Here is a 144,179-nt window from a genome sequence, read left to right on the forward strand (position 1 = left end):
GAGGATATGCATTGTATAATTTTAAGGTGAAATGAATTTAAAAGTGTGCAAAACACAGAGGTAAAAATCTGTTTTAATAATGCATACACTTTTCTTCTTCGTTTGTTATTTATAATTTATCAGGGTTAATTATCCTTATGTTTCCTCTGACAAGGCTTTATCAAGGGTGAAAGGAAAGAGTAAAAGGTGAAGAAAAACTTCTGCATAAAGCTATTTGATTTTTCCAAACTTTACAACTTGCATATGTGCATAATAATTGCATGAAACACACCTTATTTGCCCGTTTGTTTGGTTTTCTGCTTAAAAAAAACTCAAACAAAACCCTTACCTCCAAAAAAAAAAACCAAAAAAACAAACCAAACCAAACTAACTAACTAACAACAACAAAAAAAAAACCAAACAAAAAAAACCAAACACAACGAAAATCCTCCAAACACCAAAAAAAAACCCACAAAAAAATCCCCAAACCCCCAACCCCCCAAAAAACAAAAAAACACCAAAAAAACCCCCCCCCAAAAAACCTCAAACAAACAAAAAAACAAAAAACAAACCACAAAAACAACAAAAAAAAAAAACAAACCCCAAGCAAAACTGAACAAAAAAAAAGCATTTTGCTGTATTCAATATGGCAAAGGCCCTAGAGGATAAAGATTTTCTTCAGTGCATGCCACTGAAAATATAACAGCGCTTTAGGAAACTTCCAAAGAATTATCTCTTTTTCAGTATCATATTCTTAGCAGAAAAATATAGGTAGAATAAAATTTATTGAGAAAAACAGGTAGCATAATCAAATCATTATTCTGCTTCTGGAAACCACACTGACTTTATTAATCTCTGACTGGTCTACAGTTTTAGTCCTTAATGATCCATCTAAGCAATTTATGATGTGCAGAATTTTCAACCTGTAGCACATAAATACAAATCAATAGGTCAGAGCTGGTGAAGTCTAAATACTCCCAAATACAGCAAAATACATATTTTATGTATGATTTTCATGAATATGTGGAATTAGAAAGCCAATTATTTCCCAAACTTTTTTTGAAAAAATTTTGTCATAGTTTTAGACAATTGTGGTTTCTCAAGTATGTCTCAACAATGTCTTGCATTATGTTCAGGATTGCAATGAAAATGAGTAAAGAATTTAATCCAGTTCCCAAATTTCTGAATCCCAAACAAGCTCCTTAAGAATTGCAAAATCTAACTTTCTTGTTTCTATGCAAGCATCTGAAAATCAGAGTTAGAACAAAACAGCTTTTTCTGATTTTATAAAGTTCACCTTTTTTATCCTAGACAATTGAAAAATGCAGTAATTCAAACCATAATAGGTACAGTGTGCCATGCATATCACATCTATATTACATTTTACAGAAAGTACCATTTTGGTGTTTTGTTATTCTGTTACTCTAAAAAAATAAACCCTAAAATATCTTTAATATTGCTTCTTATATATTCAACAGAGAGGTGAAGTTCATACTGAAAAATATGCACTCAGATTTGTAAATGGATGTTTCAACTCCCTTTCCTCCTGGCATAACATGCTGTGCATGCACAATATTGGAATTTAACAGTAATATGCCAAAGCATTTCATTCCCTGGTAATTCCTTTGCAACAGTGAGATTTGTCTACTTAGTTCTTTGGCATAAATATCCATCATTAACAATTGTTATAACAAAAGAAAGAGCAAGAAAAGAGCCACTTTGAGCCTCTAAACATCTCACATTTCCAATACACAGTGCCCTTATTTCTTAGTCATTAGAACTGACATGGTGTGTGGGACCTGAAGGACGTGTTTGCAAATGATTTTCAGAGGAAGTTGAATTTGTAACCAAAGTTATTTATGAACTTGCTGCACCAGAACTCTCTTGTAGTAGCATGAACTCTATTCTCAGTCAAAAAATATCACTGATACAGTTCTCCACAAGAAGCCTCTCTAATGTAAATGCCTTTGTGAGCATGGGGGATAAGAAAAAAAGAACGTGACAAACAGGAGTTTTCGGTTGTCACACCTCTCAAGAAAAACATCAAAGACACAAGAGACAGAGAGCCAACAATAAGACACTAAGACTTAGGTATTCAAATTTTGTGAAGATATTGCATATCTAACTATTGCAGTAGAGTAATTATATAAGAAAAAGTAGGTGGAAAGCATAAATTTAGGGTCAGAAAAAACAAATATAACTAACACTATGCTTAAGTATTCATGGTTAAACCCACGGAAACATATAGGCAAGAATTCATTGACAACTTATATCAGATGTGACAAAGGTTATTGCATTAGACTGTTATTTTCTCATGACCCATGGATTTGCTTTGATTGCTATGCAGTTCAGTTTAGGGGGGCATACCACTTGTTCCTTTTGAAAACCACTTCCAAAGTCATGGCCATTATTTACTTTGAATAATTTTTAGTTTTCTTTAGTTCAGAAAAAGAGAGAAACAAATTTTTCCAAAATTGATCCTAATAATATCTACCTGCAAGAAATTCAGGGGCAACTTGCTTACTGATTTTCACTAGAAAAATTAGTACAAGCTCTATATAGCTTTAATGCTATATACATTAAAAGCACATGTAATGACAATAATAACCAGTGACTACTTGCTTGTATTTATAGAGTAAATATATCAGAAACCTGATTAATCACAGGTACAGGATCAAACCTTGCCTCCTTTTAACTTCTACTCTTGACTTTACTCTCAGCAAGCCAAACACATTCTATTATTATAATGACAGCTCTGATTGTTGTATTGGAACAGCTCAAATAATTGTTCAGAGGGAAGAAATTATGGAGATTCTCTCTTCCAAATTTTGTTTTATTAATGGCTTATAAATAGCTTGATTTGCAAAGATTTGTGGCTTCTTGGTTCTGACTCTCAGCTTACAAGGCCCAAAGATTAAGCAGCAGTAGAGTAACCTAAGGAAGAAGGAAAGTTGATATATTGGCTTTTAGAAGGGTCCCTGGGAAGCTATTTACTCAACACTAGTAAAAGCAGGAAGAACTGAGCTCCACTTCCTTTAAATATCTCAGAGATTATCCTAGTATTCAGCAAGAACTGGAAGTATAGTACTGGCTAAACTATGGAAAATAAGTTTTTCTGTTGCATCATGACAACTGGGGGTTAATTTTACCCTTTTTTTGAGCTGGAATATAGTGCATGGGCAGGCAATGTTGAATGAGATTTTCAGCTAAAAAAACTGAAGTCATTAAAAAGAGTCTACTCTTTAATGGGGGAAACATCTTTATCAGTAGGGACAGGCAAGTACAATGTAGTTGGCTTTTTTCTATTTATGACTATGCAGAGACAATATACAGGCTTAGATAAAACCTTCTTTTCCATTCTGTGGTCATGTGTAAAATTAAAATTGTGATTCCTAAAGTTCATGTAACATCCTTATGTGAAGTGAAAGAAAACCAGTAAGTGGAAATTCTTGAGTTTATGTTTAGGTATTTCTTCAGATTAAACTGACCTCACAATGTGAATGTCACAGCTACATTCCTTTTCTAATAATCTCTTGCCAGGAGGTATTCTTATCCACCCTTGGTCTCCTTGATATTGTATCCAAATAAAAAGAAAATTCTAATTTTTTTCTTCACAGTGTTGCTTCATTTTCCTTCTCCTCTATTTGCTGTTATTGTATTGATTTACTGGAAACTTAATGGAATTTCTGTATCTATCTTCTCTTTACTTAACACACTATTAGCTCCTTCATCAACTTTTTCATTTTCTTTTAGTCCTCAGGTAGTATATCTCAGAGAGCTCGCATTTTCACTTTCATTGAATGCAATCATAACATTTACAACAAAGATTTTCCAGAATCTGTATGGCCACATTGAAGAAGTAATATTTTCATCATGTGATCTTAATATTCTTTGCACAAATCCAATAAGATAACTAATACAGCCCACTTGCCTACATCAATAACACTTTCCTAAAGGCTCATTTCTGCATGACAGTCTGGAGAATGCCCCACAGTGAGTTCCTGTTATTATCTGATTATTACTTTTATTGAGAGATGCTTCTGCACAAATTAAGGTGCAAACAAGACCATATGTTGAAGTCAATAGTATGGATTTTATTTAATAGCAAATGTGAGGTAGAGAGATGGAAATAAATAGGAAAAAGAGAAGGGAGAAGAGAAGAGAGTGGCAGAGATTAAGAAGTAAGACAATCCCCCTCTGTGGATCCAGCGGAATCCATTGATCCTCTTCTTCTGGACTTCTCAGTGGGGACAAGAGGGGTGGGGGCATTCCTTCAAAACATATGGATGAATATACAATGGGTTAATATATGTTCAGGTATACATGCAAATGTCTGAGCACCTGCCCTATGGGTACATTTTACACTGTCTTTGCAACACACTCTGGGTCTGTTGCAACACTTTGGATCAAGCGCAGTCCTCTGATGAAAGACCTCAGAAAAGAGCCTGTGGGGCACTGCAGGTGTCTCTGATAGTTCATGACAACTTCTAAGACATGACAGCTGCCTGCACCTCCTGTGAATGTGTCTTGTAAATGTGACCTTCATGGTGAGGGTGGAACAGGGAAGGGACTTCTAAAACTCAGCCCGTTTTTGTAAGAGAGGACAATCCAGAGGCTCTGCTTCTTATCTGGATTGTCTGTGGTGATGGGGGTTCACCTCTCTGAATATCAGGTTTCACTGTTACACACCCAAAACCTCTCCTTCTCCCCCTTGGCTGTGGGGACAAAGTGTGTAAACTCCAACTCCCTCTCACCAAACAAATTTGTGGGCTATGGCCTCCCCTTCAAACACAGCCAGCGCTGGTTTTCAGCACACCTGCTGAGTTTGGGTTTCCTTGTGAGCACATTCCTCTTCCCCGGCCTTGTTTACTTCTTCTAGACCTGAGATAACTGGACAGTAGTGACACCTTTATCTTATCACAATTTGGTGTCAGGTGGCTTAACTTACTGTTCAAACTTCCATCAGGAGGCATATTAGGGAGGGTGGGCTTTGGTGATCTCAGATGAGCAGTCACTTTTTTGAACAGTTTGCTACAATGGGCAAAGTCCTTCAGTGATTTTGACCGTGTTTGAGCCATTAACTTTTAGTCTCTCACAGTTCCCTCAACTGCTAAAGATTACTCCTTTGCTAACAATATCTTCAGGACTCCTAAAGTTGAGAATAGGCCTGTGGAAGGTGCAGGTTTTACCCTGCTCTCTCAGGGTTATGGATGGGAGACCACATCTCCAGGACAGAAGACACATCTGTCACTTCACAGCAGTTGCCCTGGCCAGTGTCCCTGGTGGACCTCATGACCCAGTTAATGGCTTCCAATCCCCTCAATTTATTTAGAGACTGAAACTGTGCCTTTCTTGCACTAAAAATATCTTCACATCAATTTTTTTTGTTACTATGATTACTCTATCTTGGCTTATACTGTTCATCAGGAATTAATACAATCTGTGAATCAAAAGGTCACAAGAAATTATTTTATTATGAGATACAGACTATTCCATCCCAATTCAGCTCTGCACACATGCTGCCTATTATCTCATATATATCAAGGAGAAAGAGTGTTATGACTTTGTGTCTCTTATGAATTTTGATTCTTTTAAGTATTACCAAATCAGAGGGGGGGAAAAAAAGCAGTGTTAAACATTACCCTCTGATAAAAACTCTGTAAGATAGGCCAATGAAAGTAGGACATTTCAGTGGCTTCTCTACAAGATAAGATATGCACATCTGGAAAGATAGACGCATGCAGCACATTCATTGCACAGCTGTGCTGCACAAAATTCAAATTCATAAGTGGGAGAGGGAGGTGTATTTCTCCACAAATGCTTGGAAAGAACTCACATTGGATGACAAGTTATTTGACCACATAGTGGTACAAAATAATTGCAGCAAATCTCAGTAGCTTTTGCCTGCAAAACACAAGCTCTAATAGCAGATTCAAAATCCTATGCAAATACATTCATATTACCTTCAGTCTCATCATGAATTAAATATCAATTTATATAAATGGGCAAAAGAATTTTACATAATAAGAACTATTAGAGGTCTTTATTGTTTTATTGCCTCATTATTTTTTGCCATCATTAATCATTTTTGACTATTTTTATTGCAACACAGGTATGAAAAGTGTATTTCTGTAAAAAGTTTATTTCAAATATACTCTTTTTGAAAAATATCTGCTTTAGAATTTGCCCCAAATAAAACATTGATTGTTCTAAATTGCAAATGTATTGATTTTGTTTTTGCAATGTGGACCACACGGAATACCATACAATTTCCCCCCATTTTCTTTATTCTCAAAGTTGGTGTGTCTTTACCAAAATGCAGCAGCCCACAGTATCACAGGGAATGTGATGTGATCACTGAGACCTTTCACAGAAATGCACTATGAATCATAGTCCCTGTGAAACATTATGGCAGCTTTCAAAATGAGAAATGTGTGTCTCAATAGATAGAAGTTGAATTTTGCATGGAAATCTCTAACATTCTTATGGCTTACATTATGATTCACTAATTGCCATTTGCTCTTTGAGGTCCCCAATATTCTTTCTGCTTTTTAATAGTGTCTAAAAGTTGTAGACATAAGAATATGGGCTGTAATAAATACCAAATATTTAAATTAAAATAAAAGACACATGTTAATAGAAGCATCTTCATTCATACAGTAAAGAAATCAATAAATGTGCTGATGGTGGGGTAGGATAATTCCTAATAGTAGTAACAGAATAATTAGCAGCACGTAGATGGGGAACCATTTCTTTTCAGTGTCATTTCCATTCCCGCTATTCTTGTTCACCACAGAGCATCACTTCCCTCACAGCAAGTTGCTCCTCATAAGGTTGCCCAAGGGCAACAAGTGCTGATCTGAGCACAGGTTCCTACTGAGTATCTTTAAATCACTTTAAATCCCTTCTATGTAAGGATTATATAACACTGAAATTAATATTTTCCCGTGCTTCAGGAATGAAGCTCTCACAGAGAGGGACAAGTAGACCCATCTCCACCCCACACCCCATGGCACCTGCCAGGCACCAGCTGCAGTTTGGCACCCCCACATGCACAGGGAACCTTCCCTGCACTGCTTCTCAAGGTTCCCTAGTCCTTCTACAGACAGACAACCAGAGCACGCTCACTCAGGGGCAGAAAAAGTCATTTACCGTCAGTAACTGGCATTAAGCAGCTCTATCAAAGCACATGGAGCTTGTGCATCAGCTGGGCAGCGGCTGGCCGGGTGGCAAGGGCTGAAGGGACACCAGCCCACAGCCCGGGTCCCCCTCTGCCATCCACACCGGCCTGCATCCCGTTTTTCCCTCTCAGCTGCCCGAGTGACTGCCAGCCAGCTCCTCGGGCATTCCTCCTGCCCTGTTAGTGAGGTGGCTGTCCTGGTGGCTGGCTCAGCTCTGCCATGCCCTGCAGGGGTGACACGGCCCCAGTGAGCCGCTGAGGGCACACACGGGGTGACACTGGCGGGGCCACGTGTGCTGAAAACCATAACACTCCATCCACATTTCCTTCTATCCCTAATTACTTGACCCTTAAAAAGTGACAGCTACATGTTTTCCTTTCCTTGCTGAGCACAGCCACACTCCTTTTGCATCAGAGGAGTATATATATATACAGAGTTGAAGGGTTTTTTTCCCCCCAACATACATGACATAGGCTAATCCATTAAAATTTCAGGCCACTAGGTATTCAAGTAGTAACCATATTGATCTAACAGATTTGTGTAGTGCCTGTAATAAAATCCTTGCAGTCTTCTGCTAAATACATACAGGAAAAACAGAATTTCTGTACAACAGCCATAGAGAATGTATATTAATTTCCATTTAAAAGCAAACAGTTAAGATCCCTCTCAACTGATCTGACTGGCTGTGTTCATATGCACTCATCAGAAAACATTTGAATAGATACTCAGTTTCAAAGCCACACCATGCAAGACGAACATTCACAGTTGAGTCTCCATGAATAATCCAAGAGAGACCCATTTTCCAGTCCTCCAAAAGAAGCATTTCACCGAATGTAATCGTCTAGACACAGGCTTCACCTACAGTTCCAGTAATGAAAATATTCACTAACACCATGCTATCTCAAAAAATGAGAGTTCTAAGCACCCTGAGAGGCACGAGAAAGTGTGCCCACAAATGCCTGCCTGAGACTGCTAATGTGCTTTTACTTTGTGAGCAACCACATTCAAAAGAGGAGTCTGTAGTTTTGATTTTGTTTGCCAGGAAGCTCTCTTTTAGCCTTAAGATTCTGATTTTAGCTTTTTTTTTACCAACGTGAGAGTATTTGAAAATGTCAGCAACATACAAATATGTTGATAAATTCACCATGAACACAAGTTTTTCTTGGCTTTTCACACCATCTTGAGCAGTAGTATGCACAGACCAGAGGAAAAGTCTGTATGTTTTATACTGAATACTTTTTACTGATTTTATGCTCAGTAATAAAGTTGCTGGATATTGATCACCAAAGACAGCACGCTGCACTTTAAAAAAAAAGTCTAAAGGGAAATTCAATATTTACTATCAACAAGATTAGAATATAAGTGAGTAACATTTTTATTTCTGATATTTAGTGAATCTGATTTCTTACTTTATTGTCCTGAATTAATTTAATTCAGTACCTTGAAAATATTTTCTACGAAAAAGACATTTTCTGTTTAAAACTCTAAGCTTTTTGATAGTTTATTTAGGATTGGTGCTAGATTTTAAGTTTTTGTTTTAAAGTTCTACAGTTAAAAAAAGCATAATTTTGTCTCCTCCACTCTCCCAGTCAGGCTTGAGATATTTTTCCTGCATCATTCTCTCTGAAATCACAGAATGATGAGCAATCATTAAAAAAGAAAACCTGCTGAGAGACACACTCAGCATTGAAATTTTCAGTCTGAACACTTGAGGCTTGGCAGTGTCACAAGCATTTTGAAATCAGAGAAGAAATTAAGCATTTTCTTGATACAGAGAAATGATAACTTTAAAATAAAGTCACTCATATTTTTAGCCCTGGTCACTTTTTCACTGTGGTAGCCAGGAAAATAAACTTTTCTTCTTGCGAAATTTCAGAAAGTAGGAAAATAGGAGGAACTAGTTGTATTGAGATCAAATATATGGAAATTCACTGAAAAAATAACCTGATGCTCCATGTAAAAATGCACAGCAATGTGACCACAAAAAAAAAGAGGAATTTTGCAATTTTCACAGATAATGTGTCTTGTAGACAGTGGTCTTGTTCAGGTCAAACTGTGTATCAGTGGAGAAAGGGAGTGATTCAAGGTCCATGGAGTCTGTTCCTACTCATCTCTTTCCCATCACCTTTGAACTCTCTTGCTAATATCAGACACATTTAAAAGTATGGCAAAAACTAAGAGATTATTATTTACCATGGGGATTTTCAGCTGGATAAAGGACACGTAAATTAGGAGAACCTCAGCCTTTGTGCAATTATTTTGGCAGCTGTAAACCAGTTAATTAGGACAGACTTATGGACAGACACGAGTCAATAAGTCACCTTGATGCAGGGATGCCAAAGCGTGTCATCTCTGTTGTGCAATAAAAGAGCAGGTAGTAAGACTATTCTTTGGGGAAGTTTTGAACCAGGGAGACAGGATGCCAAGCTCCATTTGTTTTGTTCCTCACAAAACAACCTGACATCACATCATATGTGATGTTGTACATCACATCATACAGAAAGATTAACAACACAGCAGCCACTTTCACTACATTTTCATCACCTTGTATTTATCTCTCTATCTTGTTCAAATCAACAATATTGTATCACATAACTTCAATTCTCTGAGTCAGTCACAGCTACCTCCTCTTCCCTCCCTTAAACATTTTATTATTTATTAACTGAATGAGAGTCTTAAAAACTTGATATAACTTGATTACTCCCGACAGTCCTCAGAGACAGCTTTCCAGAGATACCCTGTATTTGAAATAAGCATGGTACTTCAAGTAATGAGAAAATCAGTTCTGTCTCTACAGAGCTGCATACATAGTGCTGAATTCTCTTGTCATTTTGTCTTGCAGAATTTGGATTAAAAAGTAGGTAACAGCTTTTTAGGGGAGGACATTACTGCAGGATTTATGGAGAGAACAGAACTGTGCAGAAAGAAAACAGCAGGATGGGAGATTCAAGATAGTTCTGTAAGCACAGAATCATTTAGTGTTATATTCTGAAGAGCCCAGAGCAACTACAGTGGCTGAACAATTCAAATAGACAGAAGGGCCTCTTGACAGCTGGCAAAAGAAGTTCACACAACAATATAGGATCATAACCTATATGGTTTGTTAAGTCAGCACATGATCAGTTTGTAACATTCCTGTATGTCCAAGCGGCCCTTACTGGCCTGCATTTCCCAGATGTATTTTTTCTCTTCTTAGCTGAGATGTACATTCCGTAGCCTTTAGACAGCAGCACTCTCTGATCTTAATGTTGCTTCATTGCAAGTCAGTTCTTTATTTATATTCTTAAAAACATTAGATTGTCAGTCAGCTGATAGGACTGCAGGGATATTTGCTGTATCCACTATAGAAAAACACTCAATGTCTTTAGAATACTGACACCCTTTTTTATTGTCTTCAGTGCAAGACATACCTCTGCAAATGCACATATTGAATAAATACCTGAGAAGATAATAAAGATGTTTCCTTCTTTCTAAATTGAAAAATCAACGTTCTTTTGAGAGAGATGTCAGAAACTCACTACACTGAGCAACAAAGAATCTGGCAAAGAAAATTTTGTCTGGATAGTCTGCAAGAGCAATATAGAAATACCCTCGTTAGTTCAAGCCTATGATTTCCAGATGCATGAATATAAGGGTTACTGGCTACAGAAATTTAACTACACGTATTGACAGAGTTTTGTTAGTCATAAATTTTAAATAGCTTGCTCTTTGGAAACAGAGCAAACACTAGAGATAAACAGAAGCCTCATCTAAAACTTTCTCTTGGAATATTGAACCACACATATTTATGTGTTAAGTGTTTAAGATCTTAGATCATACAGAGCACGATGTATAGTTTTTACATTAATCAGGATTAAGGCAAAGAAATAGCTTATGCCATTACAGCTGTAATTCCTAAATGAAAACTAAGCAAGATATAGTAATACGATTGCATTTCACATAAACCCATTGTAATTTACTTATAATATGCTATAATCTCTAGAAACACATTCTCAGAAATTTGGTTTTAAACAGAGTATTGATTTAATAGCTTCTTTAGAGAAATAGTGAACATCCCTTTTTCCTTTCCACTCTGACCACACTGCAATAACACCTCAGGCAAAATACATGAAAGTAATAAAGAATACATTATTATTGTTACTTCTTCTAATTAATAATTTCTTTATCCTGGCATTCCTATGGCTGCTTTCAGTCACATATCAAATTGAAGCCAAGTATATTCATCTAAGCCCACAAGGAAAAAAGATTTGAGACAGTTGTAAACTTGTTTTAGCTGGGATAGAATTAATTTTTTTCCTCATGGCTAGTAGAGTGCCTTGTTTTTCATTTAGTATGAGAATAACATTGATAACACACTGGTGTTTCAGTGGTTGATGACATTGTCTGTTTGACATATTATCATGTCAAGCCTTGGCAAACCTGAGTGGGCGTGAGTGTGTGGTAGTTCTCTTGCTGAGTGGGATATCTGGGGAGTTTTCATTAACTCCTTCCCTTTTTTTTTTCCCCAATTTCACCTAGAAGTAGTGAAGAAGTGCAGCACATTTATGTCTAACAAGTTAATACCATACAGCTGGACCTACATATATCAATTCCCCAACATAGTAAGATAACTACTCTAATGTATGTACAAATATTCTGCAACACTAAATTATTTATATAAAGAAAGTATCATTCTATTATAAAGAGTATTAAAACTAGCTTATAACATAATTGTATTTTTTCTTTTTTTTACTTTAGTACTTACTTTATGGCTAGCATATAAAAGGCATTTTCTAGTAAATTGTAATGGAAGAGAAAGAAGCTTAAACTGACAAATAAACTGGCAAATGCCTTTTTTTTGGATGTGTGTGTTCATTTTATTAAACTTTATCAATATAATATCAAGTAAATAGGGCAAACATTAGAAAGAGCAATACAGATTTTATTAAAGAAGCAGATTGTAGAGATTCATAGTTTGGGTTGAAAACACCAAACCTTAGACTTGGACAAAACAAAAAAACCCTTTAAAAATCTAGCATGTTTTTCTTTCAAGTGGGAAAAGTAATCTCATACTTCTCTCTTGTGCAATTTTTTGTATGTGAGAAAAAAAAAATACTTGAAATAGCACTTGAAAAATCAAAAGAATTCTAAAACCTCAAAATTAAAAATCTTCCCTAAAGAAACAAGCAATATTAGAGACTTTTCAAAGGTTTACCTTGTAACATTGAGGAAAAATTTAATTTCTATTCAGCTTTAAGGATTTTAAATTTTTTTAAACATCAGTTCAATGCAAATGGTCTTAGAAATTAATCAGCAAAATTAATATTTATTTTATTTAGATGAAAGAGTACACATGTCCAAGAGTTTTGGAAGTGAAATATGACACGCTGGCTTTGGATAGATCTTTGTTCAAATTGGAGATCTATATTGTTTCATTCCCCACTTGTAACCTCTCCTGTCCTCCTTCACAGAAGAAATGCATTTTCTTCAGGGGTCTAAGTAAGCTAAATATTTGAACACTGGTGTTTTCAAAAAAGTGAAGACAACGTTGTTATAGAAATGACTGTGGATAATGGCAAAGGTTGATAGGGCACAAGATAGAGTACAGAGCTGCATGTAAAGTGGCAAAAAAAGTAATAAAAGAGATAAAAACCATTTTCCTAAATATTTAGGTACTCCGGCAATATAGTTGCTATTAAGAGAATTTTTTCTTGAAATAGCTAAATCTGTCCAGTTTGAATAAGCCTATACATGCCATCTGGCAATCTTGATATTTTAACATCTTCCTCACATATTTTTTGCGATTGACAAAATAGAACTTTGCAAATTACAAGAGAGCTTGAAAACATAAATTATGCCCTAATCACGCCTTTACATTCTACTTGCTATCACTGTCTATGCCCTACATTGTCCTGCTCTCTAGCTGATGTATGCAGCCCTATTCCAAACCACAAATAGTTTTAAAGATCAAGTTTCAACGTACTGCTAATTTAACTGTTTTGTGGTTTGTATTAATTTCCTGAAATAGTTCCCTGTCAGGACCTGGGTGGCCTCCTTTGGACCTGACAAGGACGAATCAGTGTTTGATTTCTAGTATTGACACATTATTGCACCAATGAAAAAAAGTTTATGCGCCTCTGCAAACACACATTTAAAGACCAAAAACCCAAGGAGTTTCTGTTTTTGGTTCCAGCTGTTCTGCAGGTAACTAGTCTGGCTGGGCCAGGCCCACGCAGACTGAGGCCTGGGCTCCCTCCCTGGAATGGAATTTGGCCAGAGCAACATATCATCGTTTCTGGCTGGGTCTGTGTAAGATCCCAGCCTTTCCCCCAGCGTGGCTGCCGAAGATTTCTCCATTGTAAACAGATCCAGCCAGCATCTGGCAGGGATCATGTGCCCATCTGCAGGTCTGGGCAAGATATTAATTCTTTCACTGCCCAGAATGAGACTTGCAGACACTTTATTCTCTCTCCTGAGTGAAAGAAAAGGCCAGAGATGAAGACACACACAGAAAGAGCTTGAAAATGTCGAATCAGAAAAAAGGAAGAGTCAGGTCTGAGATGAGAGACTGAGATGCCATAATTTGGACTGAAGTTCATTTTTTAAGCTATGGAGAAGATTATGATTGATAAATCAGATACTCTTGTTCCCCTATAACTTATGAATGCTTATGGGGTGGATCAAAAGTACTGTAGGTATGAGCAGAAGCATTCGTGATAAAGTACGCAGCTGTTGAAGTAGCTGTGATCCCATGGGAAATTTGAACAGAGAGGAGAGATGAAGACCCCTGTTGCCCCCTAAGAAGAAGAAGAAAGACCTCTGTTTTCAAAGGATTACAAGAGCCTTTGCTTGAACTGCTAATCCTTAAACTTTTGTACCCCATAAGTTGACATGGTCCTTGATAACAGTTGCAGGAAGACTGCCAATGGAGGAAGACACTTTCACACAGTGATCAGATTTCCATTCTCTAGGGTGACTGACCACTGTGACATGGGAGCTACAAGAAAACTGTTTGCTGTGGAGAAGCTTCCATAAGCTGAAGAGAGAAACTCCTCCCCCTGAGTAAATTGGAGAAAGATTATGTTTAGAGATGATAGAGTTCTGACAAAATCTTTGTTTGAATGGATAAATTGACTGATTTGTTTCTGTACGTTGCCAGTATGAAAGAAAAGAAGCTTGGGAGGAGAAATGTTCTAAAAGTTTTATTCTGATTCTTATTATTTTTTCCTTGTAATTTCTAGTAATAAAGTTTTTCTTTATACCCTTCAAAGTTTAAGCCTGTTTTGCCTTTCTCCTAATCCTATCTCACAGCAGGAAATGAGTCAATAATTCTAGTGGGTACACTAACAATTTAACCATCACTAAACCCACCACAATAATTAGTGCATTGAATGGGAAATCTCAAATTAGGGAATCAAAATCACTACTCTGTGTAATCCCATATGGTGAACCACACAAATAGGTACAAAATCAGACTTTAAGATGGGTTTTCTTTTTTGCATATTATCACTTTGGAAATACTCTCTTTTTCCTTTCTCAGATGGCAAAAGTTGAAAACAATGTTCATGAATTAAACTCACATGAGAAAGATCTGATACAACTACACTAAATCACCAAGTGCCTTTGTTCTGATCACATTTTGTGCTCTGCTGATGATTATTGCCAGGCACGAAGATTCACTGGAAAAATAGTTATGCATTTTAAGACTATACTTTATTAGTAGGTTAGAACTGCCAACTAAACCTTCCTAAGTTACATTTCTTAGTAACAGGGCAACCCAAGAGTGCTCTACAGTGTTTATGGGTTCTCTCCTAGTGTGTTGGTCTGCTCTCAGCCTGCTGAGCATCTTTGTGGTCTGCTGGAACAATAAAAAGGAAAAGATGGTGCCCTTCTTACTTGGAAACATAATTTCACAATTTTTGTTCCTGTATAAAATACAGAAATAATGTTGGCATATTTGTTTCTTTACAGTGTAAATTCTTTCAGAAAAAATTGCTGAAACATACAACATTCTTCCTTATGCTTAATATATCAATCAGGTTTCAAGCAGAACAGATTTTAAAAACAATAACAATAAACAAAACAACCAAAAACCCCAAAATAAACAAAAAATCAACAACAGCAACCCCACAAAAATCCCAAAACCCAAAGAAACAACAAGCTTGTCAATAAAAATTAAAATTTACAGATATGCATGCAGGAACAACCAGAGAAATACAATTACAAGTTATGAGAAATCTATTTAGGATAATATGGTATTTTATTACAAGTTGGGTTCAAGTCTGTGCTTGAACAAATAAAGCCACAGAGATGCCACCAGATATGACAATCTTCCTCCCACATTTATAATAGGATGTGCAGTCAGTTAAAATTCCCATATGTAGATGACTACATACTATTTAAAACAGTGGAGCAAAGGATTTGCAAATCAAATACTCTGCCTCCACCATGCCAGTCTGCTACAGTGAATTCTTGAAGACTAATACCCCAGTTTGCAGTAAACACATCAAATGAAGGCTTACAGGCTCCTTCCTATGTCATTTATTCTCTCAAGATACCAGTGACTTATGATATGTCCTTCTACTTTGCCCTATCCTCCCTCCCCAGTTGAATGCTTTTGCAATTGGGTCACCAAGAATTAAAAAAATAAAGTCATTCTTCTCAGAAAGAAAATGTTCATCAGTTTTTAATCAACTGTTCAAAATAATTAAGAGCAAAATGTACCTCAGCTCTCAAAAATGTTGATGTTTTCCTGTAGGAATATATTGATTTGCCATTCTGAAGTGACTTGCCAAACAAAGAACATTTATTTATTTGAGCTTGATTGCTAAGGAAATTATGCCAATGTGAATAAACTAAACTACTCCTGCCTCTATGCATTTATGAAAATCCTTGAGTAACTTTTGGGACAGTTGATGACAAACAGGTTTGACAAAAGCAACAAGGAGATCCGGTGGCTGTAAAGATCTTGCAGCTTAAAGTGGGAAATATACAGTTCCTGACTGAGGAAAGTCATTTTTTTCAGCTTCCTCTTTCTTAAACTGCAAAGCCAAAGGAGTTCTTTTGCAGCATTACCTCGCTCACTCTCATGTCTCAGGGTCTGACTTACTTATTAAATTTTTCAACTTGGCAAAAAAAACCCATTATGTTTCAGGTTTTTTTTGTTTTTTGTTTTTTGGGTTTTTTTTAAGCATGTAAAAATTAATATCCTCTCTTATTGAGAAGCATTCAAAAAGTCATTTTATTTTTACTTTTAGTGTATGGCTCTGTTTAGAAACAGAAGAAGAATGTGGAATACCAGACTTTTCTTTAAATAAGTGGGGAGAAAATCCAGGCCATGTTCTGGTCTTAATTTTGAGGTGGTGAGGACCCCATTCTTGCATTCATAGCAGTTCATTTAACCCAAATTGGCTAAAAGAACTGAGAGAGTGCAGAGGTAACAGAGGCAGATATAACTTGAGACCTCTTCTGCAAAGAGGTTGCTGCAATGGGTTTGTGATTAATGAGATCTACTCTGATGTGTTTAGAAGTAGTAATAGCATTAACAGCAAAGGTTAGAAATATTGAGAATCACTACCTGACAAGCTGAATCCCTGAATCATTCCTGTGACCCTCCACCAGAGTTCCTCCAGTCAGACCAAACGGTTTTGCACTGAGAGCCCAAGTATCAGATCCAGGGCTGAGCAGAGGGAAAGGTTCTGCTCCCTCATCTTGTTGATGATTCTCCTCATGCAGCCCGGGATGCTGTAATCATTGTCTGTAGTTCATTAAAGTTCAGTTCTTTCATGCTGTCTATTCAAAAATCTAGTGGAAAATAAAACTGTTCCTTCAATAAAATAGAATCATATTGTATGTTTGGAAACAGTAGAAATCTGTGTAGTAGAATACACTTTTTGCATCACATTCTAAGGTTAGCTGCTAAATAACTCAGCATGGTGGGTCTTATGTTCTACCTTGAAATGCACTAACTTCACTTTGTTCCAGAAATGAAGGGAACACAGCCAGAGAGAAGCAGCCATACTATACCCAGAGAGCTGCAGCCACCATGGAGCTCATTACAAAGCAAGAAAAACTAAAATTACCAAATAATACATCTATATTATCTAATGACACTCAAGTGTTGGGGTTTTTTTGGGAGGGTGCAATTATATCTATACTTCAGAGTTTTTAATGATTACAACTGACACAACTTTATGATTAGAGTGAATAATTTTAGGCCAATTATTACAGAAGCATTCTGTATACAAAAATGCTAGTATATATGTTTTTAGCACCAAACCAGATCCCATTTCAATGCTAATAAGAGGAATTCTTCCTCATGGATCTGCACACTGTGTGCGTACATATATAAATGTACATGTGAGGGATAAAGCTCTATGAGGAATAGGAAAGGCTGGATTGATTTGCCTGCTGGAAATTGTGCTTTCATTTCTAAAGCTTCTTACAAAGGTAAATCATGACTGATCCCATAATTCTGGCTTGAAAGCTCCAGCACTGCTCACCTGTAGGAAAATTAAAACCACCTCTTTTCTATCTGGACACCAGATACCATTAATAAAGTATCTGCTTCAATGCTGTTCTTCCTGTCATCTATGCAGGAGAGTTGCAGAAAATAAAGATTTTTATTAAAGGAATATTTTTCTTTTCACTAAAATTTAAAATAAAAATAGAATAATTTCTACAATTTCTTAAAATTATTTCATAAAGATTTGACTTACATAAGGGAAGGCAGACACCAATCAACTTCTATTTTTTTTTTTTAAGTTAAATGTTACCCATTCTTTTTTGAGATATTTTTGGCTTCTTGTTTCTTTTTAATTTGAAAGACATGATACTTCTAGAATAGTTCATACTTTCATGACTGGAGAGAGATTTCAGATGACAGATCACACAGACAATAAACACTTATGGAATTTCTAACTGTAATGAACATTCCTCTAGTGAGTTGTGGGTAATTTAATGCCTGCATCAACATTCATGTAAAAATCACCAGAATTACATTATTGATTTTTCTATATTTATTGCCATTTTGATAATTCCAATCCATTGGTTTTGCAAACAATTTGAAATGAATAGCAAAGATATATTCCAGGTAATATGCTTCTGGGAGATTACTATGCTTCTCGGCTGGTTAAATCCACTCAGCCTTCAGTGTGGAGCTGCAAACACTTCTAAATTGTGTAGCAGTCTTCAACAGAAATCATCAAGAGTCATGTCTTATTGCTTTCATAAAATGTGGTTTACACCTCTCTGAGTAATTGAATTTTGCTAGGGTTATGGGCAGGCTGCATATTTTTGTGCATGAAAATACTATATAGACCTTAGTAAAAAGCAGTTCTTTCTATTGTATGAAGTCCAATCAGAGATTACTTTGTGAAATTTATGCTGGACATTTTTCACTCCAAAAGTTAATTAACAAGGAGATGAGTTTTTCTAGGAGAAAAAAAGTGCCACAGAGTTATAACTGCTCTTGGAGAAGTTTGGAAATGTTTCTTGCATATTATATAAATATTAAGGACCTAACATATTCTAGTACCACCATAAGTATAAAAAACCCCCTCCCTCTACTGCCAAAATAATAATGATAATAATAATAATATTAATAATTTTAATAATAATAAATAATAGTAATTAATTAATTTCTACAGTCAGATAAAAATCTGGCTCCTGATAAAGATCACTAATGAAAAATAAATCATGCCAAGTGCATTAACAGGGCTTTCCCTAATATGAATGAATGCTAAGAACTAAAAGAACATCAAATTTTTCACAGCAATGCATGAACATATTTGGAAGCAGTAAATGATAGATTAGATTAGATAGATAGATAGATAGATAGATAGATAGATAGATAGATAGATAGATAGATAGATAGTCACAGTTACAAGAAAGAATGAATTAACAAGAAAGCTAATGGGAAAGCTTTATCATGCATGGAAAAGGGAACAGGTAGAGGACTAACATTTCAGTCCAACCTGTGACACTCAGCAGTCAATACTTGTGAAAGAGCTTTTGCTCACTAATTTTAGTGGGTTATGTTGAAAAACTGCAACTCACTAATTTTTCTGCCCAGGCTGTGGAAAGAGCAATACAATTTTTTGCTTCATACCTAATGTTTTTGGCACAAGGAGAAAACAGCATTCTTCAAAGAAAACTGTAACAGCTTGAATAGCCAGCTGTATAAAACAAACCAGCTCCATATCTCCCCTTGTAATTACAGTGCATCTTTAAATTAACAAAGTCATTGACTTAATCCTCTCCCTCATTTTCATTAGGCATGGCAGTTTATTATTCAGTAAAGAAGTTGTATAAAAAGCTACAATATATTTCCTTAAGTGCAATCAAATCTATCATGCTTGCAAATGTTTATATTGCTACTTCGCTTCCAGGAAAATCTTAGAATTTCATATATCTTATCATTGATCTCAATATCTCCTTGAACATTGCATTTCCTCAGCTGAGGCCAATGTTGCTTGGAGGGTGGATTAAACTGCTGAAGAAATGCACTGTCATTGACTTTGATAACAATGCTCAAATAAAGGCAAAGTTTGCATGTTATGGAAAAATTAAAGAGTTCCACTTTGTTCCAATAAAGTCAAATGACAAGAAAGTACTCTTCCAGGTTATTGCCCAGTCAGCTTTTCTGAACAGAAAATGTGGCAGCAACTATCAGAACATTTTAAATTTATAATAACTTATACATCATATTTCAATAGCAATTTATAGCAATTTAATTCCTCTTTCATCACTCTGTCTTTCTTAAAAAAGCAAATGAAACCCCATTGGAGCAGGCTGAAAGCAGATCAAAATTTTGTAGTTTTCAATTTCTTAGGAAAGCAAGATTAAGTGATTCACTGATGTTTAAATAAAAATCAACAAGGCGATATCAAGATAGGTACATTATTTTGCATGAATAGTGGCTCTGTGTGGCTCTGTTTCAAGACATCTGAGTCTGATTAAGAATTATGTGCATGAAACCTGATAATCTGCAGATAAGAAAGGGAAAAATATTCTTTCATACCTTTTGTCTTTGTTTTGTTTTGTAAGGGTGGATGGAGATTCCACAAGAACAAGGAGCACAGAAATTATGTCCTGGGCACCTGAGGGAGACAAGGGTCCTTTTTGCCTGGCAGAAAAGCTGAATGCTGGGATTCAAAACAGTTATAGCCTATCCAGACATGCTGGGCAAAAGCCAAAGAAAAAAATAATGACAAAGGGAAGGGAAAAGGTAAATCCAAATGCCACACCTCTGACCAATGACAAGAACCGCCCCCATCTCCCAAGATCCCAAAGAATGTTCTTTTCAGTGGTGTGACTGACTACCCTTCACCTGATATACCATGGGCAACATCTTTTTAAATGCTGGCAAATTCTCTTTGGGTGGAATGAAGACAGGTATGTTTGGTGTGGGTGTCTGAGTTTTGTGCAACTTTTCTGCAGGGAGGTAGTTTCTAGCTTTTGCCTGGGACTTTCCAGGGCCCAGAAGTCTGGTTTGAAACAATGCACAAGCAGCAAGCTTGGATCTTCAGGGAAATTTCTAGTTCACGTGCAAAGCTAAGGTTTCCAAGAAGCATAAGACAAAACTTTTTTTTTTTTTTTTTTTTTAACCTATGTGAATCAACTCATGTAACTTAATAAAAAATTTAAGAATAATAAGGAAACAAAATATTCACTAAGCGAAAGTTTACAGAAGCAGAGCTGATCCAATAGACACTGTCCTGATTCTAGAACAGCAGTGAGGAATTATGGAGCACATTATGCCTGTGCAGAGCCCAGCTATACATAGCAAAGACAAATAAAAAGGCTACAACTCATATAAACTCAATACAAATGTTCATTTGAAGAAGCACTTGAAGAAAAACTAGCTACCCATTTCTGCAACTGAATATATTGAGACAGTGGCTCTTAAATTCAGTTTTCCTTTTAACAGTTGCATCTATCATGGTGCTCTAAGGAAACGTAAAGCTATCTTTCAGTTGAACTATTCTTATACAGAGAAATCCTGGAAAGAAGCCTCAGGCAGTGACAAAAAAATTTATATTTCACAATAACCTGAGCAGTAAGACATATCCAAGGAAAGAGAGCAAACTAATTCTCACAGGCTTTCCTTTTTTACAGCCTTTACATAATTGTAGTAGTTTCAAAATATTTCAGGCACAGTCTCTTCTATCCTTCTAAAAATGATTTGAAAAATTTAGATATGGCAAAGAAAAAGCAAGAAAAGTGGTAAAAATATTACAAAACAGCAAAAATTAATTTAGCTGTATGAAAAAATCAGTTCTAACATTGTGGTGATAATACTGCATAGCTCTGTATATTCTCAAATAAAACAAAATTCTAATTTAGATTAGATTCTAAATCTAAAGTTAGATTCCCATCCTATTTTTGAGACAAGAAACAGTACAGAAAGAAAAATGCAGCTATCTTTGGTATTCATGCAATTGGATTGTTTAAAAGCTCAGCTTATTTTACCCCCTGCATAGCCTTCAGTCCAGCTGAGTATGTTTCTATAAACTGTATTTCAATTTCAGAGGATAAAGACTAAGCTGCTGGATCCCTGTTTTCCCCTCTGAAGCCTGTAGTTTCAATTCAGGCTTAAAGAAGTTCACACTCCCTGAAAGTGTGATCACATCTATTAATTCTATTGCTGAGCCTTGCCATGCCTGGGTGACATGGTTTGTTACAATTCAAAGGTTATATTCTACTCCTATTTACACTGGGGCACATCTGGAACAAATTGGAGCTGCAGAATAAATATGATGCAGATAACAAAGGAAGCTTTATCTTACCATGACTTTTAGAATATATGTGTAAAAAGAATAAGGAGTAAAGCATGATTGTGAGTTGTAAATCAGTTGTATTGCTTTGGGCTGAAACAAAAGAAGTAGAAACAAATAGATAGTGCACTCATGTGCTGAGCTGCATTTAGGCCTATTTGTTATTTGATTAGAACTTCAGAGTCAGATTCTGATGTCTGCCTGAACCAGTGCCCATTGGCCTCTGAAGAGAGCTGTACCTTCCCACTATTTGGGCCACGGAGAAGGAGAGCATCTCCCATCCTGCCCATAGCCATGCAAAGGGGTTCCAGTTTGAAATGACTTATCCTCACCAGACACTACGTGCATTAATTACCCTTCCTGCCACCTTTTCCAGTTTACCCAAACTTTCTGCATCCCTGCTTAACTTTTCTCTTTGGCACTGCCAGGTTTCTAGTTTAAAACTGTGGTGCATAATTCTAATTTCACAGTATTCAACTGGATCATTTTAGACTTAGACTGAACAGAATAGGGTTACATGATGAAGTTGTTTTCAGGCACCCAAGGATGCAGTCTCCTTTTAAAAGGGAAGGTACACACCCCGAAAATCTTAGGTCTCCATAAAGTGTGTTATTACTAATGTTTCCTCTTCAGTGGGCTTGCCAGAGCCCTCTGTCTCAATCAGGATGTATTAGACTCCTCTCTAGATATACCTGGGGCATTGCTGTCTCATCATGTTCACTATACACAAATATACTGCACAAAGCAGGCTGCAAGAATGGAGGGGTGTTACAGGCATGTAGGCTGCCCTTTGAGGATTTCAAGGGGGTCAAGTGCAGCCCTGGCAGGAAGTCTGCCCTTACTGTTCATCTTTTTAACACTCAGTCACAGTTTGGCCTTTGCAGGTCAATATCCCATTCGCAGGACTGATCCCAGTTTCCTGACTGTCTAAAAAAGACAGGCAACTGAACTACAAAGTTTCACTTCAAACAAAAAAGTAATCCCTTTTTTATATGTACCCAGAAAGATTTCATTTCCAGAGCTGCTGACTTTCAAGCAAAATTCCTGTTTCTGTGAAGAAGTTTCTCTTCAGTCATGTTCAAGGGTTCCATGGCAAGATGTTAAGAAGAACAAGTGGAGCACAGAAACCCGTGATAAATTAGAATATTTTGTGGATTAGTTCCAAGATAGTTGTCTACAGTTACAACTACTTACATTTTGTCACTATGAATTACAAACATGATAAAACTATTGAGCAACATATTCAGGTAGGTAGAGCCTAATGTGTGGAGATAATAAATTGATTGAAATAAAAACTTTCTTTCCACAATTTATTTTTCAAAGGCCTTTTCTAAAAAAGATTAATATCTCAGCGTGGAAATAATATGCCATACATGTTCAAAAGTTAAATTTACTATTCAAGAAAAACTAATCTTCCAATAGCAAAATTGGCAAATCAAAGTTCCTTATAAATATATTTACATTAGAACTGCTTGTCAGTGATTAGTTTCTTTTTAGGAGTCATAATTCTTTCCTAAATAAAATATTGCCTTGATTTTTAAAAAATACATATCAGTCATGGAGTTTCTGAAGTATCTTAGATATGTTTGCATGTATGAGCTTCAGCTTCATCGCCAAAGTAGTTCAACCAAATTCCATGCTGTCACTGACATACCCTGTAGGCTTTTATGATTTTTACCTGCCATTTTAAGTCTTTGCATATTACAGGGTTTACCTTGTCCTCATGTTTCTTTTCTCCCAGTGTCTAAAGGAAGTCATATTGTCTCTCAATGCCAGTTCTCTTCTCTTGCTATTTTCACTAGATAAAACATTGGCCAAGTGTAAGAGAGACCCTAGAAATCAGAAGCAATGACATCTTTCCAAAAGCTCAACCTTGCATCAGTCAATGCATTTTTGGGTACAAGTCCCACATCAATCCCAAGAGCAGAAAAGTAGCAATAGTAGCAATGACATAAAATGCTGTGCAGAACATGTCCTGGTCTTTCTTAAAAAGGCAGACACACTTCTGAACTGTTTTGACTGATCTCTTGGATGGCTCCACTTCTCTCCTAGCATTTCAGTGGTTTAAGTATCCAGAAACCAAGGAAAAGAAAAATGAATTGACTGCTTATTTTGTTTTCTGTATGATAAAAGTTGTAACCCTGAAGAAACTGTCTCTTTTTCCATCCTCTCCTACCACTTAGTTAACTCAGCATCATGACCACTAGATTTTGAAGGCTCTCACTTAGCATCAAAAGTGATTTCATGCAAACAAAATGGAAACCTACAGCCTGGGTATTCATTTTTGATCATCATTTCTCCTTGATCCTACACCTCTCTCCCAGAGATATAGATGTAAATTCAAAATAGGTCCTCTGTATGTTGTGTTATTGTATTAATATTAATATGGACTATAATGTAAGAAGAAAAATGCAATGGAGAGTTCTTTAAGTCATTAATAAGACATGCTGAGAAGGAAGTCAAAAGTAGACCTTCTTGTAGAATACTTCAACAGTGAAATTGAGGTAATGGGAAGAATTTTTTTCCTTTTTTTTAACAGGATGGGAAAGTTTATGGCTAAAGGTGAATAAAATCTTTTGAAGAATTATCAGGAACAATTGAAATGTGCCTAGTTAATATCATGCTTCCATCCCTCACAATGGAAATCTGTATTTTCTTTGGATAACTGCCCTGTTCCTAGTGTAAAAGAATCATTCTTCACAGGAAAAGGGTGAGAAGGAGAAGTGGCCCATTGAAATTATTGAAGATGATTTAAAAATCACATGTAAGTCATTCTAACACAAAATGTTCACCCTTAAAAGCATTGTGAGCTATGACTTCATAAACAAATCTTAATCAAGAAGTCTGTAACCTATGGTGACAGAGCATCCCTGCTACACAATACAGTGACCTGCATTTTTTCATCTTGCTAGAGTTAAGGACCTCAACCTTATCCTATCACTAATCACTATTCCTCCCCACTGATGATTCAGCCAAAAAGAACCTGGAGATTTTTTTGGAGGAGTGAATGTAACCTCACTGCCATAATAGCTAATAAACGCCTTTAGACGTGAATTTTAGTTACAATTCTGAAAGAAATATATTCCTGCACAAACTTGCTACCTTGTGGGAAAATAAACATGAGCTCTAAAACATTGTAGTAATCCCACTGCAGTAATCCCCAGAGTTACACTGCTTGAGCCCCATTCCAGAAACTCCAGGATCAACTCTGATCTTATGTCCCAAAATGGTTGCTTTCAGAAAATGACAGACCAGTTCTCATGACATTTTAGGTAGGCTGGGGAGATTGATGATGAAAAATGAATATACCATTGTTCTGGTAGCCTCCTCTGGTCAATTTATTTGTAATTTTTATTGTTGTTGCTTTGTCTTTTTAACTGGAGATTTGCTCATAATTTTTTTCTTTCCTAATATTTTCAGAGAAAGCAAGTTCCCTATTTTTAGACAATATCACAACATTATGTAATTAATTTAGATGTGAGTGTGAGGGCACATACACGTTTGACTGCCCATATTGGCATTTAACTGCTCACATTGATGATGGCTGCTTCTGCAATGGGCTTTTTTCTTTTTCTTTTTTTTTTAACTAGGGCCAAGAGAAAACAGGCTCTGCAAGCTCCTTCTCCAAAATAGATCATTTGTTACCATAAATGCCAGAATACATCCACTACATAATATATGAAATACAGTAACCTCAGAAAAATCTAAAAAAAAATACATTTGTCTGCTAAAGAATTAATTCTCTGTCCCTTCTAACCACTTAATTCAAGGCAACTAGTGTCAAAAGTAACCTTTACAGAAAGAACCAGAAAATGGAACTGAAAAACTGAAGTTGAAAAGGTTCTAAGAGGAATAAGAAAGGCTCTTAATGGACTATGGAAAATAAGCAGGAACATTTCAAGTAATAGGAAATAAAACAACAAAACCAATCAGAAGAAAAATCTACACAAAAAGAGCAGCCTTAAAAAATTAAATAGGCAGAGAGTGTCATATTTCAGAAATATGACATTCAGCAAGAGTAAAAATCAAATTTATTTTCCTCTGAGATGCCAGCATTTAAAAAAACAACCCAACCCAGTTTTAAAAGTTGGTGCAGACATTTTATTAAAAGAGGTAGAAAGGTAGGTAATTGAATAGAAAGGCCAAATAGTAAGAAATCATTGACAAGCCTTAGGCTTCACAGTGAAAAGTATTGGAAACAGGCAGACAGAACTGTAAGATACTAGCTTCAAATATAACACCTATTCAACCTTTATTCACAAACACAGAGCAGATCTAGGGAAGGTATCCATCCTCAGCTGGACAGCAATTTCAAAATTTCTCTGCACCCAGTGGTACTTACTGGATTTGTCTGATTACTGTGTGTATGACTAGTGAGAAAAAATATTGCTAAATTCACAGCAAAATTACTAATCCTCATTAGGAAACCCACTTTCCTAATGGGGTTTCCTAATGGGATTTGTCTGTATTTAAGGCAATTCGTGGTCATGACTAAGCCAAGTTCCACTTTTAAATGGGGAATGAGAAAAAAAAAAGTTGTTTTAATCTGACAGAGAATATGAAAATGTTGGCATATTTTGTATTAGCTTTCCATTCAATTTGTAAGAGAACAAGCAGCAGGTCTCCATCTGGAAGAGACTTTTATTACTGGATAGAAAAGAGAGTAATTTGAAAAACTGTGGAATTCTCTGTTGAATGCTTCTGTTTCACAGGAGATAAATGCTTTGTGAAGTTAAAAAGGCACAAACCACTTCTTTGTTTTGTGAGAAAATATGCAGATTAGCAAATTCGTTGTTAAAAAGAAACTAGAAGGCCTTTATGTACATCATTATTCACTACCTAACATATAGCTCTGCAAAAAGCAGAGCTGCAGCTAGACTTAATTTAGGGCTACCAGTTTGCTGGGCTTGATATTAATCCAAACAAACAAACAAACAAACAAACAAACAAACAAAAAAGCAGCACATCCCTTTTGAGTAGAAAGTGATTTCAACGAAACATAGACTTCAAAGTAGGATTCCAGATACACCTCAGTTTACTCAACCAAAGTATTAAGTATACAAGTACTTTACAAATTATTATGACAATTATACTTTGGGCTAAATTCTTGTAAGAAGGTTTAAAAGTTCAGATCATGGAAATTTTATCAGAAGTTACCCTATAAGTAAATGTCCAGAGATGCAAATTTTTTTTTTAATATAAGATGCAAAGGATGTTACTGGAAGGGAAATATTGATAAAGAAATAGAACTTGTTTGCCAAACAAGTAAGTTTTGTAATTTTTCTCTTGGCAGTGAAAATGGTATTATATAAGAAAATCTTGCACTTGTCACTGCAAAGTCTCGTTGTGGAACATGGGGATAAATAATTTGACGTGCAAGGGATTCTGGAAAGGAGCTCTGAAAGACCTCTCATCCAACCCCCACTTAAACCAGCACTAATTCAGAGCAGTTTGCTCAGGACATTCCAATAAATTTTGGTTTCTTTCTCCAAGGATCAAGTTTCTACCCAAGGTGAAAGGTTCCTCGACGTCTTTAGGCAATGTTTTTCAGCTTTTGAATGTACTTACTGTGTAAGAAAAAAAACAATTCCTACTATTAATTGAAGTTTGCCAAATTTCAACTTGTGTCTGTTACCTCCTATCCTACCACAATGCACCCTAGAAATACCTGGCACTCCCTTCTCTACCCTGAATATGCATTAGAAAGCAATAAGATCTCAGTCTTCTTTCCTCAAGATTAAACAAATTCAGTTCCCTCAGTCTCTATTCTCATGTCTGTGGTAAAATTCCTGATCTTATGGTGGCTTTCTGTCAGGCTTGCTCCAGGTTGTCAGTGTTTGCCTAGTGCTATTTTTCTTATTCATTACTCTCATTGGAAATTAAAGAGTTTCTTCCACCAAAGGGTCTATTAACTTTATCACAGAAGTATTTCAACAAAGAATTCTAGCTTTGTTAATAAAAACCATCCTCACAAGATAAGTGATTCACTAAGGGAAGAAGATAGTGAAAGAAAATCCTCAGTGAGTGGATTTCTAATTTCATTTTTAGTTCTAATATTTTGTGAGGCTGTAGTAGAGTTATGACATTTATATGGACTGAGGTCTTAACCCCCAGACAGATCTAATGTGAATCAGAAGACTGCTTTTCAAAGCCAGAAAAGAATCTGGTAGCCAAGCAACCTATTCCTTTTATACCACAGTAAAGATTTGTGGCCTTTTGCAATATGCTTCCATCCTAGCCCTGTTACAAATGTTTTAGTTCTTCCTGAATAGAGCTTTTTTTTAATTTTTTTTCTCCTGAAAAGCAAACCAGCACAACAAATTGAAAAGTACAGTATCTAGTTACAGAGATTCCAGTCTGAATTGAATCTCAAACATTGCTTGAACAGAAACTGTAAAACCATATGTGATATTTGCAGTCAAGTTGCTGCTCAAATACTTTAGTTATACAAATATGACTTTATGATCATCTTAGTGAAAAAAAAAGTCATCTTATTTAAAAATAGTCAATCAGTAACAACATAAAAAAACAAATAAAATTCAATAAATTTTAAAAATATATAAATCATTATATAGTTCCTTTAGGAAAATAGGATACAGTCATTCATTGTCATAGAACATGTTACTGTCACCTTTAGATGTACAAAAACTCTAAGTTTCTCACTGTTAGGGAATTAATGCAGGACTGGCTAGCTCTAGATTCAGGGTACAGAATGAGAGCAAAATAATGAATACAAACCAGCAGTAAAATCATCTGGGACAGGAAAAAATTAAGTCCAGTAAATTCAGTAATTTGGTGTGAAATTCATATCAGGGCACAGAAAGATTTAGGCAGCCTTGGTTTTCAGGCAGGCAAGCAGGAAGCAGGGCAGGGCTCCTTCTGTGGACCAGAGACCCAGGCAAGCCCCAGATGTTCCCCAGGGAGACTCTCCTCTCCTGTGGCTGAGCCCCAGACACACAACCTGGATTTAGTCACAGCCATCTCAATCCACCTCTGCCCCCACACTGTGCAAGATGCTGGGACAGCACCTTCAGTGGTGAACCATCACCATGTGGGACTGAAACCATACAAAGCATGAAAGCCTTGCTAAATGGGGCTATGGAGGTGCAAGGTGCTGGGTCATAATGTGGAGAATTACTGTAAAAAGCAGTACTTGTCCGATGATCTGTGAAGAGAGAAAAAAAACATTTCTGACGATGGCAAATGCACAACTGCCAAAAACTTGGCTTTTATTTTCAACAAATAATAATGAATTTATGATCATTTTAACATTTATTATTTTTATATTTTTCAAAGCCTTTTCTACTGGACACGATGGAAGACTTTTATAGCATGTCTTCTTATTATCGGCGGCCAGCTTGAGGAAAGAACTAATCGGTTACTCTCATCTTGAGAAAAATAAAAGAGATGTAACAGCCTCAGAGTCTGAAATTTCACAATTCCCTTCAAAATTTTACATAAAGGAATACTTTAAAATCACTTTTTAAATGTGACTTCAGAAGACAGGCACTTGAAAGTGGAAATGTTTTCAAGATTGGCCAAAGGCACTGTTAAAAAGCACATGCAGAGAAGTCTGTTCCCAGCAATGGCACTTACATCACATGCCCTCCTTGCAAGCATTCTCATACAGACTTGCCACAGTCTTGAGACTGCCCCTCAAAGAAGGAAATAGTATTTAGTTACTTTTTGAAATTGCAACTATCACTACAAGATTATGGGGTCCTCATTGCAAATTGCAAGCATTGCTCCAGACCAGAGAGGTAGATCTCCTCTTTGATCCAGGGTCTGGCCCTTTCTCTGTACTTAGCAGAAGATTACTTATTTTATCCCATTTGGTCCTTTGGAGCCAGAGGACAGTGTCTCCAAATATCTCTATATGTGTCCAAATATCAGACTGAGAATTCCAGCCAAAAGGATTTTGAAGAGACAAATTGACCTTGCCCCCACATCACCCCGTGATCATGCGCTGTATGTGAAATCATCAAGCTCATGGTTTGAGAAGCCTGTTCTTATTTCTACATGAAGTGCCTAAAGAATGTCTTTTGGACTTTGAAGTACCTTTGTGAGTATTATGAACTAGACTGCTCCATTCTTGTTGGACCTGTGCATTTCTAGCAAAACATAGAGGCACAGCCATGGGCATGTAGCAGACAAAAATACTAATATGTCTACCACTTGCAGCACTAAACAGCATGTAAGGCTTCAGTCCCACATAGAAGACAGATGTCTTGATATGTGAATTTCAGAGAATTTAAAGTGTTCAGTTTATACAACAGATGTTCAGGTTATTAAAAGAATCTCATTAAGTATAAAATTAATTTTGAATTCTGGATTTAAATGTTTACAAATAAAAAAACCCAAATAAACACAAACATAAAACCCAAACAAAAACAAAGACCACCAACCAAAGCCTAAGAACCTAAGTTCTTTTTTCATAGGGATATACGTCAAAGAACTAGAACATTTTCTGATATTTAGTCCATATCTATTGCAAAAATTTCTAAGGGTTGTGGAATAGAAGAGAGAAGAGACACAAAGTGACAAGATTCTTTTGTTTTCCTTGAATATCACCTTCTATAAGAGACAGAATAGCAGACTCTGTGGGTCACTGCTGAAAAAATGTGAAATGGCATATTTTATTTTTTTTGTTTTAAGCTCTCCTCAAATCTAGAAAGGCCCATCATAATTTTTGGTATTTAAGTAGTTATTTACCATATGAACTATTCACTTTCCATTATTTGGAAATTGCATTTCAGTACCTACATTTCAGCAAATTAAGCCAAACTTTTCCTTTCATAACAGAGGCTCACAACTCTTCAGATAATCCCCAAAGCCCTTTCTAGCTCCAGGTAAGGAGTGTGTGACAGAAACACACCCAAAAAATTTTGATGAAATCTCAGTAGCTTCTATGTTACAAAAAACTCTTCATCTGATACTAATACTAAAACTACTCTTACCTTTTTTCTTAACATATCATTTTGGTTTCTAATTCATTCTGTCATTGCCTCGTACTTCTTAAGTCTTTCATCTCCTGTAGTTATTTCTGTCCTTAAAGACTAATAATGGGAGCAACACAACCTTGGGCCTTTGCCCTAGTGAATATAATTATATTGCTATTACTGTCTCCTCCAGGTGACCCTCTTCTGCTATATGTTATTCTGATCCTCCTCTCTACTGAGGAGCACTCAGAGCTTTGTGTTATAAATAATGCTCTCTTACTTTGTGCTCCAAGGTCCTTAATGGAATTAAATATTAAATTAAAACTCTCTTCAGATTCGTCTCTTCCTTTTCAAATAATTGCCAAGCTGCTTTTGAAGATTTCATCCAAGGATGTAAACAAGTATTGCTTTGGCACACATTAATTTCAAGAACTAGAAAAGATTGTGGCATTTTAGAGTAAAGCCATAAATTCTGCATAAAAAAAAAAAAAAATAAAAAAAAAAGTGCATTTCTGGAAACACACTTTTAGGAGATGTAATTAAAGTCAAGTTAGCATTATAACAGCCACATTTAAATATAGAAATTAAGGGGGTTTGCATAGGTGGGAGACAAAATACCTTGGAATTTTGTGAAAAGGCCTTCACACTCACAAAAGGAGAGAGAAATGCTGAGCTGCCACCCACGAGAAAAGAAAAGCTGTTATAATTTTTTTAAAATTTTTGTACTACTTCAAGGAACCACTAGGCTTGTTTTCTGTCAGAGGTCTCATATTAGAAGGCACAGAAACTTATTCAAGCCCCAAATATATCCCTTCGCATGAGCACTAAGTTGAAGGGACTTTGCCTACGACACCAAATTCTCCTTTAATGTCATTCCCAGAGGCGCTGAAATATGAGAACAATCATTCCCTGTTGCTTCACTCTACCACAAGATACTGAGCCCAGTAATAGAGCACAAGGGATTTCCAGCTTCCCTGACTAGCACACACTGCGTGCCGTCCCCCTTCCACTCTGGCAGCACCACATCCACTGTCCTTGTGCAACTCACAGCCACATAAATGAGGAATGCAATCACTCGCATGTCTCTGGGATGTAGACACTGCTTCCCTGCCCTAAGTAAAGCTCTTCCCCATGTGATAAACCTGGAAGTTTTGTCAGCTGAAGTCAGAGACAAGAAAAGAATTCTGAAAGAACCTTGCACAACTTTTAGAAACTGAGAATGTTCTCTCTTCTGTTGAAGCTAACAAGAGAAACAGCAGCAGCTCCAGAGTCTCTGGGGTGGAGTGAGTTCTCTCCACCCCACCTTTGAAGTTGACACAGTTTAGACATTATCTTTAATGTAAAAGCATCAGTTATTCACTCTCCACAATTTTACCCATTACCAATGAAAGAACAAAAAAAAAAAAAAACAAAAAACCCACCATTACCTCCTCAAAAAAAGGCGGGGCCAGGGCAATTATGTAGCTTCTTGGACACACCAATTAAGGGATGAAATGTTCCAGACATTTTAGAGCCATCTGGACACAATCCTGTGCAATTTGTTTAAGGATGACTCTGCTTGAGCACAGAGGTTGGAGCAGATGACCCACCGTGGTGCTTTCTAACCCAGCCTGTTCTGTGATTCTGTGAAATGCAGATTTTTCTCTCAAGATGCCAGACACGAGCCTTTCTCTACAGAGAGACCACAGTATTTCTGATCAACCTTAATCTTTAGTTATGATTTCATTCCATGTGCTCTGCAGAGCAGCTTGTTAAAAGAAAAGTTAAAAATAACTGAACTCTGCATTATGTCCTTATCATCTATTAATACCAACTCTCTCATGAAAACGTTTCTTCCCATTGCAATCAGACTAAAAGAGAGATTGACGTGTCTTGCATTCCATTTAGTGTGTATAATCAGTATAGTATTAAACTGATAAATCATTCTATTCAGCACAGAAAAATTCTTAGTATGTTTTTGAAATATAAATAAATAGTACAGGGGTGAACAATTTTCAAGGAGTTTCAAATGATACAAATAATGTTTATATGCCTTAAAAATTAATACAAATACATTTGCAAGAGAAAACTGCTGGATCATCCTATGTCTCCTATATCACAACAGACAGAGAAATAAACATGGCTCAGGAACAGTGTTTCTCCATCTCTGCCTCTTCTAGCTCCTGGTCTTGAATAAATGATATGAAGGGACTATAATATCAATGACCACAGAAAGACAGTTATAATTATGCAAAGACAGCTGTTCAAGTAAGTAACCAGTAGTTTAAACAGAAATAAAAGTGAGTATGAAACCCATAGCATAAAAGGGAAGAAAATGGCAACACTGAAGACAAATAAGCCTGAGACTAACAAAAAAACCCAAAAAGCAAAACATGGATAAGGAAAGCAGGAGGTGGGGAAATTCATACCTAGGTACAAGAATTTAATCACAGATATAGATCTTGAGACGAAGGAAAAATAGAACATGAATTAATCTAAGGGGTTCATTTTAAATGAACAGTAACAGAAAAATACAAGTTAGAAAAAGGAAGAATTCAGACATAGATATTGTGCAAATGGTAACTATTACAGTTCTTAAAATTTTATTGTTCCTACTATCATCTTAGAAGTGTTCATTAACTTTATATTTAGGCCACAAGGTACAACAAAAATTATGGAGCAAAACAGGAAGCAGGAAGGAAAATGAAGAGCATTGTCCTGCCCTAAAAGATTAAAGTATTTTCAACAGAAACCATAATGTCAATATCTTATATCTCACTGTACAAGGTTTAGAAAACTTCCAAGAAGACATTTTCCAGTTGTCATCACTGACAGATCAGAGAGAAATAAAACAGAGGAAAACACCACCCACTACCACACAAACACATTTCAACTCAGTAAATTGAACTGCAACATACACAATAAGATGCATCCATTCTATGTATGCATTTAAAGACAAAAATAACAGGTATGCACTATCATTAATCAGAAAAGAGATCAGTCATCACAAAAGATTAGACAATTAAATTTTATTGAAACATAGAATAGATATATGTTGGTGTAAGTCTGTAATTCTAAAAGTGTGGACAAGATCTGTTCATATTTAAAGAAATTACAGGACAATTTTTTTACACTTTTTTCTATTTTGGTCCTTTTTTTTATGAAAAGATAAATTATAATTTTCTTATCCAAACTCTCATGCCATAAGAATGCAAAAGAAAATGATGGCAAAGACTGAAGTGAGAGTGCACTCCATTTTCAGGATGCCTGATGCATGAGTCAGACAAGGAGACGACTCTTGCCTGTACCTTTCTCTGACTCCTCATGCCCTGCTGTAAATTGCTAATACCAAATGAATCAGAGAAAGCTTTTGAATGCCTAAATAAAGATAGGGCAAATAGAGACAGGTCAAAGAGCTGTGTGTCAATCTGAAGCTAAATCTTTCCATGTTCACCATTTATGTTCTGAGTGCAGACTTCCTTTAGCTTTACATAACATGCAGCTATTCAGATCCACCATAGACATGTGATTGCTAGAGGGCATCCTTGAAGCACTGAAAATGCTACTGGTGGTCTTTTTTTGCACAACTTTTGGGTGAAATCAAATAAAGTTGCAGTGTCAATTGCATTTTATCAGTGTGTCAGTGCAAATTCTATTGTGATTCCAACAGGTCATTAAATAAAGGATAAATCAATGAAACTTCTACAAAACTTACTGGAACTAACAGGAGTCTCAGCAACTTCATAGGAATTGTCCCATAGAAGATAACTTAGGTCATAATCAGGTCACTAGATTATGAAACCAGGCATCTAGAGACATATAGCCTCTATTTCTGGGTCTTGCACTGACTCATAGCCTGAGAGCAGGTGGGTAACAATTGCCTCATTGTGCCCTGAAAACACTGAAAACTTATTTCCATAGCCTCCAAAAATTATCTGAAAATGAATGAGCATCACAAATTAAATTTTTGAAGTACAGCGGTCCATATATTTCTGACAGAGTCAGTTAACTCAGAAGGGAAATTTTTGAGTAGGTATTCCACTTACACTAACACTATTAGAAACATCATTGGAAAGAGAGACTGGAGATGAAATTAAATAGTATTTCTTGATTAAAATAAATTTATAATGCTGCCTAAATTAAATTTACATATCAAGTAAACATTCATTTTTTTCCTCTAACAGTGTTTGCTTTCCAAACTTCTGTCTCCCCTTTTTGCATTCCTGCTGTTGCAAAATGGCTTTAGATTTTAGAGGTTTCATTGCAGTTGCTTAAAAAAAAAAAAAAAAAAAAAAAAAAACTTCTGACCAGACCAATCTGAGTGGCTTCTTTAAAAAGTAAACGAACATGTGTGCCACTGCCTGTTCCTCACAGGATTTTGTTCATATACTCAAACCTCAGCTCTTTTGGGGACAAAATTATCACTATGTGTAGTTCAAATGAAGATACTTCAAGTGAAGATAGTTATAAACACGGAATGTGACTCACCAGTTAAGTAGAGTAGTCATTATACCCTTAAAAAACAGAAGTGAGGAATCACTGGATGGTTTTAACTAATTTGTTTGGGTTTGGATTTGGTGGGCTTTTCTTTGTTTTGCTTTGTTTCATTTTATTGAGGTTTCATAAGGAAGGAAACCAGATATAACTGATTTCTTACATTTCATATTAGATTAAAAATAAAACCATTAAACAGAAAACATAATCCAGGGAACTGAAAACACAAAGTTGAATTGCTGCCTGTAAACTCACTGCTTTTTTTACAGGTATTGATTTTATTCTGGTTTTGACTCTGTGTGTGTGTGAGATATCATTTTGCAACAGTATTCAAGTTATAGGATTTGCAGAGAAAAGACTTTCTCATTGATATGTCAGGAAATGATGAGTTATATTGATGTCATTTAAATATCTGAAGTCCAAACACACTCAGATTTCAAAAATCTAAGTTCAGATTCAGCTTCTACAGGACTGAATTGATGGATGTCTTTGGCAGCACCTCAAATCCTGTTTCATGAGCCAATGTAAGAAATGAGATAATTTTGATTACATGCAAGAAGAAAGAAGTTTGACAAAGACACTTAATGGAAATAGCAAGATAGAAATGGTCTGGCATAACTTGCTAAAAACAAACCTAACATTAATAAAAGTGAAAATAATCAGAAGATTCACACACATAATTTTAATATTTATTAAAATCCTCTGGCAATGTATTAGCCTCTTTTTTAACTTTTAGTAACAGCCTGTCTGACTGAAAGATGTAAGAACTTTTCCAATAGACTAAAAGGTTTAACAGTTCTGTTACAATTCAGAAAACATCTATCTAACCCCTGCTGAACTCTCATCTCTTCCTCACTGACTGGAGATCAAGAGTGAAGCCCTGATGCTCTGTGCTAAACCTTGAAGTTCAAAGACCTTCCGTGATTTGCTGCTCTTTCCATAAAAAGAAGAGAGGCTGATATTTTCCCTTTTGGTGTCTACTCTGATGGGTAGGATGTCACCACTCATTCCAACAGGAGCAGAAAGGTAGTGAAGCAAAAATAAAAGCATTTCTGCTTTTAACTTCAGATTTCATCTTTAATTTCTTTGCATTCAAAGATCCAAATTTGTCTTTTTCCCTTACCTGAAATACCTTCTGTGGCCTGTGATATAAGGCTCTCCCAAAAAATAAACATTATAAAATAAACATTAACCCTGTAAAAACACATCCACTCCCTTTGACAAGGTCTCCTGTGAAGAATGTCTTGGCAAGTTCCTTGGATCTAAAGATACAGGATCTTTTTCAACACTAAGGGAATAGCAATGAATTCTTTTCCAGGTAAATTTTAACTAGCTCACTTAAAAGGATGGTAGATGGAGAGCAATTTTTAGCATTTTTAGTGAGCACAGTCCTATACTGTTTGCCTTTCTAGTGAGTGAGCCTCCAAAATCTCTCCATTTCAGGAAATTACCTGCACACTAGCCAATTGCAAAAGGCTTTAGAAGAGAAGGCACAGGCATACATCACTGAGGATCACAGAATAGAGTTTTTGGGTCTGGCAGCTTTGCTATCACTTGAACACTGGAAAATTTAGCTATAAACCTGCCTCTGATGCTTCAAAAACACCATCTACATTCACAGACAGCTACACAGCTTCTTTTCTTAGCTTGTCTCTTACTTCTACTCTGCTGTGTTTTTGTGTTTGTTTTGTTTTAAATGTTCTTCTGTAAATGGGAATAGCTTTGATGTCAGACTCTTCAACTTACCAAGCCTTTAAATCTTAAAAATCAATAGCACTTTGTTAAGTGTTGCTTAATGCCATCTTTGGGCAGGCAATCCAGTTCTCCACAGTTTCATTGCATATTGTCGGGAACAGGGGAACATTTTTACTCCACTGCAGGTAAGATGCTATCATGGTTAAACATGTTATACCAACTTTTATCAGCTATTTTAAATTTACCTCCTGCTACAAAGCAGAAGAGAATAAAGGATGGTCAGTGATTTCTGTTAGGAAATGCAGCAACTGCTGAGTAAAATATCTGTTAAACTTTTTATCATTTTTCCTCTCTCCCATTTCTTCCCAACTGACACCCTCTATTATCATCTTACTGAAGTTCTGTTTTAACTTAATTTTAAAAGGAACCTCAGGAAGGTTCTGCAGGAGTGATATTTCACTAAAAGGCTGGAGATACCTGTCATTAGAAGGAATGTTTTCAGAGAGGTCCAATCAGTCTGGTTGGCTGCTCTGGATGAGCACAACTTCACTTCCATGTCAGTACCAACAGAAAAGTCCCATGGGAGCTGAGAGCTTCTGCCCTCCAGGAACTCCTGCTATCTTCTACAGCACTGTGATCACTAGTACCTTCTGTGTAACCTGTAACAGAAAGCCAGAACTCAAGGAGGCAAAAGCCCATATAACAGCAATCCCAGCAGCCTGATGGCAGAGCCATTCTTTGTCGGGCTAGGAATGGGAGAAGGAGGCCTGCTCCAGGGGTACAGAGTACTGAGAGGCAGTAGTCAGAGCTGGCACCAGGACTTCATGCTGATGTGGGATGAAACAAGCAGTAGAGTCCAGGTTAGACCTACCCAAGGTGTTACTGAGCCCAGGGGCTTTCCTTTATGTAGCTCAGTTTCAAGGCATCCACTCTGTTACTGAGTGGCACAGACTGTCTTACACTGCTGATTAATGCTCCACTTGAAGACACTGGAAGGTTTCAACCTGGTGCCATGCCTCACCAAGCACCTGAGAGGTGATTAAGCTGCACTGGCACATAGTATGTCTTATTGATTAATTACATTGGCGCACCTAGAACTTGATTGTTCCCTTCAATTGCTATTTCTCTCAATATCTTGCTGCTTCTGGGTGTGTGATATACAACATGACTTCATAAAGGGGATGCACTGTTTGTCATGTGAACATCATAAACTACATATATCAGCACTGCACATAAGAGAAAACATAGACTGAAATGTTTCTTAAAACTTAATCATTTCTGGCAGCTTTCTTACCTGACAGCTACTATTATTTTATAAGGGAGTCAGATGGCAGATAGAAACTTACATTTTTATTATTTGTGATGGCAATAGGCATCAGTCCTTTCCACATTACTTTGTCATTCTCTATTCACATTGCCATTTCTCAAACAGTAGATATTTTATCACAAAACAAATCCATCCAATGACATATAACTACCTCACCCAGACAAGTCAATGCTCTGCCTGCCCAGTTTCTCAGAGAAAAACTGTGGGTGAGGTCTTGGAAAGATGTCATGATAATGGTGCCTCAACTGGTCCCTTCATGAGTTAAAATAAAGACAGCACCAAGCCTTTACCACTTGTAAATCTTATGGTGTTCAGGAGTCTGCAATGCCAGCCTTTCTCAGCATAAGTACTCATCTTAATTTTGTGACCTTACCAGATTTTGTTTTTGTCTTCATTTCGACTGGAAAAAAAATAAGGAAAAATAATGAGGGAAAAAATATCTAGGCTGCATGTATGTTAAAAGGCAACTTTGGTCTGCTTTGTGAAACTTCTGACCTGCTGGCTTTATGACCAGGAAGCTCTTTCTGTAAGTTTAAAGTAGATGCCATGTATATGTAGCATTAGTTCTTAGACTTTATCAGGAATTTTGTAAATATAATTTAAAATCAATATCAGCTTTGGAATGATAACTGAATTAACATTAAATTGCTGAGTTTTCCTTGTCTATTTTATAAAGATTGATCACTCTAATTTTTTATGCTTAGATTAGTGAGATAGAGCAAATTACTTTTTATTGTAATGGGCAGTCCATATGGTTCATTTAACTTGCCTCTCCAACAGTTGAATTATGCACCGGTTTTTCAGCTAAAGCTAAAAACTTGGCAATCCTTTCAAGTGTGTTTCTCAAGAAAAATAGTATTGTTGTGCAAATACTTCAAGGTGGGGATGGAATCCATTCAGCCTTTCTGCTTTTTTCAGCAAGCAGCACTAACTGCAGATTGAGAGTCTCATATGCATATACAAGTTTGTCTACCTTGAACACTATCTCTGTGCACAGTTCCCTGATTTCAGTATAAGCTCCAGCACACAATTTCCTGGTCACCAAGTTGGGAGGCTAGCAGGATGAGGAAGGAGAAGCAGAGCAAGGAATCACCCTGAGCTGCTGCTTACAACACCTTGTGCAGGAGCAGTCCTCAAAGCTCCTTGGAGGGTCCAGGGATCCCCACTGCAAGTGAGCACTGCAGCTTTGCTATGGAGGTTGCAATTTCCCAGGTCTAGGTTCCAGGGTAATTCTAAGGATCAGGAAGCAAGCAAGAGACTTGCAGCTAAAAAAAGATGGGGCACATATTCTAACATTTATGAAATATTAGCTGAGTAATGTAACACAATAAAGAACATAATACTGTATTGTTCTGAAATTGTCTTTATTTACTCTTGTTGATAAACACAGTCTAAGAACTCTTGTGATTTTCTTCAGTAAAAGAGATCCAGGACAATCCAAAAAACTGCTTATTTTGAATGGCAAACCCAAATTTTAGTGAGATTAAAACATAAACCTGAAAATGCTGCATCCCTGCTTTTGAGTCCCATAGAGAGCTGAAATATCTTCCAATTGCATCTGTTACTAGTGAGACATGAAATAGTTTTTGGCTTTAATTCTTTCAATTTTCTTTCAATACACTGATTTCTATAAGGTCTCCAAACATCACAGTTACCACAATTACACTTTCCACTTAGAAATCTTGCTTTTGGTGAATTTAAAAGCTCTGATGGGGACATCAGATGTTCCTGTGCTGCTGCTGCCAAATACCCAGAAAACCCAACAAAATGGCTACTATAAATATTTTTAAAAATTTTACATAGTACACAAAAGAATCCAGCCTTTCTAGTCTAATCTGGTTCATGGACAGCTGGTCCATGGATATTCTGGATGAATCAATAGTTTTTAATGCACCTGCACTGCAGGTAATCTCTATATATTCACATAGCACAGATAAGTTTGTGTCCAAAAACCTTTCCCACAGCTCAGTTTCCCAGCCTACAGCTCTGTTTTTGCCCGGATTGGAAAAAATATCTGTTAGAGAAACAAGAAAAAAACAAGTAAAGGAAAATTAAAACTCCAGACATGAAAATACTTCCTAATATGCACCTCTATTGCCTGACACTTTTGTGTTTTAATGTTTCAAATACATACATATTCTATGTTGCTGCTGAGATCAGTATTTTATATCCCATTTATATCAAGTATCTATTGATATTCTCAAACATACTCTTTTTCATTCTATTTCACTTCATGCTCCTTCAAAGACTGAATAACACAGATGCTGAACTTTTATTTCAAATTTCAGGTAGATTTTCCTTTCTTGGGGTAAAGAGAAAGCACTAGCTTTTCATCTCTCAGATGCAGTCATTTCCAATAATAGCACTTTTGAAGAAGTTCAGCAATAGAACAATGTTTATGCCTCATGAAGTTTGTATTCGCAGCCTCATTACATCTTCAGAAAAAAAAAAACCAAAAAAAAAACCAGCTCTATGACATTAACTGAAAAGGAAATAGTATGGAGTATTCCTTCAAAACTAAAAAGGGTTGCTCAAAATTTCTATCAAACAACCCTTTGTCAAGCAAGTACAGTATGATACACTTACAATAAGTTTTTGGCCAGTTTTTAATGAGAAGCAATTTAGATTACTCACCCCCCTTTTATTTTTATTAATAAAACTGGACATCTGCCATCAAAGTAATGGTCCAAACTACATTAAAAGGATTTCACATGCAATCAGGTTTTGAATGTTAAACATCACCAATAATTCTAGTAGTCTGGTGTCTATGTAAAAAGAACAAAAACCTTAATAGCTGCTACAAGGATAAGTAAGAATTTAGGAATAGACTACCATAATTGGCCAAGGACCTGAATTTAGTGTTTGATACAATAGCTTCTTAAATTACTATTAAATTCAAGGCATAGATTATTTTGACAATTTTCCTTTTTGCATTTACCCAGTTTTTAGAAGTGCAGAAGGATTTCCAGGCATGCAAAGTGTTTTTAAACATTATATTATTAGTATTATCTTTATATAATAGTATTACTTTTATTTGACGTGTCAATTTCTTTTCTCCCTTGAAATTTTAAGACACAATGAGATTTAGTTCTAATTTCTATACCAAATAAGCCATTTCTATTTTTAGCACAGGTGCCTACTAGAGGTCAGAGTGAAAGATTTAATTTGGGCTAACATAATTACATTGGGCTGCTCACTTATCACAGTGCTTATGGGACTCCAAATTTACCATCAGACCTAAGTCAGAAGAAAACAGATATTAATTTGTAAGACATCTAACAGCAACCAATAAGCAACCAGTCCTGTTAATGCCTCTCAGTAATCAACTTCCATTTTAATCAGATTTACTGTCCTGGAAGATTGACACATTAATTACTAAGTAGTCAAAAAAATTCTGTCATCCCCTCCTGAAGAGCTCTCGTGAAGTCATGCCACATCCCACCCGCTCAAGCAGCACCGGGAACTGATCAGTGGCCACCAGTGTCACCCCCTGACTGCACCTTGTGGTGCTGTCACAGCTCATCCCTGATGACAAAACTACAGCCCCTGTAATACCAGCATCCCACCCACGAGTGAACAAATCCAAGAGCTACTGTGTCAGCATTAGGCTGGTCCCAAAGCATGGACACTTCTACTTCCTCCAGAGCTTCTTTTCCTGACAGGCTGATAGAACAACTCCTTTTGTCAGCTGCTTCCCAGTTGTACCCCACACACATGTTATTAAATTCACAATGCTTTCAAAAATTTGAGTGTTTACGATGCAGACATTAAATTTGTTATCCTGCTGCACTGGACAGTGCACAGCCAGAAACATTTTCAAACACCATGGATTTCCTTATATATTGTACCTGTCAAGCAACAGACTACTCTTATGCTCCAGAGATCGTATTTTCTCTTAGTTAGAATTTTCAATAAACACTTAGAAATCCTTCCTGAGCTGTGAAAGAAACTCCTATCACAACTTCTGCTGGAGACTCAAAATAGATTTCTTCTGTATTCAAATCCAAACAATGATAACAAAACAGACTTACCATTTTTAAAAGGGATTTAACACCTCAGAAGGTTCACAAAAAGGCTACTTAATTTCATCTTTAAAAAAATGTCATGTACAAGCTTTGAAATATAGGCCTTGATTCTGGATTCCGAATTCCTCCCAAGACCAAAAGAAGGCAGAAACCCATCCTCCTCTTCCAGGGCTCCAGAGTAACTATAGCCCTGAATAATGCACAGTTGTCTCATTTGAGATGGTTTCTCACTCAAAAGGGAAACAGATGGCAGGTGAAAGAAAAGGGAAAAAAAGCTGATGCCTGTAATGACCTTATTAAGTCCTTAAATCTACATATTCTCTCAAGTAACACAGCTATTTCCCAAATCAATCAAAAAAGTAGCAAATAACAGTAGCATGAGGAAAATCAGCTTGTGATTACTATATAAAATATTGCAGGTTTTATGCTGAATTGGTCAGAACTTGGGAAAATATGTTTTGACATGTTTTGACATGAGATGTTATGACAGGGTGTTATGAAATGAGATGCTTGAAACTGAAACTAAATAAAAGTCAAATTACACAGGCAGGAGGTGGTGAGTTCAAAGTGCACATTAAAGAATCCTGATGCAGATTCCTTCACCTGCAATCAGTGATCTGAATCAAATTTGTAAGCATAGATCATTCTTGATTTTACTGATGTGAAGGTTGGAAACAGAGGCAACCTCGAACACCATATATTCACTTCCAGTTTCTATAAGGATTTTCCCAGTTAGTAAATAATTGCAAAAATATTTAAGCTCAAACTCGAGTTAGGTTGCTCATCAATAGGTGTAATTATTAAAATGAAAAGAAAATTTTTTAAAAAGAAATCAGAGTCGTCCATAGCATTAATTCATTTTTTTCAATGATTCATTTTCAGCCACTGTAGAATGAGAGTCCTGAAGTACTAAGGCTCAAACACTTCAGTCCAACTCACACCAACAAGCAGACCTTAGGCATGGAGTCACATCCTGTACATAACACAGATTCCTTGTTTTAAAATACATATAGAACTTTCAAGAAAAAAAAAATGGTAGTTTTTTGGTCAACACAGCCTAGAATTTCTAATAAATACAAATGCAGTTTCCCAAGCTACTAGAAACATGGATTCCCTCTCTTAATTACATCTACAGTTGTTGAGGAACTTGTACCCTGAGGAACATACAGATGATGTACAGATGTTGTACTGAGACCACTTTATGCTCTATTTTTTTTTAATAAGCATTCATATGATAACTTCTGTATAATTGAATTTAGATTAGTATGATTATGATATTAATTGGGAAAGGTAAGATAGTCATCAGTCTTCAGGTCTAGTGTACAGTAAATTGGCTGCATCACTTAAAATGAAAAACTACTGTGAATTGATGAAATAATTGGAAGACTTTATTTATGTGAGGTCTGAAATTAATTGTGCTAGAACCTACTGATCTCTACATACAATAGATCTATAACACCTCAAAACTACTCTTACAATTGGTCTTTCAAAGTCATAGTCATAATACTATTCAAATGGAAATGAGATGAAAGCAAATTAATACTAAACCTAATGTAACAAATAATTTCTGAGATCACCATGGCAACTTCCATGACATGAAGCATGAATTCTGTGACAAAATAATTATTACTTTCATTGTAGCAATTCAATATATTTAGAATTGTGACCATACTCCTTCCCCAAAATATTTCAATGAAGATCACATCTAGAAGATAATTTTATAGACATCCACCCTCATATCCAGCTGCCATAGGACATATTCTGTTTTCCCAAATCCCCATGTTATCTAGTTGATATTTCCTTTTCCACTATTTTCATTTCCCCAATGCCAAAATTTCTCCATCTTTGTAGCCTCTTCTATTAAAGGTAAAAGACTCAGCTTGCTCTTCATCCATTCAGTCCTCAAGTATGTCAATATTCTAAGTGTAAGAGAAATGGTTTATGCATATGAATTTGCAACTTCTACAGAAATTCTCTTCCCATTGTACTATTTGTGATTGGTATTTCCTTTATACAATTACATAAAAGAGAATAACTCCAACTGTTCCATTATTTTTCCAAAGTCTACTTTAGACTAACAGTCCTGTCATCTAGTTTTAAACTATTCACATTAAAGCCTAATATTTGCTTAGTCTTTCACTAGTACTCACAAGAGTATTTCACACTCTTGAAAACCACTATTAATAAATTAGAGTTTTGCTTTTTCCAATCCTTACACAGCTTCTGGAATGAATTCAAGAAGGGGATTGCTGATTAAAGTGAGTACAACTTATCTGGGTTTCCATTATTTTTTCTGCAGTTCTTAAGTCTTAGATTTATGGCACTTAAAACAAGAACCATCTTGATTTTGCTTAATATTCAGTTCTTGTACACATCTGGCCTCATTTGTCTTCTGACATGTTTGTGCTCTTGCTAGACTACTAACAGTTTACAAACAGTTCAAAAAAATAATTACAATTACTTTGCCCACTTTGGTAGTTGCAAGAAAAAACTTTTTTTACATCCAAAAAGCATTCTTAAATATTTTTTGATCATTGTTCATACTTTTTCCTCTTTAAAGAATGTCTAAAATTATTGGCCTCTATTGTTTTCAGCTTTAAATAAGCAGCCTTTTGAAATTCCAAATATATTTACTGTTTGTTTGCATTGCATTCTGTTGGCTAAAAAAGCCATCTAAGGTCAAGTCTTGATGTTCTCAACTTATTTGTCTGTGATACTCTGTTCTAAAAATTAATTTCTCCTCATTTGCTAAAATCAGGTCTCTGTAGCTTTATGATATGTCAGATGCAGAGTGGAAATAGAAAATGTGGTTTAGAGCATAGTTTGGTATTAGCTGCATAAAGTTTCCACCATTACCACCTGAAGAGAAGCCCTGTACTTACACAGCCTTTTTTCCTCCTGCCCCATTCTAATCTGTGATTATAAAGCAGACTGGAGGCCTGAAGCAGTCTTTCAATTATAATCCATCATGCATATTATCTGTTATGACATTTTCCCATAAGCAATTAAAGATTGTTCATGCTTATGACTTGTCAGTTCCTTGAACACGGTAATGTCTTTATTTTCTGTTGTTGTTGCTTTGGAAGAAAATTTGTCCTTCTTAAAAAACACTGCAGTGCTAACATGTTTGGAGTTTTTTGAGCTCTTCAGTCCTCCTAGCTACTCCACCAAACTGTGGTTACAACAAAGTCAGCAAGTACCAAGCTGGTCTCAGGGAACTGACTGGACACCTCCACCATCTCTTTAAAATCTCTTTCAGACTTCTGGGTGATAGCAAAAATTTTGGAAAAGCCACATGGCATTTAGCACTGCAATGACTACAAGACTTGTCTAGAGTATCTGCTAATTTTAGGAAGTTCTCTTGCTTATGCTGTTTAGAGTTACTCTGAAATTCTCTCTGTAGCAGCAGTGCACCCCTGGGTGTCTGTAGGAGCTCTGGCTAAGGCAAAGTGCCTCAGTGCCACTCTGCAGACACCCCTCAGCCCAGTACGTGTTTGTAAGGGGTGTTACAGACACTGCTGGGTATCACATGGATACAGCACAATGGTAAGACATTCTAAAAGACAAAACTAAGGAAAATAAATTTTTTTTTTTTTCATTTACACATTGCTTTTCATTGAGCAGATCTCAATTCTAGATGGATGTCAATTCAACTATCTCTATTCTAGGAATTCTAAATGTGAGACATAAACTGTTTATGTAAAAAACTGTTTATAAACTTACCTGCAGAACTCCAACCAAATTTGATACCTGCCAAGAAGAGACTGGAAAAAATTAATTCCAAATATTGCAACTTTTTTTCACTGTAAGAACAATCTGAGCAATACCAGGCTTAATTGGAGCCCAAATATATAAAGGATCATGAGAAACGTCTCTTATATCTAACTTTTTCATTCTGCAAAAGCTGAATAGCTTTTCCTTTCTCTGGGAATATCTATTTGGATATTAGTAGCTAAATTTATGGTAGTAACATAAGAAAAGTGAAGGTTACTGTTTTTTCTAATCTACACTAATTAATCTACCATGGAACAATCACATTTTTTCAGAGCAAAAGCTTATTAAAGCTTTAAAAATTTATTAAGTTTATGAAGATCTCAGTAGGCACATACAAAACGTCCAGCACACAGCTGGATGAACACATCATGTGATGAGTGATCAACTGCCCCACGGGCTGGACACAAAGGGTTACTGTCAATGGGGTGACATCAGACTGGTGACCTGTCACTGCTGGTGTTCCACAGGGCTTCATCCTCAGTCCTGTGCTTTTTAATATCTTCATTACCAACCTGGATGCAGGACTGGAATGGCTACTGAGCAAGTTCACAGACAATAAAAAACTGGGAGGAGCTGTTGACTCCCTCCAGGGCAGAGAGGCCCTGCAGAGAGACCTCCACAAGTTGGAGGGCTCAGCAATCACCAACCATGTGAAATTCAACAAGGGCAAATGCTGGATTCTACACCTGGAATGGGACAACCCTGGATGTGTGAACCAACTGGGGAATGAGATGCTGGGAAGCAGTGCCATGGAAAGGGACCTGGGGGTCCTGGTCCATGGCAAGCTGACCATGAGCCAGCAGTGCCCTGGAGCCAGGAGAGCCAACCCTGCCCTGGGGGCATCAGGCACAGCATCACAGCCAGGCAAGGGAGGGGATTGTCCTGCTCTGCTCTGAGCTGGGGCAGCCTCACCTCCAGTGCTGGGGGCTGGTTTGGGTGCCACAATATTAAAAAAACCCATTAATCTATTAGAGAGCATCCAAAGGAGGGCAATGAGGATCGTGAAGAGTCTGGAGGGGAAGCTGAATGAGGAGCAGCTGAGGTCACTTGGTCTGCTCAGCCTGGAAGAGACTGAGGGGAGGACCTCACTGCAGATACAGCTTCCTAGTGAGGGAAAGCAGAGGGACAGATACTGATTTTGTCTCTCTGGTGACCAGTGACAGGATCCAAGGGAATAGGCTGAAGTTGTGTCAGGGGAGGTTTAGGCTGGATATTAGGAAAAGGCCAGAGGGTAGTTGGGCACTGAACAGGCTCCCCAGGGAAGTGGTCACAGCCTGACAGAGTTCAAGGAGCGTTGATACAGTGCTCTCAGGCACATGGTGAGATTGAGTCCTGGAGATGTTGCTGTGCAGGGCCAGGAGTTGGATTTTGATGTTCCTTGTGGGTGCCTTGAACTTTACACAGTCACAGTTATAAAGCACAGTTTATTCTGTGATTCTGTGAATAACCTCTCATTAAAAAAAAAAAAAAATCTACATAGTGTTCAGCTACTCTTGCAAATCTTGCACCCTTTTAAATTTGTCTCTGAGTCAAATACGCTTTATAAAAGCAGAACTTACAATTTGTACAGACACTGTGCAAGTCAGAAAAATTAATACCAGAGCTTCATAAAAGAATTGTAGATATATGAAGTCAGCAGAGAGACCCAGCCATCCTTTACTGGATGGCACTGCCACCTGCCTTCCTGCATGCAGGAAGTTCTGTACAGTTGGTATTGATGAATTTTAATAGTCGGTTTTAAATCCTCTTAAACCTGATTGTGCCACTGAGTAGCTATTTCAGGCATACTGGACAGCTGTATTAAATGTTTTTCTTTGAGATTTGATTACTTACAGTACATTGAGTTTTTAATGCATCAGCCTCTGTTAACACTGGATTGATAGTATCTCAACTGGTTACAATCCAGAGTTATTACAACGTGATTTGCACGCTGCTGAGTGTAAGCTCTGGATTCTGCCATGTAAGTTATCAGAAATTCAATGTTCCTACATATCACAGAAGAACAGAAAAATTCCATATAAAATACAGCTTTATCATACAGCTCAATTTTCAATAGAAAACACTATCTAAAAATAAGGAATAGACATGACATATGCTGAAGTACAGGTGCATGGAATAAAAAAAAACATTCCAGTTGTAAAAGTCTTCATCTCTATACAAATCTTTCCAGTGCAGAGAACCACAATGAATTTTAATGGATTAGTCCTCCTACTGAAAGACTTCTAACATGCTTCTAATGGTTCTAACACCATTAACAATATTGAATATTCCTACTGCAGCACAAGGACACTCTAGAAGGATGGCACAATCACAGTTCACCACTTTCTGGTTAAGAATGCTTCCTTTATCATAAGCATTTTTATCTACCAACTAACTTTTTTTTTCTTCAGTCCAGTATTAAAGTCACATTCAAGCATCACTTATATACAAATTATTAGTAGCTACCTATTTTCCCAATAACACCACTGTTTTATCAAATTATAATGATCTCTAGTTCTGAAAATAAATGTCTGAATTGTTAATAAAAAATACATAAAATTTTTATATATTACCATGTCAACAGCTGCTTATGGAATCATAGAATCATTAAGGTTAGCAAAGACTTTTAAGAATATTGAATTCAACCATTAGCCCAGCACTGCCAAGTTTACCACTAAACCATGTCCCTCAGTTCCACATGTACACATCTTTTAAATACACCCAAGGATGGTGACTCAAGCACTACCCTGGGCAGTCTGTTGCAAAGTTTCTCAACCCTTTCAGTGGAGAACTTTCCCTAACATTCAATCTAAACCTTACTCCTCACGTCAACTTGAGGCCATTTCTTCCCCTCCTATAACTTGTTACCTGAGAGAAGAGGCCAAACCCCACCTTGCAACAATCTCCTTTCAGGTAATAGTAGAGGTGCTTCCATGATTTCTAACACATCACTAACCCTTGCCTCTTTGCTGCCACGTGCTTCTCCATCCCTTATTTCCACTGAGATGGCTGCCCAAGGGACCTTGCTGCCACACTCTCCTTCAAATATTGGTGTGCTATTCCCAGGCTTACCTCTATCAAGGCAGGTTTTATTCTCTTCTCTCCAAAAATAGTTGAAAGCCCTTTCAGTGATGCCTGTTAAGTCCTAAGCAATGATCCTTTTCCCTCTTTGAGATAAATGTAACCCCTCTCCTGCCAGCAGGCTTGGTGCTATGCAAACTGTAGTTGTAGTGAGCCACTGACACCAAGTTCAGAGACAGGTCTTGGTGTGCTGTCTCTTCCTGCTTCTTCCTGCATCACTCTCTGCAATTGAAAGGATAGAGGAGGACACTGCTTGTGCTCCTGATGCCTTAACCAGTCCTCACAAGGCCCTGAAGTCTCTCATTTATCTTTCTCTCATTTGTCTCCCCTGCTGGGACTTCACAGCTGCCTACCTGGAAAATCAATAATGATAATAATCTGAGGGCTGTACCAGGGTGAGAAACTTTCTCCTCATGACTAATCTGAGCCTCAGGTAGGCAGCAGATTTCTCAAATCTGCATATTAGGCCTTCTGTTCCCTCCAGAAAGGAAGGCTCCTATAAAAACAATGCATTGTTTTTCTTCATGGAAGGAGTTTTGATGCAGGGCATCGACCCACTTACCTTGGTAACCAACACCTCCTTTCTAGATGAACTGTCATGCTCAGCATTGTCTGGTTCCACTTGCATGTGGAACCAGTGTCTCCAAACAAAAGCACCCTGAAAGGTGGAGCAGTCCCAGAGGAGATATCAGATGTCTGCTGCATCAAGCAGCAACTTGTAGCCATTGCTCCCTATCCCCTAAGTCTCTGTGTTTAGCCACAACACAAAATAATAGAGAATCCTGCATACTGTGCACCCTTTCTGCATGTTGAGCCTGTCTCAGGTGTAAATGGCTATCCAATTTCATTTTATATTGGGCTGCTGGTAGCATCTAAAAGTAATGTGGACATACTTTTCAATAATTCTTGTAAAGATACTTTAATCTTGTAAACATTCAAGAGGGAAGCACCTATTTCATTGATAAACTGTCATAAAAGTTAACCAAATCTGCAGGATTTTACTTAAACTGGAATGATTCTTTACCTCCTGATTTCCAAGATAACATTCTTTCCTGTAGGACAGAAAGAATGAAATGTCAGCATTTGAACTTCTCAATTGCAACACTGCATTAATACAGCCCAATTCTCACCATTGACTTAAAGAACAAAACTTCAGATTTTTATATTTTTATATTATGCTATTTTAAATAAGCATTGATTAAAAACACTTAGCTGACTTATTATGATGAGCAAAGATGTAATAAGAAATTATTTCAGATAAAAATCAATAGTATGTAGTCAGCAGAAGAGAACACCAACATTTAAGTCCATTTCCATGACAGATTTTTTGCCCTTCAGATGATAAAAAGAAATTGTATTATCCAGTAGCAATTTATCCACTTTCATTTCCAAATGCATTTTAATTCTTCAAATTTAAGGACATAGATAGCTTCTGTTTCCTAGCTTTTAAAATTTGAGCTGCAAAAAACAAAAAATGACATGTCACTGAAGTAATACTCCATGGCTTATACCCTGAGCCATTAGGCTATTACACAGAAAAAGGGATGTCATTGATTTACTCCAGTTTCATTTTTAAAGAGCTGAATGAACACTAATTATTTCTCTTAAATAAAAAGCCCAGGCCTTTGACAAGTTGGATGTGTAGACTCTGAGCTGGCAGAAAAGCATTTCAGAACTCCAGGCTGAGGTGTGAGTGACTACAGAAGCTCTTTTGGGGAATTACAAGGCTCTTCTATCTCATTATTTTCCATTTTGACTAGTTCTGTACAATCTCATGCTGAAGTGCAGCAGTGTAATACACCTCAGGATTCACCAGCCTGATACTTTAAATACTACACTGCAATGCCAATACTCTCCAAGGGCTGCATAAGGAGTAGAGGAGTTTTAAATATCCATATTCTGCCCCACTATAATGTCAGTCCAGATTCTTCATGAGTTTTCCACCCCAGAGCAGAAAATGCATGGAATTGCTGCCCACCTGTTCAGGCTTTGCAGTTCTGTGGCTGCATCATTCATCAGATGTGCACCACCTACTAAACAAAATGCTGTGCTCAGTGACTCCAAACAGAATGTAAAAACTTTCTGGGAAACAAATAAAAACTGCTTTCATTACTGAAGTCATTACACTTCACTCAAAAATATAAAGTAATAGGGAACAGGTGCATCATTTTACACATTCTTTCTCTTACTTCATCACACATGTCTGTCCTGGGTAAATGAAGTTGGGATGGTTCCTCTATAAAACACCTAGCCTTGCTGTCCAAAACACCCCAAAAAGCAGCTAAGAATTATCCCAGTGTTAATCAGCAAAGCTGTAAGATCTAGAAATGCTTAAAAAACCACAGACAAGCAACAAAGCAAATTTTTCTGAAGAGTTCTCAATTAAGACATATCTTAAGTAGAACCTTATGTGAAAATCAGATTTTTCCAATAAAAACAGTACAGAAGGAAACTCATCAGTCTTCATATTTTTGGCATTTATCACCTTTGCAGACTGAGCAAGCACCTTTCAAACTGAATCAATGGAATATTTATAAAAACCCAGGCTGAGAAATTTATATTAAGATTTCTTCTTCTAAAAGGCCACATCAAACTGCTTTATTGCCCTTGAAGGAGGAATAAGACCCATTTCATCCATTCTCAAAAGGATATATGCAAGTTTTCTACGTATCAGAATTATCGGAATATCCATGACAAGAGTGGTATATTAACACCTTGAAGAACTAAAGAATGACTGCAAGAAAAAGAGATCTTGGGCCAAAATAGTCTTTCATAACTGTCTTTGAAAAAGTATTTTGCTTTTCTTAGAGCCCCTTCTCTTGACCTTTGCTTAACTCACATTGAGAAAAATATGCTCAAATTAGTAAGAGCCATCTTGGACAAAAATGAAACTTCTCAGTTTCTAGATGTCCCCAAAACTGATACATAGCAAACAGTTCAAGAATCTGATTGCCTACAAAACAGCTGGCTTGGAGGCAAAAACAAGCAATAAAAACCTGTCATTGAACAATTTCTCTTTAGGCATATACCAGATCTCAGAATGCACTGAAATTATTAAACAAATATGGCCTATTCAACTGAAAGTAGGTCCCTTCTCAGTCACTCAGTTTTGTTCAGAGGGAATGAGACAAGGAAACTCTTCCATTTCACCTGCTGCATCCTTCCACTGGATTTCCTATCAAAGGAGAACAGTTGCCTTCTCCTCACAATTACTGGCATGGAAGTACCTTTAACTGGGATTTGACTCTGAAGCAGGCCCTGCTCTGAAGAAGCAATTTGTACTAAATAATTTCCAGAATTGCCTTGCAGTCCATATCTTTCTATTCTTCAACTGAGCTTCATGGATAGCAGCCACATCAGAAGAATCTTTTACTTGGAACCTTTCTAGACTCTGCTCTCACCTGTATAACCTGACAGATAACATATCTTCTCCTATCCATGGTTTCTTATAGTGTATGTACTATATGACCTCATACAGTAGAACAGATTTAAAATATTTTGAATATAAATTTCCACTGCAAAACAGATTTGATAATTTGTGGGACTTTTCATGTCTTCAGCTGATGGCAAAATTACCAGTTTTTTCAGGGACACAGTGTTCAAGGTCAAGAAAGCACACTCCTATGGTACATGACAATCCAGGTATGCTTGACTCACTTTTTTGCCAGTTTACATTCCCCTCCCATATTTCATCCATCATAATGCTGTTTTTATCATCTCTATCTTACACAAAAATTTCCTGGCAGATAATAATCACCTAAAAAACATTCAGTCTGGACAGTAAAGACTTCTGATACTGTTAGCTTGACTCTGAAAGTGAGACTTACAGACCACAATTGTCTGCCCCTTTGTTAAAACTTGGCAATTTCCACAAAGTTTGAAAGACTGGGAATTTAAGTCTAAGGTTTACACTGTGAGGAAAAGCAATAATGTGACTCTCTCTAACTTTAAAACAAAATAATATTTCCTGAGCAACAAAAACACCAAACTAATGCTATATGACAAGGATCATTTTAAGGGAATAATCTCTCAACATTCTTGCAACTACACCAAGGAAGGAAGGAAAGGCAATTGTTAAAATAAATTAGCATTTTCAAACTATATTAAATAAGTAAAGCAGCAGCAACAAGCTCAGATCCATAGAAACAAGTATTATTAACAAAGACAGCCTTTCAAATGTGAAGCTCAAGTTACAATTCTTAGCTATGATATTGCTGCATATATATTAATGCTGTTGAATAGTTTAATTTCTCCTCCTTTCTGCACAAAGTACCAGCAGGATTTGCTATTCTTGCACTGAGCTTCTTGGTATTGTGGTGGTAGATTCAATCATCTGGAAATTTAGCTTTGTATAAATAAACCCTTTAAAAAACTGTTACTATTACTATTTACAGTCATCCCAGAGCTGTTTCACAGAAAAGAAATAAATACAAAACTTCCAGATCCAGATCCTGTGTTTCACCTTTAACCTCTCTGCTTTCTTCTCCTGCAAAAGTTTTAGTATCCGTGCTATTCATCAGGATAACAGCCCAGAGAGGTGATCAATCCCAATGTTTTACAAACACTCTCCTTTGGTCAAATAGTTATGACCTACAGGTACTCTCTCCTGCTACAGCAGCAGGACACCCTGCATTTAATCCTCTATGTCAAGCCAAAACCTTTTGTTCCAACAAAATAAATCATAATGGGAAGACACTTAACCATTTAAAAACATCAGCTCTGTTTGTGCCTGAAGATTGATGTGAGGTCTTCTGGCGTTGCCACCCCCAATCCATAAGGTTGGGTGTACAGTACCCTGCAACATCAGTGTGACTTTGCAGGCTCTCCTTTTGAGTCACCCTGACTTGGATTTAAGCACATTGTTTTACTTTTTGCTTCACTATCACCAGTATAAACAGAATGTAGAAAAATAAATTGATGAGTTTATATAATTGACCAGAACAAATAAAAGCACTGAATACTTTCATTGTATAAAGATATTCCAACCACATAGTCCAAATATTTACAAGACAGGATGAGTCAAAGTTAATTTATCATGGATACCTCTATAAAAGGGAAGTTTACAGGAAATATTTGAATACTAAAAATATTTCTGGCTTGCTAATTGTGTTTGGAAAAGACTGTGATGGAGAAACACTTGGAAAAAAAACCAGGTGCTCGCAACATAACACAGTTGAATTCACAAAAATGTACCACAATTAAAAGTCACATTGGTATTCAAGAGTGCAAAATAGATTAGACCCCCGGAAATATACCTATCCTATAGAAATTCCAGGGAGAAGGCTTTGACCCATTCTCTAGCAAAACTGGCCACCTTCCCTCTCCCCTTGTGATTCATCAAAGCTGGAACAATTTCCAACTGAGCTTCACATAAATTTTATCAGAATAACTTTGAATTACTACAATTAATGCTCTTGCACACTCATTTTGCAATTGATTTAACATCCTTCTTGCTTCCTCTGAATGCTATAATTAGAGCCTCAGCATTCAGGGTTACTTGCAGTAAAATTTGCCAGCAGTAGGTCTTTACCTTTGCTGACATATGGAAAGGTGTCCTTCCAGAAACTGGTGAAGGACAAAGCCATGGCAGTTGCCATACCAAGAAAGGAAAACAAGCAAGAGATAAGAAAGAGGATTGAAAAATGGGTGAAAAAAAGTCTTGTGGGAGAATAGGAACTTTTCTTACTTCTTGCCTGATGGGAAAAAAAAAATAAAAAGCTATGCAAGGTACTGACTTAAAGCTTGGGGTTCTCCTAGAACCTGCTACTTGCTTTAAAACAGCAAAACAGATGGAACAGATCCATGAGAAATTTTCTGAATTTCATGGTTAACAGCAGAAAGACAATGAGGCAGTACAAGGTGCAACTCTAAGCCGATTTAAAAACATAATTTATTGCCAGGATTTCAAAACAAATGCCAGTCATAGAAGATCAGAAGGCCAAATTTACAGTTGTGGCATCATGAAAGCAATGCTGGCAGTCACGGGTTTAAGTTTCCAGTCAAGCATACAGAGAACCCTTTCACCTTACTTGGGAAGTAATCCACAATAAAAATATATCCCTGCCACACATGACAGATTTAAACAGGCCAAATTTAGAGCTTCAATGGTGAAGAAAGTGCATAGGTAATTACAGAAGTGGCATAAGAATTCATAAAGCAAGCCCAAGGTTAAGTTCATGGGTGTTTTCCTCTTCAGGATATTTCTGATGTCAATTTTTCCAGCACATGACTCAAAAACCATGCATCTGTGTTGTCCATGCAAGCATTAAACTATTGATCTTCAGGCACCAGATGCTTTTATAGAATTTTTTTTTTTATTAACCTGCAATAATGTAATTGACTCTTGCTATCTTACTGTACAGCCAGTTTTAGTAACCCCATGTCATTTTTTGAGAAGTACTGCATGATGTTTGTACATAAATATATACCATTACTGTATCACTAGTTTTGTGAAACAGTAAGTTTTAAACTAGAATATATAAAATAAAAGTATTAAAAATCTGTTCATTCAAGTCTCCACAACATGAAAATAGAAATCAGCTTAGGACATATGCTGTTCAGTTTTCATATTCTGTATAAAGCAGTATTTTTTCATTCCAAACACTATTTTTAATAATTTATAAAGGTAACATGTATTAATATACCTTGCATTTAGCACAGAACAAACAAATTGTTAAAATGAATGACATAAAATCGATCTATTTTTCAATTTTTTCACCCCTACCAGTGAAGATCACCAAAATATCACTGGGCAAATTAGATTTGGAAGCAGATATGGGAAGACATAACAGTCTTCCCAAGCAGTGGCTTTGGTGGGTTTTAGCATAGCACTTCTGTTATCCACACTCCTAAAAAGAAAAGAGGCATCAGTGGTTCTCAAGCTCTCCACTAGATATTTTAAATGGAAGTCCCAGTTAATTTGTACTGAGCACAAACCATCACCAGCCAAATTCTCTTAGTTACTGACAGAAGATATCATTTTGAAACTCCATCACAAACAGCTTCTTAGTGCATAGGGCTAAGTAACATCTCTGCTCATGGTTAAATCAACTTGTATTCACTTTGCCTACTGTTTCAGACACAATTTTTCCCAGCAGAAGAAACTTCATTAAAATTGAAAAAAAATCTAGTTTACTTGTAGCATGTGTCTGTGCAAATGAATCCTGAATGGCCTTGCATTTTTCTTTTCATATGACATTTACTCTGTCAAATATTTACTGAGCACATCCCTAGAATTTTTTTTTTCCTTTTCAACCATTCACTTCTTGCTTTATGCATCATGTCTGGGAGATTTTTTTACCTCTGCTTTCCTTCACTGAACTAGTAGAGCATATGCACACTCAGCATTTCACTTTTATTTTGGGGATTATTTTCTTAAACTTCAGTTTTAAGTTCATAGAGCCACAGGTAAGAGAGTTTGAGTAGAAATTTCCATAAGTCTTTCAAAGATTTCTCAAGGTTGTCTCACAATAAATTAGCTTTCTTCTTCCAAACTATTTAAGCTGTCAATTCAGTATCATTTCAAGAACTAGGTCAGGGACACCTGAAGTCTGAACAGAAAATAACAGATATTAAAGAAAAAATCTGCTGATGAATAAAATTAATAGGCAGAGCTTTTCAGTCACGTGTTCATTTCCCTTTCTTACTTATAAAAGGAAGATCCACTTTGAACTGTCTTCTGGTCAGTAGTGCCTGGCAACCACTTAGACATTCTGTAAATTTGTCATTGGGTTGAACTTTAGGAAGAGAGACATTTTGGATGTGCTTTCTCCTAAAAGGCTCCAGAAAAGCAAGCAAACTCAACTTAATTACAGCCACAGCGAGAAATAAGCAATGCAGTTATTCATAAAGAACTTCTCTCTTTTCTAAATTATGTTCTATAAGATAAGTAGGTCTATTAAAATTATGATCCCAGAGGAAGAAAACTGATCAACAACCTACAACAGAACTTAATGACCAACATTTTTCTTCTTAAATAGTGAAGAAATTGGTTTATCTCAAATTCAGTAATATAGGAGTTATTAACATTTAAAAAGTAAGAGGTTATTTAAGAAGTTGTATGTGTGATGAACTTGGAAAATCTAAGTTTGCAAATAAATATACTAGATTAGTGGTTTCAATATATTGCTATTTATACTGAAAAAAAGTTTTTAATTTGTTGCTACTATTGGCTATCCCTCTAAAGAGCAGCAGTAATGATAAAACCAGGTTCTACAGAATTAGTGAGGGTGCTCTATTAAATTAGCTTCAGACTAAGAATCATATTTTAAAACACATCTTGATATATATATTTTACTCTGACTTTATCCAGCTTGGAAAGAGCTATAACTGCTTGGAAAACACAATGGAAGACAGATGTAAATAAAATTGTCAATTTTAAGCTGTCTATTTAAATTTCATCATCTTCTCTCCACTGCACTGATAGATGACAGTGGTCTTGCCACCAAGGAAAAAGCTGAAAGGGAGCAAATTGCCCTCTGTGCTGCTTCATTATACGTTGCAAAGTTGAAGCATGGAAGAGAAGACGATAGCAGAGGGTCAATACCCCCAGGAAAGCAGGCTCAGCCCTACAAATTAAAATCACTACCATCATTTCACATGGACTCTGCTGGGGAAAATATCATGTGCTCCATATCAGCCCCTCAGTGACTTTTACAACACCAGAACAGATTGTAAATATCAAATTATTACTTGTTGCACCAACTGGCATTATATTTGATTAGTTCCAGTTTTAATTGCTTTCTCTCACATTGTTTCTCTGTTGGGGCACATCCCACTTGCTGTAGGATTACTCCAAAAGTAGCTCCTGCATATCAAGGCTTTCCCCAGGAGTTTTCTTTCATTTGCAAGCTTTGTCTACACTGTCAAGTCTGAAGACTTTGATTACCAGAGTTTTCAGGTGCAGCAGATTCCTTTCATTGGCTGCATATCTCACTAGGAGCCATGGCACATGCCAGGCTGACTCTGTAGCAGATTTGGGGTGTTGCAGGGTCGTGCAGGGTCAGGCATTCCTCTCACTTTGGGGACATGCTGCACACCCATGCTGAGCACCAGCCACCTCTGCTGTGCAAAAGCAGTGCCCACATGTCAGCGTATCTCAGTTTGTACTTCCTGGAACAAACTGCTTCTATCTTTGCTAAATACTGCTCACTTAGTGCATGTAGGTATAAAATGTGCAAACTGAAAAAACCCTACCGTTTCGCCAATTGTTTCTACGCTCCCTCCCCACATGCCAAAATAGTTTAAGGAGTCTTCCAAATTCCCTATTGCTTTAGAAGCATAGGAAAAAAGTCCCTTGTGATAGTTCTTCTTGAAAATTAGATATTTTTTCCTTTCTGCTTTCACTGACTGAAAGGTTTTTCTGTAACTTCACAACCTGTACAACCCTTATTAGGTGAAAGAAATTATTCTTAGCTTGCTTTTTTCAGGAAAGCAATGATAAATCCAATTTAAAATGAGTCAGTCTCAAGGCTTCCTATGTCTCTTAAAACAGTCATGGGCTAGAACCCAAGATTCAAGACTCATTCTCTGCATTAATCATAATTTTTAAGCAGCAAACTTTGCAGGATTAAAAACTGAGTAATCTTCTGTTCCTCAGTGTGAGCACCCATTGCATTCCATAACTATTAGACAAATCCCTAGTGCTCATTCCCTTCTGCAAGTTGTCTACATAAGGAGACAACCACATGCTGCTCTTAGGTGAAATATTCCAACTCTAGACAGAAATCATTATAGGGCAATATTGTTCAGAATGAGACTACCCTACTGCAGTGAACCTCTTTTAAATGTGAAGGAAACTATTCAGCAAAGCTGACAGTAATTCCTTACATTTGAAGGCTAATTTCTGCTATCTTGAATTCCTTTAACATGGCCTTTCCTATATATTCAGAAGTCTGCTATATATTTCAGAAATTTGCTATTATTTCAAACAGGAAGATTGATCATTCTGAATACAAGCCAATTCAAACTAATTCATTTAGGAACAAAATTTCCCAGGTTTCCTGTCTCCTGGAGGAAATGTGCCTGTCCATAAATAAAATGCCTGCAGACTGGATGATTTCTTACACCCATGACATACACTGTGAAACTCAGCCTCAGGTACTATGTTCCTGTATACTCCTAGATCTGATTTAAAAAATAGCAGGAGTCACCCACATTGGGAATGCCAGGCATTGTCTGGAATGATAACTGGCTTCTGGTGTCTTCGGATGCACAGCCAGCTGTCATGACAGGAGCTGTATGGAATTAGTGACATTTTTCTGAGATAGAGAGGGAAGCTGTGGCATTCACTGGGTGCCCTGTAGGGCAGAAGGTATTTACTTGACCTCTGTTCCTCAAAGTGGATGTAAGAACACCTTCATTCATAAGCTATGATCCAAATATATAGGAAATCCTTTTCCACCAGGATGCTGCAGTTTTCAAATTTTTTGCATTCATTCTTTGCAAATAATGCAGTTTTAGAAGTGTTTGCTTTAATTACTTAAGGGTCTTAAATATAGAGAATAATATTAAACTGAAAACAATACTCATATCAGGAGGAAGGAAAATTGCAACTTGGATAATGATTGAATCAAAAATGTTACCTACATTTTCAATACTAATATGTTTAAAAAAAATTTTAAGGAGGTTGAATCATCTTGACTAATTGGTTTTTGTGAGGAAGTCAGGGTGTATTTTAATATTTTAGGGAGTTTTTTAAGTGATTTGCCTTTTGTTTTGTTTGATTTTTATGTTTGGGGTTTTTTTGTTTGGTTTTTTGGGGTTTTTTGAGGAATTTCAAAAACATTTTGTGGTTGGGCAGGTTTTTGACAGAAATACAGTTACTAATGTTGTTTCAGTTCAAAGCAGAGTAATGGAATAATCATGAATATGCATTCAGATTTCTGACAGAAGTAGTACGTGAAGTTTCCAGGAGAGACTTCCTGTAAAGACTCATTACACAGAAGACCATTTTAGATTACTACACTTCAGAAACAGTAAAAACCACCTAGGAAAATGTCTTCACTGTACTTCCCAAGGACAATTAACTATATATGACTCCTGTCAATCTTCAGCTCAGTCTTGCTGTTTGACTGAGGCTAAAAGCAGGCAATAATATAATCAAAGGACTGAGCTGGAGAAATCTCTGCTACACAAATTTGAGAAAGCTGCAACTGTCAAAACAGAGTGTTATTTTGCAATCAAGGAGGGTCTTTTTTTACAGAAGAGAGCAGCCAAATTATACAAAGCTCATACATGCAGGCAAGTTATATCCATGTCTGACACATTTGGAGGAGATGCATCTGCATTCTTCAAAGGCACCAGCCATGTACCTACATTAGAAGCAATAGATAATTATTAGTCCCAGTTGTTTGTAGGAACATTTCAAAAAGCCATAATATACACTGCCACTAAAGATATTTGTATGCAGTCTTTCAGTTTGCATAATTTCTCTATCAATCATTTTCTAATACACATGAATGGCCATAAGGCTTTCAGAATGCACATTCAAAAGAAAAAAAATCCTACTGCTTCCCCAATCTAACTTAAATTCCATAACCACAAAATATACACGTTTTTCCTTATTAAATCCCTTACATTTAATTTGTTAACTAGACTCCTATGTTGAATTGGAGCAAATTCTACAGATATGGGTCAATCACCCAGATAAATTGACTGAAAATGTCACTAAGCAGTCTATCCTCAAATTAATAATTAAAAGATATGATGGTTTTGTATGTTTTTTAGGTTACAGGACAAGCAAGGTAAGAACATAAGCAACAATAGATCCAAAGAACTTTGAAATAATACAGATTACTGAATACTATAAATATTTGGAAGCTTTTCATTAGCTGCAAGTGAAAAGACTGCAAATCAATTCAACTTTTAGATTTTGATTATCAGTTGAAGTAATTCCATTTATTTATTTCTGCATTTGGTATCACTGGTGTAACTCAGATTAGTTAAATTGCATTGGTGGCATGGGAAACACTACCCATTAACTGAGAACATTGTTCTTCTCCACCTGTGACCCAACTAACATCCAGATAACATGCATGACAGATTCTCTCCCAGCACACTGAAATACAGTGCAGAAGAGTACTAAGATAACTCAGGCTCCACAAAACTATCTGGAGTTCATGTCCATCAGGGGAAAAACAAAAATAAGTATAATATACTGAGTATCTTGACATCTTTATTTTATGTTCAGAAGAAACTTTAAACTGCTGATTTAAACTGAGCTACAGGACAAGTGCATTCTTCATGTAAACTACTCCAACAAAATTTAATCTTCCTACACTACATAGGATTCTGTCCTGCAAAGGTAATGCTAATTAAAGCATTTACTTTTAATCGCACCAGACTTCATTTGCCCATTTTAGTTGCCAAGAGACAGGCATATTAGAGGAAAAAATTTCCAATTTTTCCAGTGAAAGCTCTGTGACATGTCGGTCGGCACTAATATTGCCAACAGGAAACTTTTCAGACCTGAAAACTTTTCCCTTATTTTCAGTCTTTCCTGAAATTGCTCTCTTTCAGCAAGCACACTCAGATCATTCACAGATGCATTTATCACACCTAATGATCTTCTTCCTGGCATTCAACTTTCTTTCAACTTGAATTGATTTTCTTTGAGGAATACAGATGTGTCTGAAAAACAATATATCTGTTCTCCACAAGAGATAAATTAATGTGAAATCAAATACTGCTCTTGTTGAGCTGTCACATTTACTATCATCCTCATTAAATGTTTTCAGGATCTGGCTTGTCTAATAATCCAAATATAACATAGAATCTCACATCCCATTCTTGTAGAATACTAATACACTCTGTTCACATATGTAGGTACTTACTTGTGGTTCTGCCATTTCCAAAGCCCACCAGTGAAAAGAGACATTCCACTGGGAAATGTCTTTGTGCGAACAATATCCTATAAATTTCTGTAGGAGCAGTCAGGGAGCAACCCTTTTTTATTGCTTTTAAAGGGCTTTGTTCACTGCAGTCAGAAGTCTCCAAGTGAAGAGCTGGAAACAGAGATTAATTGCCTCATCCGCTCGGGATGTAATTCCCTCTTGGGGAGTATCATAAAGCTTAGAAACCTTATTGATGGAGCTGTGTTTTTCCATGGAAACACTGTTAGCTTCTTTGCAATAGAGTTAGTCAGTTCAACTGGGATATTTCAGACTGGCATTTTATTAGTTGGAAGAATCACATGCTGTAACAATCTTTCTGTATCAGGACTGAAATTTCCTTATTAATCTGCATATGACTGCACAGACAAAGTCTTTCAGGAGAAAGTTGTATGAACTTAGAAGTTTCAAGGCTTTAATGAAAAGATGGTTTTCCTTTTACTCCAGACAGATCATCTGCCAGTGCTCAGCAGCTTTACACACATCATTACAATTACGTCAAAACCTGAGGTCATTGTACCAACTAAAAGCTGAATAAAAAAGTGAAACAATGAATCTAAGTATTTCTCTGTACGTCTTCTCTCTTCAGAATATTTTAATTGTTTTAATTGATTTGATTGTGCAATATAAAAAAATACTGCATATTCACATTATAAAAACAAGAGTTAAACACTATTTTCTTTTTCAATAATAGAGAGCAACTGATCACTTCAGGAGAGGATAAACCATTTACATTTTACATTACATCAACAAGCCATCTTCATTTCTATTATTTTCAAACTATTGAACAGCCAATCTTGGATATGCTTTTCTGATCATCTGTACTGAAAACAGTTTTCTGAAGAGATGATTACCTGCAGGTAGTTAAATTATATGTATTCACAATTCACAAGTGTATTTATGTCTTAAGCCCAAGGGAAGTATCATGTCCTAACAGCCTCCACTTACATTGCTGCAAAGGGGCCCAGTTGAGCTAGACCAGCTTCACAGCAAACATTCTGATTGTTAGGTAAAAGGAAAATTTCACAGTATCAGCATTCTGCAGAAACAAGTAAGGCATACTCCTGCTAAACATCAGGAAAGAACTTTAGAGCAAACATACAGGTCTGTTATTCAGGATTTCCTTCAGGATTTCCATTTTGGAAACTATGTAAAGCACAGGGCTTGTGCAACCTGACTCTGAAGATGAGCATTCACTTTTGTAATGGGCTGTAGGTATTAGGAATTCATTATCAGGGTGAGATTGACTTCTGCTTTCTAAGCTGCTACTGCTCAACTGATGAAACATATCAACAAAATCAGCATACATCAGGAGCTGTTATACTCTAAGTAAGTTCCCCTTGACAGATTCTCCTTCATTCACCATTGAACATCTTATAATGCCAGACCAGTGAATAGTTAATAGAGTTATATAAAGGACAATGACAAGGGAAAGTCTTGGACTTTCACCCTTTACTAAACTCATTACAAGGCTCTGAAGTGGATTAAAATAGCACAGAAAGCACCTTTGATCCACTTTCAGTCACAGAAATGACCTTTGAATTTTATTTTGTTTACAATAATCTTCTATGCAGATAGGTGTGAACTTTAGCTAAATTAGTTTGACCTATTGCAAATAAAGAAAAATGATTTGCATTTAGTGTTTCTTGCTAGAAACTAAGGGCAAAATGAAACCACAGAGCAGCATATCTAGTAAATGCTTAAACTGTGTGTCTCATTCTACATCAGGAATATGTAAAATTCACCTAAGAATCATAGAATCTTAGACTTCTTTGGGTTGGAAGGGACCTTAAAGATCCTTTAATTCCAACTCTCCTACCAATGGCAGGCATGCCACTCACTGAATCAGACTGCCCAAGGCTCCATTCAACATGGCCTCGAATATTTCCAGGGATGGGGCAGCCATAGAAAACTATTCTAGGCCTCACCACCCTCATAGTAAAGAATTTCTTCTTATTATCTAATCCAGATCTACCCTCTTTCAATTTAAAATCATTGCCCCTTGTTCTGGTGCTATTTGCTCCTATAAAAAGTTCCAGGACAGGGTACTCCTATTAATAAGCCCCGTTAAAGTACTGGAAGGCTGAAAACAAGTTTCTCTGAAATCTTCTCTTCTCCAGACTGAGCAATCCCCAATATCAGCCTATCTTTAAAGAGAGTTGCTCCAGTTCTGTAATTACCTTCATGGCCCTCCTCGGGGCCCACTCTAATGGGTCCATGTCTTTTTTTTGTTGAGGCCCTGACCTGGATGTAAAATTGCAGGTGGGGTCTCACCAGACTGGAGTAGAAGAGCAGAATCACCTCATTCAACCTGCTGAGAAAAATAAAAGTAATTTCCTTTCACATATTTTTTCATATGCAAAATTTCAAATCAATGACCTGTCTTATTTGCATTTTGAATTAACATATTCAAGATATATACAGAATCCTTTTCTCAGCCAGTATAACAAGGATGGTGCACAGCTGCAGCCATACAGAGAAAATCTCAACTGAAGTGCACTCAGAACCCCTAGAACAGCAATTTTGGAAGTGGGATGGTCTGCACCCCAAGCACTTTACTTGTTATGTCCCCTGACACAGTTTCTCTATCTCAGTGCAAACTAGAATGCAAAATTGAGTTTTACTTACTTCTCTAAAATATGATTCACTGCACCCATAGGTTCATATATGGGCTACCATCCAAAGACAGAGGTTGGCAGAAGCTGGATATATTTATTAGGAGAAGGATTTATCTCCACCTTCACACTCTTCCCTGAGGAATCTTCTTTTTTCAGAGACCTGCTATTAAGTTTAAGACAGAGCTTTGTCACAGACACCATTCCATCCCTTAAGTCCCTTTGCCTGTCACCACACACTCCTCAGGTATACCTCACAGACATACCTGCTGCTTCTGCTGCTAAGGTGTTACCATCATCTCCTCATACCATCTTAATGAGGCCAAAGGCTTCTCTAAGTCTAAAGGCTTTACAGGCTTTATAAAAGAAAGTAATTATGTAGTCTAATCTAATGCTTATAGATGCAAATTAATAAAAATTTTATTGACACTCAAACTGTCCTCTATAAACTATCCAGAAATCTTTATCACTGAACACTTTTAAACACATCCATGCAGGAGCTGAGATATTTTACAGTCATTATTTCAAACTCTGCATTAACAGACCCAAGAGTTCATAAATACTTGGATGAGAATTTAGTTCTCTATAAACAGGCCTACAAATTTTTATCACAGCCGTACACTTACACATAACTAAGATTCTGAGCAGCTAGCTGTGGGCCACATATTACCACCTTTCCTAAGAGACTAATTTACTTACTATTTAAAGAGTATCAACAACAACCTATAAACTTCCTCACATTCTGTGCAAGAATACAAAACTCACAGATGTGGACTAGGTGATCGCAAATGTAGCTAGTGAAGAAAAAAAATCAAAAAACTGGTGGACTATTATCACCAAAATATTAAGCTCAATTGCTAAAAGTAACTCTGCTTTTGGAACTCACAGATTATAGGAATGAATCAGAGAATCTCAGGTTGGGTTAGACCTTTAAGATCTTTGAGTCAAACTGTTAACTCAGCACTCCCAAGTCCACCACAAAACCACAGCCTTAAGTGCCACATCTGTGGGGACTCAAGCACTAACATAGGAAGCCTGTTCTAATCTCTTGGTGAAGAAATCTTTCCTAGTACCCAAAATAATCCTCCCCTGGTGCAACTTGAGACTGCTTCCTCTGGTCCTTTCACTTCTTAGGAGAGGAGACCAAGCCCCAGCTTAGGGAGCTGTAGATAGCAATATGGTCACCTCCCTTTCTCCAGGCCTAGCAGCCCCAGCTCCCCCAGCCTCTCCTCATCAGACTCGTGCTCCAGACCCTTTCCCAGCTCCATTCTCTGCACATGCTCCAGCACCTGTGTCCTTCCTGTATGGAGGGCTCCAGAACTGGACAAAGGATTCGAGATGCAGCCTCACCAGCACTGATACACAATCACTGGGGACAATCACTGCACTAGTGCTGCTGGCCATACTGCTGTGACCCAAGTGCAGGACCTGGAGCTTCACCTTGTAGACTTGGCACTTCACATCACACAACTGGCCTCAACCCACTGTTCCAGCCCGTCCAGCTCCCTCTGCAGAGCCTTCCCACCCTTCAGCAGATCAACACTCCCACCCAGCTTGATGTAATCTGCAAACTCACTGAGGGTGACCTTGATCCCCTCACCAGGTCATCGACAGAGATATTAAATAGGAATAGCCCTAATACTGAGCCCCGGGGAACACCAATCCCACAGGAGTGCTCACTGCTGCTGGCCCATGCTGGTATCAGAGCAAGGCACATCCTGAACCTGACACATTGTCAGGGAGTGAAATGGTTCATGCCTTAAACATTGGTGTGAAGTTTTGCCCATTATAAAAAAACTGTTTAAAAAAGCTACAACCACAGTAGCCTCCTTGAAGAACTTTGAACTGCAAGTTAATCTGCCTTCATAAGATAAAGAACAAGGCAATTGTTTAATCACCTCAGGTCTAGGGAGAAACAATTAAGGCTGAAGGAGAGGAATGCATCCACAAGAAAGCCTAGCACAGCAGAGATTCTTCCCTGGCTGAGCTTGGGGTGGGGGAGACCACAGCCCACAGAAGCCTGGCTTAGTGCCCCCAAAAGGAGGTGGGAGCCGGGGAGGAGGTTCTGGGGAAAACATCCATTATCCCTTACACAAACTGACCCATCTGTGAAAACCCCAGCCCCACAGGCCACATCCAGGGCACATTCACATGAGAAGCAGCTGGAGGGTGTTAAAATCCATCAAAGACCTCCCAAAGCACTCCTCAGAGTCATTCCTGAATCCTTGCACCACAGGACTGACTGCAGGTGATGCAACAAACCCAGAGCCAGTTGTAAGAGACAAAGGCAAACTCCCCCCACCCAGGGAGGTGCCTGGCTTTTCCTACCTGGCCTGAGTGTGTATTAACCCATTGGATTCTGTGCTTTAGAGGGGACTTTCACCACCAAGAAGACCAGCTGGAGAGGATCAAGGGAACATCACTGGTATCCACAGAGTGGTGATATTTTCCTTATTCTGTCCCTGTTACTCGCTTTCTGTCCATTCCACCTATTTCTTCTTTTTCCTCTTTTTCTCTCTCTTTCTCTCATAATTATTATCAAATAAAACCTGTACTATTATCACTGGCATATGATCTCATTTGCACCTTAATTTGGGCAGAGGCATTTCTAATAACCTTTACTAATCGGCTCATGACACACTAGGGTGGCAGCATAGTCCCTTAAGAGCTATTTTTTTATTGGTAAAAACTGTCAAATCAACCCCCCCAGAACACATGCAAAGTAAAAGTAGTAGTTTAGTAATTTTCTTCCACAGTCTGAAGTATTCTGAAAATTAAAAGGGGAAAGGAAGAGTATATTATTGGTACTATATTGCTACCATGACTTATGCAATTGGTAGAAGCAGCACCTTGTCCTACAAGGTACTCATACTTTCCTCAGCACCAGGTGCTTTTAATCCCTTCTGAAAAGTTCAATCTGCAGGTTATTCATCTGTTATTTACAGAATTCACAAATATTCTTAGAGTGAAAAGAGAGAAACTGAACATTCAGGTCTTTGCATGTCCAGCAATACCAAGAGGTAGGAGAAAAACTTCTGCAAGGCTGGATGTTTCCTTCTCTGCACAATGGAGTATTGTGCTCTTACATGTGTGCAGAAGGTTTTATTAGCTTAGGCAAAGTTTAATTAACAGACAGTATTTGAAGTCAAATGCTATAAAAGACTAATTTTTCTCATGTAACTTCATTTTCTTCACAGGATTGAAAATTAAAAAAGAAAAAAAAAAAACAAGCAGAAAAACAGGAAGGTAAAGTAAGCCCAGGTAGAAGTACATTAATTGCACAGGATTAAGATAAAATTTTCCTGAATTTCCCCTTCATTTCCTCATCATTATTGACAATCAAGTACTGCATATTCCCAGAACAGGTTCCTAACTTTAAGATTCCTTCCCTTTAAACCATAGGGTTGTCTTAGCACTGACAGGTGCCTTGTGGGAAAATTAGGCAGTTATCATGAAACATTTGATTCTGCCAAAGAAGCATGGAGAGCTGTTACACAGCATTTGGACAGGGACCAAGAGATGGTCATGTAATTACAAGAAAGATAATCAGAACATGTGAAACCATCCTTGCACTTCTGTGAAAAAGAAGCTTGTACTGCAATCCTTCTCCCCTCCCTGGAGCCAAAGGGATGGTAGAAACCTTAACAAGGCATTCCAAGTAGCTAATCAAAGCAGAAGGAACAAGATGAACAAAGATGTATTTAAAATTTAAAAAGAACATGTTCTTTAATCACATTCTTCCAGTGGGCCTGGGATGGAATTAAGCTTCTCCATAGTTGCTTGTAGAATGCCCTATTTCAGATTTATGGCTAAACATGGTGTCAATGGCACACCAATGTTTTTGGCTAGTGCTGAAGAGTGTTTTCACAGCATCAGAGCTTTTTCTTCTTCCCACTCTGCTACCCTTTCCATGTCCAGCCAGTGGGCAACTGAACTCAAATGGCCAAAAGGATATTCCACACCATGTAACGCTGAGTAGCAATAAAAAAAAAAACTTTTGTCTTCAAGAATAGCCATTACTCACAGACTTGGCTGGGCATCAGTCTGCTTATGGGAGGTGATGAATGATGGCCCTTGCATCACTTTTTTTCCTCTCTCCACTTATCCTCACTTATTAAACTGACTATAATCAACTATCAAACGTATCAAGAACAGGTCTTTCTCATGAGGCCCATAAATTTTATTAGTGTTTACTGACCACAACATATCATATGAAGATTCAACAAATTATAGCATTGTCTAACTTCAAAACAAGACTGAAGAGACTAGTGAAACCCCTCAGTAACTGCACAAATGAAGTCCCTATTTCTTTGGAAAATGGATAGAGGAAAATTATTTTTTCCTGTATAATGTTTTACTTTTATTCTGAATAAATGAATAACTATAAGGAGAATGGTGATATCTTCTTTAGCATGTCAAAGCTGTGCAGATTGAATAAAATAAATTAAAAAAACATTTACAGAAAAATAACTGATGTCTTAAGTCTGATTAAATATATAAATGAGCTAAATTCTCTAAAGGTATGTGGATAGCTGCACCATTTTTGCATTTCATAATGCTAATTAACTAATATGAAAAATAAGGTCATATTTATGCTACTATTTGTAAAATAAAGATACTTGTTACAACTTCTTTCAATGCATGACACTTTTAGCAAAAAATGGCTAATGATAATAACAGTTTTCAGAGACAGATAGACATAAATATAAAAATCTTTCTTATTTTGCGATAGATAGAGATGTCTGTAAATACATCCTGATTAATAGCTATAAAAATAAATAATTGTTTTTGTTAGAGCTTATAGAAGGCTATTTGAACTAGATTAACTTGTGCTTGTTTAAAAGCAAATAATGACTTTGATTGCAACGACAGGACAGAGTGCAGGACTTGCAGAAAACATACTCAATAATGTGTTGCTACCCAAGTAAGGCTTACTTGGTAGTTTCCTTTTCCAGGCCTCATTTTCCGTCACTTAGGACTCAGACAAATGCAGCCATTTAGACATTTCAGTCAAACTCCCAAATATGTGATTTGTAAACTGAATTGCAAAGGAAAAGTAGTCCAAGTGTCAACAAGGATAAGAAGGGTTTGACTCCATGGTAAAAATCTCCGCATTTCCTTATCTTGTGGAAAACATTTCTTCACTTTGGGTAAGTTATATATCTCAGACTTCCAACTTCAAAGATTTTAGCAAGTATTTACAGCTGTATTATTCAAAAACTTCTCTGTGTTATACTACATGTCTTTGAGAGCTGCAGCATCCCATGGTGACTATATTCAAACCATATTCACAGAATGTTAAAGTCATTTAGGTTGAAAAAATCCCTAAGACCCTCAATTCCAACCATCAACCAAGCACAAAACCATGTCTAGAGGTGCCATATACATGGCACCTTTTAAATACCTTCAGAGATAGTGACCCAACCACTTCCCTGAGTAGTCTGTTCCCATACTTGACAACTCCTTAATTGAAGAAATTCTTCCTAATATCCAAACTAAACTTCCCCTGGAACAACTTGAGGTTGTTTTCTCTTGTTCTAGCACTTGCTGTTTGGGAGAAGAGACCAACACACTTGCAGCAAATGAAAGAATTGATCTCGCTACTGTCCAACCACACTTTGCTCTTAACACCTTTTCTCCATCCTACAACCCAAGTACAAAAGAGGAAAGTAAAGATATATCCTGCACTGAGCAGTCAATGCTCCCTGCTGCAGGAGCTCAGCTAGTGTGGAAGCAGCAGCTTGGTGATATAGTTCCAAGGCAGACGTAAAACAGAAATTCAGGCACATAGGGATCCATAGGGGGAGAGTGGAAGGCAGGACAATTGAAAAGAGGAAAGAACAGAAAGAAAATTAAATCAAGTAATTCTTTCTTTGGGCTAACTGGATCATTTAGTTTATGGCTAATTATGGCTCCAGATGTTAAAAAGCTCTAGAAAGAAGCTACTCCCAATGATCCCACTGCAGAAATCTGTGCACATGACCTCTCTGCAGGTGTGAGCACAGCTTTGCCCAGCTCCAGGGAAGGAAACATCATTGCTGCTGTGTTACCACCTCTGATCCTGTCACCTGCCTGTGTGCTCAGCTGCATCAGTCACACATCTTTGGTGCAGACCAGGCTGACACAAGTCTAGTGAGCCATGCAGATAATGTAATGGCAGATAAACATGAAGCTAATCCTCAGAAACCATCCAAAACTTCACATCTACCTTATAGTCACAGTTGCACAATACTTACAGAAAATGACTTGGAAGCAGGAGAAAGAATACAGGAAAGGATTACTAAAACTTCATTGGCAGGTTGGTACCACTGAGATACAAAAGTAGTTTTTCCTTCCTTTAAAAGCATGGTTGCCCTATTATTTCTATCCCTTTCCCTCCCATTTTGCTCCTAACCCACTCAGGTGGGAATGGTCATATTGCAAAGAGACCAAACCACATTTTTTCATAAGTTGATTTGAAGCATTAAGAGTAACATCATCCTGGCATCCTCACATTTTTTCTGCAGTAGACAGGTTGGGATAGAAAAGGATTAATTGCTTGGGATATGTAGAACACGTTAGTCTATGGCAGACTCAAATTTCTGGATATTTGTGCAGAATGATGGCTCTTACTTTAATAAGGTTCTATATTTTTAGAAAGTATTAATGACATGCTTTGATCAGTTAAACTCTCCTCCCTCTGCCAGAAAATATGTCAGTTCATCATAAAACTTGATGCCAAAACATGCCTTTATGGAAAAAAATATTTCTTAACATCTCTCTGTAATGTATATAACCTTCCTCCCTCTGTAATCCTTATATCCATATAGGTTTAAAAATATATGACATTTTGGATAATAAAAGAAACTAAGAAGGAACTGTCTACATGTTAGCAGTTATATTAGGACTCTAAAAGGTCGTATTTACACTTGTATGGTTCTATCCATTCAAACACAGTCCACCCAATTTTTTTCTAACTCTCTTAAGCATCTGTTGAGACTAGGGAAGGGTAAAATTTAGGATAATAAATCACTCTCATCAATAACTAAGCCCTGAAAAATCAGCACATTAAGAGAACACTAAACTATTAGCCCTTTTTTTTGGCCTTCATTTCTGTACACACATCTTTGCAACTTGTCATGCTGTACTGGGGAACAGTGGTAGTCTGCCTGCACAAGGATGTTACAGAACTTATTGTACAGTTTTCCACTGTTGAATTATTCATCACTTTCTCCTGTGGAAAGGTTGCATCCTGTGATGCCTGGAATCAGTTTCCAATTTACACACATACATGGTACATACATGCATGTACATACAGCCCTTGTCCCAAACACTGTGAATCAGTTCAGTATAAGATTTTAGGGACCAAAAATGAACTTCTGAAACCATCACCTCTTAATGCCTTATTGGATCATGTTGAGATTAATGCACCCAAAATCAACTTAAAGTCATTTAAAATTCTTCATTTTATAATTATAAGGCAAACAATAGCAACAACAAATCAGCAACAACAGCCAACAACCACCACCACAAAATATAACCCTCTGGAAACCCAAGGGAAAAAATTGAACAACACCCCCTCAAAACTGACTACACAAAAAAGCCCATCCAACTAACTCCTTCCCCCTCCAACCTAATCCTGATACAACTGCAAAACTGTGTCTTGCAAATAAACAGAAAAACCAGTGACTAAGAAAGCAGACAGGTGAGCCAACATTCAGTCTTTTAGAAACAAAACCATTTCTGCAACCCCTATAAACACTAAAATTCAACAGTATTCACTTTCTTTCTGGGCATTTGATGTGAAACTTGGTTTCAGCCACCACCCACAATTTTCTGCAATGAGTTTAAAAGTGCTTTACTGCATGTCTTTTAAAAGACACCAGGGAAGAAGAAAGACCCTTCTCTGAGACCCTGCAGCACAATCTCACCACCTAGAATTAGGTACACAAGGTGGGGATGGGATATGACTGCCAAAATGGTCAGACCTCTCAGACATTTTAAAGTTGCTTGAGCAATTAGTAATTTTCTTCTCCCAGTACAGGGCCAGCAGCAGAGTTTTCTGCTGTTATGTGGGGTCTCCCTTATCTCAGATATCCCTTATCTCCCTTATCTTCTCCTGCATCTTTTATTCATGCAATAGTTCTGACACCTGAGAGCCCCTATGCTACCCCAAGGAATCATTTTCAGTTAATGAGATCCAGATTGAACACTCAATATAGTATTTGCAAATAAATACAGTGATCCAATTGCCAGTTTCCACTGATGCTGCTTGCACTTTAAAGTACAACTGTCTGCAGGCCCACTGGGAGTGTCAAACTTGCAAACAGAGAAGTTATGAAGGCATGAGAGAAGGAAGACCTGAGCAATATTGCACTCACCAAAATTACATTTCTAGGAAAACATGAAGGGGAAAAATAAATCTCAAAAATAATGTTTCATGTTGACATTTTATTTCAGAACCGGTCTCATTAGTCTTCAGCAGCTCTCAAACATTTCCCATTCCAGAGAGAAAAATTATTTTATTATTCCTTTTAAAAAATTTCCCTTATTCAAGAATGATGAGTTAGCATATTCAGGTAACTACCCCCCTGCACACACAATTTCTTTCTTTATTTATTTATCTTTATTCTTTTAGCAGTAGTTGCAAGGTCAGCTTTAACTTACCCTATCCAAATAGCACTTCTGGTTATTCCAGATCCTCTAATTCCACAGCAATGTCCACTGCCTGAGGTTGCTTGACATTTGGTTGATTCCAAAGAGCTCTCCCAATTAAAATGGGTCTCAACAATTATTTACTTTAAATATATTATTTTCTCATGTCTTATAATTACCATAATTGTTCAGTAAGCTTACAGTTCATCAGATTTATAATATAAAGTACAGCTCTAAAGCTCCATTCTTTTGGCTTGCCCTCTTCCAAATAATTTCATTAACTACACAGTCAAAATAAAAAGAAGTCCCCAATACTTTTTGGATTCTCTCCATGACATAAAGGACACCTTTGGTACCAGCCCCAAGGTGAAATTCTCACCAGTTTTCCCAATTTTTAGGTGGAAAGGGATGAAAAATATTCATTTTAAATTGAAAGAATGAAATTTAATTTGATGTTTCAAAACACTACCAAAGCTGGAAACTTAAAGTACATGAGAGGAACTTTAAGAAAAAACATCTTCCCAGCACACTCATCCCTGACTGCACAGCACACTGATAACTGAGTTACCTGCAGGCAGAGGTGCAGTCCCTGGTTCAGAAGGAATTTTAATCACAGGATACTGGTGAATACTGAAACATTACAATGGGAGAAATCTTGTTGCACTGTTAGCTGTCTACTGGACCTTATATTTGATCCAAATAAATGTTATGTTATGATACCAAAGAGCATATACAGGAACAGATTTGAACATAATGCAGGCTCCAAAGTGCCCGAAGTGTACAACTATCAACAAGGAACTCTGTAATAGAAGAAATTGCAACCTGTATGCAGGCTAAGCCAATATTAACATACACCAGACCAGGTCAATTTGACCACAGAAAATCACCCATTCATTAGTCCTGCTGCATTAGTCAAAATGTAGAAGGTGATAGAAAAACCACTGGCAGCATGCTGGACTTGTCCAAGTGTCTAACAAGGCAATGAACTGGTTGCACACAGTGATTAGAAACCTACCAAAAGCAAGTGGTGAGGACAGGAGAAGGTCCTAACAACACCAAAAAGTATTGCAAGTATCTTGATAGCCACCAAAGAAGCAGTCTTTCCAGATTATGACTTATTTTCATCAGACTTTGCTTCTTTTTACTCAATGCTATAAATATGAATTGTGTCCTGCTGGCAGTGGCAATGACATTGGAGTGGGAGACTCAGGAAGGGATATGTAACTTTATTCAATTCCTTACATCTTTTTGCAGTGAGTGGGGCAGATTTCTCCCTCACTGTAGGGATTGCTTGGCTGTTTTCCTGCTGGCAGTGGCTGGGGAGCAGCTGAGGGGCTGCAGGGACCCAGGCTGGGGAGTGCTCCCACAGATAGCAACCACTGCTAACAGTCCCTGTTTTGCTTGCATCCTTGTAACTTGAGTGTTGGTACTGCCACTTTGTTAACAGAAAAAAAAAATGAACCTCTCCCCAATGCCCTCTCCAGATATAAGCTGGAAGCAGGAATTTTCTCTAAGCACAGACATAAAAATAACAAAATGTCTACTTTCAGCAGGAACATGAGCAAAACTGCAGTTATTTGATCATTTTAAAATTATCTTTATTAGCATTTGCAAATACAATTAGCATTGCCTTTAGTTATGAATGATCATAAATACACCTAGATGTGTCTACAAGTAAGTGCACACAAGACATAATAGCTTGAAATATAATCGAATATCAGAGCAGCATGTCTTTTTCTGAAGAAAAATAGCTCTGGATTCCATAAATATGAAATTTAAAAGAAAGCATTTTCCAGTAAAATATTCTTGTAGTATCAACGATTATTTATTTTACTGCACAAAATATAATATTTTTTCCCTCAATGGCTTTTTGAGTAGTAGAAAGACTATTTTAAATGAGGCAGTTTTTTAGGTTTTGGGAGTTGGATTTTGTGTTGTTTCTTATTTTGGGGTGGACTTTTTAAGAGGCAAATCCAGCTTTCTCTGAACATGATGTAGTCATGATGTTGGAGTTAGAAAGATCAATTAGAAGTTTTCGGATCCAAGACTGTGCCTGATTAGATTGGACAGGCATTTTAATTTTGCTTTCATCTACTTCTACAAGCAGCATACAAGCAATATTTCTTTTCTTATTAGGACAAGGACATATAAGATTTCACCGTGAACAAGATATTTAACCCTCATATTTGTGGGTTTGATTTTAATAATAACAGAGCCAAAGGCTGCACATTACATTGCTTAAGTGCTACACTTAAACATGGAGGAAAACATGGAGAATTAGATGGAGCTTTTTCTAAAAAAATCAAGTTTATGTTAGCATGAAAAGTCATAAAACTCAGAATTTACCTCCTCCTTTAAAGAGCCATTTCCTTGCAGCAGCTGCTCATTCTCCCCCATCATGGTTTCACAGCTTCTTTCAAAAGTGTTCTGCATCTTCTCATCAGTGGTGCCTGAACTGGGACCACTATCAGCCCCAGCAGATCATCTCAGGATGCAAAAGAATCATCTCCTTGCCCTGACCTGAAGGGTAAAATAAACATTTATACCAGAGTTTAAAGGAAAGCAAATTATTTTTAGTCTGGGCACGGGCCATTAGATTTCTATGTAGAAGCGGTCACTGTTCCATCAGACTAACACATATATGGCCTGAATTTATTATCTAATTCATATGAAAAGGAAGTTTCCAGGAAGGAAGTGTTTAAATCTAGTCTACTCAGATACAAACAAATCCATTCAAAAAATGTAGGTGCTGTTTAAGGTATAAATAACAAGAGATGAGATCTTAATTGCCTGGTTTTTTCTCTTTTTTTTTTTTTTTTTTTTTTTTTTTTTTCAGTTAAAACTTCTTACCTCAATATTCAATTTACATTTCAAAATTCACTTCTTTCCTTGGTCAGCCTGGCTCAGGTGGGCCTGGCACATCAGTAAAAGTAGATACTAGAGGAAAAGACAAAGCAATAAGCATGATCTTATGTTTGATATTTATTTACAGTGAAGCCAACTGGGCAGGAAGTTGCTGCAGAAACCTGGGCCACTTCTTTGGAAAAAGAAAAAGAAAAGTATCAAAACATGTACATGAAAGAAAAATCTATCAGCCGACCAGACTATGAAACTACTACTTACTCTAACAGCAGGTGGCTTAAAATTACAGGTTTTAAATCTGTCATTTGGAAATAAAGAAAAGACTGCTATCATTGTCTAGCATCAAAGAGTTTTATAGGATTGACGTGCCATCAGCAAGTGAAGCACAATTGCTTTAAAGCATATATACAAAGCAAATACAATGCAAAGCAGCCTACAATTTGGGGGTTGGGGAGTGGGCAGGGGCTCAGAAACAAAAAGAACATGAAACCACATTAGGCAGCTCACGGTGTTACTCTGGAAATACAAATGCAAGTGTCAAGAACTGTATTTCTTAAAGGAAATCAAAATTTCACTGCAGAACCAGAAAAATACAGCTTCTTCTAGAAACTTAAAATTAAAAAGGGCCCAGTCAAAGAATCAGATCAACTTTTGAGGTAAAAATCCTGTCCACAAATAACAGAAAAATTTTCTCATTTGGACAGTCCGTACTATGAGATAGTCAAAAGCTGAATATACTGAAATGGAAAGAGCTAGAAGATGCCTGGAATTACATGGTGGACAGATTAATTGTCACCCCATTTTCCTCTGCGTACAGAGTACTTCCTATCAGGAAAAAACACTTCCAAACTGAAATACAATCATTGCTACATTTTCAACCACCTGTAGGAACCCTGGGTCTGTGCTGATGCTTTAAAACCAAAACACAAATGTGTTTACTAGTTGTTGTAAGGGCCTGTTACTTTCAGAAAGAACCTTGGGAAAAAAAAAATCTTGGACTATGAACACACAATGCTTTATGAATTATGTTCATTTCCATATTGACAGAAAGCAAATTACAGAAGATATGCTTGTAGTAATAAATTACTGCTTTAATTATATGCATATTTCTAGATTATGGTATTTGCAAGACTTTCAATGACAGTTGTGTTCAAGTTTGAAAGGACAGACCTGGGAAAACACATAAACATTGGCAGACAACCATGAAAATTAATGACAAAACTCAGTAATTAATTCAGATTTTGTCTCTGCTGAATTTGAAATTCTCTGAAGTGAGATACTGCTTTTCTCAACAAAAACAACCACCAGTGAAAAAGTATTAAGGTCCTAAATTGTGATCACTTTCTGCAGTAAGGATTGGGATTATGTGGATTCCTGTTTGCATTCTGTTTGTGCTTTGGCTAAAAGACAGATTTTTTTTTTAACTTCAAATCCAGATTATGAGGTTCCCCTCTTAAATTGCATTGTTTCTAAGTAGCACAATCAAGAGTATTTAAAATCTCATCTGAGCATTTTTCAAACTATTAAAATTAACATGAAAATACCTTGAGAAAGGAAAGAATTCAGTTTAACCTCCATTATCAATGAGGTAAAAAAAGAAGTAAATTGGCTGCAAATGTCTAATATTTAGAATAATATTAGTTGCATATTAGCAGAGGACACATTTGTCCATTCTTCTGAGACTTGATGAAGGGAATCAGCATTAAGTTTTTTTAATCTGAAAATTTGACTTTTCTCCAAATGTAGAGGTCTATACACACTTTCGATATTTACATATTATTACATGTTTATATATTATTTTCCTACTGCATCTAAAGATCCACACTGACAGTGATGTTAGACATTAAAAGATTAAAAGTACACCACACAAACATTTGCTCTACGTGGCAGGCCAAAGGCTGAGAATGAAATCTCCCACTGTGGTACTGCCCTCGTGCCACAAACCATTCCCCTCCTGCAGGAAAGCAAACCATGGTACCAAACAGGATTGCACTTTTAGTGGTAGGATTGTAATGCTGGTGGTAGGTAATGTTCTTCTGGTTGTCAGGCATTCAATTCCACCAGGTACTGCCCCATTAACTTGTTGGTGAGAAAAGGAGGAAGCGAAAACTCAAATACAACCTTAGGATATATCTGCAATTTTAACCAAAAATCATAAAAAAAACCTACTACTGCCTTAGCATTGGATTTCTATTTTATGTAACCTCTACATCAACTTGAGGCACATTTTAGCTGAGCATAAACTACTGCAGGACAAGAAGCCTCTGAGAAGGGCAAAGGCTAGCATTCTTCTGCCTGCTTTAATTAAAAAGATAACTTGCATTGAGATGACTAAGTAAATACCAGAGACAGCAGGATAAAATCCCTGTAGTAGAAGGACATCTTGGAGAATTCTTTTAAATGTTTTCAAAGTTTCTTTAATTTATTACACCAAGATCTTTTCCAAGAATTCTCCAAGTTATTCACAATAAAAATTAGTGAACATGGTGGGAGATGGTAAGCATCCAGATGAATGAAAAAGAATAAATATTTCCTCCCTTTAAAAAAAAAATGTTTAGGATGAATGTAGATACTATGAAGATACTATGAAGATACAAGGAAAATACTGTAGACCAGCCATATGAACTTAAATTTATAAAAAATACAGAAGCAAATATTTATACAAGATAAAGCCTTTGGAGAAGAAAAAAAATCTGTTGAAAGTAATTTTATCATGACAGATAAGTCTAGTTTACTTCTATGAAACAAGTAGCATATCTTTAAAATGTGGACAAACAACTGAAGTCTCATCTCTATCTTAGCAAGCTCTTGATGTGGGCATTCCTGAGACCTAATCAAAAGTCAGTCATGTCCTTCATGAGACCATTATAAGGAACATGCACAACAGATTGGAAATATACATTACCTTCCTTTAGCACACTTAAATGCAATGACTCATGACAGACAGATCTGAAAAGGTCTGTTCTACATCCAGCCTCAGATACTATTTTCATTAGTGGCTTTACAGGTGCAAAGCAGATTGGAGAATAGAACAAGAATGAATGGAACAAAAATGGAAAAGGGCCTGAAGTTGAAGTGTCTTCAAAAAAGTAAGAAAACCACAAACTATAATACCACTTTTAAATTGTGAATGCAAGGAACTTTTGGTCTTGTAACAATAATTCAGCACAATTGGTTAGGTGAAAGCTCTTAAGAGTCATAAGTTATAATGGATCCCAAGATAAACCTAAGTAAAGCATCATGACTTAAAAGTCAATCAGTCTGCCAATGCAAAAAAGGTGAAATACAACCTAGAGGACAACTAAGTTAGTCTTTCCTTTTTATCAGCCATTAACAAAGCTATCAGAGCAGTAACACCCAGTTTGAGGTGTCACACCTCAAATCAAAGGAGTAATTAGAGAGATCTTAACACAGTGGAGCAAGAATGTTGAAAGGATTTCAGGGACACAATCTGTGAGAAAAGAGAATATACATCTCAGCCAGAAAAAAAAAAAAAGGAAGTCTTTGATAAATCTCTGCTAGAGAATGCAAATTATATCCTTTTTCAGTCTGGAATATAAATAAAGAGAAACTTGAGTTTAACTGGAACAAAGGACATTTAGGTGAGCTAAGAAAACTCACTAGCTGAATAATCAAACAGTGCTATAGCTTTTCCAAGAGTGTTGGTATAATATCATATTTGGGGCACTCTAAAGCAATTAGATAAACATTAGCTCAGAACAAATTTGCTTTCTATTTTGGTAAAAACTGAATGCAGACTTTCAATAGAGACAGCAATGCACATCTTAAGAGCTCATATTACTGAAGTCTACAACCTTGGCAAAACGTTTCATTACTGCTTTTTAGCTACAAGACCATTGAGCACAGCATTAAACTCTCAACTCTCTCAGGCCTAAATCCCAAGTGTTTTTTGTTTCTTATTTTCTTGGGATTTTTTTGTTTGTTTGTTTTTTAGATGAGCTTCATTTTCTGCACAACCCAGAGCCAAATAATTACAGTCTTTAATTTACCTACAGACATAAGATTTCTGCTTGGTTTTACTCACAGATCTGCCTGTTCATAGTCAGCATGCTGAAATCAATGAATATTAAAAACAAACTAAAGAATAAAATAATTTGATTAAAAAATAACTATAAGCATTAACATTCAAACCAAGAAATCTAGAACATACTCAGAACTGTAAAAGTAGCTGCTTACATAAGTGGTATGCAAAAGGCATACTATGGAGACAAATTTCAAAATAGTTACAGAAAGTAAAGAGTTGACCAACTGTAAAACTTGAATGTTATTTTATATATTAATATACCAGGATTTTAGGGGGAAAAAAAAAAGCATGTGCTCTTTCTGACTTATTCAGATTGTATTCTTTGGGTGTTTATATCCTTTTGCACTTCTTCCCAACATACTCCCACACCCAACATCCATTCTGCATAATCTAACAATCCATTAGAAACAAATAGGACAAACACACAAACTTATAACTTTGTCTGTTTCTGAGAGACAGATAAATGCCTTCTGATAGAACTTTCGTGCCAGGATGCCTATGAGAAAGATTAGATTTGACTTTATTTTAAGCAAGAGCTTTGCTTCTCTCAGTTTTATATTCTGTGTTAAACTTGGGAGTTTTAATATTGCCAGAATATTTCTCAGAAATTTTGTCCCCAGCAATTCTAGTGATAATTTAATTGTTATCTTGACCACTGCAAAAGAAAGAAGAAACTCATGACCAATTTAAGAAAGAGTATTAGCAAATATTTTAACCTCTCTTTACCAAAATGCTTAAAGGCTTCTGTATGCCAAGCAAGAAGTTGAGATTTAGCATAAAAACCTGTTGTTTCATTCATACCGTGAAGAATTTTATAAAAAGCCAAAAGTTCATGTCCTCTACTAATAGAACATTGTAATTTCTAAACCAGAGCAATTTAAATCAAAACTTTAAGGGATGAGACGAAATACTAAGTAAAGATTTCAATTCCCAATCAGCGTGTATGCTTTTCAGCAAGTTGCTACAAAAGCATGGATTTTTAACAAAGAAAGAAAAGCAAGCAGACACCTGCTCAAAGAGGAAGTATATACTTTGGAACTAGAAGATTGAATATATTCTCTGGATTTCAAACTACATATCTTTTTCAAACCTTGCAGCAACTTAAGTTACAGCAAAACATTGTAGTGCATATCAGTGCAATATTTAGAACTGTGCAAACTAATTTATGTATCTTTGTGACTTCATACAATTTTCAAAGCACAGTCTGTTTCATGAAGGTCACAAGCAATCTGACATACACACAATCCTGTACTATATTTGTATTGAAATAGTGACTGCTGCCCAATCATTAACATAAAGCAGCTGGTCTGGATGAACATGCCCAAAGAGTGGTGGTGAATGAAATGAAATCCAGTTGCCTACCAGTCAAAAGTGGTATTACACATGGCTCAGTATTGGGGCCAGTCCATAATCTGGATGAGGGGATTTAGGGCACCCTCAGTGTGTTTGTAGATAACACTAAATTGGGTGTTATCCTCAAGTAGCACCAGGGGAGGTTTGGATTGAATTATAGAAAAATAAATTTCACCGAAAGGATTGTGAAACACTGGAACAGGTTGCCCAGGGAAGAGGTAAAGTCACCACCCGTGGAAGTATTTAGAAAATGTTTAGATGTGGCACTTTTGAACATGGTTTCATGATGGACTTGGCAGTGCTGGAAAAATGTTTGGCCTCAAGGACCCTAGAGGACTTTTCCAGCCTAAGGGATTCCATAGCTGTAACAACCTTCCTCACAGCACCAACTGAGAAATGTCATCTGTCATCCAGAGTGACAAACCATTCTTTAAGCATATTTATTATTAATAAATAACATTGTACACATTTTTCAAAGCATGGCCACTCCATATATCTTATTCAGTTGAGTTCACACTTCTTTATCAATTACCCCTGTACTAGACATTGCCTGACAAGTGGAAGATGAATGGAAGCAGCAAAGCCAAATTCTATAAGCTAGACACAGCACAATGACTTGATGAATACATAAGATAAAGACATTATTTACTTTGGGAGTTAGCAGCAATATTAGACTAAAACAGCAGAATAGCCATGCACCCTGAACCAGAGGTGGCACGCTTCTGGAGCTCAGAATAATTTCCGGAATAACTCATATTCATTGCTAGTTCCAATGCTGTTACAGGGCTGTATTGCTACAGGATATACCTGATGTGAAGCCTCTGTAATCTCAGACTGAAGTTTTTTAAAAAGCACTCATTTTTTCAGAATTAAATTATGACATGAACTGAAAGTTCATTGCTGGGAGATGACAGTACTCTACAACTTTGGAAGGACATTAAATGGCACTTCAGGAGCACACATTTGCTACAAGAAAGCTCCATGATTTCTTTTTTTTAATCTTAATGAAACCCTACGCATTTTATGAGTCATACCAGAATCTTAGAATTCAATTTTTTGCTATGCTCTTACATAGTAGTCATGGAAATAATGTACAAGCTTGTTGATCAAAGTCTCTTTCTGTATGTCCAAGTCATGCACTGTGAATGCTTGCTACTACATGGTGCTCACTATTCCAAAACGTGGTTTTATCCACCTTGGAAGCCAAGACTGAGCAAAAATATTGCTTCCTGACTTCATGCACACACTTACTTTCCTGTTTCCTTTTTTTGCAATCATAAATTCTTTGTCTCAGTGGACTACAACAAAAGAAACAAATGTGTTTAGACAAAGAAAAGCCACCAAAAATCAACATTATTTTCTCTTTTCTTTCATCACTTTAGTTACAAATAGCATTGCCTTGGTAATTAGTAATGTCCCTATGCACTCTACAGTCTTAAAATAAATGATTTCTATATCTATTATACAAAATATTATTGTGGGAATAGGATTACTGATGAAGAAACAGCATCTTAAAAAAAAGTCTTGAAAATCTTCTGTAAGGTTTTCGCAGAGGGAATATAGTGAGCATGTCAGAGCCCAATGTTCATAAGACAGAATAATGGAAATAAAGAGAACCATTGTTCTGTTCACAAAATAAGCCCACATCTATGTACACACATTCATCTACAACCCACATGCCTCAGTGGAAACACTGTCAGACACAAATGATAAGATGATTTAGGGGTTGATAGGACAAAGTATATCTATTCTTTGGAGGATGCACATATGGTAGAAATAATGGGGGTGGGAGAGTGGAGGAAAAGGTAGGAGGTGGAAGAGAGGAAGTCCAGGTACAACTGAGTGTAGAGAAAGTATTAAAAAATGGCAAAAAAATAAAAGTGTCTGACAAGTTATCTGTCACCATACTTAGAAATGTGTTTAAAATATTTACCACCTGTTTCAACCAGGCTCTTAAAGCCTCTCCAATTATTCAAAGGCTTTTTGTCCAGGCTGGCAAAATCTTGAGGTAAATTCAAAATTAGAGGGAAGGCATATTTCTCTGGTACAGTAATGTCCAGCTGATCTTTGATAGGCTGGCTTCCACACAACTGCTCTCCATTTCCAAGCCAGACCATGACACTGGATAGCCATGGATCTCCAACCTCACTCTATTTACTATACAACTGCTTCCAGTATTTCCATCAGCATCTTCTAGCTTTTAGTTAAGAACTTCAGATTTAAGACTCTGAAGTCACAATTTTGCTAACACTGCAATGTAGGGAGTTTTTCTCACTATTCCATAGATGAGCATGATAAAGCTATGTTTTCATAAAATAGAAAATTCTTCTTTCATTCATTCCTAATTTTTGCCTTTACAGTAATATTCAGGAAACTAATCAAAGTACTGAGAAAGCAGTATTAAGCTATTAGGATGGAGACAAAAAAATATCAAGATAGCAAGAAAATGAAACTTAAAACAAAGTCCCAGCACACTGTTTCTCTCCAGTGTTTACGCACAGCTCACTCTTCCATAGTGTAAGAGGATCATCACAGTTGCAAGGTATCAAGTCATATGAGAAATACAGCAATACAGTGATTGGCTAGCATTAGTATTTCCCTGGGAAACTGTTTTAGAATGCTCCACCAAGCACTTTGACATTCATGCAAGAAACAAGAACAAATATTATTAACATGAAATATTATTAACATGCCTTAGAGTCACTATTTCCTTGCTACTAAAAGCTCTCCAAAACTTGTAACACTTTTCAGTTAGAACTTTGGGGAAGTTTGATATTTAGGTGACTGTTAAAGCATATTTCTCACTTGTAATTCCAGACAACAGCCCAATACTTGTTGACGTGAGGACACACATATTGTGTTTTCCAAAACATTTAACCTTTACATCCAAATATTCACAAATAGCCTCCAAAATGGTTGTTAAAGCCTAATTTAACAAAAGACAGAAAAAACATAGTGATCTTGTTCTGAATTTTTGTTAAATATGAAATTTAACCATGCTTCCATCTTCTCACAAATTGTAGCACACAAGTAATGAAAGTACAAGGTTTTATAACAATATTTTTAAAATAAGATTAAGCAACAGTTGAGCATAAAAGATGGGCAGTGTTGGTTTAACAAAGAGAAATGACTGAAAATTCAATTCATTTTAACATTATGCAAGTCTTCTTTTTAAAACCCACATTGTTTCCACTGGAGACACTTAGAAGCTTTGATTTCTTGAGCTCAAGATACACTGTGTCCATGTGCAAAGCATTTATAATAGTATTTTTATTCTCCAGCAGAAAAGCTGAAGTACTTGCTCTTTTCTATAAATTCAAATGCCAGTGTAGTAAATCCACCCTTGTCTCTGCGTGCAGTTCTCACTTCTCAAAATAATCACTATCTTTTGAACAATCCTACAAAAACCTTCTGGAATGGCCTCCATGTCCCTCAGATGACGTGGCCAGTGACACAAAACTTTGTCCTGTGTCATGCATACCTTGCAAGCCATGACAGCCTGCTTGGCTAACCTGAGCATCCACTGCCATGCTTAATCTAACCTCTTCAACACTTTTGACAGAACAACTCTGCCAGATGTTAAGGGAAGCTAGATTAAGGCAGAGGCACAACTGTAGACAGTCTGAGACCTAAACATCACCATCCAGCACAAATCTTACTACAGTGACAAAACCAACAGATTTCAGAGGACAGGCTGCACATTTAGGTGGAAATTTGAATCTGTGTATACAAATATTTCACTGCTATGACTACTTATTTTGACTGACTCTTTTCAGACAAAGTACAGACTGTCTCTTTCACTTATGTTCAGTACATTCAGTATCACATGCCTCTTTACCATTCCAAAGTGATATACATGGAGTAATAATTTACTACATAATTCTGCCTTCTTAGTGTAAGAAAAACATACTTTTTTTTCTTAATGTGACATCTTAAACAAACAAACCCCTTACCGTATTCTTTTTACCGAAAAAATTAATATAGTCACGCACTGCAAGAGAGATAGTCTAAAATTATAGGATTATAGTTCCTACACTGTCATGTGTGGTAAGAAAATTTCCATGGTGACAGTAAAATCCTCTATACAATATTACAATGCATTAAATTTAGCATTTATTTTCATTTGATAATTATCTAAGCAACAATTAACCATACAAATATATGTATCTATTACATATGGGGGAGGAAAGCACAGTCACACATGCTACAGAGCTTCACCTATGCACTACAAATCCACTCATTTTCCTGGATGCTCAGTTGGTTTTATTTTCTATTTGGTGTCCCAGTAAGCACAAAAAAAACAGTTCAGTTCATAAATATAACCAAACTCAATTTTGAGCAGGATAAAATCCTCCTGTAATGTCAAGGGAGAACTTAACTCACTGGTGTTTGCTGAAAATGCTGAAATAGCTCAGGTCTCATAGCTGGAGTTTCTGAAGGACATAGCCAAATAATTTCTGCCCAGCTTCACATTTCGTGAGAACTCGGTTTTATAGTCCCAATTTAAACACGATTATGTTTGGTGTTTGGCTGGATGTACCACACTGAAAATTGAGTTTTGATTTAGCACAATCATTTTAACTAAACACAACCTGTGGTTCAGGCACAGATGGATTAAGCATGATACCTCATCAGCTAGTAATGCAATGTTAAGACTAAATTTAACATTCAAAGCTGATACTTTTAATACATTCATTTCTCCTTGCACAGAGAATCATATACTTATACATATACTTTCGAATTTTTCTGGCCATCACAATCAATCCTGATCTTCAGCAGAAAAGCAAGCAACTTGTTCAGGAAAGATTACCATCTGTAATCAGCACACATAGTATACAATTCTTCAGCAATAAGCTAGAAAGAAAAATATAAATTCTGTAATTTGTACTAAAAAGTGGAAGACTATCTTCTAATTTGACAATTATCGATCATTTTTAAATTGATCTTACTTAAGCTTTTGTTTTGGCTTGTTTGTTGGGGTTTTTTTTAATGCTTATTAGTTCTTAGAAGAGCAACATTCCTTTTGTTGTATTGTCATAAATAGCATAAAAATATTTAAAATTATACGACTTTGCTGAGCAAATGGGAAATGCCAAGAGTTATAAGTTTGTTTACTGAGGCTGCAAACTACAATACTCATCCTTCCACCTTAAGCAAATATCATAACCACAGAAATGATTCAGCATCAGAAGTTCAGGCACTAGCTTCAAGATTAATACTTTCTAGATTTTGCATTGAAGAGTCTCAGTGTTGCCAAGCCAGTGTTGCAAGGCTTATGTTGACCTTGCACTGAACAAAACAAGCAGCATCCTTGTCCTAAGGATCTCACAACCTACATTTTATACTCATTCATACTGTGTTAAAAATGTACCTGCCAGAAATTCACAATTAGCTTTTCTTTTTCTTTTTTAATAAGTTCTTCATCCCCGACCCCCCTCACCCCACCCTTAGAATTCAACCAGTATGACACAAAAGAGAAGTAGAGTTTCTCTATACTGAAATTCAATTATCATGACTAAACCACAATTGTGAAAGGTAAAGGGATTAAAGTTCCAGGTTCTCTGTTTCACTTTCAAGATACACTTAAAAGTAGGGTATGGAATCTTGAATACGCAAATGTGTTCATACATCTTCAACCCTCAATGTGACCATACCTATAATTAATCTTGCTGTATTCAGAATTATTTCCCTATGTTCTGTGTGTCTACTAAAGCTTGTCTTTAGTTTTATATATTATGCTTTCCTCAGTCTCGAAGTGGGTATATTTATTACACTTACTTGTTGAAAGACTTTCATTGTTCATGCCGTAGTTTGATTCATCCTCAAGTTTTTAAAGGTCAGGTGTAAACCCACAAACAGTTTGACAAACAACCAACCTTTGTAGATGAATATCAGATTTATGTGATATTATATCATTGTCATACTCTTGTAATTTGCAACAATCTAGTTCATGACGTGTCATTTACAGATACACAGGTCCTGAATTATTCATTGCTTCAACACCAATAAATTGTACAGAAGTATCCTCTTTTCTTGGATACCTGTTCTCATTTAAATAATTTCAATTTGAAGTAATCAATGGAGAATTCAAACTGATAACCAAGATCACATCTGAATTTGAATGTTTATTTCTCAATTGCATGTCCCCATTAAAGTAGTTATACAAAAGGTACTCAGATAAAGTTATCTATATATTGACCATATAGCATCAGTTAGTTATATACTGATCATGTTTTATTTGCATCTGGTAGAAATAAGGGTACAGCATTACTGTGGCATTATAGTAGATATAATTTCCTTTTGCATGTGATACACATCCACAGACCAGCCAATAGCTATTTAGCATAAGTGTTGGGCTCTTCATACGACTGGAGATTAGCAGGTTACATGAAGAGAACCTGGCAACAACAATCCATGAGAATTTTCTACTTACATTTCATAAAGACTGAAGGTTACTTAGGAAAAATGACATGTGATAATGGTGAAAAAGTTGGGCCTGTGCCAGGTCTGTATCTCTGATCCCAACTCATTTACTCTATCATAAGTACTTTTAAATAAATCATTCAATGTTTTCAAGCCTCTTCAATAGGAAAGTGATATTCCTTTTATTTATATATGCTGACGGAGACAAACAAACACAGAACAAGATTTTATTACTTTGATATGTGGAGCAAGAGTTAGAATCAGAGACTACATATCTATGTGCTTGCTGGGAAAGCCCCAAATAAGAGTGCAAAGAAATTACTTATCCAAAGCTATCTTTACCCCTTCAAAGAGCATAAAATCATTTGACTTATATTTAGGATATATAGAATTCAGACTTTATTTATCATTCTACCTTTTTTTTTTTTCTTTAATGTACAGCCTTGCATCTGTACAGTGATTAGTATTTCTCATTGAAGTTGTTTTTTTTTCAGAAGTCACTTGGCCAATTTCTCAGCATTGTTGAATGGATTATTGATCTCACTTACTGAATGCTTGTGGTTAACATTGATCATTGCAGAATTCTTTGAAAGGGATGTATTTCTTCAGTATAAAATTGATATCTTTAGATATTATAGTATCAAAACAAAACAAATCTGAAATATCCACAAAGTTTCTACCAGCAACGACATCAGAATGGCTTTTGCAAATCATTTAACAGAAAGAAATGCTCTTAACAGCCCTGAACTGTGGCTGGAAAAGACTTCACACACTAGAATAAGCCACAGTGACAAACACATGGAAATGAATAACACCTTTTCAACCACCCTTACGTTACCTTTATATGAAGAAATTCATTATTTCCAAAAGAAACATGACTATGGAATTTCCTTGAAAGTTCATTAAAAGCATTATATACCCCACCGATTTTAGGTTTATAAGAACTTGCAAGCCCTTTATCCCACATCCAAAAGTGTGGCTGTTACAAAAGGAGAGGGGATAGAGAAAGGAATACAATACATTGATATTACTGTAGTGCACATACTAAAATCGATGTGGAAACTTGTTTTGTGCAGAGAAATTGATTTCCAATCCACCCTTGGTTTTCTCAGAAGCATAGAGATTACTTGAATTTATAAACTTACTAATGCATATTATCTCATGTCTCCCCATTACATTGTATGTTTTAATCCTATTCATTGTGAAATAATCATGGGACATATTTTCTATGCATGATAACTGCATAGTGGATTTTATTGAAAAAAGAAACTTGTTCTCATTTGGACTAGGAATAATTCATAGCATAAAAGGTAATCTCAAAGTTCTTTAGTTTAATCCACAGCAAACATGTTTTTTTAGGAAATACTTGTCCCTCTACCATTTTTATCCCAGTGTTCCAAATTGCTTCAGTTCATAAAGATTTTAAAAAAATAAATAAATAACAGCTCCATGGGGCTTTGGCTTGACAGTTTCCTAAATGTCAGAAAGATACTAACTTACTCAACATGATCAAGCTAGCACTGGTCACAATTACAGACAAAGATCAGAGGCACGCTAACCCCTGGTTTAGATGTTAGGTGATGCCTATAATACATAGCAACAAGCTACTAAATTAAAGCTGGAAATTCTAAAAGGTGTCATTCTTTCTTTCAGTTTTCTTTCACTGTAAATTTCAAGCACAAAAAAATACAAGGGTACTAAAACTTATGTCATTAAAGACAAAGGCAACTGTCATCCTACTTTCATTTACTTGCTAGGCTTCCCACCAGGAATAACTGACTGCAGCTTCAGAGGAATCACATCTCATTGGAGACACAGCATGGCCAAGGAGCCAACGGAGTAAGAACCACCTGAACTAGCTTTCAAGACAATACATACCATTTTCAGAAATTCAAAGCTTTGGTTTATGATATTGCTTATTTTACTGTTTTGTGATATTATTGGTTTTATTGTTTTGCAGTACAGACTCAAGAACAGATAAAAGTGGACAAAAGGGCAAATTCTCTAATAACCACTTCAGATAGACCAGCTGGTTAAGGATAACTTTATTGTTCATTTATTAGAGGAAAAATACATTGACTTGGCCTTTCAAACCTAGCATATGTTGGCAGAGTCCTCTTGGCTAGGTGCTAAGGTTATTAGTGATAAAAGGTACCCTGAGGCTCAGGCAATCATATGCATATATGTCAAGCTTACTGCTGTTAGAGAAATTGGCAGCCCTGAGATCCAGCTGAATAAAGACCGTCCCTTTCAGTTTTTTTCTTTACTAGACTCTCTAGCATTCCTTTGACGCTTTTAAACTGTTTGTTCTCCTCACAGCATTTTAGTATGTTTATTTGATAGGGTACCCCTAGAAAGGCACCATTATTGTTGCAACTGCACCACATACCACTCCCTTCTACTTAAAAAATTTTTTTATATATATATATATAAAAATATAAATATAAATAAAAATTATAAATATATATAAAAATATAAATATAAAATAAATATATATATATATATATTCTGAAGTACAAAGAACACAACTTTAAGGAAAGAGGTGACCTTAGATCTCTGTACAGAGAAAGAAGCCATTTCTGGAAAGCCCCAACCTCACAGGGCAATTCTGCCATACCACAGTCCTACCTGCTGTTCCAATTCCACATGCTGGGTTTTTGGTTTTTGTTTTTGTTTCTTTTCCTGCAGAACAGCAGTAGAACTAATAGAGAGCACACTCCTGGCTCAGGCATGAGCAAGTTATCAGATTCTTAATGTGTTACACTGCCAGGCTGAAGTAGCCATCTGCCTGCATGCTTTTAGCCTACTTCAATTATGAGAGAACACAATTTTACTTAATCTTCAAAAGCAAAATGTGAGATTACACGATTTAGCTCAAATGTGAAACCAAACTGCATTATCTCTCAATTTGACAGGGAAAGCACCCACCCAACTAATGGATAGCAAAGGTTAGCTGAAGGGAGGAAACTTGTTAAGCCATTGCAACTCAATCATGTTAATGAAAGGTTTAATTTAATGTGCTTTATAGCGTATCTGCAGCCATAAGTGCAGTTAAGGATGCATTCATGAACAGGTACTCCAGCTCAGATGAGGCATAATAATTCACAAAGCTGTGTAGTTCATTCATGATGCCTAACAGATCATATCACATTCACATATACTCAAGGATGAAGCATGGCTAGTTTGCAAGTTGAAAAAACCTGAACAAACATGTACAACGTTCAACCACAGACAGCCCCCGTTTTTTGAGGAAGCTACTAATCCATGGTTAGTAGACTTTTATGCAGTTTACAGAAGATTTATTAAGCCATCACATCTGAGCAAATAACAACTACATCAAATTTTACTGTACATAGTACATGGTTCCAGAGTAATGTCCTGTGTTCATTAAGGTTGTGGTGAATCTCCATCACATGCTAAGACCATAAAATAATTGGTTATATCTTAAAGACATGGAGGTCTACTACATTTTTAAAAGTGGTACTTGTAAGAAATTACAATTTCATTTTGCACATTCCTATACTTAAAAATCTCAGCACATAAGGCATAATGCACTGTACAAAACCACACTTTTTAATCAGAATTTTAAAATATAACAAGAAAGGCAGCTGCTGTACTATTAAGCTGTTGCACCTACAAACAATTATGCATCTTTAAAAAGGTTGTTATTTTCTCAGATATTTTCTTTGAACTTATATATTTTGGCCTATTTAGAAGACTTCATTCAGAGTTCCTTGGGAAGCAGCCATTAAAAACAAAGGAGTCCAGGAAAGTTAGACGTGCTTCAAAACAAAGATCTTGAGGGCACAGGAACAGACAGATGAGTCAAGGAGGCAAACATCCTGGATGGGATGCTTGGATGGGCAACGAGGTTTTGAAGGAACTTAGGAATAAAAAGAAGATGTGTATTCTTTGGAAGGAGGGTTAGATCTCTCAGGATGTATTTAAGAGCGTTGCTAGGGCAGGTAGGAAAAAAAAAAATAGGGAGGCCAAAGTTCAGTTTGAACTTAATTTGGCAACTTTTGTAAAGGATAATAAAAAATGCTTTTACAAAAATATTAATGGCAAAAGGAAGAGCAATGTCAGACTTTGTTCTCTATTGGATGAGGGAGGGAACTTAGTAACTGCAGATAAGGAGAAGGCAGAAGTGCTTAACGCCTTCTTTGCCTCAGTCTTTAGTGGGAAGACAGTTTGCCCTCAGGACAGCTGTCCTCCTGGGATGGTAGATGGTGTCAGGGAGCAGAATGATCCCCCTGTTATCCAGGAGCCAGGCAGAGAACTGCTGAGCTCCTTGGATGTTCATAAATCTATGGGACCAGATGGGATCCATTACAGGGTGATGAGGGAGCTGGCAGATGAGCTTGCAAAGCCACTCTCCATCATTTACCAACAGTCTTGAGACACTGAGGCTCCAGATGACTGGAAACTGGCCAGTGTGACTCCTATTCATAAAAAGGGTGGGAAGGAGGATCCTGGTAATTATAGGCCAGTCAGCCTGACCTCAGTACTGGGTAAGGTTATGGAGCAGCACTCACAGGGTGCCCAGGGTATCAGAACCAGCCAGCACAGGTTTCGGAGGGGCAGGTTGTGTTTGACAACCTGGTCTCCTTTTATGACCAGGTGATTTGCCTGGTGGATGTAGGAAAGGCTTTGGATGTTGTACCTGGACTTCAGCAAGGCCTTTGGCACTGTCTCCCACAGCACACTCCTGGAAAAGCTGCAGCCCGTGGCTGGGACAGGAGCACTCTGTGCTGGGTTAGGAACTGGCTGGGCTCAGAGAGTGGGAATGGAGCTGCATCCAGCTGGGATCAGTCACCAGTGGTGTCCCTCAGGGCTCTGTGCTGGGCCTGTTCTGTTCTATAGTTTATTGATGACATAGATGAGGGCATTGGGTCTTTCATCAGTAAATTTGCAGACAACACTAAGCTGGGAGTGTGTTGATCTGTTGGAAGGCAGGAGGGCTCTGCAGAGAGACCTGGAATGGTTGGATGGATGGGCAGAGTCCAACAGGATGAAGTTTAATCAGTCCAAGTGCTGAGTCCTGCATTTTGGCCACAATAACCCCTGCAGTGTTACAGGCTGGGGATGGTGTGTCTGGACAGTGCCCAGGCAGGAATGGACCTGGGGGTGCTGGTGCACTGACTGAACATGAGCCAGCAGTGAGCCCTGGTGGCCAAGGGCCAATGGCCCTGGCCTGGATCAGGAATGGTGTGGCCAGCAGGAGCAGGGAGGTCATTCTTCCCTGTACTCAGCACTGGTGAGGCCACACCCTGAGTGCTGTGTCCAGTTCTGGCCCCTCATTTTGGGAAGGACATTGAGACACTTGAGCACATCCAGAGGAGGGAACGAGGCTGGTGAGGGGCTGGAACACAAACCCTGTGAGGAATGACTGAGGGAGCTGGGACTGTTCAGCCTGGAGAAAAGGAGACTCAGGGGTGACCTTATCACTCTCTACAACGCCCTGAAAGGTGGCTGTAGGCAGGTGGGGGTTGGTCTCTTTCTCCAAGCAGCAGCTGACAGAATGAGAGGACACAGTCTCAACCTGTGCCAGGGGAGATATAGGGTGGATATTAGGAAAAGGTTTTTCACTGAAAGAATGCTAAAGTACTGGAATGGTCTGCCTGGGGAGGTGGTGGATGTGTTTAAAGACTGGACGGGTCACTCAGTATCATGGTCTAGTTGAGGTGTTAGGGCATGGGTTGGACTTAATGATCTTGAATGTCTCTTCCAGCTTAGTGATTCTGTGTGTGATATTCTGTGTGTGATACCTGAAATTTTTCAATAATACTACATTTATCTTGTTGCAATGAAAAACACCACAACTTATTCTAGCATTCTGGTCAACGAAAAATATGGCAATACTTACTTTATTTTTAAATAAACCATAGCATTCTTGACCAAGTTTGCCAAGTTTGCCCTAAACTTACTTCACAAATTTCTGCTACAACACAGATGATGTTGCTCCTTTATGCCAGTTATTTGGAGCCAAATTATGTGAATACTTATAAAGCTAAAAACCACCAATACAAATTACCTCACTTGCAGAAAACTATTCTGATTGAGGAGTGCATGTAAAATAATGCATCTGTATATTAATATCTTTCTATAAGAATATGTAGCTACCCCCTAGAATAATAGCATTACCATCACAATTCTCTCACAAGTTAAAAAAAAAAAAAATTATAACCAAAATTATTCTTTCTTCCACTACAGTGACTTTGTTATCCTCCTCCTAAAGTCATTTGTTATCCTCCTGACTTTGAAGTAAAGATACATGCAACTGTATCAATCTTATTCTAGTCTGCTGAGTTTTGTTGGACCAAAACATATTTTCTAAGCATGAAATATACAGATTCCTATACTCTTGGGTTTTTTTTCTGTGTTCAGGGTACATCAACACAAGCAATTCTTCCATTCCTCTTCCCCCTGCCAGGTATAATTATCTTGCAATTTGATTTCACTGTTTTCTCTTTTGCATTTCAATTGTAACTAAATGGTACAGTGCAAAAATTTTAACTAAAGTACTGTTTTTCTCCAGTTTTCCTAGTGTATTCTTCCTTCCTAAGGGTTACAACTACTGAAGTCAGCTCACTAAGCATTCCTACCAATTAAAGCATAACAAATGAAAACTGTTCAAAGAAAGATTCCATTAAAGAACATTTATTCAGTATTACTAGTGCCTGCGAAATTATAAATAGGCTTTTGTGTTATTTATTCTTTTATTTACAGAACATAGCAGGGAATTTTTATGCTGCATTGTTCCATGTCATAAAATTTAAAGTTATTGTCTCCATTTCTCATATTAATTGCCCAGTTAAGAGCTCAGAGGCTGGCTTAGTATTACCTGATCTACAGTGAAGAGCAGATTATTTCATCTGGGGTTCAGCACCAGAAGCACCACTTGGGCAACCGCCTGGGCAAGGCTGGCTGCTTTGCTTTTGAAAAGAAGGAGGCCCCCAAAACAATCAGAAGCATGTCATTAAATTTCAGGTTATTTTTTCAGCTAACAGGGAACATACACAAGGACAATTCTTGTTCTCTCCACTGGGCATGAAAACACTTGATGCCCAGCATTAATTCTAAACTATTAGAAGTCTTGCAGCATGTAGTACAGCTGGACTTTACATTTGATTAAAAAATCTACATTTTATTTCTATGACTATCTCCTTTTTTTTGCCTAATAACATGAAATCTTTTACCATGTTGTACGCTTTACAAAGCTGAAAGTTTAAGTCTGTTTAATGAGAATTTCTGCTGAACACAACTGATTATTTTCTTGGGTACAAGATCACCAGGTATGAGCACCCACTAGATATACAAGAGGTCTTTTGCTGTCAGAATTGCTTAATTAAGAGAAGTAAAAAAAAGCAGGCTCCAAATATAGCTGTTGCATGCCAAATCCATTTGCATAATTTAAAATTTTAATATCCAAAAATTGGACAAATTAAGTTCTATCTTGTCAAAAATTATTTTAGTTTATGGAAGCATGACTGACCTTGAGATAACTTGAGCAGATGCACTTGCCATTGAAATGCTCCAGCCAGAGTGGATGTCCTGGCAGGAGCAAGACTAGCATGGGAATCAGTGAAGTCATATGAAATAGTGCACATCTCACACAGTTCACAAACTTCCAACACCCACCTCAAAGGCCGTATTTTTTTAATGACAATCTACCTTTCCCTTCTTGCATACTCCACAGTTTTTATAGAATTTACCAGTAAATTTGTCCTTTTTTGCTTCTGTTTCTACACACAGCAATGCATATACTATGAAAGAAGTTTTACACAGTATTTGAAGTAATTGGAGCTTAAACACACACATGAACATAGTGGGGAAAGCAGGGAGAATCCTCCCTCTTGAACACATACTAGACAAAGACCATTTTTACACCTTAAATGCCTAACACTAATTATTCTAGAGCACATTACAGTAGAAAATTTTATAAAATTATTTTAGAAAATTCCTTCAATCCCAACACAAAATTTTCAACATATATGTGCCTTTTCAGGAACAATGAAGACTTTCAGAAATCCACTCTAACACCCACACTCACAGGTTGCAGAACACATGGACTGATCTTTCTGAATATTTGACTACCCAAATGTATCAGTAAAAGCTTCTGAATATTCTAGTTAGCAGTTACAGTAAGTCAGCCATCTACAACACCTACATACAAATTAATGTCAGGGTTTGAAAGTAGTTGTCAAGGTCCCCTAAATCCCGGAGGGTTGAGTGGACATTAAGAAAGAAACTGTCTCATACACAGTTAAAAATAATAAAACTAAGCAGAGATTTTAAAGGATAGAATATATATTCCAGAGGACAGAATACAGAATAAGCTACAACACTTGTTTTGGTAGCATTAAAATAAAGAGAAATAAATTCAGCATTATTCAATTATTAAACTTAATCGTTTTGCTACCTTAAAGAAAAATTATTACAAAATGCAATCAATGTATGTTCTATAAAGCACAAACAATCACAGTTAAGAGCCAAAATATTTTCATATGATGCAAAAGTTAGGTGCAAAGTAATAATATAGATTCACCAATAACATCCATGAAAAGCGAGCATGCAGTAAATCTAGAAACTAATCCATCTGCTCTTAAAAATAGAATGTCTCTCCATTTCCAAACATTTTTAAATGACTAAAAATACTTGAACATATCAAAGACCAGTTCTGCTTAATTTGTTCAAAATTCAGAGCTGAGGCCACAGTGGTTGTGTTACAGTGACCCTAAGAATTAATTTTTTTGTATTACACCTCTAAAATCTCCCAGTCATTTTTAACTGATGTTTGTGACTAAATATAAAAGATTTCTTAAAGAGTTAACACATTTATTGGTTTCAGCTGCAAGACAATGTTAGTCTTTTAGAATGTCTTTTTAATTAAATCTCTCATGACAAATAACTCACATTAGTAGATGGTTCCACAAAATGATCGACAACATACTTAATGAAGACATTTAAAGTTGATTTCAGTTGAAAACAGTTGTCACATTTTATAGATTCTGTCTACAGACAATTTCCACATCAGGTATCCGCAGCTTTCAAGTGTAATTACTTTTCTCTTATGGCTAATAACAATAAACTACCAAATTAAAACTTAATCTAAAGGATATCTTCTGCTGGATAAGGAGATAAAAATGTGCAACATCTAAGGCCCTAGAAAATATAGAGCAGCTATTTTTTTTTTCTAAATGTATAGCTATTTTATATATAGGATAATTAATGTTTCAAGTAGGAAAATCCATCCTCCACTGCTAGAGGTGTTTCATATAAAAGCCAAAGTTAACTACCTAGAGATAAGGAAATTGCTCAGCATTCAGGGGGGAAATTTTTTATTTTCCTCCCCAGCATTACCAATGGAGCTACATACTTGCAGCATGTCTATTGATATCAAGAAGACTTCATTTCCTTTACTTAGAATTAAAGAATCATTTACCCAGAGTAGTAAGACTTTTCCTGTAGCAGCCTAATATCTGACTGTAGACACTGAAGTGTTGGTATTTTGGCCAGATACTAAAACAAAAACTCCTCAAAAGATATAGGTAGGTATAAAAGCATTTCAGTTTATGTGAATTTTGTAACTACCCACAACACAGGCAGTAAGTTAAACCTAAGTTCAGCCTGAACAAGCTCTACTTTAAAACTACTTTGTCTCACAAAAAAACTAATTGTCTCACAGTTCAGTGAATTAATACATAAAGTGGATACCAATATATTCATTTTTGCAGGTGCACAAGTACGATGTCAGAGAACCTACAGCACATGTCACACCCAGGCAAGAACCCCAACAGGAGCTGAAATATTCTCTTGGTGATCCTGTTCAGGACAATTAATTCTCATTAGTGCTCTCAGGGCACTCATTTTCAGCTGTGCACCTATCAATCAAGTCGGGGAGGAGGGGGGCAGTTTCCACCAGAGAGTTTTTAAAACATACTTTTGTGTTTCCTTCTCACAGAATTGTTTTTCTTGAATTCATAAGTTCCTATCTTAGGTCAAGGGAACACAGTTTTGGCTAAAGTAAAAAAAAAAAAAAAAGACAAAAATGCAACATGTCTAAGCATACTACATTCTTATAATCCACAGAATGATATAAACTTTATTGCTTTCCAGAAAAATGTCGTAACAAATTAAATTCACCACAGCAGTTATAATGTAATGGCACAGTGTAATAAATTTATGATGTTACAAAAAGCAGCTTTGGTCATTAGAATCATATTTCACAGCTTTAATTGCATTTTTTCATTTAGTCCAGGTCATCAAGGTATCTATTCACCTTTTTTTTCAAATGAGCTGCTTCTACTGAAAATAGATGGCTCAGGGTGGAGATTGGACTTTTTTCACCTTCTGGATTAATCAGTTCCATCTCCATGCATGTCTGAGCCACTGCCTACCTCTCCCTTGGCAGGTATTTCCAAATGAAAAGAAAGAGACACCAGGGATTCAAAGGTTTAGCCAAAGCTTTTGGTTAGCTTGAGAACCATTACTGAGCTCCTCTTCTGTTGGTTCCTGCTCAATCTGCCTTAGTGCTGTTACAGCTGGTGAATAATGACTCATTTATGAATAACAGCCTTGCTAATCTTCACAACAACTATTAGTAAAAGGTCACTTCAGCTCTGAAAATGTTCGTGTGTCCCTGTTCTTGGTGTAATAAAATCTTCAACTGACACACCACACAATCTAAAACTCTCTCTTTTTGTGTTACATAGTTTGAATCATAATGGGATGTTGCTTGCAATGTAATGTTTCTCTCACTAGATGAGAGAAAATTAATTCTACCCATTTTACTATAAGAGTAACATGCTCTTATAGCTTATGTAGTACATTTTAATTATGTGTATTTTCAAAGAAAAAACAAAAGAACAAGCAGCAGGTAAGAGGTGAACTTTCACAGTAAAACTGTGAATGGGTATATATAAATGTATATGATGTATGAAAATACATGAGGATGATGTGCTGTTGTAAATCTAGGTTCTGTGTGGTGTCTAGATCTTTAATTTTTCTGCCTTTGAATGTCATGGCTGTGAAATGTTTTTACCTTATTTGGTTGGGTTTTTTGGGGAGCTTTTTGGTATTTTGGGAGGTTTTGTTGTTGTTGCTGTTTTGGGGTTTTTTTGGTTTTTTCTCCCAAGAGTAATTCAGAGTTGCTAACTCTTTTTACATGAACTACAGATGCTAAAAAGTGCTGTTCCTATAAAGGGTGAACTGTAGACACATCATATTCTGGTACAAATGAATTCTACATTTTTAAAGAATGCACACTTGAAAAGTAGGTGTTCTCATAAATGAAAAATGTTAAAACTATACAAGAAATAACATAAATTTAATATTTAAATACTTAAGGTTACTCACTTCTGAGGTGAATGCAATTACAGCCAAAATAAAGAATTAGGTATCAAAATTTTCACATAGATTTCAGAATAAAAATAATTTTGGCAAATATTTTAATAGAAAAAAAACCCACATGCTATAAAACTGCGCTTCAAGGCATATTTATGCTTTGGCAAAATTATTGTTAGTATGTAGGTCACCACAATAGCTGACATAATAAAGTTTAACAGCATAGAAATTCAGCATTGTTGTGCACAATATGTAAATAAGGATATTTCTATGCAATCTACATAATTTTCATGCTTTGCATTTCTCTTCAGCTACAAAACTGCCTTCCTATCTCATGTCTATGTTTGATATGGGGGCCGTCTATAAAATGTCATGAAAAAGTTATTACTCAGTAAAACATCACTGGTCATGTTTTCAACACAAGTTTTTCTTGCAGAGACAGACAGGTAAAGAGAAAATAGTTATGTTAGAACTAAAATGAAAGCCACAGATCTTGTGTGAGGTAGATTAAAGGGAAAAAAAAATGAAAAAGCCAATGTTATTTTGTGTTTATTAGCCCATATAAAATCAGGCATTCATACTTGAAATTACTCCCTGTAAGAGTACATGTGGCCAAAACAATGTCATAAGCACAGAGGGTGCCAAAGTCTCATCAGGCCTGGCTGTTGTTGCTTGTGACTTGAAAAGTTCTCTAGATCTGTTTTCAAAATGTTGATGAATTCTCTCTTCCATGCCTGACAGCTTTCTCTTCACCTACAGTAAGGCTTCTACTGTAGTAACAGTGTAAAAATGCCTCCCCTAGTCTCACAAGATAGAAAAGCACTCTTTTTTATTCATTAGTGTGTTATAATAACACCAGAGAAATACTCTAGGAAGTATTTCCTACTGCTTGTGCAAACCGTGCCAACCTGGGTTATTCCTACCCTCTGAGGTACCTGAATGGAAACTGCAGAGGTCTCGTGTTCTTTCCCTTTGTAAAAGCAAACTCAACAAGACCTCACACTTCCAGCCTACACCGAACCTATGAATCAGGCAAGCTGATCTGGGACCCTTAGTTAGTCCAGAACTTCAGAGCTGCAGTATGAAGGCAATGGCCCGACCTTGAGAAGAGCATCCCAGGCAGGCAGCACATCTCCCAGCCAGCAGCACTTACACCTTTACTGCACCCACCTTAATTCTCAGAAATAAGTCAGGTTCCCTTTTTATGAGACACAGCAATACAGCTAAACATAAGCTTGTGCTTACATAGCCTGTCTTCATTAATATAAATCTCTTTTCCCCTCTAAAGAAATGGCTGCATTTCCTTTAACATCAAAACTCTACGGTTTCCCAGAGAGCGTATTAAAGTTGAAGGTGATCTCATGACAAAGATGTCAGTATCTGGCTTTAATAATAAAATTGCTGTCCCTCTTTCATCCTCCCTGGAAGAAAACCAAACAAGTTTACATATTATCAGCCATTTGATACAGTTTTAAAACATATTAGAATGATCATTTTTATAATTCCAGAAATTTTTATTAGGTATCAGAGACAGATCAAGTTAGTAAATTCCTTCCACCAGAGTACTGAGAAAAATATTTCCTCCTTTAAAAACAATGGAGTGAACTGATTCCTACTGCAAAAGACAAACATAAGTAATACTTTTCCCACTGGAATTTTGAGCACATTAGTTTGCTATTCACCCAGGAATCACCTCCAGTTATGCACCCTCCGTTCTACTTTTTCAAGTAGAAACAATGAAACATTTGCAATAAATACATACCAAAAAGTCAGTTTATTGTTTTCAAAATAATTGGAAATCTACATTTCATCACTCATCTGCATGTTTCTTACTATCTGTCATAGAATTCATAACGTTACATATTTATGACCAAACCTGGCCATGCTCTCCAGATTTATATACCAAATACAATCTCTTCCAATTTCAGCTTCAGTCAACACATTTAATACAGTGCACGCAATTCCAATTATTCTTCCACTGTAGCAAAGCAAATACAAGCTAAGATGCAAATTAGCTGCTAAACATACAGCCCAAATCTGCACCCAGAACTTCCATTAGATCACTCTAGAGAGAAATTTATAGATCAAGTTAGCTGACTAGTAATTTACTCATTTTAATTTTTACAGGTTAATTTTGCCAAGATCAGGAACACATCTGTTTCAGTTAATTCAAGGTAATTCACTTAAATTATTATCCACTCTGAAATGAGTCAGCAGTTTCAATGAGTGCTCCTTACGTGTGCTGTCTGTGGGAGTAATCCCAGAGTCAACAACAGAAAACTCAACATTTTAACCACCAAACTGTTAAGGGGCTGATAATTCTTGAAGCTCTGGTCTTGTAGTTAACTGAAATCTATTGGGAGTTGGGGGAAACATTCTTTCCGATCTTCACCAACTCAAACCACTAATATTAGTATACTCTTTGTAAGACACATATGACGGTATATCTATCAATTTATCAATTAATATGAGCACCTAAGAGAACTTTTGTGTTAAATATTAAGATCTACCTCACCCAGATAGTGGAATTGCTCCACAATTCTCTCTGGCTTTTATCACCCAGAGTAGTATTTTTTCACTTATGTCTATTACATTGTAAAAGTGTGGTTTCCTGAAGACTGTCTGAAATCCTGTTCACTTCAATATCAGTCCACACAGTAGACAGCATGACTAGAAATGTGAAGGCAAGAATAGACGCAGCATTTAAGTAACCCATAGATTTCAGTTCATTACATCCTAATACCCTTTCCTTAGGTTCATATGATTTTTGTAAACAACACGTAATTAAAAATTAGTAAGATGAAAGGACTACAAGACCTTGGATGGCAACCAACCAGGAATGATTGCCATTCCCAAGGTAAAATTGCTTTTTTTCATGTTCAGAGGTAAACAAAAATAAAACTTATGGTTGTTTTTCCAATCCATCCTTTTCACAATAATATTCACAATATTTTTGAACTCCTTTTGAACCAGAATTTCCAGGGTTCTGAAGCAGATCAGATATTAACTTCAGCAGCCTGAAGATCTGTCTTTAACAAACAAGAGGTATTAACCAACACCATGAAAACCTGAAGACTGTTTTTATTTGGCAGATATTTCAAGATATATTTCCACTGATAGACTGCAATTATCCTCGCATAAGAATCAAAGCACATCAAACTTACATAAATACCTTAAACCTTATTCCAATTCACACAATTTCCTTTAAAGAATTCAGCTACATTGCAAGGCAAATCCTTCATAAATCTAGTTAAACCATTTTCGGCATTTGTGTGATAATCTGCCTTTTCTTACTCAAGAATGTTTTGTCTTGAGAGTTTCACTAACAAAGAAAATGACATTTTGAGGTGCTTACAAAAACTGAATTCCACTTTTAAGAGTAGGAACCCATGGGTCAGAACAGTTGTGTTTTATTCCCAGTTCTTTCAGTCATTTTCCCTGCAAACTAGGGCAAGTCACATCAAATTTCTCTTTTTCTTTTGTTTGCTCTCTTGATTTACCCTTCTGGAAGCTCCTCTGAGAACAGACTTTCCATGTACTTACCAGTGTCCCAAGGAGGCCTCTCTCTCAGTGAGGTCTTCTGGGTCTTTCATGTTAGATTCTACATATTAAATTATGAATAGAAGAGACTGTATTTTTGTGGTTTACAAATACACATGGGCAAAATGTTAACTTTTTTTCTCTAAAAAAGCTAGGATTTTCAGAATCTGACTGCCACAGACAAAAAAGTACTCAGTGTGGAATAATGAAACTTGAACAATTAAGAAGTCTTTGCAAGAAATATACAGCTACAAAGAAAGAAATGAAAAAAAAAACTAAACCTGTTTACGTCTTCTCCCTCTGTTCTTGATGCTGTAATTAAATATTGCAGAGTAAGTACCAGATCTAAGAGTTTGATTATTCTCTTTCACTGGAAAAGGAATCTAGATTTAATTTTTAGCTATAATGCAGTGAAGCTTACTAGTAACCAAAAATTAGGAATGCAACCATTCCTGTTTATAAAGATGTGTATTGCTGAATTATTTTTTCATCTCAATTATGGAATATACTGATTTTCCACATATACTGTAACACTTCAATTTTTTCCTTTACTCGACTGTCAGATTACAATTCCAAGGAAATTCTCAGCTCATCTGCATTAAGGCAAACTATGTTGCTCTTTTTTCCCACAAATTATTTGTCTTATAAATGCTATAAGCAATTTAAGGCATCTCTTGGGAGTAGTGGTGGTGGAGAAGAAACATGAGCAGAGAAACAAGAGAAGATATGAGAGAAAAAAAATCTCTGTTCACAGAAAAACTCCAAAAACAGTTATATTCTCATCTAGACTGGGAGGAAATACAATTTTTTGTATGCAACACAATAAAGCAGCAAAATTTTTAAATGCACTTGGCAGCTCAGTGGTGTATTTTCTGTTACCAGGTAAAATTCAAAGAGCTGAACTAAGGGATATACCTAAGGGGTTTTAGCAACAAAATGCTTGAGGTATTTTTTTCCACTCTGTATGGGAGATCTTGTTTAGAAATAGTCTCAGAATCTTTTTTAATTCTTAGGCTCAAAATAAGCAAATTCTTACAGACATGTCTAATTAATGGGTTCAAGAACATTGAGTTTAGATTAATACAATAAAAAGAAACTACCAAAAGCTAGCTGCAAAGACAACAAATTTAAGATAATTTAACAATAACAAAAGGCTGGGAATCCTGAGTATTTTCTAAAAAGAAAAGAAAGATGCTTTCTGTGAACAGTTCAAATATCAAAACAAGTAATAATTTAAAATAACGTATTTTCCTCCTCCAATGCAAGTTCAGTGCTCAAACTTGACAAAAACAAACTCCACCAGACTAAATAAATGGTGTTCACCTGACATATGATGTAGAAATAGATTTGAAAATGGTCAACATTGGCAGGTCTAAACCATTTCAAAATGCTGTGTCAACAGAAGCATTTTTTTAACACATATATTCTGATATGAAACGGAGAATATTTCACAATTGGGAAAATTTTTTATAAGCCTGGGCTGACTAAAAGTGAAGGGGTGTGGCAACTGCTCAGTGACAGGATAGGAACCCAGGGAAAAGGACTGGGAAAGATTGCTTTGGGAGTGCCTTGTCAGCAAGGAACTACCCAGAGGTTTCCACTCAGATAGCAGAAAGACACTCAAAAGAGGCAAGAGCAAAGTTTCTCCAAGGCAGCCAAGAGCTAGGACAGTGAGGTGACGAAGTGCAGGATGAAGAAGGGTCAGATGGGAGCAGTAGCCAAAAGATTTAAAATGCAGACAGCAGCTGCCAGCACCTGGCCTGGGGTGAGCAGGCAGAGACCTGAAAATCACTCCCTGAAAGAAGATTGTGGCCAAAGCAGTGGGAAGCAAAGAGCAGTCCCACTAATAGCCTTGCCAAGGAAAGGACTGTACATAGTTTTAGATTTCAGGAAAGCAATTTTAGGGATGGCAAATCATCTCATTGCACTGTAAATTATCCTGTTGCTTTTACCCCTTGATAAATTACTTTCCATCAAATAAATCGATTCACATCTCAAAGTGAAAAAAAAGCAGCAACATTACAGTGCTCCAGAGAGAGCAGTTTCATTTCCCCAAGGTTCTGGGGAAGGCTGAAGCTGGCATTTATCAGTGATCCACTAAAATTCAATTGGGTATTTTTGCTGTCAATCAAATCCTGGACTAAGTGCATTTATTCCCATATCCATGCAGTGAAACAGAATATTTGATTCCTTCTTCAAACTAAAAATAAGACCATTTCACTGAAAAACAAATATTAAGACTATCTAGGAGAATCTGAATATTTTTACTTTTTAATCTTCCTGGCCACTTAAATTGTCTCTACTTACAGCTATGCACCTTGGGGTGGAATAGTTCAGGTTGCTTTCTTGCATCCAAGCTTTCCTGAGTTGTAAAATAATACAGTGGGGGTTTTGGTTTTGCTTTTAACCAAAATGATAATGTACATAGAAGCCCTGGTAAGGATTTTTAGTCTAAGACTAGAATATCAATATCAATGCAGCACATGAAAACCTGCTGCTGATTCTCAAAAGGATACATGTCCTTCTTTTACCACCTACCCTGAAAGGCTGGGGTGAAAATGTTCTTTCCTGGAGAGCACCTAGCATAATTTCCTGACTAGGCAGGCACTTTCCACTATCTTTTTTTAGTATTTCCCAGTGCAGATAAAAAGCTGGTGACCAGCTGGGTGCAGGTCTGTTACTCTAGCCTTTATCAAGAACAGAGAATTTTTTTTTCCAGATCCCTGCACTTAATTATGTAATTAAATGAAACTAAAGCAAATTACAGTAACTTCCACAGGGGAAATGGAAATTGTCTCAAAAGTATTCTGTATTTCTGTACAGATGAGAAATAATATTCTGCAGCAAAATAAATTGATTGGATCTGTTTGTCTTGCTTAACTAATTTTTAATCAGACTATGGGGAAAGAAAAGAAATGGCTGTCCAGCATTTCCACCTCTACTCATATTTTAGATTATATGCCCTTTTAATTAGGTAATGGGAATAGTTAGTTGCTGACTTTACAGAGATATTCATAGGCTGTGAGTTTTTACAGTATAACTGAGATTTCCAAGCTCAAAAGAGGGAGCTTCAAAACCAGTCCAAGTAGAAGCACACACATTGCTCTCTAAACCTTGAACACTCCACAGCACAAAATAAAGCGGATTTTCTTTCTGTCCCTACTACATCTCAATCAGAGATCTTAGACTATGAAAGCTCACAGAACAGCAGCATGTGAGTCTTGGAGGGGCAAGAACAGGCAAGGAGAAACAGCCCTTAGGTCACAGTGAGAAGTGCCTCCCTCCCACAGGCCTTTGCAGGCACATGTTAATTCCTTAAGTTCCATTGGTTATTATAGTTGATGTCACCCCTGTTCACCCCAGTTCAGCCCCTGTTTCCCATATATCCACCTTCCCTGGAATGGTCTGTCCTTTCCCAATCCCCATTGGTCCTAGTTTGCTGCAGTGCTGCACCCCTGTTACCCCACTGGTTCTCCTCTGCACCACTTTCCTCTGCTCCCATTGCCCCTTGACCCTCAGATCCACCCCTCCTTCCCCATATTAACGCTGTGCCCTCAACCCACTTCTTGTCTTTGTCTCTGGACCCTCTTCAAGATTTAAGAACTCTTCCCTAGATTTCCAAACAAAGACCTGTCCTTTGCCTTCTTTGTCAGTCAGTTTTGTTTTTAGCAAGTGTGCTCTGGGCTCTCAAAGTGCAGGTCACTCACAGAGGAACCCATTGAAGCGCACTGCTTCAGCAGTCCTCACCTTTCATAGCACTAAACATTTATTTTCTCTAGGTTTTGCTTAAGTGTGCCAGGAAGCAGAATGAGCAGGCTTCTTTGCAGTGGGGGCTGAGCTGGGAGCTGAGAATAGCTCAAGAGCAGGCCATGCCTTCCCTGGTGGGGCATCATCTGGTGGTGGTGGCAGAGTCTGCCTATAGTCCAAGCATCATCACATCCCTTATTGCCATCATGTAGGAAGGAAAGAGGGAAAAATGTATGGTAAGACACTTCCCCAACCCAACCCTGATGAAGCAGCACCTGGGTGATGCACATGGACATGAACAAAACCGGTACAGGACCTTCCCTCTGATTGGATCTGATCTGATCTTCCCTCTGATTGCTGACGAGAAGTAGAGGTGGTGTTTTCTATCCTCTCTGGATATAAGGAAATTCCAACCTTTCGACCAATACACAAAGGCTTGAGTAGAAAATTAAGGCAGAACAGGTAATAAAAATAAAAAATGAGGTTTGGAATAGTCATTGTTAATAGACTCGCTCATCTAAACAGCAAAATAACATTTTCTCACAGCAGTTATTTATAATCCTCTGTGAGTCTTCAAGAACATTTCAACATGTTATTTACACATTTTTTTCTTGTAGAAGTTTGGTATAGTAATAAACTATAGATAATATGTAAACCTATGGAACATTTTTCAGGCTCAAGTTTCTTCTACAGTCTCCATAGAGCACTGATAAACTACTATAGTGAGGAAAGCAGGTCTTTTTCAGTCATTTACAACTGCTCTTATTCTAGATAACAATATTGTTCCTGAAAATGGGAGGCAAAATAAGAAAATATAACTTAGAGAGAAAGCACATACTAAAGAGAGTAGTATGTGAAGAAATAACAAATGTTCTTGTAATTGCATTCATTTTCAATCATTAGATGTAAGAGTGCTCTCTACTGAAAAAATAGAAAAGCCAGTGAAAGTCATAACTGTGGTGGTTCTCTTGCTGGGGTTAAGAAAAAAAGGCTTTCAACATCACAGAGTCTAACCTTGCCAAATTACATAGTTCAAATGATAATCTGGGAACAATAACTCCAGAAGAAATCATCCTGGGGTGATACCACAGTCTTTTTAATACATACTAGATAAACAGATACAAACATCAAAAATTTTTAAAATACTATATTGTCATGACCCTTTTTTTGTGATTTCATCACCCTTTTTCAGGTACTTACATCAAAAAACTGTGAAAATGGCCTCAAAATTTCCTGGTATAAACCACACAATAAGGACTGTTTATAAAAAAATGGATTTTAAAATATTTGGAGGGCCAACAAAACAAACACTGAAAAAATAAGGGGATTTTATATGCAAAGATGATGACTTGAAAATGGAGGTAAAGGAATGCTGGTTGCAACGCTTTAGTCATTTTTGCAACACAAAAATTCTGACCTAAAATATTTTTTACAACCATAACAGATTACACACATGGAAAGCAGCAAGAATAAAATTAAGACATACTCCAGATCTCCAATCTTTACTAGAGGCACACACACGTAAGTCCAAGTGCTCATTATTTTAACTTGTGTATTTTTCTTTTTTACTGTTTTATTACAGTTGTTCTTAATAGAATCATATTATTAATTGGCATCATAACTTTGGTCAAGTCTCATATCAGTATTAACTACAAAGCTAGCTGAAAAGACTTAAGCACTGCCTACTTACTACCTATCCTGCCTATGAATTAATAAAAGCTAACAAAATGAGGGATAGATTTTATGAAGTACCAGAATTCATTGAAAGGGACTCACAGCCACTGCTAAAGATTCAGATTTTTTTTTTTAATTTAATTTAGGCAGTTTATTCCCAAGAGATTTAAAAAAAAAAAAAAAAAAAAAAAAAAAAAAAAAAAGTGAAAAAAAACCCTCAAAACTGAGAACTAGGGTTTTTTTCACTAAAAATGTAGTAATGATGCAAATATGACAAGCTGAATTCTACTAGTTTAAAAAACTTGAATTGCAGAGTAGGCACAGCTTATCACTGTCTTGTCAGTGATAAACACTTCTTAATTTCTCCTGCATATTCACACTTCATTAAGTTTTATTCAAATAGTAGCTTACTGGCATTTTTTATTTGATTTCATTTCCATTTTCATCTTAATTCAACACAGTAAGAGCTAAATACAACTTCTGAAAATTATAAGCATTGGAATACATTCATAATATAAAATCAAGAATTAGTAAAAAAAAAGTTCATTGGGTTATGTTGTTTTAGTATATCTGTACATATTTGGGGAAAACCCAGGTTTGTTTAAATACTATATGCAGCTTTTCATCAATTTATTAGCAAACACTAATGTTTCCTTGGTGGAGGAAAAGGGAATAAAAAGTGAAAACTAGAATGTTGTGTGAATCACAACTTGTGCATGTTCACTAGCCTGTGGGTAAAGTAGATGGTTTAAGCTACTTGGACAAAGTCAGTCCTCAGTAGTGATCTATTTATTCTTGAGTTTAGGCTAAGCTAGTGGCACATATTTCAGCCTCTGTGAGGTAAATCCCAGTTAACCCTCTTGGCATGCATAAAATAATGTGCTATGTTGCTCACTGCTTACTACTTTATTTTGTTCTGTTTAGTTTTAGTTTTTCAACAAGTACACAATTTGAATTCCACAGAGGCGGAACCAGCTGCTCCTTGTCACTTTCAAAGAATTCAATTTTTTTTAGCAGTCATTCAAATATTCCTTTGACATAAGGGACTTGTTAATGCTTAGTTGCAATGTCCTGTGTGGAGACAATGTTGCTTAGAGGAGGATATGTGAGCAGTAGGATAGCTGAGTTAGTTCCTGAGAATGAATCACTCCTTTGGCTTAAGACGTCTGATTTGCCTCCCTGCATGGTGTTTTCACCGCCTGGTTTCTGCAATGGAAAGGAATCTGCTTCATCTGCAGTCATGCACAGCCTGGACTTCTCTGAAAGACCCTGTTTGGATTAGAACTTGCAAACCCTTGTTTCAAACCTGCCACACCCAATACCAAAGGAACAAAAACTGTTTTTACCATCAACATGCTAAGTTTCAGTCACTTTATCAAGCACTATTTTCCTTTATCACCATCATTTGGAAAATGTACAGCACTAGCTGTTAGTAACATTTACAAAGGAAAAGACAGAGATTGCCTGCATGATTACTGAGAAAAGATAACTTAATCACTTGCAGATTGGAATATAGAGGTATTAGACTCCTAATGAAATTTTGTTAATAAAAAAATTGGTTTCCTTGGCCAACTTTATGCTGTCTACTTGTATTCTGTGAATACAAGGCAAAATATGTGCAAGTGAAATGGCCCCTGAAGTTTATACAGTGCCTTTCATATGTGTCTTCAACTAATGGCATCTAAATGTGCACCTGAGTACATCATCTGACATCTTTTGCCAGTCTTCTAAAAACCTTGCCTGCAAGCATTTTTCATTTTGTCATTTAAATGCACTTCTCTTAAATAAAGGAAATGTAATGGTCTGTTGATTCTTTTACTCCTGTATACATCAAAAGAGATGCATTATAGTAATTAAATTGCAATTGTCAGGCCCAATTCTTAACTAAATTTCAGAGTTGATCTAAATATATGTGAACAAAATGAAATTTAAAAATGATAAATACTAAGTTATTGGTTTACTCTAATTAATGTAATTACAGATTGGCTTTACCTCAACTGTGTCACAGATTTTCACACAAGTCTCAGTTTCAAAGGGAAATCAACCATAACCTTTCCATTAATTTGAGGATAATCCATCTTATCCTATTGTCATGTGTCAAAGAGCCTTAATATTGACTAACTTGCCCAGGAAAGCGCTGAAATAACTATGTTAATTATTCTTTTCTGAAATTTGAGAGCTTCTGTTTCAATTGCACTTTAAAAAAAAAAAAAAAAAAAAAAAAAAAAAAAAAAAAAACAGAAAAGAAGAGAAAAGGAAGAACGGAAAGGAAAAAGGAAAAAAGAAGAGTGAAATAAGGAAATTTGCTTTCTGACAAATTCCAGAACACAAGGAAGGCACTAATTCTTTGACCAGCTTTTCAAACTCCTAGGTTTATCAAATGCTGTAGAATTGGGCAATCTGATCAAGACCTAAATATCTATCAGGGGAGAACATCCAGCTACCTGCATCTGCAGTCATCAAAAAAAACATTTGTTTAGAAGTCACCAGGAGGCACAGGAGGAGGGCTGGTCCCCAGGCAGGCTAGCAGAGGCCATGGGGGACACCCCTGCACTGTCACCCCTGTGACACCTGGCCAGGTGAGTGCTGTGGGCTGAGATCCAGGGATGAGCCTGCAGCAGCACTGATAAAACAGGGAAGCTCCCTTCACCCTGCTCCTCTCAGATCTCTCCTGCCCAGGGGACCAGGACCTATGGCTGACATGCTGGTCAGGGATCAGAGTCCTGCAGAAAACTTCCTATGGAAGAATTCTCCTTATAATAATAGAGAAATTAATGACTAACAGAAAGGCCTCATGATCTCACCCACAGCTGCTTTTCTCCTCTTTGCAGAATTATATTGAAAACACAAAGTTTTGTTATTAATTTTCTGAACAAAAGTTGGAATTGGAAAGCTCTGCATAAGAGGTACAACAGAAAAAATTAGCAGAAAGGTAACACAGTATGCTGTCGATGCAGAGCAATATATTGGGATCCTTGTATCTATGTGTTGACTTTGTGTTTTATTCCTTAAAACCACATGCGAAGGTGTGGCACCTCTCTGGTATGATACTTACACTAGATATGTGTCACCTGCTTTCAGATGGAGCCTGCCTTTCCTTCCTCTGCAGCAAATACTGCATATGAATTATATATATTAAAAACATATATATATCTTACTTAATCTTTAATAACCTCATGTCCTTGTTGATACATAGAGTTTTCTAGAGAAAGGTACCATATATAACGTGGTGTAACTGTATCACCCTTATTTTAGAGCTATGTCAGGACTGTCATGGGGAAAGCATGCATTTTGCTTTATATTAAATTAGTTGTATGAGAGAAAGAGTAAAACTGGAGCTGTATTTGTATTCTCTCCCTTCAAAAAATAATGAGTAAATGATCAATAAACTCAAAAATTACATACACAGAGGAAATATTTTTTACATTTTGCTTATGAACTTTTTAAACTACCACAACACATAAATCCTGTAAGTAATTTAAAAGTATTACCTTTGTATATCAATAATGAATACATTCAGAAGTGTAATAAAACAAACATGAAGGCAGCAATAAATAATCATAAAATCCAGCAATTTTCACCCTGGTCACCTCACCTTTCAAACTTCAACTCCTCTGCTAAACAGGTTTCAGATTTATTTTAAACAAATACAGAGATAACGATGTTTTTATGTATTCTAATAGGCTTTGAAAAATTGATTCCAGACTACAGTATCATAGTAATAAACTAGTTTATTGAGTATTCTTTCTTCAGGCAGTTCATCTCATCTGCATTTTAATCTTCCAATAGAACCAAAGCTGTTTTATTAAGACAGTAAATATATTAGCCAGAATTCTACATTAGAAAGTAATTTCAGAATATTTAATTCACTAAATAAAGAAGTACATTAGTGGTATAATAGAATATAAAAGGTAAAACAATAGAACTAGAACTTACAAAAACCACTTTGGTTACCTAAAAAACTTCAGTTTTGAAGAACAGTGGCAATTATTATACCTCTCCCTTGCATGGTCCTTTCAACAAGCAAGTCCCAGAGTCAGCATCAATATTTTTCCTTTTCAGATAAACAAAATGGCTCAGAAAAGGAAAATAAAGTTTCTAAACTTGCCCCACACATAGAACTGAGTACACAAAGTAATATCCTGAATCTGAGTGCAATAACAAATTAAAGAGGCCACACTGCTTTACCAAAGATTTGTGTGAGGGAAAGCAAACAGAAGCTGCTGTAATTTTCAGAGTCAACTTGTCACTGAGTTTTAACTCATTTCACTGTACAACAAAAATAGCAATCTAAATCTTTTTGTTTTTAATAATTACTGAAAACATTATGAAAGTCCTGCTATGTTTTCCTGGTAACAGAAAAACTTGCTTCACACACTACATGGAGGGACGTGTAAAGACAGACTGAAGTCAAAGATACCATTAAGTTACTCACTTTATTCTGAATAGATTGTGCTGTGAAACATAAGGTACTGTAATCAAAGACATCACTGAGGCTGAGACATAGTAATAAAAAAACTGGCATGTTTTCACTACAGAAAAACTAATAATTATTCTCAGAGCTACATGGAAACTATCCAAAATTCTGTAGGCATTACCTACAGTTCCTAATTGCAGCAAATCCCTTATTAGTATGATTATGTTTATTAAAGAAAATGGACAATGCTCATAGAGGATATTAAATTCAAATCAAGTGTCAACACAAAGCAAGGGGTTTGCTTGTGTCACGTTTCAGCTTCCATTTGGGGAAGCTCAGTCTTTTTTTCTTGTAGCAATTTGTCACTCTCGAGGTTAAGATCAAGTCTCCACTCAAGTTCTTGCCATCTCTATCCTATTTCGTTACACATACAATATCAAATCAATTAACATAACACGTATTCTATAAAATATGTACCAGGAACTTTAGTTTTGTTTTACAATTTATTATTTTAGAATCATGTAACTCTTTAGATTAGCAAAGACCTTTAAGATCACTAAGTCCAACTGCAAACCTAGCATGCTACTTTGAGGAAGCTTCTAACTAAGGGCTGTCTGGGAATATATTTTAATGACTTTGGAAATGACAACTTGATATCACCAGTTTGGAAATGACAACACAGATGAAGTGTTCCAGAGAGTGATAGACACACTTTTTAAAAATAAAATAAAAATGAAAATAAATTTAATAAACAAACAAACAAACCCGAAATGAACAACAACAATGGAATCAAAAAAACAGCTAAAAAACCAACCCCCCCAAAAGGGAAAAAAAAAAAAAACCCACAAAAAAACCTCAACACATGACTTACAGAAAGAAGGAATATCATAGCATCATCTTTCGTTCCAGACTTCTCATAATTTCATATGAGTGAAACCACGGGAAGGAATAAAAAGCAGATAATATGCCACCATCATTTCAGACAGCATATATTAAAAAAAAAAAAAAAAATAAAAAAAAAAAAAAAAGAAAGAAAAAAAAAATATTGAACCCTTCATACAAGATAAACCTCTTGAACAGAGGAACAATTATACTGGGACCTGACTGACACGTGCATTAAATCACACTGCCCATGGAGAATGGATGCTGAAATCTGATGAAGCCATGGCTTGTCTCACATATTTTGTAGTACAGAGTGAGAACTGTTTCCATCAGCTTTCAGAGGTCTTTCTGCACCATAACCATAAGGTCAAGGCTCTTTGAAAGGCTCAGTAAGGCATTTACTAAGAACAGCTCTCCATCAGGTTTTGGATAGGGATTTTAAATGACAAAGTCAAATGTACAAATTGTCCAGTTGCAAGTATCTCCTGCAATTCTCCTTTCTTAACCAATACCACAAGTTTCTTCCAGAAAACTCCATATTACAGTACTAGTAGCTGACCACTAACAGGGAAAATTATTTTCTAATCACTGATAAGGGCCATGGTTTTCTGTCACCCAATGAACTTTTATCTTACAGGAGATCAAAAGGGCTCTTCTTAGTCATCACAGCAACAAATGCCAGGTTGCTAGAAAACAGTGGTCCAGAGTGATATTCCCTGGTTATCCTATCATATATGAGACAACTGTGGCAGTTTTTATTTTCTTGGCTTTAATGGAGAAATGGTAAGAGTTTAAGGGGGTTCCTCCATTTCCAGAGACTTAACAAGCTAATCATGAAGCAATATAGAGATACACTACGGCAAATTCATGTGCCATAGCAAAGGCATAAAATCTGTTCCATTTATCTCTGCATGGTTACATAAAGAAAATAAAAAAACAAATTTAAAAAAGGAAGAGTAGATAGGTAAAATGAGAGATGATGATTATTTTGAGGAAATATTAGTAAAGAAATTGTCTATAACTGCAGAAATCTTAACCCACTTACTAGTTCATTTTCTCTTGCTTTATCACTGATACTCCCCAAATACAATTTCATATGTTATTTTATGATAGACTACAATAATTAAACCAGCTATTATTGAACAAACATTGAACACATTCCATTTAGGAAAACTGTCCATCATATTAATTGGAATGTAATTCAATGTAAGGGATATTGCTTCATTTAATGCTAGAATTCAAGAATGGGAGAGGAAAACAAAGCCTTATGCAGGAAAACCCCATCATTTCACCCATACACTGCTGTGTAGGTTCTCATCTCACCTTGGCCTTGTGCCCCTCACCCCAAAGATACTCAGACAGTCCTACAGCAGAGGACCCAGCTCTCCAAGACAAGGGTCCTAAGTGGAATTCAGGACACCTCTACATATTGTCATGGCTCAATCACAGCATGTACCTTGATCAGGTCTAGTAATGCTGCATGACAACCTTGCTGATAAACAGGTAGCCAAATGAGTTTCATAATATGAAGCTACTCTAATTAGCAAGATATAAAAAGGTAATGCATTGTTTCATTTAAACACTGAAAACATTTTTCTCCAGAAAAGTAATTTTCCTTCTTATTTTCAACTTCTCTAATTTAAATATTTGTTCTTTATAGGAAAATAGAATTTTTCATAGGAAAAGTGTTCCAGTGATGGTGACAAGATTTATTCTCACTAGGATTTTCAAAATTACTTATGGCTGTTAGATATTTTTACCAATCTCTGTTGGTCAATTTTGAAGGACTCAGTTACAAACTCTGCCAAGCCAAATCCAGAATATCATGTAAAATAAAAAAGGTATTTTAAGTCATTATCCAGCAGTTGCTGTAGCAGAGTAATTGTATTTGGTGATGACATTACTTCTTCATTTGTGTGAAAATATATTTTTATTTAAATTACTTTAGCCCATTAGGTTATGACAGATCTCTGGCTCTTGCAAAAATTCACTTCATGACAAAACCATATCTTTAGTCATTGCTGAAGAAATAGTGGGAGATTCCTCTTGCTTAAAGCACACACAACAAACTGAAGAACTATTGCTCATTTTCATTCTTGACTTTCCTCGAGGCCTTAGGGAATACACTCATTCATAATCATCTGCTGTTAATAAGATATTAGTGCCTCATTTTCTCAAATGTACAACTCTGTCTCTGCTCTCAAGTGTTTTCCTGCACAATACTGTGCAGTTACAACATATGACATTTCACCAGCTACCACAACAGAGAAATAAATAATCTTTCTGTGCAGCACTGTCATGGTAAGTCAAATTCATCTAAGTCTTAGAGCAACCTTCGAATTCCTGGCATATTTTGCATTAGCAAATTGTTGTGTATGTCTTTTTTGTACTCAATAAGTCTGAAATTTCCTTTAAGCTATAACTTTATTGTTTAAGTTTAACTATATCCCACTTCTAAAATGAATGCAACTGTGATCAGGGAAAAAGGCTGCACGAATCATTCCTATTACTTGTGCCAGACAAAGAGCATGGGTTACATACTAATGAACAATAATTAGCATGATTAAGTACAAGTTTTTGCATGAATATCAGGGCATTCATGATGCTGCTGTTGTGTAGATCACTGTGCTGACCTCTTTGCCTAGACTGTTGCTATTTGCTGTGCACTAGATGATTTCTACTCTCCTCCCTAATTCCTACTGGTAACTGGAGTGATTCTAGTGCTGCCAATTCAGTGCTCCATTGGCAAAGGGTTCGATTTTTGTACTTCTTTTTTGTTTTTGTTTTTTTTTTTTTTTTTGCACTTTTTTTTTCCCTTACCAGCAGTGCTTGTCCTTCTCTGACAGTAACAAATGTGAAATTGGTGACGGGGCTCTGTGAGAGAAAGAGCTGTGGTGAGATGTAGCCACAAGTTGTTATCTTTGATTTTCTTTACTTTTATCTTAAAGGAGTTCAATAAAACTCTTCACAGTCTTTACAGCAACAAATACCGAGATGTTAAAAAATAGGAATACAGGGTGTATTATTCCCAGATAATTCCCAGTGGGTGATATTCCCAGATAAAGTCTTAATAACTACTATTTCCTGTTAAATCTCATGGAAACTGAAGCAAACTCACTATTCAGAGCCTTCTTTTTTCTTTATATATATATATATATATATATATATATATATATATATAAATATATATTATATATTATAATAATAATAATCTCTTTAGGAAACGTGATTATCTTCTTAAAGATAAAAGACAGGCTGTATATTCAATATCCAAAATTAACTATTCCAGCCTTTCAGTCTGAGATTAGATTTTGCTGAATGCTGAAGAAACTAAAGTGATAATAAAAAGTATTAAAGAAATTAAATGATTGAAGGTGATGAAAAACCTTAGCTAACTACAGAAGATGCATAATTCATATTTCTTTACTGGAACTATCTGACCAAAACTCCACAATTCTTGTATTCCTACATCCAAGAGTTTAGAAACCATGAAAAAATACGTGTATTATCTGCAAACAGCTGCAAAATAAACTGAGAGCTGAGGCTACTTGGCTTGTTCAGCCTGGAGTAGACTGAGGGGAGACAATTGTAGTCTACAAATTAGTTTTGAGAAGTGGAGGTTTAGGTTCTGGTCTCTTCTGTCTTGTCATCAGTGACAGGATCTGAGGGAATGGCCTGAAGCTGTTTCAGGAGAGGTTTAGCTGGATGGTTGAGAAATGTTCCTCACCCAGAGGATGTTTGGGCACTGGAACAGGCTCCCCAGGGATGTGGCCACAGCATCAAGCCTGGCAGAGTTCAAGAAGCATTTGGACAATGCTCTCAGGCACATGGTGTGACTCTGGGGATGGTGCTGCGTAGGCCAAGAAGTTGAACTGCAGCCATCATTTTGGGTCTCCTCCAACTCAGGATGTTCTGTGATTCTGTGATAAACAGTTGCAAGTGTCCTCTACAAAACTGCTTGCAGTGCTTGGCCTCTCTCAGGCCCCTCTGCAGTTGAATTTCAACACCATCAAGTCTTTCAAAATAATCTGTCTGGATCTCATACTGAACAGCACATCCACATTTCATTCCTCAGTTCTTCCTTCATATGCAGGAGAAATAAAAATTCTCAAGGGACTTGCTATACATATAGAGGTTTTTAACTTTTTTAACCACTAAGAAAATGACCATACTGGGGTCCTGAGCTTTATACGGGCTTCTACAAGGCACAGCTAACTTTGACTTTAACATTTCAGAACTTCTGCTGAGGATCAAACAGCATGATGAAAAACCTCCATCCTTATCACTTTGTTGTGATGCATTTGCATAAATCTAGTGGATTAGAAAAAACACGTAAAAACTACTAGAGCAGCTGTAATTCTAGCCTTGACTTTTGTAAGGACTCTAAATCATTCTTGACTCTTCCAGAAAGTCCTTCAGAAGCTCTAGGCACTAAAGACCTGTAGAATTACAAGGAAACCAAAGATGTATTTTCTTATCCATCTTATTAAAGCCATTTCAGAAAAAAAATTGGGACTTTTTTGAAGGAGAGGTTGCAACTGTCAATGATACACACACTGGCTTTTTTTCCCTTCAAGGCTGCTTTTGCTATTAAGCTATCTAAAGTCATCTAGGTGATTATATAACCCAAAAAAAAATTGTACTAAGGCTTGGAGGCCTGCCACAAGGGAGCAAAGAAATGCATTTTCCATGGATACATGAGGGCTAGCCATCTGAAATAGTACACTGTGCACAGAAGGCACAAGGTCAGACTGCCAGCATTTTTCCTTTCTTCCCTCTCCTTTTTTCCCTCTTAATTTAAAGTGGAAAAGGTCAGTTTGAAATGGTTGGTAAATCCAAACCAGATGCTAAATTTCCCTGACTAGAGCAGCTGGCAGACTTGAGCTACTGGCAGTCCTCACCACTTCTGGAGAGATAATACCCTAAATTCAAGGGTTAAAACTCTACCTGTGATGTGACAGCCTTTGTTTCTTGTGGATTGTTCTTTGTTCTCAGAGGAAAAAAAAAAAAAAAAAAAAAAAAAAAAAAAGACAGAAAATCATTAAAAATAAGTTCTGCCATTTCCCCTTGCCCTACTCTGCGTAATTTCCATATTTATAATTTACTATATAATGTTAATAAGTTGTCCTAACACGGACAAATATTATATATATGTATATATATATATATATATATATATACATGTGTGTGTGTGTGTGTGTGTGTGTGTGTGTGTGTGTGTGTATTCTATGAAATTTGTGAGCATTAGCACAAGGTTAGTGGTGAATGTTGCCCCATTTAGTTGACAGACAGTCACTACTGGGTTTCTCCAAGGCTCAGTATGGGACCCAGTCCTTACTGATGATCTGGATGAGATGATTGTGTCCATCCTCAATAAGGTCACAGGCAACACCAAGTTAGGTGGTAGTGTTGCTCTGCTGGAGGGTAGGAAGGCTCTGCAGAGGCATCTGGACAGGCTGGATCCATGGGCTGAGGCCAGCTCATCTGGTCTCTACCTGAAAGAAGGCTGTAACCAGGTGAGTGTTGGCCTCTTCTCCCAGGCAATTAGCATACTCCATTCCTGGAGGTGTACAGGAAATGACTGGATGTGACAATTAGTCCCATGGTCTAGTTGACAAGGTGGTGATAACTCAGAGGTTGGATTCAGTGATCTTGGAGGTCTTTTCCAACCTAAATGATTTTTTGATTATGTGATTCTGAATAGATAATGTTTTTATTTTTTATGGCTTCACTTTTGCAATAATTAAAGCATGGTTTTGTCCTTTTTTCTTCCCACTACTGGCATTCTCCATATATTCCTATAGAGGAATAATGGCCAGTATAATGGCCATTATTATGCCATTATGCCATGGTCCCAGTATCTAGAGGGTTTTTAAGATACTTGGGTCTGTGATACCTAGAGGTCTCTATAAACACTGACTCAGGATTCCTACAGAGGCTGCAGAGGTCATAGAGAAAGGTCAAATGTAAACTGGATCTATCATCTGTAACTTAACAAAGGGCAATGTGGTTCCTCTTCTCATCAAAAGCAGGGCCCAATAAATTTCTTCCATAACCATACTTTAACCCCTCTGTTGCAGCTGAAGATATGCAAGATATTCCACTTCAAACAGATGTTTTTACACAGAACTTCTTCTGACAGTATGGTAATGGGAAACAGTATGAAACTAGACAGGGAAAGGAAAAGGAATGATTTAATGGATAGGGATACTATTACCTCTGTCTTCATTGACAGAACAGACATATGACAGTGTAAGAAAGAAGTAATTCTTTTTATTCTCTTCAAGCAAAAGTTTTATCCTTTATTTATAAATCATTCACCCAATATCCTGAATAAAATAATAAAGAAACACTGCCTGTTAAATAATCTGTTCAGAGTAAGAAGATTGAAAATATATATACCTTTTAAAAATGAGAGAATAAAGCTGCTGAAGAAATTTTATGTTAACTAAAGGACACACAGCATAACAATCATCATTTATGCCAGAAGAAGCAGGTGACATGATAGAATTAATTAATTTGTTCTATTATTAGTATCCCCTGCTATAGGTCTTCTGTTAATTCTTCCCGTTGTGGAAATGTTTATCTAATTTGCTTCCATTTTGATAAAAAGAAATAATTTTCAGCAGAACAAAACCTGAGTTGTGATTTTCTTAGTGGTAGAATATTTAATAGCTTCTGTGTATGGAATTGCAGGACAGAATTCAATGTCTGGCCTTTTAATAAATTATACCAGAGCAGTGTGAATGACTTTTAGTACTTTCAGAGGTGCCAAATAAATATAAGGCCATATGGCTTTTTGTCAAACAAAAAACTAACTCATTGAAAGCTGATTGAAAGTCTCTTTTTTTAATATCATACTCAATTATGCAGTATCCAAAGCAGAAAAATAATAAATCTTACATAAGCATTGCAAAGACAGATTTTTCCAACATAAAATTAACTATCGCAACATTAAAACATGGGCAAAATTTTGAAATAAAAATAACGAATATTAACCTAAATCTATATTGACAAAATATTTACAAAGAAAAAGATCAATTAAGCAATTTGGAAATCTAGCATGATCCCAGTTTTTAATAATTTTTTTTGCCAATTTTTAAATACATCTGAAGAAGTGGCTAGCTTCACTAGTAGGTTTGAAAGAATACTTAATTTCTGAGAAGTCAAAAAAATACGTTAGTTCTTTTTCTGGATCCTATCAAGACACACATCTATAGCTCAATGAAGGAGGGAAAGGTGCTTCCTTGCACATCTCTCCTATGGACATTTGTCACTGAGGACTGAAAAGAAGGTGATCCAGAAATGGTCCATCCAATGTTACTCAGTTTGCTCCACCTCTCAGAAATGCTGACTGGAAGTACCTTTGATTAGCTACTCTTCCCACAGAAGCATTCCTTATTATTAGGCATCTGATTTATTTTACTTTCTCAGCCTGCAGCAAGGTTGCTGAGGTAGCTACAGCACTGCTCAACCCCAGCAAAAGCTCAACCCCAGCAAAACTCTACCCAGCCCATGACTCCTCTGGTTCTGAGCCACATTTGCTCTGTTTGCATGCGAAGAAGCCTGTGCTGCTTTCACATGCTAGGGGGGAAGGGTGGATTCGCCTGAGGGAAGCTCCATGAGGCTGGGGAGTGGGAGGGACTCTCCCACCTCTGGGAGCCACCCCAGTGAGCTGCTGGCACCAATCAGAGAGCTGATTTGGTGATGGACAGCTCGGGAAACCAATGAAAAGTTATTTCACTTTCACAAATCACATTGGATTAACTGCTCTCTTTTTCGGTTTCCAGCCTCGGGAGGTGCAGGGGTCTCTGGCTGGGGCTCCTGCCCAGCTCCGGCTTCGGGCCCAGCCCGGCACCCCAGCCCCAGCTTGGTGGGGGGCCCAGCCCGGCTGCATGGTCCCGGCCCCCCCCTCCCTGACTGCATGGCCCCGGGCGGCCCCGGCCCTGGCCTGGTGGCCCCCGGCACCGGTCGCATGGCCCTGGCACCGGCTCTCCACGTGGCAGAAGAGGCCTCCAGCTGCCCGTGTGGCTTCTTCATGATCTGGATACAATTTTAACTTCTTAATGCCTGGATAAGGTCCTCGATCTCTTGAGCTCCTCTGAATGAGAAGAAATAAAGCATGGAGACTACAGAGGTCAGCAGAATGAAGATAAAGTTCCTGGTGGGAAGAGATTGAAAAGATGCAACTGATAAGTAGCTGAAAACCTTTTTTGTGGGCTAAGGGGATTGTGACTACACTAAAATTCCGTTAAACTGTGAAATATACTTGGGGAGGTTTGGGTGCTTGAGTAGAAGACTTTTTGCCTCAGGGAAATGGAGCTCTCTCTGTTCTGGGACTGGAATATGAACAGAGAAATTTGATACAGAAGGAGAAGAAGAGAATTTTGTTTTTCAGCAGCCTGCCTTTAAAAGTGGTACCCCTATTGTGTAACATAGCACAGCTCTGGAAGGACTGTGAAAAAAATGGGAGGAAAGTCATAATCTGCAGTTTTTCCCAGGCGGATGTAGGTTGTGAAGGTGAAGACACCCCCTAAGCTTAAACTAAAAAAAAGGAACTTTTCTCTCTTAAGTGAACTGAAATGATTATTTGGGTGGATAACTGGCTGAAGTGTTCTCTGTATGATGTTGTTAAGGAATCTGGAATGAAGGGAGGGGGGAATAATCTAGAAATCTTATTCTGAATTCTTTTTTTGTTATTAATAAATTTCTTCTTATATCCTTTTAAGTTTTGAGCCTGCCTTGTCTCTACTCCCAAATCCTATCTCTAAAAGAGATTAAATATATTAAAATTGGCAAAACCCAAGTCACACCGTGACAAAGCCACAGCACATGCCAAAGAGCAGCAAGCCTTGGGGACACTAGGCCAAACACGTGGGTTGTGCTATCTAGACTTAGGCTTCCTAAACAGATCAAACTTGCTGAAGGCAGGAAACCTGATGCACAGAAGTTATGCAGCAGAAAGGGAGAGCAACCTCTTCTCAGATTAAGGTCATGCAGAGGACAGCTAACCCCAAAAACTAAGCGACATTTCCTTTGAAGTTAGGCCAAAACAGAACCACTTTTGTGCTTAGTACACATCTCTGCCAGATTTTCATGTGTATTTTTTCCCTTAGGTGTCATGGGAAACTAATAGGTGTCTTCTAGAAAGCTCTGAGATGTGTTTGTCATGGTATAACAAAATCAAGATGTCTGAATTCAAAGGGCTTACGATGAACCAGCAGAAGAACATGTAAACAGGCAGCATCCCTTTTAAAAGGGGATATGATGATCTAGTCCATTATATTCATTCATGCCTTGAAAACATGTCAATTTGATTTCTTGCTACATACAAATTAAGAAATCCATTTCTCTAAGAAAGAGGGATTTTTTTCTTTTGTTTTTAGGCAGATTCTCTAATGAAGGAGGAACTTTATAATAGCACTATTTATCCATATGTCAGCTTTCTCCAAATAGTTTTTATTCCCTTGGCCAATTTTAATGAATGTGACTGAGGCAGAAGTCTCAGAGCATGAGAAACAGGGAGAAGTGAGAGAACTGAACCTCCTAAGGAAAAGAGAAGGTCAAGGGAATATTTGAGCTCTGTGATTTCCCATCTCAGTGTAGCCAGGGCAGGCAGAAGCATCACACAACACACAACACACCCTGTAGCACAAGTTCAGGCACAGGACTTTTCAGCCAATGGTACAGCTGGACAAGGAAGGCAACTTGGTGGGAAGGAGGAGAAATAATAACAGTAATGGTAGGATGTATGGCAAGGGCACTGGTAGGTATGACAGAAAGGATTGAAGGAGGAAAACACAGATGGCTGGTGCTATAAAGGGAGAGGCAATAGACAGGACACAAATCCAATGCAAGTCATTAATTCTACTGCTCTTGAAATGTTTGGACTTTCTGGAAGCTGAGAAGGTGAATTCATTTTACTCTCAAGCTGACTACCCAATAGAAGGAATTAACAAATGAAGATTGCGAGCACAGGAAGTTTACCACAGAATTGAAAAGAATGTAGGAGAAGTTCTACTGGATAAACTGTTCCTTCTCTGCAGAACATACTTACTATTCCACTGGTGTCCTCTGTAGAAACAAACCAATTGCATCCCTTGCACAAGCACATAAAAATATAATTAATCTTTTCTTTGCCCAATTGCCTTCTTCTCTGATGAACAGAACTATCACCTTTGGATAAAGAACAGGGATTTTCTGAAATATGTCCTTGAGGTAATAAATGTCATCCCTCTGAAAAGTAATCTCACCTCAAGATAACTAAATCTTTTTTCCATTTATCAAATATCAGAAAGATAACTATCCTTGCTCGCTATTTAAATTCCTCTGCAGAAATTGAATTCTCACTTCACAAATAAAGATTGTTGCAATAATTTTCTCAAACAGTAAGGAACATTCCAGTTTGGGGGAAGAAAAAAAAAAGGGCAATGGAGCGGTGGAGGTTTAGTGGAACAGTATATTCTGCAGACTGGGAGAACTGAGCCATTTGTGTCCACATTTTGTATTCTGGAAGAACTCAGGTCTGATTTTTCTTCCCTTGTTAGTGAGGCTTCTTTTGGGTGTGGGAGTGGAAGATCATGGATTTTTTGGTTTTTGGTTTTTGTTTTTGTTTTTGTTTTTTTTTTTTTTTTTTTTTTTTGGAAAAGAACTTTCCATTAGCTGAATGTATTAATTAATAGCAAATTTTGAAAAAGGTTCTTCGGTCTACCAAAATTCAGATCAAAACATAGCAGGCTTATTTATAGCTCTGGTCTGTATAGATGTGTATATGTGGTAAATTTGCATCATATATACATCATTCTAAAGCAAAGCACTGATTTGATTCCAGTCCAAAACTCCACACAAAAACCCCTAAAGTGACTAGAGTTATAAAGGCATTGTGGTGGTCTGAGCACCATGAATCCAACCCTACGACAATTTTCTCTGACAGAAAATAAAGTAAGAGAACTCTTTTCTTTTTCTACAGGCAATTGTTTCAGAGGAAACAGTGATAAATCATCTCTAATTCAACTGACATAAATCATTAAAAGCAATCTACCTTCATTGTCTGAAGTCTCAACAGATGTGTTTCAGAATATGCTGTCTCAGAAAAAAAGTTAATAGAATGGTTGTGTATTTCTGCACTTGTATATATTTGTCAAATCATTTTTCTTAAGTGCCATGAAAGAGTTCTTTGTTTTGTTAAGACCAAACTTGATATAACTTCATACTTATAGCCTTGAACAAAACAGAAACAATGGCCACACAGTTTGTCATCTTTTCGTTCCTCTTTATTCAGCTTTGCTAGTATTGATGATACCATTTCCAATTAATTACTTTAAAAATAAGGTAATAATTGATGAAGGCATCATATGAATTTACCAGAATCCCTCTTTTTAAATTCTGTATAACATCCCCTTTCTTCCCTTCTGTTTTAATAATCTCAAAGTCTGAAAGGAATATAAGATCTCCCTAATAAGCCACTATTTGCTCATACAAGCCTGTTTCAGAGCTGTGGCTAGCCAAGCCTGAGGTTACTTGGGCCATGCAGCATCTCCCAGCAGGCAAGAGATAGACAAGAAATGCTGGCTTTTCTAAAGATATGTCTACACCTCATGTCTCTTGTTTTAAAATGATGCTGTCACATTTTCTACTTAGTTGCATAACTGCATTTGAGAAAAAAATATATTTCTATGCAGCCATAGCATATTTCTATGATGGTGACAACATCTAGCCAGACTGCATTAAAGAGACTGGGATTATATAGTAACAAAGTAGATGTGACAAGGCATTCCAGGAAGGATGCTTCTTCCTTCTTACATCGGAAGGATCCTTATGTGACCAGTATTTAATTATATTTGATCTAAAGAATAAGATAATCATACATATCTCATCAATAACGTCTGTCTCATTCTTCAGGTGTGCTAAAATTGTGAGCTTTTTCAGGTTTCTAGGACAGGTTTTTTTGTTGTTGTTTTTTCTGTTTTGCATACATTACCATTATCTCAAACAGCATATTGGCTTCATCTCTGAAGTTTCAGTCAGCTCCTGGGGTGATATCAGCAGCACACAAGTGCTTATAATAAGCTTTTGGAAAATGTAATGAGGAGGATGATTTCTCTTGGCTCAATTCTGGAACACAACAATGGGATGTCGTCAGAACAGAAGTTTGAATCACGACGTCTCATTTTCTTTCTTTCATTAATGTTTTTGGAGGAGAGGGTTGTTGTGACAGCTGGTCAGTAGTGATTCAATTATATGCTCCATTCTCTGGACTTCAGTTCAAGACGTCCTTTGGCAAGCTGAGCAACTGCTTGATGACAGATTTAATAGCTAGGATTTGATGGAGTATGAAAAAGGACATGACTGATTTTGCTAAACTTCTCATACAGCATGTCTTTGAAGTTGTGCTACCAGCTATGGAACATCCATTTCAGCAAAGCTTCCCATTAAGTTTAGTTCTTCTCTCTCCTATGTAGTGCAAGTGAGCTGTAACACATGCACATACATCTTGGCATATGAAATTGTATAGAAAAAATGAGAGGAAAACCAGGCTCACAAGTGCTAAGTACTCAGAATTGAAACTGTCCTGTAATGTTACTTTGGTTATGGCCACATCTCAAGAAAGAGGGAACATTTCACTAAGGAAGTGAAGCCTGTGACTGTATGGGAAGAACACAAAGGGCTGCCCAAGAGCTTCAGTGACATCACTAAGCTCAGCTGTCTTTGGGTGCCTAGGAAGGTAAGCTTTCCCATTTCTGTATCTGAGCATGCTTGATTGTGCAGGAAAATAACTATTTTCAGTCTTTATAGAGTTCAAAGAACCTTGGCTGAGAGCTGTCCCACCTATCATAAATAGAGAGTAATTGAAGTCAGTTCTCTGAAAGATGAAGGCAATGGAACAAATCATGAGTCTGCAGAATCACCAGATTGCCTAGTTGGAAAGGATTCACAGGGATCAAGTCCAACTCCAGGCCCTGCACAGCACGATTCCCAAGAGTCACACCATGGGCCCAAGAGTATTGTCCAAATGCTTCTTAACTTTGTCAGACTGGTGCTTTGACTACTTCGCTGGGGAGCCTGGGGAACTTTTTTGCTGGTATCTGGCAGAAACCTCCCCTGACTCAGCTTCAGGCCATTCCCTCGGGTCCTATCCCTGGTCACCACAGAGCAGAGATCAATGTCTGCCACTCCTCTTCCCCTCCTGAGGAAGCTGCAGACTGTAGTGAGGCTGAGCAGACCAAGTGGCCTCAGCTGCTCCTCATACAGCTTCCCCTCCAGACTCTTCACCATCCTCATTGCTCCCCTTTGGACACTCTCTAATAGTTTAATGTATATTTCTTATACTGTGTTACCCAAAGCTGCCCCAGCACTGGAGGTGAGGCTGCCCCAGCTCAGAGCAGAGAAGACAATCCCCTCCCTTGCCTGGCTGTGATGCTGTGCCTGATGCCCCCAGGACAGGCTCCTGGCTCCAGGGCACTGCTGGCTCATGGTCAACTTGCCATGGACCAGGACTCCCAGCTCCCCCTTTCCATGGCACTGCTTCCCAGCATCTCATTTCACAATCTGCCCACACACCCAGGGTTGCCCTATCCCAACTGCAGAATCCAACACTTTCCCTTGTTGAACTTCATGTGGTTAGTGACTGCCCAACATATTACCTGAGAGGTGTGAAGACAATTGTCTTGGTCCCAAAGTTTTGTACATTGGAAAGCATTCTTTTAGCCTTCTAAACACTAAATCAGAGCTGAAATAAATTAAAGATATTTTTTAAATGTTTGTTTCTCTAAAGAAGGTATATGCCCTGCATTACTGAAAGAATTATTATACATTATTACTCCACTGGAGGATTTCTGCTTTATATTTGACCATTTCATAACTCATTCTTCAGTATCAAAGTAGTTCAAAACCAGGCATGATAAAGTAAAAACTTCAGATGAAGCCTTCTGCTTATAAAGCAGAAAACACAGAGATGAAACACTATTGCCTCACTTTAAAAATTAATGCCTGCAATATTACACAAGCACATTTTGCAAAAGTGAGCACCCAATAGGTGTAGTCTTCCCTGAGGAGTCATCAGACTGATATGAAAATAATGAACTAAACTCCAATGATTAAAGAGACATTTTGATAAGACTCTAACCAATCCAGAGAAATAATGTCATGTAAAGAAAAATCATGTTACATAAAGCTAAATACAAGAAAGATGGTATTAATGTAACACTCAGGTACAATGAATAAACTGAGTTTTAAAGGCAATCTTTGTTTGAGAAAGTAAGAGCAATAAAACTGAATTTTTTTAACTTACAGAAGTTTATTAAAATAAAGACTCTGAGTATCTGTTTAGGAAGAAAAATCTGAAGAGAAATCTGAAGAGGAGAAAAAATCTGTGGAGTTAGATTTTCCTATGATATACTTTTCTATCCTGACTTTTAGAAATACTTTGGGACAAGTATTTAAATTTAATACATGAAAAATATTTTGAAACACTTGCATTTTCTAGCAGATTTCTTGGTAAAATACTCCTAAGTGACTGCTACCATAAGACACTATTATAACAAAGTATATTTAAATAGAAATCAACGAGGTATGCTAGATATCACAATTTGCTGTCTTCAATTGTATGTAGTGATTTACCAATTTTCAAATTTATCTATTACTACACATCCACTGAGTGTGATTCAATGAAAATTCACAGTAATTTTCCCTCAGCAAGTCAAGCTCCCTAAGAAATCTCACTTAAACATCTATATAACTTCCGAGAATCAATTAGATAACAATATATTCCAAATATCTTTGGGGTGTTTTGCAAAATTATGAGCTCATAGTAAAAAAATTCTTTTTGTAGACTTCTAGCACAGTGATTCCTAATTTCCTTACACTTCATATAATAGATCCTATATTAAAATAAGGTTTTATTAAACTGGCTACATTCACTAATAGTGTCAGAAAAAGATCTGTCAGGTTATACACAAATATGAATAGTTGCTACACAACAAGTTAGTACACTTGTTATTATAATATTGTTATATTATAACTTTTAAATTATACCTCTCCTGTTAAATGTTGTGCCTAGGATGTGGTCAAAGGAATAAAATGGCTGGAACTCACAGAAATGAAGTCACTAGCAAAGCCCTTGAGCTATCTTTTGAGGCTGCTTTCAGGCATACTGTCTCAAGCAGCAAAAAAATAACTGCAAAAATTTCCTCTGGAAATGGTTATCAAATGGCCTCAGGAAAAGGTTTAGAATCCAAACAGCTGATTTCCTAACAGAAAATGAGTCTTCTTGCACCAGAAGCAGGGAGTAAGATATTTTCTTCTTCACTGGCTGGTAATACCATAAACAGATGCAAATGCTGTATTATTGAATACTGAAGCCATAGTTTGAAAAAATGACCCCAAAATAATGTAGCATGCTGTTTGCACTTGGCAAGAAGCTTGTACAATGAAAACCTGATATGCAGTTCATCTGCTGATTCACACAACTCAACAATCATCATAGTTCCTTCTCCCCCTACCTGGACTGGTGTGTTCTAGATCACAAATGATGATATGAAAGATACCCCAAACCTGAGGGTAATATCACTCTTTCATAGACACACTCAACTGAGGTAACAAGATAAAACCTATGAGATTGTAGAATATTTTCAAACGAAATTAATCAAAAATGTTGTGTTTCATTACAGTGTCTGTGATGGAGCACATGTGTGGGAAGGGGAGTTGATAACCCATGATAATTTATATAAAATAAGATTCCTTGCTCTAGATCTACAAAAAGCTGTCAAAGATGCATGTGAAAACATTCCTTTTCTAATGTAGGTTTTTTTACACAAACCTATTCACAAGTCCTTCCAAGTATATCCTCACAAACTTCCACACAAGGAACAAAATCATATAATTAGATTATTATTTTATTCTGCCAGAAATTTAACTTAATCTATTAACTTATGTATTTGTAAACAGCAACTAATAACTTCATGATGACCTCAGCTGCTCTGCCCACATTCTATAATGTCTGACGCTTGTAAATCGTTGTCTCTTTCACCCATTATACAGATATAAACATACACAACAAAATATGGTTTATTAAAACCTTCACTTACACAAATCAGGGACTCAGCTAAGCATTCAACACAAGTTATTCTTATTACAGTCATTGCTCCAGTCAAATCAGACGATGAAGGATTTAACCTCTTACAGAGACAGGAAAATATTCCACACCTGATTTTAAGTATTTTTCTTCAAAAACAACACTTAAGTAAGGAGGATATTCCTTTCCAAAAAAACACTCCATGATGACTACTGAAGAGGAAAATAACCTTTGTGAAACATTTTCCTTAGAAGCTTTTGCTCTCAGAATACTTTGTTGCTGCTCATTTTTTCCAAAATCTTCTGAAACAGATATGTAAAATATTCACTTTGTAAGTTTGTAAGGCCTAAAAATAGATGTAATTGGAATAATATCAAGCTAAACACAGAAAATATTAAAATCTCCAAATTCAGTCTTTTTTGCAGCTGAAGGGGTCTAGAAATTAGAATTAGTATCTTAGAATGGCATGAAGTGCTACATTTTTTTAATAATTCATGCTTGTATAAGTGTTCAAGGATGGTTAAAAAAGAATTCTCCCACCCTAATCTATCTCTTTTCCCAGTCATCTCCCTTCACGAGGCAGGAGTCATATGCCCTTCATCTTTGGTACAGCAACATCCAGTTTTGCCTGTACTGTTGAGAAGACACAAGCCAAGCCTGAAAAGCAGTCAGAGCTTGCCAGATCAATTTGGGTGCACTGAGAGAACAAAGAACAGCCCCTATGACAACAGTCCTTAAGACTTGCAGGAACCAGAGCAGGACTCAATTTCATGCTCAGAAGAGCTTTCACCCAAGATCCCTTGTTGAACGATTTTGGTCTGCCAAGAACACATAACACTCCCTGTCTAGAAGTGCAAGCAACTCCTGGTTGAAAGAGCAGCTATGCCTTTTGTTACACACAGCTTTCACAATTTCAGATATTTCCATTGGAGAAAGATTGCAGGTGGGAAACAGTGAGACAGCGCCACAAAGCACAAGGAAAAATCTTTTTAGATACATCCCAGCTTTACAGAGAGAGTCTGCTCTTCCAGAGATGGGCAAATAACCTTTCAACTGCTAATGCATGCCTGTAGCTTCAATCCAGAATTGCAGCCAAAGGCTAGAAATTATTTCATGTAACAGATAAAATTCCAGACTATATAAGAAAATTCCAGACTATATAAGAGTACAGGAAACATAACAGTGACATCAGCATTATCCAGTGGAAAGAAACTAGAATTCTCTTTTTTTTTTTTTTTTTTTTTTTTTTTTTTTTTACATAATTTCATCAAGCAAAATCTCAGCAGGAGTATTCGATATTCTTCTAATATGTGGATTACCCCTACCATGTGGGACATCCATTCTATCATGACTGAGGTGAAATTATTATATTAACAGTTCAAGGAAGACAGTTCAAACAAACAGAAAAGCCCACCTAAAAGTTCTGAAAAAAACCCAAACCCCCTTTAATTTCCAGCAATGGCACTGCTAAAAAGTTTCAGTGAGTCTTAAAGAGGTTTAAACTATTAAAAGCCTTACCACATTTGAAAAAACAAAACGACCTGGAGATCTAATTGACTCAAATACATAAGGAAATTATACACAGTGCTAAGCTAGATATCCAATTTTTTTTTGTAATTGACTTGCTCCTCAGAACCATTTTAAAACATACACCTCTTGGGTTTTGACTGAATATTTTTTGTATAGCATTGGTGTGAGCCCATTGATCATTATTTTTGCTCTATTGCTCCCACCTGAAAAGAATGAGCCTGTAATTGAAAAGGCAAATTTAGCATTTATATTGGTAATAACACAGTTTCATTGTCATTATCCCCAAAAAGAATTTGAACATTATGGTGAACCATATCTCATTGATAAGTGAATGGAAGGGAGGTAAAGCTTTCTCAGCACTAGGTCCCCATGAGCCAAGTCATTTGTTTTTTGAACAGAGCCTTGTATTGTGCTGTAACAATTACTTTTGCTCCCAGATATGATAGCTCTTTGAAGCATTACCTGGGAGACACATGTGATCTACATTAGCAGAGGAGTAACAGTGTTGGCTGATAAACTAATCTCATTTGCTGTGCACCTGATAGTTCATTGTTGTGGGGATTTTTTTTCTTCTGATGGTGAAAGCCATCAACCCTGATTTGAATAATTTAACTAGAAGAATAAATTTCTCAAATACAAATCACAGTTTGAGATTATAAATTTCTTTTAGAAACTTCTGTTGAAAAATTAGTAGTTTGGTACTTTTTAGCTAGCTAGAGATTACAACAGAGTTTGAATAGTCTTTTTATCCCAGCAGGTTTGGATGTATGTTGTTCCAGGACAACTTTTCAGACTAAAACAGTAAGCTCCTGAAGTAAATACACTGACTAGAAGGATGGAATGGATAAATGCCCACAGCAAGGTAGTGAAACTGTCTTAATTTATCATAAATTACAGCTAGCATTTGAAGAGAAGACACATGAAATACACATGAAAGATAATAATTTCCAATAAAATTTAAATTGACTAATATATACTTGTGATTGGTAAAACATTTTAGTGTTTTGTAAAGAAACAGTCTTTTTTTACAGTTGTATCAAATATCCTGGTATCTCATGACTTCAGAGCTGAGCAATACATGTTGCAGGAGCATGGGGAAAAAATTTAAAGTAATTTTAAAGCTTTTATGTGTTCACATTCAAACAAAGAAAATCCATACAGATTCCAGTATAAATCTGTTTTGCTGAGCCATCCTCTGGTTTTATTCATTGAATAAGTAAAAGTGGGCCCACTGAATTCAGACATTGATCAATATGCCAATATACTTAATGAAAAAGCTCGTGCCCTGCACAATAAATAAAACGATCCTGACAAAGACAGGAACAGAACTACACTGTTATACAACTGCATGGTACTAAAGAAACTAAAAGCTTTTATTTCTTTCCTTTTCCCTGGAGAAAATGAATTTTAAAAAGCAATATGTTATGCACACAATGCTCAACTTTGATGCATTTTTCTGCTCAGAGAAGCAAGAAGTGGACACAGTCTTTGACTAGCCATGGTTATCTAGCCATGTTATCTAGTTATCTAGAAGAACAGCACTGGATTCTAAGGTCCAGAGACAAAAAAAACCATTCAAATAAGTATATGGAGACTTCTGGCCTCTTCTGTATCTGCTGAGCTCCTCTAGGCAACAGAACTTTTCTATCTACTCATGGCCACTAAATGACCTCTCTTGGATGCATCTGGCAGGTACCCCATTTATCCACATGAAACTTTTTAGTGCTATCCAGTTCATTCCTACCTCACTTTCCTGGGCACTGAAAACCCAAAGGACAAGTACTGAAGGGCTATTCACATGCCAGTATTCAAGCTGTACCATTTTTGGTCCTCTCCATCAGATGCCATGCAGAATTTTATCTGCCTGGGTAATGCATCTGCACACTGGACAGCAGAGATGAGTTTTTTTAAGAGCTTCCCATGAGTCTACTTTCTTTCTGAATGCATTGTGCTGGCACATCCTTAAAACAGACACTTACATATCCCAAGGAGAAAGTAATAAATCCTGCATGTGGCACCTTTTCTGAGCTTTGCCTCAGAGGGCACTGCACGATGCCACGCTTCAGTTGTCTTTGCTGATTTTATGGCCCTGCTGGGCATGCTCACCACTCTGCTCACAAGCACTTTCACAGTACTGAGGCTCAGCAACAATCCTGGCTATTAGGGTATCTACAGCCTGCTTCCTCTTTCTTTGACACTGTTAGGACAAGCAGCTCTTTTCAGGCTCCTCACTTTTCTGTCAGGCAAGCCAATAATTTTGAGTCTCCTCTTATAATTTAGATGACCCAGCACTCATAGTTTTCTAATTTCTAAAATTTCTAATTTCTAAAATTCCCCATCCATTTCACTCATTCTCCTCTTTTCACTAGCAGAAGAGGAAGGCACATTCCCCATCCCACACAGCTAAAGATCTGAACACCATACAGCACTTTTGATTGTGTACAATGTGATTGTCACTAAATCAATAATTCCATGAAAGAAAATACATGCTCATTCTGATGTCATCTTGTGTCATCCTAGACTGCATGCTTCAGGCTCCACCCTAAGCTGGTACCAGCCCTAAGTTTGGTACCAACGTTGTATGACCAAAAAGAATGGGCAGCCTGACTGCAGCAGCTCAAAATGTGGTCTGAATTTGGTTTGAAAGTACCACTCGTGTTTCCAGACCCCTTTAATGAAGTTTTAGGTCTTGATGGTTGTTCTCTTTGCTCACTGCTGAGTCAGCTTTCTAAATTACATTACTGACATTCATACTTATATACTTACATATAGTAACAGTAAATTACTAGTAGTTATCCTGTGAGCACTGCTAAATCAGACACTGTCATCATACTCCATGTGCCACTCCCATCAAGATGTGTGTACTAGAGGCTGATACAAGCCTTTATAGTTGGGCTCAATCTTCTGTGTTAGGAGAAATTCCTCTGTGGGTTTCTCTCCATGTTTCCTGGACAAAACCAGAATTTCTTAATCACATTTATGAATAGCTGAGAGTTGCCAGGAGACACCAGGTGTGACAGCCCCTCTGCAAGTATGCAGACATCTTCAGTACACAGGTAAATGGATTAAAATGTAACTTGTCCTTCCCTAAGTACCAAAGTAAATTCTCTCACAGAAAGACATATTAGCAATCTGTTTGCAGGTGATGATTGCAATCAAAATTTATTCCACTTGCTCCAGGTAAGAACCATCACCTTCAAGGAGAATTCAGACAGAAGCACATTACCACCCAAGAGGTGTCTTTTAAGCACAGAAGCAGAATCCTGCTAGAGAATTTTGCCCTACAAGAACAGTGACAATATTATATTGCTCCCAGGGAGGTAAAAGCCATCACCTCTGTGGGTGTGGACAAAGATACTGATGTCCATGTTATTTCCAAATTATCCCTCATTAGCTTGGAAGGCATATCAGACTGACAAGATGACTGAAAAAGAATAACTTTTCTGCAGAACCATATGGTCTGTGGAAAAACTTCCCAATTCATGGTTTTCATATGCCTTTAATAACTTTGGTGATCTGTTTAAAACTAAATCTGTGAACCAAAAATAAGATTGAAAAAAAAAAGTAAGTAAAAGATTGAAATATGATCTGATGAAACAAAGCTCCTCTGTCCTTCTAAGGTTTGCAGTGAAATTGTGTCTTCTTACGTATTTCACAAGATAATGAACCTACAAAGCAAAATAACCCCATGAAGAGCAGTATTCCTTAATAAATCAAACTCAAGTGGTAAACAGGTAAGCTGAAAAATACTCACAAATCAAGCCAACAAAGTTTTGTGAGGAAATTTTAGCGTTCCTTCCCAATCAACAGCACCAAAGGGACATGATTGCACCTATTTTTGTAGGGCACAGCATATTACAATTGTGCTTCCCACCATGGCATTATATTTTTGTGCATGTATTTGTCCTGCTTTAGGGCAAATTTGGGAGGAAACTCCAAAAGGGCTCCCTTTAGAAAGCAGATTCAAGCCCCTCCCCCTACTGGTCAGGAAAAGATTTCCTTGGAGAAAAGTGGAAAAAACTTTATTTTACAAGCAAGGTTTTCACGAGCATAAAAATGAATAATATCGATCAATAAAACCTCTTGCTGTTCTGAAGCAATGACAAATTCAGGCAGTCCTTGTGGTGGGGTGCAGCCCGGCTCGCTCAGCCTCTCTCAGTCCCTCCTGCGCTGGGAAATGTCCCAGCCCCGGTGGGACACAGGTGTGAGCTCCCGGTGCTCTTCTGGCTTTTCAGGCCAGAGCAGGGCTGATCAGTGCCATGAAAAACAAAAAACCACAGTCCAGGGAACGTCTCTGCCTCAGCTAGCTAAAAAACTAACTAAAAGCAAAGGAGAGCTCTGTCCCACTGTCTGTCCGTGCTGCAGACAGCACAGTCCATGAGAAGGAAAACTGAAGCTCTTATCAATGTGTTTTAAAAACGACCACCTCAGACATTACACTGCTTCTCCTTCTCCCCCTTTTCACTCTCAAATCTAGTTTAAAAGGTGCAAAACTTATTTTTGGGCTAAAGAGATGAATAGGGATACAACTTAGCATCATAAAGTCACCCTAAGGCAGTGGTCTTGCATCTTATTTACCCTCTGTGATGGAGATACATCATACAGGGTGTTCACTTGATGTTTATAAAACTATGCTACTTTCATTTCAAGGAATGTATTTCACTGCTGCTATAAGGCAAGAAACTTTTGTTGGGGTTTTTTTTGTCCTTGAAGAGATCCTGAAAATATCTATTTTTTGAAATCTTTTCTAACAAAAAAATAAAAATAATAAATGACAATCCCAAGAAATAACTCTAGCACCCAAAGTTCCCTTGCATATATAAGGCACTGATTTCAAAAGCTTCTAAGAGTAGGAAGTGTCTTTCTAGGCTACTAGGTCAGTTTTGACACTTAAAAAGATAATCCAGACAGATCCTCAAGGGAATTGGGGAGGAAGCCAACAAGTTGATCCTCCTATGGAAGGGAAATAACAGCCACTCTTTCCAATAGCAAAAAATCTTCTTGGAATATTTTCAAAGGGGATTATCCTCAGCTAACCTAAGATCTTAGTATTTAAAGCACACCAAGAGAAAAGGTCTTCTCTGGAAGAGTGCTGTGGTAGAGTGTCAGAAAGCTGAAGCCTGCAAACATATTATAATTACAAGAGCTAAATATTGGTACTAAAGGCTACCTGTAAATAACTGTTGTAATATGTAGTCAGGGGAAATTCAGCATTCCAAGCAGCCATAAAACAGAGTTCTAATATTCTTGCAGCAATTAAAACCATGTACACTGCCTACATAAAATGCAGGAAAACAAACTTTTTTTTTTTCTGTTAGCAGTGTGCAGCCTGCATTTCATTACAGCTAAGTCAATTCCTTTAAATAAGTGCTGAAGCAATGTCACTGTTCTTGATGCTTTCTGGGGGACTCCATTAGAAACATTAGTGAATGAAGGAACAGAAGTACTGACCTATATCAGTCAACTCAGTGGGAGCTGATACCACATCACAGAAAAGATGATGCCTTGACTTTTGTCTCCTTGAAGTCTGCAAGTGGTCTAGGTCATACTTAGCTTCTGTTTACTGAATATAATCTTTGCTTTGCTTTCTTCAATAACCTGTTCTAAAATAGAACAAGCAGGGAAAAATTATTGCATGCTAATGATGTTCCAAGTGGTTCTTTAAAGTAATTTTTAAAAAAAGCAAGCATTTCATAGAAAACATTGATTCAGGAAACTAATTTTCACAAATCATTTTCTCTTTGCTCTTTTAGCATTAATCAATACTTAATAATGAAAACATGGAGTTTCAAAATCATTTCTGATTCATGGTGCAATTTTATTCCTTGTTGTAGAAGACCTGAAGAATTATTTTGAAATAAATAATCCAGCACATATATTCTTTATTTCTATGTCAGTATTCACTAATGTTATGGATACAAACCGATCTTTTTTTCTCTTGTAAATGTTTCTCATATAGTACCCTGAGGAGCTGACTCACTTGCAGAGAAGTTACCAGAATCTTTTCTGCTTGCTTTATACTACAGCTCTTCAGTACTTCTGGGAGCAGTTAGTTACTGCCTTTCTTTCACTCCAATTTCCCTGAATCCAGTTGAAATAGCAAAGCTGCTAGATACAGAAACCAAGCAATTCAGTTGCCTTGCCTAATAGCAACATTGCTAATTATTATATACAGTAATTTCTAGTACCTGTTTAGAATGGCCAACCTGTTTGGAAAAACTTTAGTATTAAAAAGCCTAACAGTAAATTTCTTCAAAAGAACAATTTCCCTCTGTTTATATTAGATGAGTTTTGCACCTGACATAGTTGTCTATAAATTGTACATCCTAAACTTAGTAATGTAATCAAAAAGGCACATTCAAATACTTACAAGGAATAAACTTCACTCATTGGGGAAAAATATATTTTAAAAATCACCTTTTACAGCATCATGAACATATATTGTCTTTCGCACACACATCTTTACTTGTGTTACTGTTTGGGTTTTTTTTTTCCTTTATTTCATGATAAACTGACAGCAGTTGGCTGTTGTTCCAAGCTGTTGTTTACCTGACAGGTTGGTTTTCTTGTCTTGTTACATTAAAAATGAATAACTGCTTTCTAGCTGGATTAAAAACAAGATTGGGATATCCCCAGTCATATTGATTGTATCTGGCTCTTCAGAGAGATCCTTGTGACAGAAGCTGAATTTTTCATTCATGTAGGTGCAATAGTTTTGACCAGCCACATACCTGGAATATTCATTTCATTGTGATTTGGCACCAAACAACACAATAATGTTCATTGTTCAAAGCTAAAGTATTAATGTGCCTGTAAACTACAAAACCTTCACATGTACAAGTAGGAGGCCCTTCTGTAGTCTTTCTTGCCTTCCTTTCCTTTTCCTTTCTTGCCTTTCCTTTTTAGAAAGGAAAATACAGTAATGTTCTGTCATGGAAGTACACAGAATGTGCAGTTGGCTCAAAAAAGTGCAAGTGAAATAATTTGAAGTAATACCTGAGCACATCAGGCACTCCAGTCACATTATCTCATCAGGTTATTTTTCAAGGAGGTAAGACCACTTGGAGAAGAGCTCTAGGCAGGATGGCACAGAAGCTGAGGCAAAAATCTCGTGGCACGGCAATGGGAGCAGAACTGCTGGGCACACAAAAGACAGTCTGAGACTGGACTGCAGGCCATCCTTTCCCGTGCAAGCTTGAATCTCCCTCCTGAGGGTAGCCTGTCAAAGCCGAATCCATCTCTTCCCAATTTAGATAGTGTGGATGAGCTTATAAAACAGGGAAAGCATTACTGCCAGCGTAGATCCATGGTCACTCCAGACCATGTTGCGCTATAGCTTCCTAAAATTGCAGCCTTAGAAATGTTTAGGAAGAAGAAGAAAAGTAAGATCTCGGATAGGAAGTGGTCTGCTTCCCTTCCTTCTCTTTCCTTTGATCAAAAGCTGAAATTTTAAAAAGGATTTGGGAAATGAATGTTTGACTAAATTATAAAGGCTCACGGTTTCAGTTCAACATCTGTTGCTTCCTTTGAAAGGTTTGGGGAGTTGTCAAGGGTTTTATTTTTTTAATTGAGCAGTTTCAATCTTTTTTTAATTGCTATCGCTTTATGATATTGGTATAATTTAACACATTAGGATGGTATAATGACCAGACACTGCACTTATGCTTCACAGAAGAATAGCACACAGCTGCCTGTGCTTTGTGTAAGTAAAGCATTCAAAATAATAGCCTTGTGATGAAAGCACATTGAGCTGTTAATCACTTTCTAATATTCTGTGCACAGAAATATTCTTGAGATATCTGAAATTAGACACAAGATGCAAGAGAAGGCATCATTTTCGAGCAGCCATGTGACAACTATGGCCATCTAATGAAATGTATGTGTGTAGAAATTGCTCTACTTGAATCCACAGTAGAAAGAATACCTAGTCTTTCCTCCTTTGACATATCTGTCAAACCCATAATTTCACTTTCAGAAAAGTCCCAAATAGTAAAGAAAATGATGGTTCATATGTGCCAGTGTTTAAATTATATAAGTTATTTGGATGACTTCAGATACTGTGGAAAGCAAAAAAATGTAATACGAGATATGTACCTCACAAGAGACAACTAAAGACAGAAAGAAAGCAAAAAAATCAAAAGGTTCTGAACAGATTCGGAGACATAAAAGTGCACTTTCTCTCTATGGCTCTACTGTGAAATATTTCAATCATGAAGTCATTTCCAGACAATTTAATCTTCTTTAGGAATAGTAAGCCAGCATTCATCTTGCACTGATCAGTCTCTTGTGTGCATTGAAAAGAATGATTTGGACAAAGAGTAAAAACCAAGTTTTCTATAAAGGACAAGCATTCATTAAAATACACCTGTTTATTGGCATAATCTCAAGACTTAAGATAGAGAACATCAGAAATGTCCTACTGGATCAGTCCTATGTCCATCCTTCCCTGTACTTGCTCTCCACTAGTGCCCAGAGCAGATGCTGTATGCTAAAATCATATAAGCCTGCCCACTCTCTGTTTTCTGTGCCCTCCACACTTTTATAGTATCCATGATGTGGGTTTGGTTTTTAAGTGAGGCTTGTTAAAGGGCACCCTCCCTGCTTTACTTCTATCAGTTTAGGAACCTACTATGTTCCTATATGTGATTATCCCATTTTTTTCCTCCAGTCTGCTGATACATCCTGCCGCCTGATCCTCCTGTCACATGACATTCAGAAAGCTACACAGGAACAATAATTTCTCTTATGCTTCCTGAACTCTCTGCTAGTTTCCTCAAGTGGCCCCTGGCTGTAGTACTGTGGGAGTTTATCCACAGCAGTTCAGCATTCATCACTGCCCTTGTGGATTTTGAGCTTCAGATCCATGGCCCCTCCTCAGAACTCTCCACTCTAAACTAAGTGCTCTTTTTTTTTTCCTCATAGAATAGCTCTTCCAAGCTCCTAAACAAATTTAGCTGCCCTTCTCTACCTGCTTTACCTGTGCTGCATCCTTCTTTCAGTCCCAGGCAGCACAAAGTCATGCTAGGAATTGGAAGAGAGCCAGCAGAGAGGCAGCATGTTTGCAGAATAGCAGCAAGACAGGAGGTAGCAACACGGGGGCACTAGGAGCTGGCTCCAACCCATGCCTTCCAAACACCAGACTTCTAAGAGCAAAGGAAGGGAAACTTTGGTTTGAAGAAATATGTATATTTTTCCTATTTTATTATATAAAATAAACTTAAGAATGAGGTTATTCAGGTTCCCCCATCCTTACCTGATAAGTTACAATTGCTAAACTTTAACATGTCAGGTGTCTTAATGCATTGTGCATTGCTGCTTCCTGACCCTTCCTGCTCTTTTGATTCTAATTCATGATGAGATGAAGTAGAAAAAAATAATGTCTCTAATTAAAATGTCACATATCCAAACTTGTTTTGCCTGTGGGGTGAATGCCAGCTTAGCTCTGTAACTTGCTGTCACACTCATTTAATAAATTTTCTAAAATAAGTCAGATGATTAACTTTATCTTCTTTATTTTCTTTATTTTCTCAGAACAGCCTCCTTGCTTGCTATTATCTGTGACTTGCAAAGTTAATAAGGAGCACAAAAGTTGAGCCCCGCAGTATGGTATCATTTCTGATTCTGCCTTCTTAAGTGTCAGCTTACCCTTTATTATGGGTGGCTCTAAAAGATATGATACAGTAATATCAACTTTTCCAAAAAATTAGAAATTAAATTGACTAGCACACAATCACTTGCAAATTATTCAAATGCATTTGTAATACACGGCTTGAAATTCATGCTGCATTACTCAGTCACCCAGCTTATTCATATGGGAGTAATGAAACTATCATCTGACTTGCATATTAACTAGCCCAAAAGAGATCAAAGTATGCATCTGACTTTCACCTTACACTTTTAGATTGAGCTGCAAGTTTCAAGATTATGACCAATTTAAGAGGGAGGTGATTTACAAAACTAGCCACCAGAGCCCTACTTGTAAACTTTTATAGTGTGCAAGTAATTAAAAATTTGCTTCCAGCTTTGAACATTCATGCTTCAAAAAAGTGTTTTCCACTCCTGTTGTTACAAAAAAAAAATGAAGCTGTTTTGGACAAAGGTTATTACAGTCAAATTAAGACCCCCTTTAAATTCAAAATCCACTGAGTATATTGTAAAAAATCTGAAATATTATTGAAATTTGAGTTTATTTTAGAACATAGCTTTCATACTTGATTTGAAGTAGGGTATTCTTCCATGTTGACTACCACACAAAGAGACATAAATAAATTTGAAGTAAGCTGAAAGAATGGCCAATCTTTATGGGTTTTTTTAATCAAACTTGAAGTTTGGTCAGATTATACAGACTTTATGAACAACAGCTATGTGTTATGTGACATACACAGCTTACTTTTGCTGCTGTCTGTAATTGTCACCCAGAGACAGTATGCAGTATGCATCAGGCTGTTTTCTGGAGGTGTCTGAACAGCAGAGCTTGATTCAAAGAAAGCACACAAGGGAAGTTGTAAATATATACAAATATTTTTAAATGTATTTAGGTTTTGCATATTTTTGCCTTGTAGAAAATTTCAGAAGTTCCTTAAAATGACAATATAAATGAAAGACAACTACTGAGTCACCTTCTTAAAAGGCCAGTAGACTTGTATTTGGCTACTGCAGACTGTACCACTGTACTCCAAATATTTGTTTTCCTCTACTTCATCTAATAAAACTGATACCAGCATTTCAATACAAAACACATGATGGATTAGGGAGAAAAAGAGGAACACATCATGAGATCTCAGTGTATCTCTTTCCAATTTATGGTTTACAGGACACTGCTCTACTTGCAAGATCTTCTGATAGTCTTAACTACAGGAAATTAAATGGCAAAAAACAAAGCAAATAGCATTTTTCGGGGTGTTTGTGGCTCAGCATTGCAGCTTGTGAAACAAAGGAGCACAAAAACAATTTGCAGGAGCATTAACTCATGCACTCACTGGGCATCTAGTATATGTGATTGGGTAGAAAAAAAATATCCAGCTATAATTCTTTTGTTAATGTTTTGCTGTTGTAATTCAGAACAATTTGGTGCCAAAATGCTTTGAGAATTTAGTGAGAAAGGAAACCACTGTTAATAAGAGTAGAGGAGGATTTACTTATGAAAGGTGAGCTGGGATATTGCCTGAAACAATGACTCACAAAACTGATGTCAAAGGCAACATTATTTACATCAAAGACATCAAAGATCCCTCTTTTGTTTCTAATTCTTTCTTTTGTTCTGCATGAGACCTGCAATAGACTAAAAGATGTGTTTCATCCTTGCAGTGATGAGGAACGCACAGGGAGGGACACAAAAGACACAAAAATTCGGAGCAGGGAGAAACAAGTAGGAGTTTTCATAACAACAGTCACCTACAAAGAGTACACTGAGGATATTTGAAATTTCAACCCACAGTTGTATCTGGGCTTCTATGTCAAAACTGATCACAAAGTTGGGTTTTGTTCTAAAACATGGCTATGAATAAATGCCATACTCACCCCAGTGCAAGTAACTCTAGTATGTGTGGTCAATCTCTGCCTCTGGAGACTGTGCATGGAGACTGGAGACTAAATAAGTAACAGACAACAGTGGTAAGGGCCTTGTTTACGTTCTGCTCCATATTATACATGGGTAATGCAGAATGTCACCATCCCTTATCATCTAAGCATTTGTATATGTATTAGTCAACTGGCTAGTCGTGATATAAGCATGGAATTACACCAAAAAAATGAGAAGGGTTTACCCTAAATGACTCAAAAAATCCAGGGCAGCAAAGAAAACCAACTCTAATGAAGAATTTCTCTTTGCTAATATAAACAATGAAGTGCATAATCCATTAGTTACAGACAAAGGTCACTTCTATTTAGTCTGTCTAGCCAAAAAAACCATACAAATAAATTTTGTGGTGATGGTTTATAACTTAATTGTGTAGTCCTTATCAGACAAAACTTGGACAGTGCAATTCCCAACAAACTTACCAGATTTTTCTTTTTTTCTGCCCAGAATCATTTAAGGTACAGCTTCAAAAGAGACAGGTTTTCCCTACTCAGCACTTCTAAAAAAAAAAAAAAGGTTGTCCAGGCAGTGAGGAAATTTACTAACTGCTTTGTGCAGTGCTTTGTGCCTTCAGATAAAAAGGGAATATGGGAGGTTGTAGCTCCAAGTTTAATTTATCATACAAAGCTTAAGGAGCCTTTGTGAGTGAAAAATGATGCTCAAGTCCCAATTTTTGATAAACAGGTCAGGCACCTGTAGTATGAGCAGAGCCCAAGTAGCCTCTGAGAAGCCAGGAAACACCAAGATGTACCTTAGAGGTTATGAAGAAGAAATTATTTCTAGACATCTGAGTTGTATTTATTCTTTCTTTTAAAAATTGCCAAGCATAGTACGAGAGAAAAGATACATTGAAAGCAGCTTATATAGACCCCCTATTTTGTTTTATTGTTTTGCTCTTCAGAAATGCAATTTCTGCATTTTCAGTTTTATCTTAGTTTTTTGTTCAAATAAAACCCAGCTTTAGACACTTAAAGCCTCCCTGTGGTTTTTGAAAAGGCGAACCAATCTTTGGTGTATGTGCAAAGCTTGTCTTGCTTTCCACACTGGGAGTGGTGGGACAAGCCTAGGCAGGTGAGCCCTGTGCTCTACAGCCTTGGGGTGCTCCTCAACTCCTGGCTGGCCTTTCCTTAGGCAGCAGCCATGCTGTCCCTGCCTTCTGAAAGCAACTTTCTGTACAAACCTTGTGTTTCCAGTTTCAGCACGTTGCTTTCTGGTGTGGCACAACAGAGCTATTCCACTCCCAGCTGGAACTTTGCTGGTAGCCAGCTGTTCTATTCCATCAGAAAGGCAATTTTTTACTGCTTGGCTGGGAGAAGACTGTGTGTTTATTACGTTTATTGTGTTTATTCCCCTCCTTCTTTT

The sequence above is a fragment of the Oenanthe melanoleuca genome, chromosome 2 (assembly GCF_029582105.1).
Source record: "Oenanthe melanoleuca isolate GR-GAL-2019-014 chromosome 2, OMel1.0, whole genome shotgun sequence".
Classification (NCBI taxonomy): Eukaryota; Metazoa; Chordata; class Aves; order Passeriformes; family Muscicapidae; genus Oenanthe; species Oenanthe melanoleuca.